Source organism: Nuphar pumila, chromosome 4 (genome assembly GCF_984573655.1).
Source record: "Nuphar pumila chromosome 4, dmNupPumi1.hap1.1, whole genome shotgun sequence".
Classification (NCBI taxonomy): Eukaryota; Viridiplantae; Streptophyta; class Magnoliopsida; order Nymphaeales; family Nymphaeaceae; genus Nuphar; species Nuphar pumila.
The window spans coordinates 141,593,846-141,723,006 of NC_143252.1; the positions used below are offsets into that span (position 1 = coordinate 141,593,846).

Sequence of the window (129,161 nt, forward strand, 5' to 3'; positions counted from 1 at the left end):
TTCTCGTGCTTGTACATTTTCTGGGATTCAAATTTTCATTTCTGTTAGTTTTTTGGTTGATTAGCTTTTCAAGCTCTTGACACCTGTAATGATGAATTCTGTGAAGATGTTAACAGTTATGGGTTTGACATGATTTTCCAGAATCTTGGCAATACTTTCCTTCTTTCTATATTCCCTTATAAGCTTCAATGATCAAACTCATCTTTCTTTTGCAGTTTGATTTGCGGGACAGAGCAGCATTGGAGAACCTGTTTTCTTCTTCAAGGCAAGATTGAGTTCATTATTATGTTGTAACCAATGTTGTATGAATCGAACCCTGAATCAATTTTCAAATCTCAGGGAATCAGGTGATTCTCAGCGCTGATTAGCCAATTTTTAACCACAAAATGACGTGTCATAAAAGTATTAAAAACATAAAAAAACTGTTTTGACCGTTTTTTTTATTTATATGAAAATTAGCTGAATCAGGCTAGTTTTGTATTGATTTTCTACCGATACTATAAGAATCGGCTGATTCAGGCCTATTCGCAAAGATACTGACAACATTCGTAGTAACCATGTTTTAGCTTGTCTGTTAATGTACATAAGTTTTAATATGCATGTAAAATTATTAGAAATTTGGAGATGTAATCTGGGTTGATAACATGATATTCCTCATGGGAAGCTGTGATTCTTATTAGTGCTATCCCTTTTTCTGCAGTTTTGATGCTGTCATTCACTTTGCTGGATTGAAAGCTGTGGGCGAAAGTGTGCAGAAACCTTTACTCTACTATAACAACAATTTGATTGGCACAATAAACCTTTTGGAAGTCATGGCAGCACATGGATGCAAAAAGGTAATTCAGCACATGGATGCAAAGCCAAAATGTTAGAAAGTACAACGAATAGAAGCATGCTAGCTCCACAGAATTGAATCTGATGCCAAATTCATCTTGACACCTGTTGCTGCTGTTTGGTGCCAATGGTTCCATGTACATGATTTCTTTACAATGTATGATTTATATGAACTGTTAGCATGGATGGCTGCATTCCAAGTGGCCTGAGGAGTGTTTGGATAATCAGCCTCAGATGTTAGTTGAGCATCAAGTCCAGGCTTCTTAACAGCCATAACCGTGAGAATAAGTTGAACAGCTTCCTTTTTGAAAGGTATACGAGTTCTGCTGAATTCTTGGATTGACTGAAGGTGCACACTTTTATCATCAAACTTGAAACTTTGATCAATAATTTGTACTTAGAAAAAGAGAACCCAATTAAGATATCCAAATTGAATGCCAAAAATAATTCAGTTGAATTAATGAAGTTTATAATGTAGATGAAGTGATTCTGTTTAGAGGAAAAATATTAGGATATTAGCACTGTAATTTTCATAGGAAAATTTTCCAGTTATTGGAGAGCTACAGAATCCTAGCTTTGTAGACCATAGAAACATAAAAAGTGATATGAAACCTTGCAGCGGATTCAACATTAACATTGTAGTGGATTGATATATGTTCTGTGAAGGCCAAGCATGAGAAAGGGCCTCACAAAACCAGTTACTGTGAGTGTTATACCTACAATATAAAAACCATTGTTAAAAATAAAATACTGGAGGAATATATTCTATAAAAAAATGACGTATCTCCTGAGATCACAGTTTAGTCCAGAGTTACTGGAAGCTTCTTAGATAAGTGGGAAGCCTGCTTCCCAAAAACTCGCTACGGAAGCGTGATACTCGTCGTTTCCGAAACTTGATGGGAATCTCGATTCTCCCACGCTTCTCTTATGCTTTTCACATGCTTCATCTATTCTTCTTATATGTTTTCTCACTGTACATTTTTTATGTGTTTTCTCTCACGCTTCTCACTCACTTCTATGTGCTTTCTCTAAATTGACAATCATCATTTTTAGATTTTGTTAAAAAATTATTTTTTACAGTAAAAAATCATGAAATTTAAGAATAGTCATTTTTATTTGTGTTCCATTCAATTTTTATATTGCTTTTTTTATTCCTCGCTTCCCGCTTTCTATACATTTTAAAATGCATCACTTCTTGCTTTCGCTTCCCGTATTGTTTTCTGCTTCTCGCTTCCTAGTCTGGCAACCTTGGTTTAGTCACTTGAGATCGCACTAGCATAAAGGGTGATAATTCTTCAGGCTTATAGCATCAAATATATGATAGCTACTATGAATGTGCAGCCAGAATTTCTGATCTGATTTCATCATCCTAGCTTTTTTCCTTGAAAATTTATTGTTATGATTATCCAAGAAATGGTTTTTAATGGTCTGAGTGATGAAATTGTCATGATATTTGCTAATTTAGTCTTTCAAATTAGTGGTTTCAGTGCCTCATTCAGAGTGCATTATATTGTTATTTTACTATCGAATTTTGTCCAATCTTTTATTATTCAACGTATTGCAGCTTGTGTTTTCATCATCAGCCACTGTTTATGGATGGCCCAAGGAAGTTCCTTGTACTGAAGAATCCCCACTGTCTACAACAAACCCATATGGTCGAACCAAGGTTCTTCACCTCAAAACTGATATATGTTCTATTCTTTGTCCTTAAATATGAGGGTGAGTCTAACTGGTGCTTTTGGTTTTCCTTTCTGAAGTTTTTTATTGAAGAAATGTGTCGTGATACCTATCGTTCCGATTCTGAGTGGAAGATTATATTGCTCCGATATTTTAACCCAGTGGGTGCTCATCCCAGTGGCTTTATTGGTGAAGATCCTCATGGAATTCCAAACAATTTGATGCCTTTCGTGCAACAAATTGCTGTTGGCAGGAGACCAGCATTAACTGTCTTTGGAAATGATTATTCAACAAAGGATGGCACTGGGGTATGCTTTCAGCCATAAACTTATAATCCATTAACTGATTGGCATTTACATGTTTCAACTTCCAGTTCCTACGAAGTCCACAAAGTAGCAGCAGGTCTGGAATATATTTTGTTGGTACCATGTTATTCCATGTGCCATGTAAATCATGATACGTAATGTATGGTTTTCTCAATAACTGAATGAAAAGCCATAAATAAGTCGGACTTTTCAAACACTAGTGTCCGAGTGACACATTCATTTATGTCTGCATCCTGAATTGTGGTTCAGTATCTTTGTGTACTATGTAACTTAAATGCTAAAACGATGTGGTAATATTCATAATTGAGCTCTATGTTTGCTATAAGGCCTCAAGGGAGAAAGACATAAATGGCGTCTTAAATCAATTGTATATTATGTCATGAAAGATAAACCTATCATACTGCTAAAACCTTCTGGGCATGTGAACATTCCATCATTGCCTACATGGCCTAATCTTCTAGCATTTGGTGATGTTTATCTGAACATTTCACAACTACCTATGTGGCCTCATCTTCTAGTCTTTGGTACTGTTTTCCTCTTTTACATTCATCTTCTTTGTGAGGGCCCTTTACTTTTTTCTCATATGCTTCTAATATCAAATGTGCTTTTCCCATTTGTTTCAAAGAAATAAAAGAAAAGTACAATTGTGTTTAAAAAATGGTTTTGTAGATCATCTCATAGCTGCCGTATTTCATCCATGTTATGGCATTAATGCTTCTATTATTCTCCTTCAGGTCAGAGACTATATCCATGTTGTTGACCTATCAGATGGGCACCTTGCTGCACTGCATAAGCTATTCGAAGGCTCTGGTATTGGTATGTCCTCAACGAAGTGCTTTCTTTCTTCTTGGTATCTCTCTGTTAGATTCAGGATTACATGAGACTCCAAATGAGTATGGATGTGTCACGTATGCGTCAACATTCATTAGGTGAGGAGTTTCTCATGATGAACTGGATCTCACTCATTGAATTGCAATCTATTGCTTTTAAACTTTTAGTGTAGAAAGTCCGCATGCCATATCAACCAAAGGTTGCAACTTTTTATCTCCTGTTAAATAGTGTGTGCACTCCAGGTTTCTTCCTAAAATAAGAAGCCCGACTACATATTCACATGTGTCTGTTAAGCCTTAATTTTTTGTGTATAAAAAGATAATACTTTTCTATATCTAATTTTAAATTAGATACTTTATGAAATCATAATTCTACTTTGAAATAGAATATGATTCATCATCACCTTACTCATGGATGGCTGATGTGCCTAGGATATTAGCTGACTGGTGGTTTACATTTGGCAGTCCATATGTTGTCCATGTTTGATGAGCATGGTCCTAGTTTATATTTGAAGAATTGTTTCTCCAGTTTGATGGGACAACTTGTTACTGGGATATCAGTGTGGGCCTACAGAGCTGATTACATCAGAAACAATTGACACAGTACAAAGCATTTTAAAAAAACTAGGACAAAAGGATGATATATAGAGAGGTAGAGAGAGAGAGGAAAATGTTGTACAAATGAGTGTATCATTGCATGATACGCTTTAGCTTTAGCATCTTCCGATACTATCTGACATCAGATTGGCTGGAAACTGGTAGGTGGCATTAACCATCATTCCTGATGACACCCTACTGGTTGCTGCCCAATCTGAGGCCAGAATGATGTCAGCCAAGGAAATGGGTTTTTGCTTGTTAAACTGGGTCCAAAATTGACTGAAGTGTTCATATCAAGAATGAATGATATACATCTGTACATTTTGTATATCATTTTTTGGCAAGACACAGATAGGGGTCTTGCCTAACCCTAGCATTGCTTATTGAAAGCGTATTTATGTAGGAACCATCCACTAAAATTGCTGCCCAATCTGATATTGGTAGAGGACATGCCAATCTTCAAGATGGATATCAGCATGACTGTCATTGGAATGCATGTGTGTGTGCTGATGTCATGTATTCTGTTATGCTGCTTATGTCAATAATAGGGTCTCTCTAATCTAACTTACCTTAATGTCATGATGGAGAGTAGGAGGAGCGCCCCCTTGGTTTTTTCCTTTCCTAGTTGTTTTAACTTCTAGATGAGGTTCTGCTAGGTTTCTTGATACTCTGAATCTGAGCTTTTACTTGAGAGGAATAAAGGGCACAATATTTGCTAGCCTGATGGGCAAGAAACCACCTGGTGGAAAACTCTATTTTTTTTTCATATCTGACTCTCCATATGTGATTGAAATGTTTGGTTTAGTGGAAACCAGCCCATGGATCATGTTCTTTTGATATGTATGTCAGATTTTATGGGGGTTGAAAAAATCAAGTCTGCAATGTACCAAATTTTCAACCCTCAAACAATTGTATTTTCACGTCAAAAGAATACAATCCAAGGGTTAATTCTTAAATTGACCATACTGAACACATTCATTGGATCAGATGTGCTCAAAACAATCCCTCCCCCCCCCCCATGGGGTTTCTTACCCACGACCACGAGGATGCCAATATTTTCCCTGAATAAAGTATGAAGTTGTTGATAACTTCCTTTTGATTGGAGTGTTTGTCAATCATTTCATTTTATGTTTTTCCTAGAGTAAAGGTTGAATCTTATGCTATTTCTAAACTTCAGTTCTTCGGTGTTATCTCGCATTTGTTACTGTCATCTATGGGTTGGAATCAGGGATTAAGAGAAGGATCCAAGTTAGACATTGTAGTTCATAACGCCTCATGGTGGACGGACCTCTTCTCCACACTATAATCTACTGCTATCTTGAGATCTGTTACAGGCCAAATTTACACTTATTTGGCCTTTTGTATTCCCTCTCATGATGTGTGTTTTTTCTGAGATGAATTGTCCACTGAATCTTTCGGCCTCTTGCAGGTTGCGAAGTATACAACTTAGGAACTGGAAAAGGGACTTCAGTTCTGGAAATGGTGGCTGCATTTGAGAAAGCCTCTGGAAAGGTACACTCTTTAATTTTTAACGGTCATCTGAAATTTCATGAAACTTCATGTAATGGTTGTTCACTATATTTTGTGGCCCCAACTCAAAGATTTAATGTTTATGATAGCAGGTCTGTTGATCTGAAGTACGTTTGAAATGAGTAGCTGAGCCTAGAAACCTCTTTTATTAGGATATTGATTGCTAAGCCAAATTTAAAATTGTCCCACTTAAAGCTGGAATTCTCCTTTTTGTAGATTTCGGTGTTAACTGTTAATGCTATGTCACATGAATACGGACGTGGGTGCGGGACACGATGCAGATGTGCTTAGTACGATACGACAATTTTCAAAAATTAGGGCATGGGGACACACACACACACACGTAGATGTATGCATGTTGTGAGTGTGTATAAAACAACAATTTTAAATTACTATAATTAGGAACATCAATTGAAGTGTGATGTAATTGATGAAATTTTAAAAGAAAAATAACTCAAATATGAATTAAGTAAATAATATTATAAAATAAAATATATAAAGATAATGGCACAATATTGACTTTGCGTGAAACTGGTTTGACTATGTTGATGAAGTGTGGTATCGTGTCTATGAAGTGTCCAAGCATCGTGTCATGTCAGTACCTGATTCACATGCTAAGTGAAATGTCCGTGTGACATAGCTGTTAATGTCTTGGATCTTGTATCTCGCTAACGCATTTTGATGGAAAGAAAATTTCCTTTTTCTTGGTGCACAGAAAATACCTCTTATTATGTCTGGAAGGCGGCCTGGTGATGTTGAAGTACTGTATGCATCAACAGAGAAAGCAGAACGAGAGCTGAATTGGAAGTAATCTCTCTCTCTCTCTCTCTCTCTCTCTCTTATATATATATATATGTTGTGAAGAGTAACTCCTAAACAATTAATGTCGGAAACCATCCTACATGCTTCTAGAGAACATAGTTGCATGTGTTTTTTGCTATAGAGAATACGTTCAGATTGAACGCACCTGAAACTTTGTCCCTTTGAAGACAGTTTAGGAGCTACTCTCTCTTTCTCATATATATACAGAAATAAGATGGTGTTCCCGAAGTTTTGGTGTGCCCTGGTGTGTCCCAGGGTCAATAACACCTCTTTCATGCAATCTAACCACAAGGATTTGTTGAGCATAGTTTGTTTGCTAAGAATCATACCTTGGATTGTATTTTTTGGAAATATGATCATGTTTTTTCAAGTTGTGAAATTTTGGCACATTGTGAGCCATTGATTTTAAAAGCCTTCTAAAATCCTTCTTACACATCACAATGATAATGATCGAAAAAATGCTTTTTTATTAAACAAACCATGTAGATCATATCTATAGGGTTATTTTGACCATTTGATCATTAGATTGGGCAATTTAGAGCCGGGGTACAGTAGGGCACACACACCATCCACCTTACCTATAATGATAATGATGGAAGGAAAACCTGAACAAGCAGATGCTGGGGCGTGTCAATCCTAGGTTAACAAACTTTTGGCGTTTGAGATTATGCTCTTCTCCTATCGCCAAGCTCTTTCAAGTGGGGTTGACTGTTGGAATCGCCTGGTTTCTGTGGGCATGTAAAGAAAATTCTCATCCCTGGTCGAGGCTCTCTGTCGCCAGAACATATATACTTTGATATGTTACATATTAGCAGATTAAGCTCAGTCCCACATTGAACATGCCAGTCAGGATATCACTACTACTCAACAATGTTTATCTGCAGAAAATCACATGGGTTGTTTTAGCTTGCACCTTGCCTTGCGGTATGCCAGCTTGAATATAAAAAAAACCAAATGCAAAGCTATAGAACTTTAAAGTTATAGAAAGCTACAGAAATTTCTGTTCTTTGCGTATTTCAGACAGTGGTTACCAACAATGATGGGTTCTATCTTTTCCAAAAAAATAAACATAATCCTGGGTTTTGATCAAAATGAATATTCAGTTCCACTTTTGGGATATGTGATTAAAGTATTGCTTCTAGCTTCTCTTAGATTTTGTTCTACTTATCTTTTCCCTTGGTAAAAGGAGCAATTCAAGTCCATCACCCCCGCTAATTTACGGCTTAGATGTCCCCTCTTGTACACCGCCTTTGATGTCATATTTGCTGCATAAACATGCTGTCTGAGTGCAATCCTTAGTATTAACTTTTTTCTTCTCAACGATCTTTTTTGTGCTATTATCTGCACCACCACCTTAGGTGGAGCTTCCTTACTGGGTTCGATTTCCTTGATTTGGATGGCTTTTGCAGGGCAAAATTTGGCATGGATGAAATGTGCTGGGATCAGTGGAAGTGGGCGAGTCAGAACCCTTGGGGTTACGGATCACCTGACACAACTGAAAATTAGAGCATCCAACATCTCTGAAATTCTCTGATGCATTTGAGCAGTTCTCTCCTATTCGTCTGAAAGGGTTGCAGCACCACACCCATCCCAGCCGAGCTATTAATTTCGACTCTTGATATTGATTAACGGCGATAATTGCTGCTACGATCTCAAAACTTGCTTGGATAGAGAACGAGAGGCCTGCATTATAATGTCAAGGAGGCAAACGGGCTCTTTTGTGAAAGTTGCGACTAATTCCAGTTAAATGTACAAAAACACTTTATATATGAAAACAGACGTTTAAGGATCTTGTTATGTAACAGTTTTTATAAGAAAAATAACAGTTTCACAACTGAAAAAGATCTGAAACGTCTTACATTTATATCCAAAAGTAATATGAGCACCACCATATACTTAACCATGACACACATCTATAGCATATACTGAGAGGAGAACCCAGAACAAGAGGGCCTTAGAAGTCAGAAAAAATAAAAACAGAAAGCATGAGAGTGCACAGGTATGAAAAATAATGCAGCAAACATTTAGCGCGATTCAGGACTACATCAGCAGAACCAAATGAAGGCAAATGCAACCAACTCTCCATGACTTCCAAATATTATGCAACAATATGAAAGTATTCAATTTCTTTTAGCCCAACAAAATGAAAGGAAGTGCAGACCAACTCTCCATGACTTCAAAATTTTTAATTGTTACCCAAGCAACAACCATAAACTCCAACTGTGTAACCAAAGTGGTAAAAAAAGGATAGAAAATGACATGCTAATTATCCTATTTACAACTCTCCTAAGACATGACCCCTCTAACAAAAAAAGCTGATAGCACATGCTTATGGAGGGATTAAGAGAGTGAGCACTATCCATAATTGGGATTTACCAGCAATTCTCCTCCAACATTATTTGACAGGCATCCTTCTAACAAAACACCAGGGCCTGCACATTCTCAAAATTGGTAGAAGCATCCCAAGTGGTTTTGTTTAATCAAGCATCTACAACACTACACATTGAAGTTTTTTGAAAATAAGAAGGGAAAGCGGAATGAATTTATTTGAGTTAAGCCTTAAAGATTTTTCTGATAATAAATCCATACGAGGTTGTGAAGATGTAAGTAAAGGATGTCATGAATGCTTCTTTAAATAAAAAATAAACAAATGCAATGTGGAGCATTTGATCACAGTGCATGACCGTGCGTACAGTAGGACAAACTGAATTTTCTTGAAAAAATAAGAAAAGTAAATAATCTACATGATTTTAACCACCTAATATGAGAAAAAAAAAAGAAAATAAGATTAGAAGAGATGAAAAAAGAATATTTTTTTTTTATCACGACTCACCAAATATGTAACCAGTAGATTCAAGTTTTAATCTACTTGATTGCTTTACTCAAGGACCGGATCTCTGATCTTTGATCTGCCAAACTCAAGCAGAAATTTCGAAAAGAAAAAGCTAAAGATTAATCTGAAATAAATGAAGCATGTGAAACACCAAAAGATTCACCGTATTCACTAAAACACTTATAACTCTAGAAAATCATGCATAGAAAGGGGGAAATAGACTGTTAGGAAGATCTATTGGTAGAATACCATGCAAATAGAGGGATCTACATTGCCCGAGCAGATCAAATGCCAAAACACTATCCAATCCTTAATTCCTCCCTTTTTCCCTTTTCCCACTGCTCAGAATTCTTCTATCTGCGTGGATAGAGGGATAAGCAACCTTCATGTTTGATTCTCTAGCTCGATAAATTCCTCCTCGATGTCTTGATCGTTTCTTGCAGAAAATTAGATTCCAAGAGCCGGTGAGGTGGGTCCGATGAGTAGCGGCATCCAGCGAGTGGAAATAGGGAATATAGGGAGTCAGGTGAGGGGAAATAGGGAGCGAGAGGCCTCCGGCGAGCTTCGACAGGGAAAAGAACGATAAGAGAGAGAGAGACGAAAAGCGATCAACATTACTTAAAAGTGAAACTCAACAAAGCGTTGAGTCCCACAAGCACAAACACAACATGAAAACAACATTTACTCAAAAAACAGAAAAACCCCAACACAAAACAGAAAACGCAGCAAGTAATACAGACATCTAGACGAGGATCGGTTGGAGGCAGAGGCAGGTCTTTGAGATACACATCAGCCAAGATCCCATGAGTCAAACGGTTAAGGTTAGCATCATTTATGTCCATCCATAAGAACCCCACTATGTAAATAACCAAACTCTCCAAATAGTCCTTCACTTCTTTTCGCGTCTAATTATAGTCGAGTTGAGGATAAAATCTAACTCAAAGCAACTCTCTTGCACAACAATTGATGAAGCCCTCCAAGTTTTAGAAAACAATTCCTGAAACGCTTCATAAGACCAAAAAAAGATCGCGTAGTTTCTTCAACCTGTTGACAAAGCATACACCAACTGGGAAACTGAAACCTCGTCCTCTTAATATTGTTATGGGTTTGTATCCGATCATGAAGAATCAACCAAGCCAATACCTTGGTCCTCGAAGGTGATCCCTTCGCCCATAAAGCATGTTTGGGGATCCAGCCCGGACCTGGAGGTAAAAGAGAACGGTAGACCTTGTAGACTTGGAAAACTCCTGCAATTGAGACTGTCCATTGAAGCCAAGATCTGTCTACCCCCACGTCCAAATCCCTGTCAAGAAACAAACGCAATGCCCTAAATCATATTTTCCTCAAATGTGATGTGTATGGTCCACGAGTCCCCCGACGAACAACAAGTGAATCGATTAGACCATATTTCAGTCAGAGGAAGTTTGTACATGCATCCTATGAAGTATGAGCCAACCAACACTGCTTCACAGCCAATGCCACACTCCTTTTACGCAAAACAAAAAATCTTAAGCCAGACACAGTCCTTGGCATAACGATGGAGTCCCATCCCACCAAGTGCTTCTTATAAGGTCCATTTACACCACGCCACAAAAAGCTTGACAAGACACGCTTAAGCTGTTGCTCATCGTTGATTGGCATGACACAAACTGACATTAAGAAATTCAGAATTGCTGACAAAACATGCCTGATCAAAGTAATTCTGCCTGCAAAAGATAAATATCTGGCACGCCAAGACTGGAGCTTAAGACACACCTTGTCAACAACTGGTGCCCATGATGTTTTAGAGGTTGACTTGACTTGTAGGGGTAGCCCCAAGTACTTAAACGGCAATGGCCCTAAAGCGCAGTTGAAATTTTTTTCTGGCGCGATTTGACTGATCGGATCGTCATTCATAAGCATGACCGAACACTTATTTTCATTGAGCTTCAGCCCGAACGAAGCTGCAAAAAACATGATAATAAGCTTTATGTGGAACATCTGCTGCAGTGAAGCCCTTCCGAAGACTAGCATATCGTCTGCATATTGTATAATATGCCCAGAAAAACCTTGGATATCCAACGATTGTACGAAGCCCCTTGTATGCGTGCATCTAAGAACCACCGCAAGTCCTGCCACTGTATTAAACAAAAGCAGAGATAACGGGCATCCCTGTCGTAGGTCGCGCCGCAATAAAAATTGCTCACCCTTTATCTAGTTAATGGACATCATAGCTTGTGCATTGGTAAGGAGCTCTGACACCCATCTAGAAAAACAGATGCCGAATCCTATGTGATTCACCACTTACAAAAGAAAAGGCCAGTACACAGAATCATATGCTTTATTAAAGTCAAGCTTCAGCATGAAGTAAGGAGTACGACTCACGTGCATGGAATGAATGACCTCTGAAGCCGATATATATGCATGTTGAACTCTCCTATTTGGAATAAAAGCAAACTGAAAATCAGAAAATAGATTAGATGCCACCAATTTTAGTCTTGATGCTAAGACCTTTGCGACTATACGATATAAGGCTCCCATTGTGAAAATGTGACGGAAGCGCATAATATCTGTGGCGATGCTTTCTTTTGGAATAAGGGAGATTAAACTGACATGACACTGCCTAGGCAGTCTAGAGTTATGATGAAACTCATCAAACACTGTATACAAATCACTCTTCACTACTCTCCAAAAAACTTTGAAAAAATTTACAAGGAAACCATCTACTCCCGGTGCCTTCCAACCCAAGAAAAGGAAATAACTCATGCCCAATATTACCTCCCATATTTGGCAGAATAGAATAAAGCTTCTCAAAATAGTTAGAGATCGCCGACACAAGATTTTGCCCTTCTCACAACACCCTGTCAATTGTGAACGATTTAAGGATACTTCGTCTAAACCGATTGGAAGCAAATGAATGAAAAAATGAGTATTTTCATCCCCTGCCGCCAACCATTTCACCCGAGCATGTTGCTTCCATTTCAACTCCTCTTTTATCCTCCAACATTTCAATAACGTCGTCCGATCAGCAAGTCAGCTTTGCAACCCCATTAACTGCTTGTTCAACAATCCTTCGGTGGAAGATAATAGGGTGAACAATGATGAGATCTCTGCCTACCATTCAACCATCTCATGAAACTTACTCACAGACTGCCTTTGCAACCAAAGTTTAATATCCTTAGCTAGGCGCAAAGGCTTCTTTTGGTATCGGATAACATCCATGTCTTCATGAACCCTCAAAGTCCACGACCCCTCAACCACTGAATGAAACTCTGGTTCAGTTAACCACCACTGCTCGAAAGAAAATCGACGAACTGATCTAAAGCCACCTCTCCATTGCACGATCATCTGACCATGGTTGGACATGGTTGAGGGAATAATCCATCCCTTTATATCTGGGATGATTTCGAGAAATCCAGTTAAAATTAAGACTCTATCTAGCACCCTACAACATGGTTGTGCCTGTTGGTTAGTCCAAGTAAACCTTTCTCCAAACAATGGCATGGGGTATAGTTGATTAGCAGCAACGAAATTTTGGAATCCTCTGATCGACGGATTAGGCATCACTAAATTGTTTGAATCTTGAATGGACAATAAACAATTAAAATCTCCCAATAGAATATGGAAATCACCAGCGAGAGTGAGTACTCGATTTAGATTCTCCCATAACAATAATCTCCTAAAAACGCAATTTGGGCCATACATCGCAGTAAGCACGACCATATGGTTCAGAGCTTGTACAGTGAAAGCGATGAAAATAAAAAACTGACCGAGGTTCACTTGAGCCGCCTCCAATGAAGACTTCCACAAAATTAAAATACCTCCAGCATGATTAACAACTGCTTTAAAACAGAAGCTTGCACCCCTCCACAACTCTGAAACCGAAGCAATAGAAACCTCTTGCATCTTTGTTTCACAAATAGCAATCACATCCAAATTTTTCTGTCTAATCCAATTAGACAAGAATAAGTGTTTTGTCGGGCAGTATAGGCCCCGAATATTCCAGCAAGCCATCTTCATTAGACACAATATGGAAAAATCTGAGGTCTGCGTGTCCGAGGTGAGCGACGTGGCGAGACAACATCTCTCCTTTGCACGCGAGATATAGTGGTGATGACATCCCTTCCATTTTGTGTATACCCCAAACGAGAGGACGTTGAAGACACATCATCCGAGGAAGGCTGGTTAACTGATGAAACCACAGTTGTAGCACAGGTCGTAAGATCCTTCAAGATTTCATGTAGTTGCAATTTCGATAACTCGATACCCAGTAGTTGTGTTGCCGCCTTGACATCAAAGCCCATCACTTGAGAAAGCAATCGATCATCATCCCCCTTCCCCCCTAAAGATTTCCCTTTATTGACTATGTGCACAATGTCTATTTGCACCGCTTGAGAAGTCGCGAAGAAGTTGTGGTCCTGACCTTCCCTCCCAACAAAAACTAAGGCGGGAGCCCTATCCGGTCGATACGAAAAAGAAGAAAAATGCCAAATAGTGACGGACTTTTGCGACAGATTTTTTTCGTCGCAAAGTTGCGACGGATTAGCGAGAGAAAACCATTTGTCGCTAAGTTCGTAAATATTTACGAAATTAACGACGGAAAAATTTCTGTCGCCAACTCCGTCGCTACTTAGCGATGGATTAGCGACTAAAATTTTATGTCGCAAAATTCGTCGCACTTAGTGACGGAGATAGCAACGAAATATTTTTGTCGCTAGTTAGCGACGGAAATATTCCGTCGCTAAACGGCAATGTAAAATGCTTGCTGATTAGCGACGGACTAGCGACTAAAATATTTCGTTGCTAGTCTGTCGCTGTCAATGTACACACCCTAGGGCACGAAATCGATTTTTTTTTTACTCTCACCTGCGCTGCTCTCTCTCTCTCTCTCACTCGTGCCACTTTCCGTCCTCTCTCCGGCTGTCGCCCCCTCCATCTCTCCGTCTACCGGCGACCGCCCCCCTCACGCTCTCCGGCTACCACCCATCCCTCTCTCCGACTACCGCCCCTCCCTCTCTCCGACTATCGATGACCGCATCGACCACCTGTCGCTCTCCGACGATCGCCCCTCTTTCGGTCTCCAGCGACAACCCCCTCCCTCTTTGGATGTGTGCTATCCAGTGATGGCCCTGGTCACCTCCCGCTCTCCCTCTTTCACCTCCCGCTCTCCGGTGACACTCCCTCTTTCATCTTCCGCTCTCCAGTGACGGGGCCCAAACGCAACAACATCGGGATTTTAGGTGAACGATCTTTCGATTTTGTGATTTCTAGATGTTGATATTGTTCTTTAAAAATTTTGTGTTTCGTTTGTTTGTTTTGATGCAGAGATCGTGCTTTTAGTTTATCTTGTTTCTCTAGCTGAATCTTTCAATCGCGTTCTTGTTTTTGTTTTTCCTTTTTTTTTGTTTAGAAAGCTTTGTCCAATGAGTAAGCTTCTGATTCTGGTTTTGGAAGTTTCAGACTACTCGGTTCGTTTAATTAGAGAAATCGAGAGTTCTAGTTTCCAATTTTCTAAAATTTTTTGCTAGAGCAATTGTGTTTTTTTTTTCTTCGTGGTTTTACTTCTTACCTTTATTTTTGTCTAAGAAATTGAATAAATCCTTTCAATTTTGTGAACATATATAACAAGGTTGTTTCTTGTTCTTCAGTCTGAAATTTTTTGCCAGGCTGTCGCCTTAAGTTTTCTTCTTCTTGCTTCTGTAGTAGTATCTGAAAATTCGTTTCTTTTTATAGTAAAACTAGCGTAGATATGAGCATGATCTTATGGCTTTAAATTTTTGCATAGATTTGTTTGCTTCACTTGATCAATCTTGCTTTTATATATTCCAGCTTTGTGAATTTTTGGTTGATTTTTTTGAAAATCTCAATTGAGTGTCGGAACCTAGAGCCTCTTATTATATTAAAGTAAGCATAATTACAAAATTATGCTATGATAAATTTCTAGTCGGTTTTTTTTAAAAAAAAAGAAAAACTTGTGGGATTTCTAAATCTGGAGGTTCAATTACTTCGTTGCATACTTTGTGCACATCCATATAGCGACATTGCAATCAATTTATTGTTGACTTTTTCCTACTTTGCCTCTGATTAAATAAATATTTTTGATGTGCAATTATAATATTTTTATTTGTTAGAATATGGTTCGTGGAGGTCACAGTGGTCGAGGACCAAGTGAAAGTCGTGGGACATCATTAGGTAAATATTTTTGTGTTATATTTAAATATAGACATTTATTATGTTTTAGCTTATATGTTGATATAAACATTGTTGTTAATCGTCTTTATAGGATCCCAGTTCAGTGAGAGACAGTCTGAGCCTTCGTCTTCACGTAATGCTTCGATAGGTATATCATTAAAATAATTGTATACTTGATTAATTTAAATGTATATTGTGTGAAATTCTAACTCATTGTTCTGTAGGTGATGTTTCACCTACATATGGCCCACCTACACCAACTACTCATACAGATCATGAGACAACTCCGGATGCAGGGTCTTCTCAGTGTGACACACAACGACTCATTCAAATAGTGTATATCGATAGGCGACCGTAAGTATTTAATTGTCACTTGTCCAATACTTATCTTATATGCAATCGACCATAAGTATTTAATTGACAGTCGATTGTTAATGTGTATCAATTCATCTGCAATGTGAGGTTCGAACAATAAGAAGTAATGCGAGACATTAGGAAGTCACTACTGCAACATCTTTCAGGACCGGTCGCGCAATGAAAAGAGTACCTGAGGGAGGTGCTGGATAGTTTAATGTCCTCATTCATGGTATGCAATCATTTATCATAACTACTGTGATTCATATTTAATTTTTTGTTATACTGATGTGTGTTAACTTTATGAAATTTATAAGTATTGTTGCATACTTTTTTATTGTTTTTTTATCATTTAACCTCGCAGGAAGCAGAAAAAGGAGGCATTGTGCCTTACAAAGATGTGTTTATTGAAACACATAAACGTAAGACCATTGAAGAGTTTGTATCAGAGAAGGCGAGAGCGACAACGGTATGTATTTATTGTATTAATAAACATTGTAATAGACAAGTTACTATGAATTATGTTATCATAAACATTATAATTCTTAATTATTAATTCATATTCTAATCATTACATTGTAGGAGTACGAGCAGCAAATGGTACAACGATATGGCGATGACTTCACTCAACATCCGCCTTTTGATCTTACAGTGTGGGTGACTGCAACCAGTGAACCCAAAAAGAGTCATGTGTTTGGGTTTGGGAGTAACATGAACACCACACCAGTCGTTGCCTCCTGCAACCATGACTCTCAGAGTTCTCCCGCTAGCATCAACTCCCAATGTCTGATTGACCCTGCTATGTCTTGGGATGGTGTCTGTCAGCGTCTTGAGGACAAAATGCAGTACTTTTTAAATGAAGTCATTCTCAACATTGTCCGTAATGAGTTGTGCAACTTTTTTCAGGACAGGGGAACTTCGTCTGCATTCAACATGAGCTCTGGTGCCCGTGAGGTATAAAGTTTTTTTACCTCCTTAAAACACATATGAGCATGATAGAATCACATATAAAGTTTTTTACTGCCTTAGAACACATATGAGCATGATAGAATCACATATGAAGTTTTTTTACTGCCTTAGAACACATATGAGCATGATAGAATCACATATGAAGTTTTTTTACTGCTTTATAACACATGTGAGTATGATAGAATCATGTATAAAGTTCTTTTACTGCTTTATAACACACATGAGCATGATAGAATCATGTATAAAGTTTTTTTACTGCCTTAGAACACATATGAGCAAGATAAAATCACATATGAAGTTTTTTTACTGCCATAGAACACATATGAGCATGATAGAATCACATATGAAGTTTTTTTACTGCTTTATAACACATATGAGTATGATAGAATCACGTATAAAGTTTTTTTACTGCTTTATAACACATATGAGCACGATAGAATCATGTATAAAGTTTTTTTACTACCTTAGAACACATATGAGCATGATAGAATCACATATGAAGTTTTTTTACTGCTTTATAATACATATGAGCATGATAGAATCACGTATAATTTTTTTTTACTTCTTTATAACACATATGAGCATTATATAATCATATATAAAGTTTTTTTACTGCTTTATAACACATATGAGCATGATAAAATCACATATAAAGTTTTTTTACTGCTTTATAACACATATGAGCATGATAGATTCACGTATAAAGTTTTTTTACTGCTTTATAACACATATGAGCGTTATAGAATCATATATATAGTTTTCTTACTGCCTTAGAACACATATGAGCATGATAAAATCATGTGTAAAGCTTTTTTACTGCCGTAGAACACATATAAGTATGATAGAATCACATATGAAGTGTTTTTACTGCCTTGGAACACATATAAGCATGATAGAATCACATATGAAGTTTTTTTACTGCTTTATAATACATATGAGTATGATAGAATCACGTATAAAGTTTTTTTACTGCTTTATAATACATATGAGCATGATAGAATCATGTATAAAGTTTTTTAATGCCTTAAAACACATATGAGCATGATAGAATCACATATGGAGTTTTTTTACTGCCTTAAAACACATATGAGCATGATAGAATCATGTATAAAGTTTTTTTACTGCTTTATAATACATATGAGCATGATAAAATCACATATAAAGTTTTTTTACTGCTTTAGAACACATATGAGCATGCTAGAATCACATCTAAAATTTTTTTACCGCCTTAGAACACATATGAGCATGATAGAATCACATATGAAGTTTTTTTACTACCTTAAAACACATATGAGCATGATAGAATCACATATGAAGTTTTTTTATTGCTTTATAACACATATGAGCATGATAGAATCATGTACAAAGTTTTTTTACTGCCTTAGAACACATATGAGCATTTTGTTTATATTTTGTTTATAATTACTAATATTTTGGTTCTCTTGCAGGATGTTGGAGATGATCAACGTAGAGGAGATAATGGAGGTATGGAGGGAGGGGTAGATTGAGAAAATGAAGAGTATGATGCCTCGAATCTTGACGACGATTAGATTCATGTATTTAATTTGTTTGATATACTTGTAACTAATTCTAACTTGGCAGAGACTGTATTTGGTTGTTTGACTTAGAACTTGTGTTAATTTTATTTCACCTATATGTATTTTTTGTTTTTTATAAGCAGGTTATATGAATTGTATAATGAGAAATTTTTCTCGAGTTTCATATTTTAATTTTTTTTTAATATTAGTGACGGATTAGAGACAGAAATATCTGTCGCTAAGCCGTCACCAATTTCAATATACGATGGTTTGCGACGGATGGTAATCCATCGCTAACTTATCGACCAAAAGTTAGCGACGGATTATATCTGGATATTATCCGTCGTTACACCGTCGCTAAGTAGCGACAGAGTAGAGACGAATATACGTTGTCGCTAATCCATCGCTAATCAACGACGGATTGGCGACATAAAATTTGACGCAATTTATCGACTAAGATTATGTGACGGAGGTTGTTCGCCGCTAATCCATCTCTAATCTGTCGCTAAGCCTCTTTAGCGACGGATAGTGTCCGTCACTAATACACATTTTTTCTGTAGTGTTGTTTCAAAACAAGAAGTGAGAGAAAAGATGCAGGTCGTAGGAGTTTCCAAGATGATCTGAAGTGGTCTCATGATGATATATTTTATGTTGCCAAAAAATGACATGGCATAAAAAAGAAATATCTATGCCCTGGCCAAGAATAATACGTCCTTCAAGGGTAGCTTTCTCGCAAGTTTTCATAATAAAGCGGGCAGAATATGAAGCGTCAGGGATCACGACATCTAAGTACCCATAAACTTGATCCTCTAGCGCATAGCGAGTAATGATGTTAACATCTTCACGAGGAGATTTTTTCTCCAAGAATCGAAAAGGACCCTACGGTATAATGGTGAACTGTGACGACAACTCCATCGCGGGTACTCGACGATCATCCATTAAAGACGCAAGTTCCGACGATAATGGAGACTTTCCAGTGAGAATTTTATTTGTCCGACGGACGGGAACCCAGATAGATCCCACCCGAAAGGCTTGGAACGGGGGCTCAAAAGATTTGAACAAGCATAACTCCTGCATATTGTTGAAGGTAACCTTCTTTCCTAAATCGCATTGTGCATTTACCGGATTCGAATGCGAATAAACAGAACGACAAAAGCTTTGTCAAGCGCAACAAACAGGGTGTTTGCGTCCCTGGCGCTCGCACCCACAATGAAAACAACCGTTGCGGCTGCAAAAATTCAACGATAAGCATTTCGAGCACCACCAATCGACTAATGACAGAACTGAAAGACGGTTTCCATGCCGACGGAACAAGTTGTCATCCGTCGATCAGTTCCTCCTCAGAAAGCCTGAAAAAGAACGGCGGATGTAGGATGGAACTGACAGAGCAAGCCCCTGCCGCTTCCTTTCGCATTGCTCACAGGAATTTCCTAATGTCATGGAGCATTAGCGTTCTGGTTTTCGGGCATGCTGTGAAAACCTCTCTGAGGTGATGAAAGAAGGATGTTGTTACGAGGAATGGCAGGCGAACGGAAGCACCATGCTGTCGCAGACAATAGGCAGCCCTCTAATCGTTAAGGGACTTCTCCAAAACATGCAGAGCATCACGGTTGATGTGACGAGGCTGACGAGAGTTGAGGCCCCAAAAAGCTCCAAAATTCATTCGGTGGTGACGATGATGTGCCATAGAAGCTGCCCAAAGATAAACTCCTCACAGAGAGAGGGCGAGAGAGACCAAGAGGTAGTCTGGTGAGGGGGTGGAAGGGCATCGGCACAGGGCCATATCTGCGTCAATGGCCCCAACAAGTGGACAAACACATGCACACACACACACACACAGAGGGAGAGAGAGAGAGAGAGAGGAACCACTCACTGTTGGATTTGCGGCGACGGTTGGAATCCTTGACGTCGGTCGTCGAAACCCTGAAATCCTTGACGTCGGTGGCCGAAAACCCCTTCACTTTGTAAAACCCCTTTTTGCAGGCTCGAGTTGGTGGCTCCAGTGCAACGAGGGCGTCGTTGGAGAGGAGGTCGGGCGACAGTGGCTCCAATGCGTTGTGGGACGATGCTGCAGAGGATGAAACAAAGGTTGAGCGACGGTGGGGCGAAACTGCAATGGAGGTGGGTTCAATGGGGGTTCCAACAGAGAAAGAATGGAAAGGGGACATATCGTGCAGTTGTGGGTGGGTTTGATTGGGGTTCCAGTAGATATGCAACAAGAGAGAGAGAGAGAGAGAGAGAGGTTAGTACTAAGGGAGCCCAAAGGGGAGGTCCCAAGGGCAGGAACCTCTTTTTTTTTTTAACCCAAAACCAAAAACGTTGTTGGCGTGCACCGTCGATCAGGTAGATCGGACGGTTCACGTGAGAATGGTTCGACAAACCCAAAACAAAGCATTTCACACACACACACACGCATATATATATATATATTGTTTTTGTTTATGTGCAAGAGAAATTTTTTGGTGGGGAGCCAAATCTTCTCCTTTTTCTAATTCTTGTGACACTCACCACAACGTGTTGTCTACTGAATTTGAGAAATCTGAGAAACATGCAATGAGCAATAACTGACCTTTCTTCGCTAAAATTTTCTGTTTGATTTTGTTCTTTGTTTTAGATTTTGATTTTCCATTGATGCACACAATGTCAACTGGCACACACGATCACTGATAGGGTTCAGTCGAACCTGCTTTGATACCAATGTAAGAACTATTGGATTTGGGTTCCCTCCATGTGGAGGACCCGATCCAAGGAAGGTGAAGAGGCACTTCACCATACATTTTTTAAAAGGCTTGAAAAAGGAGGAAAATAGTAAGAAAAGAGGGACTAAAATTGAAAAAGTGAAAAAAGAAAGAAAAAGGTAAAAGGGGGCACGATGGCTTTTTGGCTTGGAGAGTCTCTTTGATTTTTTTTTTTGGCTCTTTGAAGAAAAGAGAAGAAAGAGGGTTTCTTCTTTTTTGTTTTGTGTGGGGCTTCCAAAAGATTGTGAGAAAGAGAGTGGGAGAGAAGGAGAAAGTAAGAAGAAAAGCTTCGGTTGGTGTTCTTCATCTTCTTTTATTCCCTTCTTGTTTTGTAAAGATTAGGGCAAAAGAAAAAGGGCTTTTTGTGGGAAGGTCATCACTATTGATTAGGTGATATTCTTCCACTTTTACCTCTTTATTTGCTTTGATGCTTCTCTATTGTGGTGATTTGTGGGCTTATTGTGGGTAGGCATTGTGTATGCCCTTTTGTAGCCATTCTTTATATCATATAGTAGAGTTGTTGTTGGGTTGCTCTCAACCCCGTGATTTTTACCTCTCATTTTGAGTGAGTTTTTCACGTTAAAATTGGTGTGTGCCTCTCTCTTATTGTGTTCTTTATTTTCTTTATTATATCTTGCTCTTGTGAATCAAAGTATATATATATATATATATTTCTGTGGTATCCCTTGGATGATAAGGGTTTTATTTTGGAGTTGGGTGGAAGGAGTTATTCTATGTGTTATGTGCAAGACATAGAAGTGTTCTTCTTCTAGGTACTTTGTTGTCATTGCCTCCGTTTGGAAAGTGGTTGCATTCGGTTTGTGCTTCATTTTTCAACATCAGTGGTATCAGAGCCTCAGGTTCAAGAATGGATATAAGCACAAGTTGGATGATTAGTTTGAATGGCACAAATTATAATTTGTGGAAGAACAAGATGAAAGATCTTTTGTTTGTTAAGGCTATGCATCTTCCTATGTTTGCTACTCTAAAACCCGAATCTAAAAGTGATGAAGAATGAGAATTTGAGCATGAGCAAGTGTGTGGTTTTATTCGGCAATTCGTTGATGAGAATGTCTATAATCATATTCAACATGAGAATCATGCAAGGACATTGTGGACTAAGCTTGAAAATTTGTATGCTTCGAAGACCGGCAACAACAAATTGTATTTGCTTAGACGGATGATGCAACTCAAACATAAAGAAGAGAGCTCTATAGCCGACCACTTGAATGAGTTTCAAGGACTTATTAATCAGTTGTCTGGCATGGGTATTAAATTTGAAGATGAAGTTGTAGGGCTTTGGATGCTTGCTACTCTATCGGATTCTTGAGAGACATTTAGGGTCTCACTCACCAACTCCGCTCTTAATGGTGTTGTTTCTATGAAGCTTATTAAAGCCGGTGTCCTCAATGAAGAGATGAGAAGGAAATCTCAAGGATATTCACCACAGTCAGAGGCATTTGTCACTGAGAATAGGGGGAGAAGTAAATTTAAGGGTGAGAAGGGTAGAGATAAAAGCCAAAGCAAAGCAAATCAAGATCAAGATACAAGAATATAGAGTGTCATCATTGCGGAAAAAAAGGGCACATTAAGAAATATTGTTTTCAGTTGAAGGGAGAGAACAAGAATTGTAAAAAGCAAGAAAAGAAGAATAATGAGAATGATGATCGTGTCACCGCGACTACTTCGACTGAGTTAGTTGTTGTCTATAATGATGATGTGGTGAACTTGACTAGTCATGATACTAGTTGGGTGATAGACAGTGGTGCATCTCTCCATGTTACTTCAAATAGAGAGTTCTTTGCTACTTATACTCCAGGTGACTTTGGAATGTTGAGAATGGGGAATGATGGTTTGTCTAAAGTTGTTGGTGTTGGTGATGTAAATTTGCAAACCACCAATGAAACTATATTGATGCTTAAAGATGTTAGGCATGTGTCAGATGTTCGCTTGAATTTAATTTCAGCGGGAAAGCTTGATGATGAAGGCTTTTGTAGTACATTCAATGATGGACAGTGGAAACTCACTAGAGGCTCATTGGTTATGGCTCGTGGAAAGAAGTGCAACAGTTTGTATGTTTTGCAGGCATTGATTTCAAAGGATGTCGTGAATGTGACTGAAAATGAAAAGTCAGTTGAGTTGTGGCACAAGAGGTTGAGTCATATGAGCGAAAAGGGAATTGAATGTTTGATAAAGAAGAATCTACTTCTTGAAGTAAAGAAAGAGAAGCTAAAAAAATGTACTCATTGTTTGGTTGGAAAACAAAGGAGAGTATCTTTCAAGAGTCATCCTCCATAAAAAAAGAATGAAATTTTAGAATTGGTTCACTCAGATGTATGTGGTCCTTTCAAAGAGAGTTCACTTGGAGGTGTACTTTATTTTGTGACTTTCATTGATGATCATTCAAGAAAGTTGTGGGTCTATGCTTTGAAGAGAAAAGACCAAGTGTTTGATGCATTCAAGTAATTTCATGCTCTTGTTGAGAGACAAACAGAGAAGAAGTTGAAGTGCATTCGAACTGACAATGGAGGTGAATATTTGGGACCATTTGATGAGTATTGTAAGATACAAGGTATAAGGTATCAAAAGACTCCTCCTAAGACTCCTCAGTTGAATGGTGTAGCCGAGAGAATGAATAGAACTATTATTGAAAGAGTTAGATGTTTATTGTCAAAGGCAAAGTTGTCAAGACCTTTTTGGGGTGAAGCATTATGCACAGTGGCTCATGTTATTAACTTGTCTCCTCATGTTCTTTTAGATGGTGATGTTCCTGACAGAGTTTGGTTTAGAAAAAATGTTTCTTATGACCATTTGCGTGTTTTTGGGTGCAAAGCTTTTGTGTATGTTCCTAAAGATGAAAGGACAAAGTTGGAAGAAAATACACGACAGTGTATATTCTTGGGATATGGTCAGGATGAGTTTGGATACAGGTTGTATGATCCTATTGAAAAGAAGCTTGTCAGAAGCAGAGATGTTGTCTTTGTTGAAGACCAAACCATTGAAGACATTGAAAAAGTGGTGAAGGAAAAATCTCAGAGCAGTGACAGCTTGATTGATATGGATCATGTTCCTTTGTCATCTTTTCCAAATTCAGTTAAAGATGACACACATGAGGATGTTGAAGATTCACAACAGAATGTTGATAGGTCAGATATGTCTGATTGTGATGATGTTGAGCAGCATGAGACAGGTTCCTCTTCAGCTGTAGAGCCACTTTGTAGATTTACTAGAGAGAGATAATCATCCACTAGATATCCTGTACATGAGTATGTCTTGTTGACTGATGGTGGAGAACCTAAGAGCTATGATGAAGCTATGCAAGATGTGCAGAAAGAGAAGTGGATTGAAGCAATGAAAGATGAGATGCAATCTCTTTATGATAACCATACTTTTGAGCTTGTACAATTGCCTAAAGGTAAAAAGGCTTTGAAGAATCGTTGGGTTTTTAGAGTGAAGCGAGATGAAAACTCGTCACACCCACAATATAAAGCTAGGTTGGTTGTGAAAGGTTTTAGTCAAAAGAAAGGTGTTGACTTTGAAGAGATCTTCTCGCCAGTTGTTAAAATGTCTTCTATCAGAGTTGCTTTGAGCTTGGCAGCAAGTCTTGATTTGGAAGTTGAGCAGATGGATGTGAAGAAAGCTTTTCTCTATGGTGATCTTGAGGAAGAGATATACATGGTGCAACCTGAAGGATTTGAAAAAAAAGGAAAGGAAGACTATGTCTGCAGATTAAGAAAGAGCTTGTATGGTTTGAAACAAGCTCCTAGACAGTGGTATAAAAAGTTTGAATCTTTTATGGGAGAGCATGGCTACAAGAAGACTACTTCAGACCACTGTGTTTTTGTGAAGAAATTTTCAAATGATGATTTTGTCATTTGGTTGCTCTATGTTGATGACATGCTCATTGTGGGCAAGAACATTTCAAGAATTGCTAACTTAAAGAAAGAGTTGGGTAAATCATTTGCCATGAAGGACTTGGGAGCCGCAAGTTAGATTTTGGGCATGAAGATTGTTCGTGATAGAAAGGTAAAGAAGTTATGGCTATCACAAGAGAAGTATATTGAGAAAGTACTTCAAAGATTCAACATGGACAAGGCAAAGGCAATGAACACCCCACTTGGAGTACAGTTCAAGTTGAGTGTGAAGCAGAGTCCCTCTATAGATAAAGAGAAAGAGGATATGCAAAAGATTCCCTATGCTTCAGCAGTTGGCAGTTTAATGTATGCAATGGTGTGTACGAGGCCAGATATAGCTCATGCAGTTGGGGTTGTTAGCATATTTCTCTTAAATCCTGGTAGAGAGCATTGGAATGCTGTAAAATGGATTTTGAGATATCTTCGAGGCACAAGCAATTTGTGTCTTTGTTTTGGTGAGCAAAAACCTACTTTAGTAGGTTATACAGATTCAGATATGGCAGGTGATGTTGATTCTAGAAAGTCTATATCTGGATATTTGATTACTTTAGTTGGTGGTGCAGTGTCTTGGCAGTCGAGACTTCAGAAATGTGTGGCACTATCGACTACAGAGGCAGAGTTCATTGCAGTGACAGAGGCCAGTAAAGAGTTACTGTGGATGAAGAAATTTATGCAAGAACTTGGTTTTACTCAAGAGAAGTATGTTTTGTATTGTGACAGTCAGAGTGTGATTCATCTTGGCAAGAATTCTACTTTTCAAGCAAGGTCGAAGCACATTGATGTGAGGTATCATTGGATACGTGATGTGTTAGATGCAAAGTTACTTGAGTTTGAGAAGATTCATACAAATGATAATGGTGCAGATATGATGACTAAGGAGTTGCCTCGTGGTAAGCTTGAAGTATGTTGCTCTATCGCCGGTTTGGCGAAGTCCTCCACATGGTCGGTGAGGGGGAGATATGTTGGATTTGGGTTCCCTCCATGTGGAGGACCCGATCCAAGGAAGGTGAAGAGGCACTTCACCATACGTTTTTTAAAAGGCTTGAAAAAGGAGGGAAATAGTAAAAAAAGAGGGACTAAAATTGAAAAAGTGAAAAAAGAAAGAAAAAGGTAAAAGAGGGCACGATGGCTTTTTGGCTTGGAGAGTCTCTTTGAGTTTTTTTTTGTTGGCTCTTTGAAGAAAAGAGAGAAAGCGAGAGAAGAAAGAGGATTTCTTCTTTTTTGTTTTGTGTGGGGCTTCCACAAGATTGTGAGAAAGAGAGTGAGAGAGAAGGAGAAAGTAAGAAGAAAAGCTTTGGTTGGTGTTCTTCATCTTCTTTTATTCCTTTTTTGTTTTGTAAAGATTAGGGCAAGAGAAAGAGGGCTTTTTGTGGAAAGGTCATCACTATTGATTAGGTGATATTCTTCCACTTTTACCTCTTTATTTGCTTTGATGCTTCTCTATTGTGGTGATTTGTGGGCTTATTGTGGGTAAGCATTGTGTATGCCCTTTTGTAGTCATTCTTTATATCATATAGTAGAGTTGTTGTTGGGTTGCTCTCAACCCCGTGGTTTTTACCTCTCATTTTGAGAGGGTTTTTTACGTTAAAATTGGTGTGTGCCTCGCTCTTATTGTATTCTTTATTTTCTTTATTATCTCTTTCTCTTGTGAATCAAAGTATATATATATTTCAGTGGTATCCTTTGGATGATAAGGGTTTTATTTTGGAGTTGGGTGGAAGGAGTTATTCTATGTGTTATGTGCAAGACATAGAAGTGTTCTTCTTCTAGGTACTTTGTTGTCATTGCCTCCGTTTGGAAAGTGATTGCATTCGGTTTACGCTTCCTTTTTCAACAAGAACCTGCATATGCAATAGTACAGAAGCAAGAGAGTATAAATGGTGAGTTGAAGTGCGCACTGTTAGGCTCAGAATCATCAGGGAGGTCAGTTTCTCAACCCTCACAGTGTACAATGATTCTGTAAACTCAGATAATTCTCTCTTCTATACTGTATTATTTGCATGTGATTTCAAATACGTTACTAGCTTGTATTAGAGTAGTTTATTATCTGTTAATTTAGTTTAATTAACTGTTATATGTAAACCAGTCCTAACCTTTAGGAGAGAGTAACTGCTGGAATTGCCTCCCAACAGTCCTTTTATGACAGCACAACCTTACAAGAAGCTTATATGTATAAGGTCATTTTGTATGCTAAGCACGTAGCGCTGCTGACAATAACCATCCATCTCAATATTTCTCGGGATGCACACCACACCCATATAAAAAAAAGCCAAGATGGATCGCTGTTAGGTAGTTCACTGCATGCCCTCAATGCAGCGATGCAGCATTTTTTTTTTATATTTACACCAGAGACCACCCCTAAGATTAGAGAACTAAACACGCTGGCTTTGCCTGCCCTAACGATCGCTGTCCTGACAGCTTAAAACTTCATGAGTTACCCCTTGTCTCCAGGAAGTCACTACCCTTCTGCTTGCAAAAGGGCTGATGCCCATGAGATTTGTCACCTACCTAGTGGCCTAGGTCCATCCACTACCTCATGTAAGGTGGGTATTATACGTTTTAACTAGTGATTACTGAAAATGTGAGGCGTTTGTTTTTTTATTTAATTAATGAACGTTCACTATATATACATTAGACGCTTATATGAAAGTTACCCCTGAATAAACTAATCGATCATAAAGTTTCAAAATTATGCATTTCATCATGATCATCATGAGAGTTCCATGTATAAAGCATTTATCATCATCATCACCATCTCTCTCACTCTAAACCATAATGCAATCCCACTAGCATCCTTCACGAGGCTTGAATTCTACCATCCTTCCCCCGTTGAGTTCAATCATCAGTCTCCCCTGGAAACGTGCACCCAAGCCTCTCTGCTTCCTTTGTACGTGTACACCGCCTAATTGCTGCTTGTACGGATCTTACAGTATTTTGAAATCGAGCTAGTCTACATGCACAAACACGTCTAAACAGATAAACACACACATCTTTGTTCGGATTTATAATAACATTTTATACCAAAACACCAAAGGAAAACAAATTTCACGAAGAGTGGTTCACCCTCTGGTTCTTATGATGGTGATGGTTCCTCTTCCCTCTGTTGTGACCCTGGTCAGGGCTGTGACCACCTTGCCGGACAGACCCGAGCCCCACTTATTAGAGGGCAGTCTTGCAAATTCTCCCACAGGGTGCTGTATTGCCCTTGTTGGTCTCTTTAAAATCCTCTTGTTTATGTCTCTCAGTGTCACATCTCCTTGTACTCCACTAGGCTTCACTAGAGAGAAAGGATATGCCACCCTCATGGCCTGCTTCTTCTTCCTCCTCTCCACCATACTTTCTTTCTCCCCTTCAGAGTATGCACAAAAGAGCTTAAAAAAAACAACTTATATTACAAAGAATTGGTTAAAAAGGGTAAATTAGAGGGAATTGAAACCTGAAATTGGTGGTTTTTTAGAAGCCCAAGTAACATTCTCTTTTATGGTTGAAATGGTAGGTTCTTTCTCAATAGAAGCTGCCCCATTTTCATTACTGTTGGAGCTAGGTAATAGTCCTTCAAAACCAAGAAAGTTAATAGAGATACAAAGCAGAAGATGAATAATTAAGAGCATGAACTTTGTTTTACCTGAGATTGTGTTACTAGTGTTATCCTGACTAAACCAAGTAAGATTTGTATCAAATTCTTCATGCCAAATATGAGAGTAATGGTCACCCTGCAGGGAAAAATTATGATTGAACTTGAATGGTAGGTCAAATGGTATAATAAGAGCATAATAGTTCTTAAAAAGTGCAGATATTGACCACCGCTGGTCAGCGGGGTCCTGTGTTAAGCTGAAGGCCCAAGATCCAATCTTGCTGGCGCATGGGGGTGCGGTTGCTTTATCATGGTTGGGGCATGTAAGGTTGGAAGGCCGTGTCTTCTACCCGGAGTGTTTTTTTTTAAAGGCAAGCTGGGGTTAGGCAGACACCTACCCGTTATACAACTATACCATTGGGTTTTGGACCTGCAACGTCCCAACACAAGGTGACATGCACTAGCTGCCCCTACCAGACAAGCGGAGTTTTACCTCATTAAGTGACGTTCTGGGTGAAGGTTTTTCATAGCCATAAAAAAGTTCAGAGATTGATCATACTTGCATAGAATTACTTGTGCTCATGATGGTATGTGAATCATCTGGTGGTAATTTGAGCATTCTTCGGCGCTTGCACCGATCGGTCCAATGGATAACGTCTTGAAGATAGCCAGAAGTCTGGACGTGGACACCTTCCATGGCTTCTAGATACTGCATTTGGTGGAGTTGGCACTTGGGTACCAATGGAGTTTGCAACACTGTGAACAACCAAAGCCCAAAGCATGAAAAACCAAGGACAGAAGCAGCAGCAAAATTACTCATACACGGAACTACTAGAGAGGATAAGAGAAACAAATATAGTGAGTGAATACCCAAGGACAAGTCTGAGCCGAAATCGAAGTGTTGGCAGTGTTCTTTGGTTGACATTATCTAGAAATAAGGATCCCAACTCTTAAAACGATCACCTGGTTCGACCATCTCGTTGCTGAAATAAAAGGATGAGAGAGAGAGAGTTATGCAGTCAAAGGGGAATAAGGGATGCAAATAATAAAGTAGGGTTGTCTTTCTCGGTTTTTGAGAAGGGAAGAGGCAGTGAATTATTAGCCATGATCTTGCTTATGCTTCATCATGGAACATCCGAGCCACATTCAAACATCTTTTTCTTTTTTCTTGTTTTTTTTTGCAAATCTATTTCAGTGTCTCTCACCTTTTGCCCGATATTGCAAAAAAAACTCCCATGTTTTTAGTTAGTCATTATAACATGCTTACTGAATATATTTACCGGAGTCTGAACAGTGATTTTCGTGAGTTTTTTTCTTTTAATCTTACCGTTTGGATGCCGTTCACATTCTCGGTTTTATGAAGAACAGCTCTTGGATCAGCCGATTACAAACGCAAGCAGAATCTTTTAAGGCTTGAAAATCGATGGCTTAGAATTCTCGTAAATATTGAAGCATCCAAAAATCATAATTTTTTGTCAAAAGTATCTTAGCAAAGGGACCGTGCCGAATGCATCTGTAGTGTTGGATAAGCCAAAAAGCGTCAAAACAAGTAGTTCACACTCAGATACACATATTTCCAGTAAACATATTCTAGTGACTCTTTGTGTGTATCCCAACTTTTCATTAAAACCAAGTCATTCTCATGGTTAAAAGTCATATAAAAAATATCATTTTAAACTCGTATTTTGCCTCTTTATTATGCAATATACAACTCACAGTTAACCTGAATCAGGGAGCTTTTATGAAAAGTAAATATCAAGCAAAAGGTGAGTATGAATTTTTTTTATTTACCAACAAAATTGCAGGTGGGTAGGTATCCATCTGACCTTCCTCTTTGTTATTTCTTTGTTTCTGTTTGGCTTTTTGTGTACCAGCACTGATTACTTTTCATGTCTGCTGTTAGGGATGACAGTGGACCGGGGTGGAGGTGGGGGACAAGGTTTCCACTGCTGCTTTGTCTCAAAATTTTGCCCTCTATCCTTGCCTTTATCCCTGCATGGGTTTTGATTTTATCTTCCATCCTCGATCCAAACAGGGCTTGGTAGGGTGGGGCCCCGTGTCTTTCCGGTTCACTATCATCCTCAAAGGTATTTTAGTTGTTTTACTAATGAGGATTAGGGACGGAACAGGACAGGGCTGGCGAAAGTGTAAGTCCATCCCCGCCTCAATCCCCACACAGGTTTTGATTTTAACCTCCATCCCTGCCAATATCTACGTTTATGTCCTTCATCCCTGGTCCAAATGGAGCGAGGCGGGGTGGGGCCCCGTTTTTCCCAGGCACACTGCCATTCCTACCTGTTGTGGGCGACCTGGGGATGTGAGGTTTATGCACGGGGTGCATTAGCAATTTGGTATAATGTGAACCATAGTCACAAAAATCGTTCTCTGGAATTTCTCAGCAACGAAAAAATTTGGGAAAATGTTGGCAAGTTTTAAAAATAATAAAAAATATAAAAAATGATAAAAAAAAAGCAAAAACAATCAAACTTGAAAACATATTATTTACACTTCCTAAAATTTATTTAACAAAGTATATAACAAATATTTAAAAACTTGTTAATAACTAATAACAAAATTAAGTAATAGCTTACAACTCGATTTCACATTTTTTTTCGTGAGAAATTCAATTTCTCGCCGATATTTGTGACTATGATGTGGTCTCCTGGGGCGAGCCATGCTGGCTGGGATTTGTGGTTCCCACAATTGTGGGCCCCATGGGACACAGGCTGGTCCCTACCACAGTGGGCAAAAGTTAAAAAGGACAGAATGAAGGCTTGGTACGCAAAAATGTTCTGCTTTATAAAAAAAATACAAAAACACGTACGCTTAACTTTTATCCTACATATAAATACATACCTAACTGTTGAAATATTACAAATACATTAATGCAAATCTCAAAAAGTTAGGACATGTATTTGTAATATTTTAAAAGTTAGGAATGTATTTATAAATAAGCAAAAAAGTTGTGTGTTTTTGTTAATTTTTCAATTTTTAAAAAATGAAACATTGAGGTGGAAGAATACTCCTGATAGTAATCTATCAAGGGTCCTTCTGAAACCATTTATCCATGTGATCAGGGGTACCCTTAACCTAATCTGCACTCAAAAGTTATATTGGCCGGTAGATGTTTTTGGGTATATTAGGAGGTCGTTTTGGCTAGATCTTATGAAGAATTAAATTTTTTTAATTTTTTCATTGGCTAAATAGGGCTATGTTTGGTAACTTCTCATGAGACTTAAACTCTTGCAAATGAGATAATCTCATTGGCACTTGCTAAGCAAACATCAGAAAATGAATGGTGAGAAACGACTCTAATTGGCATTGACTATAACCAAACATTAGAAAATGAATAGTGAGAAACTCTCATCTGCAAAGGCAAATGAGAATCATTTTCTCGTTTATGTGAGAATAAGAATTGCAAGGGGCCTCCAAATCAAATCTGATTTGGAGTCACATGTGGCCCAACAAACCAAACTTACCCAAGATGTTTAATTGTGATGGAAAGGGATTGCACTATAGCAAACTCATGTTGGAAAAAAGCAAGAAACACTGGAAATTTGAAAGTTTTCAATCTTAGCATTTTCATTTGCTAAATAGATGTTCAGTGAAAGCGATTGCATGATAGCAAAGTCATGTTGGAAAAAGCAAGAAATTTCACAATCTTCGGTTGCCATGAGAAAAATGTAGCAGGATTCCTCCAAATATCTCACTAAGCCTTGAGACAGTTCCCTTGTCAGAACCTGACACCTGCATGACTCTAGTGTTGCTTTCATGGAAACAGCACAATGTTGGCTTGATTCTTAGAATTATCCGGTATACAAATTGCTACTTGCACTGGGATATTGAACTCGATTTATAATCGTTCAACTATTTTTTTCAGCTCTTTTAAGCTCTGTCAAGCTGAAGGCCCAGGATCAAATCCTGCTGGTGCATGGGGCTGTTTATCACGGTTGGGGCACATAAGGCTCGGTGATCGTGTCTTCAACTCAGAGTTTTACCTCACAGGGAGGAGGACCCATTAATTGATCCGGTTCTCAGTGAGGGTTTTCCTTCATCATAAAAAAAAAAAAATACTTAGCCCTTGAATGAGAGTTCACTTTCATGCAAAACTATGAAGTATATATGAGCAAATGAGAGACACATAAAAAAGCATGTGAAAGCGTTGTATTGTGCATAGATCTGAGCCACGGGCCAAGCTTCAGGTGTTCAAGCTCAGCTTTTGATTGCGGAAAGCTGAGCTAGTTTGCCTTCTTAACGAGCTCGAGCCGGCTCATTTACAAAATGAGAAATGCATTGCCTCAAAGCTGGAAAAAATAGGATTTGAACTATAAACCTTTTTTTTTAAGGCAAGCTGGGGTTAGGCAGACCCCCTACCAGTTATACAACTATACCATTGGGTTTTGAACCTGCAACATCCCAACACAAGGTGGCATGCACTAGCTGCTCCAGAGCCCCCGTTGGTAACTCAACCTATTGTTTGCAAAATATGTACTTCAACTATTGGTTCTACATTGCACTATGTGATGTAAAGCATATCTTGTGTTCATTACAATTTGACAAGCCTATGTGAGTCAAGCCAAGCCAAACACTTACTGTTCCTGCTCGGCCCAGCAAGCCTATTTGATGAGTTTGAAGGATCTCTATACTAGCTGAGCCAGCGGCTCATCTCATTTCTCAGCCTTAATTTTTTTTTATGATGAAGGAAAACCCTCACCGAGAACCAGGTCACTTAATGGGCTTGCCTTTCGAAGAGGTAAATCCCCGGATTGAGGACAAGACCACCCAGCCTTACATGCCCCAACCATGATAAAACAATGGCAACCCGCATGCACCAGCTGGATTTATCAACCCTAATTGTGCAAGAAACCTTCTTTATCTGGACCATAAAGGACCAATTGTGACTTTGTCTGCAATAAATTTCAGTAGGCATTCCAAATATTGTCAGTGTGCATGATTTCGACCGTTGCAAGAAGGAGAAACAAATCAGTATTGGCAAGAGGACGCATCTCCTGCTCATTTTTGTCAAAAAACTATATATGGAAGGGAAAGAACTGCCCATAAAATTTCTCAAATTATCCTCCATGGAGAAAGAAACTAGTGTTAAAAAAAGGGGGATTTTTTTACTTGGGCAAAAGAGTACCATGATCTTTAAACCCAACCTTTCATTTAAGATAAAAAATTTCAACCCCAATCCCACTGGCAATCTTACATTCTATCATACATGGTGAGTCACTAGACTGCCTTAAGGCTCGGCTGATAGATCCCAAAGTCCACTTGATCCATGCTGAGTCTGGTTGATCAGACCCGTTTTAGGTATAAAACACGTAACAATAATAAGAGCAGATCAGGTCTTACTGTATAAAACCGATCAACAGTTATACTCTATCTCCACTGGAACCCATCTCCATCGAGTGAGATATGCTGCAGGGAGTTTGTATATGACATGACCTGATATGCTCTCAACAATAAAAATGAGAATGTGTGCTATCTTCTCCCATTAGGTGTCACTGATATGCAGGGACAGACTCAGTTTTTTTTTTTTTTTTTTTGTGTGTGTGTGGGGGGGGGGGGGGGGTGTTGCAAACATAAACCAAAAATTTTTAGGGGAGCCAGAAAATTTTTTTTGAGGGTGATGGCCAAAATTTTTTTTGCCTATGTTGGGAGCACCCACATAAATGATTCAAAATAAGTTTTAAATTATTGGAGGGACAAGTCCTGATAGGATTTGTAGGTCTGATAAGATTCATACTTGAACACATATTCCCATCTCAAATACGGCCCCCGAACAGAGCCTTTCAAACTCCACGCACGGTTGCAAAGAATGCCACAGGTTGGAATATTAGCATTTATTAAATGTTTGCAATGCCCGAGAGCAGTGATCTGTCAAATCACTTAAAGTTATTTGACATCTTCACCGTTCATTATTGCTTCATCCACAAGGACCATGAGGTCTTGTGTACATTTTGGACGGTGAGGATGACAAATCACTTTTCTTGAAGTGATTTGGCAGATCACTGATATCTGTGATTCTTGGTACCTGCGTGTAAATTACCATCACCGATTCACCATACTTCAGCAAGGTTAGTTGAACATGAAAAAATAAAAGTTGTGATTGTGATTGACATCTGTGATTGTTTTTTCTGTTTTGGACTTGAATCTTGTGAAAGTAGATTACAAGATTGACCACAATCACGGCTTCTACTTTATTTAGTTTAGTGTATTTGTCCATTAAAGAAGTAGAAATTCTAACTCGTGCCAACTCTTAAGGCATATTGATAGGCGAAAACAAAGATAAAATTTCATGGAAGACATTCAGGCCCTGTTTGGAAATTGGGCGTCGGAAGCAGCCCGATTGTTTGAAAAAATAGGAAAAGAAGGAACTGGGGTGGTATTCGCCACCTTCCTCATGTCAGCTACCACCTCGATGAGGTGGTAGTTGCCAACTATCACCCTACTTCCCACTCCGGCGCAGCTTCCGACTGCTCGCGTTCCTCTCGGGATGTGCATTCCAAATAGGTAACTGGCTGGATGTGGATAATCCTCAGCAGTGTTATACCAATGGCCCCAAACATGTGCATGGTTTTCTCTCATGGTTCGATATTCTGGTGCCTAGGCATAGAGAAACCACACAAATTCATCCTTAACTTGGTGATGAAACTCTACTGCAGGAGAGGTCCTGCAGAAAAATATCTCTTCGCTAGGATGATGAAAAGCTTAACACCTTTTTTTCTTATTAAATGAAAAAGGTCATCTTATTCAAAACTCTAATTATAACATATAACCTTTCCGAGACTCTTCCTTTCATCAGCTTGCTTGCTCTGAAAATTCCTATCAGATTCATAAATGTAGGTCAGGTCTCTCTAATTCACAAATGCTTTACACCCCTCTCTTTTAAAACGCTTAGAAAGCCATTACACCTAAAACTCTCTTAACCCTCTCAAAGTAGAACAAGATTTCCCAATTACATAGGAAACTCTTACTTGCTATTAAGGGAAATTATTTAAATTAAGAAAGGTTCATACTTCTGGGGCTCCGATCTCAAGCCTAATTAAGGGTTTGGTCCCTATGCTACAACCACAAACCTCCATTTTTTTCTCTCAAATTATAGCTAAACAGGTCGTGAAGCGAAGTAGGTCCAAAATTCAAAGCACACATAAAATTGATCACCACCATCCTGTCCATCGGAGTTCCTGATTAGGATCAAGGTGTCACCTCTATAAACAAAAGGCTGTTGATAGCTTCAACAATCCAAGAGTACCAATCGAAAGTCGCCATGGCTCGGCTTGTCTGGTAGGAGCAGCTAGTGCACGTCACCTTGTATGGACTCTGTCGGTTCAAAACCCAATGGTATAGTTGTATAACTGGTAGGAGTCCGTCTAACCCCAGCTTGCCTTTCAAAAAAAAAATCTGTCTAATGGCCTTTGTCCCATCCATAACAATCACGGGCAAGATGCAGACGATTTTTCAAACTACAGTAAGATTCCTTACCTAAAATAGACTAGGATTAGTGTGTGAAGTTACATATTCTCTAGATCCAGTTGTTCATTGTTGCCATCTCCACTCATCTTTTAAGATGAACGGTCTTCAATTAGGTGGTCGGCCACGGGAGCTGAGCTAGACAATCTAGAATTCATCTGTACAAAACAGTCGTCTAGAAGATTGATAAAAAGCTAGGTAACTGCGGCAAAGTGAGACGAGGTGTGTTGAGTTGGTAGGCCAATGTTGTCAGAAATCGTATCAGACTGAATCATTTTGAAAGCGATTCAGGTAATTGAAAAATCGTTATGCACTGTGTAAAACACAAAACAGAGCAAATCAGTAGGCGCACAGTGATTTTTTTTTTTTTCATTTTGTGTGACCTGAGTACTTTGTCTCGGCCTGGATCACTAAATCAGCTTTGGTGTACATGTCTTCCAAGCATAAGACCTTATATATGGCATCTCTCTCTCAAATCGCTTTAAGAAAGTGATTTGACATCTGCACAAGGATTTCATGGTCCCTGTGGACGGTGTCACTTGATCTTAAGGATGATAGTGGAACAGAAAAACGGGTTCCCACCCTACCTCGAGATTGAGAATAGAGGATATGAAACAAGAATGGAAGCGGGGATGAAGGTTAAAATCAAAACCCGTGCGGGGATGGACTTACACTTTCTCCTACCTCGCCCTGCCCCTTCTCCATCCCGATCTGCACCTTGCCTCATCTCCAATTCTTCTTTAGGGATGGCAATGGACCGAGGGGAAACGGGTCCTGCCCCGCCTCATTCTGTTTAGACCGGAGATGGAGGCAGGGATGAAGGTTAAAATCCAAACCCGTGTGGGATAGAGGTCCGGATTTTGAGATGGGACAAGGGTGGAGACCACCAAGTGCTGCTTCAAAGATAGTTATATTTGGCAACATGTAACTTATAAGTTAATGGACTAAGACTTTTTTTTTTAGAATAAACGGGCTAACAATTAAGTTATTTTTCCCTACAGTTTTAACAATAGATCATTCATGTGGTTACAATTATCACTAATATTTTTTAATTTCTTGAGAAATTTACATACCATGAAGTTATTGCTATTATTGTGAGATACTCAAAATCACCTATTGTGAATGTATCACAATTTATTATGATATTATCATGCTTTTTATAATTTATATCTTTGCAATTTTCATTATTTTCTTATATTTTGTAATATGAATGTACCAAGATTTTTCTTCTAAAAAAAACCTCCCAATTTATCCCCAACTAGATTTGTTACTATGCATTAATTAGTCCTTTGTTTTCAAGATTTAGGGGCTACATAGGACTAGGGGAGTCAACGGATCGGGTTTGGCTCGAACCCAGGTGGAACCAGACCTGGCCCCAATTTTTTGGAATGGTATTGGGTTTGGACCCAAGTCTAATCGGACCCACCATGAGAGAAACCATACCCAGACCTGATATGAACTACATGAACCTGACCAGGCCATACCAGGTAAAACCATATTTTTTATCATTTTTACATTGAAAATTTGTGGGTCTTAATCGGAACTCGGATTGGGTTTGGGTCTGGTACAAAATTTCACAAACTATACCCGGGTTTATGTATTAATCAGACCTTCAGGTCCCAACCTGAGTCTTCTTATTTATCACCATACTCGGACCCTATAGGGTTTAGTTAGGGTTGGATCCTGATAAACCCCACCTTACATAGGACATCAAACTCACACTCAATGCATTTTAGGCAATCTCAGTAACCCATTGAACTTCAATTGAACTCATTCTCCTAGTCATGTTAAACAGAAAACGTTTACCAATGTTTTGTGCTAGCAGTGGCATCACGTGGTACACCTACCATTCACTATGTGATAGGGACATCATATTTAGGGTAGTATATAGTGTAATGGACATAGGGATGTCAATGGGTCGGGTTTGTATGGGGTAGTGGACCGACCTGATCTGAACCAAAAATTTTGGGTATAAACATAAAAATGCCAACCCAAACCTGACCCGAGTAATATGTGGGGGCAGGTTTGGATTGTGATTTTTGTTGGGTACCCAACTCAACCCGAGTTTTTTATATGGATTTTTAATAAAAATAAATCTATGAAATTATATGGATTGGGATTTCAATCCCATGACCTGGCAGCCTGAACCCGACAATTTGTTATTTGGGCAGGTACAAGCACACCTTGATAGGTACGATAATCGACCCATTGACACCCCTACGTAGATATGATGATATGACGTGACATCACATCAGGGATGCACTGTTTGACATATTATGACTAGGGTGTCTATAGGGTTAGGGTTAGGGTTAGGGTTTGGTGATAAATAAAAAGGCTCGATTAGAATCTGGGTCAGACACAAAGAATCTGATTAATATATGGAGCCGGGTACGGCTCCGACCCGAGTTCTCGTTAAGATCCTTAATTTTTTAATGTAAACATGATAAAAATATATATTATTTTACAGGGTATGTTCTGGGTTTGGTTCATGTAATCCTTATAGAGGGTTCGGGTATAGTTTCTCTTATGGTAGGTCTGATTAGACCAGGTACCGTCATCTTAAATAAGGTTTAGGTATGATTTCACTTGGGTTCGAACCAAACTTGGCCCGTTGACGCCCTTAATTATGACACACGCAAACATTAATTTCTTGTTTTTAATAGTTTTAATGGTTTGTATTAATGTTTTTAATAAAATATATTTATATCTTAATATAAAAAACCGTGTTCTCATGCCCTATTTTCAAAAGGTTTGAGAGGCATGTCTTGTACTCATAGCCTAAATATTCAAAGGAGCCTACCTCTTGGTATGTACTTTATAATGCGATCAATGTTTCTTTTGTCAAAGACCTTCAAGTGGATATAAGAGAGAGACTTAAAACCAGCGATGGCAGTAGATCAGATGCTGCCTTCCATTCCTGCACGAATTTTGATTTTAACTTGCATCCTCGAATCTATTCTCATTTCATGTCTTCCATCCCCTGTTCAAACGGGACAAGGTAGGACAGGGCCCCATTTTCCATCGGTCCACTGCCATGGCTAAAGAAAGATCGGGGACAGGACAGGGCAGGGCAGGGCAGGGCAAGGTGGGGATTGGAGACAGGGATGGGATGGGGTGGGGCTGGAAAAGCTTATGCCCATCCTCACTTTCATCCCCGCATGGGTTTTGATTTTAACCTCCATTCCCACCTTCATCCCGGTTTCATGTCCTCCATCCCTGGTCCAAATAGGACAAGGCGGGGCAGAACCCCATTTTTCCCAGGTCCACTGCCATCCCTACTTAAGATTACTCTATGATCAAAGTAAAAAAAAAATGAAACCAACAGGGCTCCTCATGTTTGGCAGGAGCAGTTAGTAGATGCCACCTTGTGTTGGTTCCAACCCTAAATGATATGGTTGTATAACTGGTAGGGTCTGCCTAACCCCAGCTTTCTCTGTCAAAGAAAAAAGTAAAAGAAAATGAGAGGCAGCCTCATGTCTAAATTTGGAGGCTCAAATCAAGAAAAGGCCATCAAAATGTGAATCAATGGGGATCTCTACAACTTAAATGTATTGCAACGAAGAATGTGTTTGAATTTTTGAGGAATCGTATTTTTATATATATGTTACTACAGTTGGTGTCAATGGGTTGGGTTTGACCTAGACCCCACCTGTACCAAACCCTGTGGGGTCAGGGTTTGGTGATCAATAAGAAAGCCTTATTAGAATCTGTGTCAGACACGAAGGGTCCGATTAATATATGGAATATGGTATGGTTTTTGAAATTTCATACCAGACCCGGTCCCAATCTGAGTTTTGATTAAGATCCACAAATTTTTAACGTAAAAATGATAAAAATTATTATTTTACAGTGTGTGGTGCAGGTCTGGTTCATGTAAAACTTATAGGATCTGAGTATGGTTTTTTTATGGTGAGTCCGATTGGATCGGTGTCTAGACCCAGTACCTTCATCTCAAGTCAGTTTTGGGTCTGGTTCCACATAGGTCCAAACCAAACCCAACCCAACCCAACCCGAACTTGTGATCGATTATGATTCTAATTGAGTTGTAGTATCAGAAGGGTTAAGAGCCATATACTAAGGGCACGTTTGATGGAGTGTCCCGCACATCATACGGGACAAAAATCACAAAAAAGACACTATTTTTAACAAACGTTGGATGCGGCGAACGTGCGGAACGCCGTCCGCTGCATCCTTTAAACATCGTTATTTTCGTTCCACCCCCTCCCCTGTTACAAAAAGAACAGGCCGAGGGGAACAAAATTTTAAAAAAGTTTTGCCTCGACCGGCGCACCCCTCTCTTGCCTGACTCCCTCCCTCTCTCTCCTGTGCAGCGAAGGGGAACCCCTCTCTTGCTCTGTGCAGCGACGGGTGCGCCCCTCTCTTGCTTGACTCTCTCCCTCTCTCCTATGCAGCAAAGGAGAGCCCCTCTCTTTCCCTGTGCAGCGATGGTGCGCCCCTCTCTTGCCTGACTCTCTCTTTCATAGAAATTGGGATTTTGCTCTTTAACTTTTGACCTAATCTTTAATTCGAAGCTTAAATCGAAGATTGGGAGGTTGAAGCAGAAGATCTCCGAGAAGGATCGACTGATTTACGAGCTCCAGGACAAAGACTTAGAAATAGATGCCGGTCTTTGTGTCACCCTCGATGAGAATGTATGTGTTGTTATACCTTCCCTTCTTTGCTTCTGAAACTGATTGATTTTTTAGGAGTTTCATTTGTGGATTTCATTCTCCTAAATTATTTTTTATTGGAGCAATCTATTGCCTTCATTCATAATTGTGTATCTTTAGAACTGTTTTTTTTTAACACCATTAACGTCATCATTGTCACCACCCCTCTTGTTTCTTGGATTGGCGATTAACAAGAGATTTTTAGGCATGCTGATAAAGCTTTCCAATGAAAAAGATGGGTTGATGATTGCCACAAAAAAGTTGAATGTTACTCCAATCAGCAACAAACCTCCCCCATTTTCTCATCAATAATGATGTTCGAAACTAACCTTCACTTGGTGCAGAATTCCATTAATGTTCATCAGAATTCCATTTTCTCATAGTTGCAATCAATACTTGATTGTCCAAAATGAAGTAATTTGACCCATTATTCTTGATTGTCCAAGTTGTTCGCACATTGTCATCAAACAACAGACAATTGGAACATAGCATTTGAGTACGGTTCAAACAAACCTTGGACTTAGAATAGTTACGTTGGACTTAGAATAGTTGTTACAGAACGAACAGAACCAGTGCTCTGTTCCATTTTTTTGTTCATTTCGTTCAACCCTGGACAAGCCATCAAACATACCCTAAGGGATCCGACTTGGCATCCCCATCATCTTGCAAATGCAGGACAACCCGTTGCTGAGGACTGCTTTGTCTTTGAGCACGTTTTGTCCCGTTAGGGTTTGATTAGCTAATCCTGAACACACCATGTGACATTTGTCCTGGACCTGTGAGCCGCCTACAACTTGTCCCAAATCACCCATTTGAAATTATAATGGGCAAGGGACTGATTTGTCCCCCACGTTTCAAACTTGCTACAACACTGGTTTGTCTCATGAATTAAACATGTTCTTCTTAGGAGGTGTTTGATTCACTAAACAAACGCCACCTGACCTGTGAGACGCACCCGTGGAGGTGAGACTCACTTGTTAACGGATGGCAAGCAATGGGTCTCCGCGGAACCTGTCGATTTCCGAATATCAAACATGGGACGGCACCTGGGCAGGGGCCGGTCAGTCACCGCTCGGGTACATCCCCTGGTTCAAACACGCTCTTAGAGATCTTATTTGTACCTTTTTTTTTTGAGATAGTATGGTCGTATTCATGGACATTTGTTTGATTGTAATCGATTTGTGTATCATTCATGCACATAAATATGATTGTAATTCATTCATTTCCGTATACCACTCGCAGTAAAGCTTTTGAATTGGATACGTTGCACCTTTCTCTTTCACTGCCTTCCCCATTCTTTTGGCAGGATAGTAGATCTACTTAATTTAGTCATAATAACTGAACAAAAAAATCATAATTTTATTTTTTCAAATATCCCAATAATTGGATTTAACTAAACACCCTTTTTGGAGATTTAAGCTGGCCGCACAATGACAGGCTGAGCCAGTGCGACCAGGTCTTCATGTCGAGTGTGGTTTCTTCGAGTTATAAATCCAAAAAAAACTACACTCCTTGGGAGCTTAAAACAACCCCTGATTAGCTCTTGAATTTTTCAAAACACATTTTGTCATTCAAATGGACCAACTTGGGCTTGGCTTTATAAGCTTGTTGTCTTGTTGTGATCAGTCAGCTCAAGCTTGAGTTTTGAATTTGTGATGAGCCAACAAAGAGGCAAAAACTTGAACAAGGCTAACGAAATCTCAGCCTTTTCATCTACTTTACCAGCCTCAGGGTGTCGACGGGTTGGGTTGGGTTTGGTTCAAACCTAAGTGGGATCAAGCTCAGATCTGCTTTGAGATAATGATACCAAGTCTGGACCCAGGTGTAATCTGGCCTACTATAAGACAAACAATGCCCTAATCCTTTATATATATATTTTTTATCTTTTTTACAATAAAAATTTGTGGATCTTAATCAAAACTCAGGTCAGACCCAGTTCTAGGGGTGGGCATCAGGCCAGTCTGGGTAGGCTCAGGCATGTTTAGAGCTCGGTCCATCGGGTTTTAAGTGTGGCCCAATCATGAGATCGCCCGGTCCATTTATTAATGGGACGAGATTTGGCCTATTTCTTAACAGGCTCGAGTTTGAAGAGCAGCCCATGACCTGCCCCATTGCCCAATGTTCAACCTGACCTAAACTCATTAGTAAGTTAATTTTAAATGAAGTTCATAAATTAATTTCTATAATACCCAAAGCAATGAATTAAATGAAAGATTAATACACTCATATAATTATCTTTCTATTTCTCATATAATCATTACAACTAAGTAGGTAACTAATAGTTGTTATCAAGTTACTATACAACCAGCTACTAAAAAATTAATTAGGTAGCTCAGACCCGTTAGCTACCGGAACGAAACCGGGCCCATTATATACATGAGCTGGGTTTGGGTTGGCCCTATGGGCTACCAGGCCAACCCATTGCCCACTCCTACCCATCCAGGTATGAAATTTCACAAGCCATACCCGACTCCATATATTAAATGGGTTGGATCCTGTCAAACCCAACTCATTGGCACCTACCCCACACAAAGATAAGGGTGAGATCCACTCCGGACCCGGATGGGAGCTTGACCCACTTGCAAACTTATCAACATTGCACATGGGCGCAGTGTGTCTACAAGACAAGATGTCGCCGATCTTGAGGTTCCCTTAGGGTATCTTTGATGGTTTGTCTAGGGTTGGACGAAATGAACAAAAAAGATAAAACACAGCATTGGTTTTGTTCGTTCTATAATAATTGTTCCAAGTCCAACGTTTGTTTGGATTGTACTTAGATGTTATGTTTCAAATGTCCATTGTTTGATGACTATGTGCGGACAACTTGAACAATCATTGATAATGGGTCGAATTACTTCGTTTGGATCATATGACCCAATCCGTCCATCATTTTACATGTTTTAAGAAGTTTATTATGGTTTTTTACTCAGATATAAATCCAATTATGAAATTATATCTAAAATTATAAATTTTTACCCTGAGTATGAATTTGTAATTAGATTTTTGCCCCGAATATGGAGTTTGAATTGGATTTTTGCCCCAAATATAGATTTTTTGCTCTAAATATGGATCTTAAATTGGATATTTGCCCCGAATATCAAAATTTTCCTTGAACATGGATCTCAAACTGGATATTTGACCCGAATATGGATTTTTGCCTCGAATATGGATCTCAGACGATGTAGATGACCCACCTAAAATGCTCAATGTTTTTCAAGCATATCTCTCTCTCTCTCTCTCTCTCTCTCTCTGCGCATAGAATCATCAGTAGAGGTTAGATCCAAAATTTGGATTGACTACTATATTATCTTTATACAATGGAAACCATAACAAAAACATAATCACAATGAACCCAGGGTATGCTGGCCAAGAAAACAGAGCGGCCTTCCTGTAGTTCAAAAAGCTCAAACCCTTTGCTATGAGATTTTTTTCTTGCCCACTCTTTATGCACCTATATTGCCATTACCTATTCCATTATTGATCCCTCTGAAGATGGATAGCTTCAAATCACTCAACGATCAATCACTCCCATCTTCGCCTTCTTATCCAACCACAAAGGCTCCCATACAACCTTAACTTCCCCCACTGTCTTCCATCTACAACGAACACCCGATTATATGAGTAGGGAAGAAAATGTATACATGTTGAAATAAGGCAAAAATAGAAATCCAATAAATTGCCCAAGATATAACAGAAAAAAAATTACGGTTAGGAAAGAAAAAACCAAGATATTGAGAAAAGCGCAAGACCTTAAATGGATCCCAAAATATTAAGAATACCCTGTTATAATGAAACCCATAACAAACACCCGACTATATGAGTATATACATGCAAAAGCTAAAAATATCAACAAATCTATTTTTTTTCACTTCAAATGGGAAGAGGAGATTTAGGGGCATGTGATTGAGCATAATAGATGAGAGAGGTAAATATGAGAATAAGCATTTATCAACAGTGGTGAAAGACAACTAAGGCTCTTCCACCAAGTTGGAAGTTCACGAGAAGGTTGATCAGTAAGTGCTACCAAAGCACAAGTGAAGTCTTGATCTCTTCGAGGAAAGAGGACCAGAAAGAGGCAACCTGCAACCAGAGAATTGCTATTTACAAGAAGTAGCGAAGAAAACTTAACAAGGATTTGAATAGATGCAAAAGTGTTTTGAAGAACTTGTTGGTTCCTGAAATTAACTAGAAATAACAAGTTTGTGCATAGATGAAGTTTCTGAATTTGCACATAAAAGTGGAGTGCCTCATATGGAGATGAACATATACCTAAAGAATAGATCATCATCTGGTCTGAAATTATAGAGAAGCACAACAAAAGTAAACATAGCACAATTAAACATTGTAAACAGATAAAGAAGGTGAACCAACTATGGATCTACGATTCTCTAAGCAAAAATTAATGTTCAGCATCTATATATAAAGAGATATCCGTCCATATATGAGATATTTACACAAGATTAAACAATAATGAAGATAAATAAAATTTTTACACTGCATAGCATGTAGCATTTGCATTATAATAGAATGTCCTTCACATTTGGCTGAGTAACTAACAAATACAAAAATTTTATCAATAACAAGGTGAAGGCTATGTTGAAGGAATTCTGTATATACATATTTTTTTCCTTTTTAAAGGCCTGAAGATAAAAACTTGAATAGGAACAATTAATTATATTAGCTTATAGTCATTATATTAACTTCTAGAGTTTTTATATAGGATACAAAATTTCAATTTACCAAAGCAATTGTAGAAATATCAGAATCTTGTCTCAGAGGGGTGGGAATGGGGGGAAGGTTTGATATACATGCCTGGGTGTACAACCAAAATTGGTTTTCTGGCCTCATTTTGGAAGGTTAACCATTCTAGCTTACGAATAGCCGCACACATTTTCAAATACCTTGCAATGATAGAGAGATATAAACATCTTTTTGCATGATATCTGTGGTCCAAAAAGTCCTCATGGAAGCACCCCTTCAAAATAAAATATTTAGGTATTCAAGTAGTCCAAAAGTTTTTACTAGCACAATGACAAAAATTGTAGAAAAAAACAAATTCTTTTATAACTCATGATTGTCTTGGAGAGTATTAATATTCCTTTTTTGTTTTTCTCATATTTTTATTGGGAAATGCTATCCCAAGAGACTTGAAATATTAGAAGTATAAAAATTGCATAAGCAAAAAAATGAGTAAATATCAGAAGAAAGGTTTTTATGAGATTTTGCCTATAAAATTCATGATTTGTAATAAAATCATGATATATTTCCAATATTGCAATATTTTGAACACAATGCAATAACATCTTAAATTTGTGACTTCCTATCATGATAGTTTTTAAAAATGTTGTAAAGTTACAATATGGTTATTAATAGTAAGAAATATTGGATGTGGAAAAAGTTATTTATAGAAGGGCCAACCTTAGGCATACTGATAAGCACATTGATATTTATGACTGGATTTGCAACTGCTTCAATTGCATAACTACCTACTGTTTTAAAGGTTTTCAGCTTCCTGAATGTAAATTCTACTTTATCAGCAGGTGCACCGAGGTCTCTGATGAAGTTGGGAGCTAGCTGGAATCAGCCTGAAATAAGGTATCCATTCACCTCCATCAACAACAAAGGTATACAAGACATGAAAAAGAAGAACAAGTAGCGTCCTACAATTCATAGCAGACTTCTAAGCAGGGTGGTCTGGAATGGTACATTTTGCTCTGGGATACTAGTCATGGTTTCCTTAATGGCTGACAAGGCATCACCAAGTGGCTTCTTGATTGAAGAATAATCCAGTTCAATCTCCTTCTGGAGTTGCTCAACCTTGAAATTGATTGTGTCCAACTCCATTCCAGCCTCCAATCTGTCTGTTTTTGTGATGGAACCTCCCTCAGTTATTCATCTTCAAGGTGCACTAATGTCATAGTAATCAGAAACCCTATCACTAAATTAAGTGAAATCAATATAAAATTAAAAGCTAAAATAAGGAACACAAAGTGAACAAAAATTAGTGGCTAAAATATGAGCAAATGCTTCAATTTTTTGTTACCTTCAACAAAATTACTGTGACTCTGCGCTACTTCACATTTACCCTAGAAAAACAAATTAAATAACTAGTGCAATGCTAAGGGTGTGTTTGGTTGCAAATCTTGAAAATCAAAAATTTCAAATTCTAGAAAAGTGTAATGTTTGAATGCACTTGAAAATATGGAAAAATATCTAGATTTCAACAAGAAATTCATGAAATGTGCCTGAGTCCTTAGGTGACTGCCACCAAACTGTGATTGTTCGGTATCAAAATTCATCTATGCCTAATCCACAGTTTAGCTCTAAAAGATATTATACGACAATCCATCAAGTATCAAAAAGACCCACAAAAATTCCATCAATAAAATGAGGGAGGAATCTCTGCACAACAAATTAAAATGCCTCGAGAAACTAAATTTAATGATAGTTTTCAATTACCATTCAACACTAAGAAACCCATTTTACATCACCAAATAAAAACAATTTTCATCAAAGAGATCAAGATTCCACTAGCTAGCCAATAATTCACAGAAATTTCAAAGCGGATCCATATTTACATCAACACCAAACCCAAGGTAACACTAATATCTTAGAAATTACAAGCCACCACAATTAGATTTCAGATTTCAAGATGAATGCATAAAAGAAACAGGAACTACCAATCTTTTCGACCTTAGTTTTCATTTTCCTCAATCAATAGTGAGATAAAGCCACAAAATGACACATAACAATGAAAATTTCTGAAAACAAAAAAAGAATATAAATATTTTCATCACACCACCTTTATTAAAACCTTCGTCATCCACCACACCATAAGGCATCAGAAAAACATCAAATTCTCAGAAAAGACAAGAACTCAACAGAATAAACCCAAAAATAACAATCAAAGAAAGGCCTGAATAACCTAAATATACCGGTGAATCACCACCAGTTAAAACCCTTCCTACGAAGCCAAACCAAGAGCAAAACAACCAGAATCAGTGAAAAAAAAAACGACACAAAAAGAAAAGCCCACAAAGCATGAATCTTCGGAACAAAGAGATAGAAAACACAAGAATTACCGAAAACTGGCGTTGAAAGACTTCAACCACAAATACTTTCCGACGAAGATTCAGCCGAGAGATGTAACGTAGACTCCTTCACCCGCAACGAAAACCAAATGCCCCACAAAGAGAGAGAGAGAGAGAGAGAGAGAGAGAGAGAGAGAGAGAGAGAGAGAGAGAGAGAGAGAGAGAGAGAGTTTACAATTTAGGGTTCAATGAAGGTTTTAAACTTTGGTGCCAGCGGGCAGGCGACAATGTCGACGATCGCCCTGCTGGCCGCCCGCTCGAGCATGAGCTACTCCTTTCTCATCTTCAGTAGGCTCCCGTCCAGCGAGTCATAGGGAGAGAGCGTCGAGCGAGAGAGGCACGATCGTCAAGAAATTTTCATTCTCCTCGTCCCTGTAACTTTTGTAACAGGGGGGAGGGTGGAACGAAAAGATCATAGGTATAAGGACACGACATATGCATGGAACGCCGTCCACCACATCCAACGTTTGTCGGAAATCATCGTTCCCCGTGAGATTTTCGTCCAAATCACATTGGGAACGACACATCAAACATACCCTTAAAAACCGATATAATTCTATGGCGTTGTTGTCAAAATATCACGTCTTGTTTTTATTGAGCTATTAACACTATTTTTATTCTTATTTGTTCTTCACCTTCCTCATATTTTTTTCTTGTGTTTTATATTTTACAGGTAAGTTTAAAGTTTTTTATGTATCCATATATTTTATCCCGGGAAAAACATGAATTTTAATTTATCTCGATATTTTCCTTTCCCGATAAAATTCCGATAACGAGATTTATGAATCATGAATCATGATTCATCACCGCGTGTGCTTCCAACTACCTAATTTACGAAAATACCCCTCTATCGAGTTTCGCTGTTCTCGACCACTGAAGCCTGGTTTCTCTTTAAATACTCTCGCGCGCGCTCCCCCCCTCTCTTCGCTAGCGGCGTCTGCTTCAATGGCGGCAGCAAGCTCAGATCCCATCTCCCTCCCTCGATTCGACGGTAATGACTCTTCGAATCTTCCTCTTCTGCCAATTATTTCTTTGTTTGGTTTTTTGCCTTCTCTCTCCATCTACGGAGTAATCGCTCTTCCTTAGTTCGTGATGGTGATGCTGATTTTGCCCTAATTTCTTCGGTTCCCGAGATTGCGAAACCGAATCGCTGCTTCTTGTTTCTTTATTCTTTTCGTTGAGCTAGGGTTTAGGGTTTATGATCTTTCGGGGTTTAGATTTTGTAATTGATACGAAGATGCCTTAATAGGGTTTGTGTATTTGAGTGAAAGTTTGTCATCATTTGATGATTAGTGCAGAATGGACACCGGAAAGAAGTTTTCTATCCTTTCTTTACTAATTTTGGAGGGTATTGAATCGTTTCATTTTGTAAAGCTTGTTAAATTTCTGGTGGAACAAACACTTGGAAAGGGATTTGTGTTTCATTATTTCACCTACCTTGGATGTTTTCTTTTCTTTGTTTTTTTGGGTATTTTTCGATTACTCAAGTTCAGTTTTTGGTTAATGGTTTTATGGGTAAATCGGGTAATATTTATTCATTTTTTTCTTTTTTATTTGTTTGATTTTGGCGAATGAATTACGTTTAGGGATGCCTGCCCTGTTGAAGAGAAGAAAGATTTCTCCGAGTACGGTTCCTTTAGCATGTTCAAGTCTCATCAAGACGTTGTTGCCGACACTGACCTCTTCTGATTATTACGTGGAGCCGTCATTGAAGGATTTAGCTAGCAGGGAGCATGCTGATGCGGGTTACTGCGGTAGAGTTTGCGATTTTACAGTGGGTAGAATAGACTATGGGAGCATTAAATTCTTTGGTGAGACAGACGTGAGACGGTTGAATTTGGATCAGATTGTTCGTTTTGACCGGCATCAAGTTGTGGTTTATGAAAATGAGAGCAACAAACCAGAAATTGGCCATGGCCTTAACAAGGCTGCTGAAGTTAATTTGGTACTTAAAGTTCCTCAATGGGGAGACTTATTTGCCTTAGATAATCAGGGTTTGGAAAATTTTGTATTCAAATTGAAGAACAAGACAGAAAAGCAAGGTGCCCACTTTGTTTCGTTCAATCCCTCTAATGGAGAGTGGAAGTTTGTTGTGCATCATTTCAGTAGATTTGGATTAACTGAGGAAGATGAGGATGATATGGAGTTGGCTGTTACCACGATACAACAATCTGCAAGAGTGGATGATACAGAAATTTCACGCGAGCAGTCACGGGAAGAAGAGGTGAGTTTTGGTAAAGAAGGGATGGTAATTGATGAGTCTCGGCTTAGCCCATCTGGATCTGCTCTGTCTCATTCTCTTCCGGCACATCTTGGCCTTGATCCATTGAGGATGCAGGAAATGAGACTGGTGATGTTCCCCACAGCAGAAGAAGATGAAGAGCTTTTCAATTCATTTTCACACAAGCGGATATCTCTCAGAGAGAAAACAGTAAGAGCTGATGCAGTAAATTCCCCTTCTCTTATTGGAGGTCAAGGGTCGTCATTGCAGTCATCTGGTCAGAAAAAGAGTCATAGGATAAGTCCAGCTGCAATATGGGGAACACCAAGTCCTTTACGTTCACCCCTGTCAACCAAACATGCATTAATCGAGTATAATGTTGATAAAACTAGGATCAGTCCACCCACAAACATTCTCATGACTCAGCAAAACAAAGCTGTTCTGCCAAGGATGAGGAAAGTTGACGGTTTCAAAGTGAACTTGAAGCATGAAACCCCTGTTGGTAACCTTTCCAATGCCATAGTTGATGCTGCGTTGTTCATGGGCAGGTCTTTTCGTGTTGGATGGGGACCAAATGGGTTACTTGTGCATAGTGGCCTTCCTGTTGTCAACAATGGCCAGGAGAAGGGTTTATCTTCTATAATCAATGTTGAAAAAGTTGCTCTTGATCGAGTTGTTAGAGACGAAGAGGAAAAAGTTAGAGAGGAGTTGATTGATTTGCGGTTTGTTTCTCCTTTGAATCTCCACAAATCATTAGAACATGAATCTGTCAATGTTCAGGTTGGTTCTTTCAATCTAAAGCTCCAAAGACTCATCTGCAATTGCTTAAAGCTTCCAGAGGTCTGCAGGGAGTACATAGGGATTGTTGAACGACAGTTTGATGTTTCAGGATTATGTCAATCTGATCGTGTCATTCTGATGCATCAAGTTATGATATGGGAATTGATTAAGGTTCTTTTTTCAGAAAGGGAAGCCAGCAGTTGTTTAGCACCTGCGAAGGCTGATGATGTGATAGATATGATTCTGGATAGGAAGATGGAACCTTTGGACATAGAACCAGAAGCAGAGCCATTTGTTCGGCGGGCAGAGTTCAGTTCTTGGTTGCAGGAGAGTGTTTGCCATCGCGTTCAAGAAGAAGTGAGTCGTTTAAATGAGGGAGACGAGTTGGTACATATCTTTTCACTTTTGACTGGAAGACAGCTTGATGCTGCTGTAGAGTTGGCAGCGTATAAAGGGGATGTCAGAATGGCGTGTCTATTGAGCCAGGCTGGTGGATCAATGGTGAGCCGATCAGATATGGCATCACAACTTGAGGTATGGAGAAGCAATGGTCTAGATTTTAACTTCATTGAAAAGGGAAGGTTACGGTTGTATGAGCTTCTTGCCGGCAATATTCAAGGAGCACTTATTGATTCTGAAATAGATTGGAAAAGGTACTTTGGTTTGCTGATGTGGTATCAACTTCCTCCAGATACACCATTGCCAGTCATTATTGACACTTATGAACAGCTTCGCAGCCAAGAAATTGCTCCAGATCCGGTGCCAGTATACATTGATGAAGGACCTCTTAAGGAGGCTATTGGCATCAGTGCAGCTGGTCATTTTGATTTGGCATATTATCTTATGCTTTTACATGCCAAGAAAGAGAAGCCCTTCGCAATGCTGGAAACCATGTTTAGCTCTTTTTCCTCAACATTTGATGCACTTGACCACCATATAATTTGGCATCAGCGTGCCATACTAGAAGCTGTTGGTGCCTTCAGTTCCAAAGATCTGTATGTGCTCGACATGAGCCTTGTTGCTCAACTTCTATGTCTTGGGCAATGTCACTGGGCCATCTATGTTGTGCTTCACATGCCCCAGCACGGCGATTTTCCTGGTCTCCATGCCAGTGTTATAAGAGAAATCTTATTCCAGTACTGTGAAACATGGAGCTCACAAGAAGCGCAACGCAGGTTTATTGAAGATTTAGGTATACCATCAGCTTGGATGCACGAGGCTTTGGTAGGTTGTTCTCCTCTTGGTTGGTAGATGCAGTTTGTAATCATTCAGATATTTTCCACTCCATTCATATTAGTATAACAGCTTCAACTCCACCTTATTTTCTGAATGTTGTCGCTTTATGTTTTTTTTTTAAATGTTGAAATCCCATTTCTTCTTTTCATTTTTAAATCCAGGCAGTATATTTTCAATATTATGGTGACCTGTTGAAGGCCTTCAAGCATCTACTTGCATGTTCTAGCTGGCAGAAAGCTCATTCAATTTTTGTGACTTCAGTTGCACATTCATTGTTTTTGTCATGTAAGTACATGGTAATTTTTATTATGAAAGCTGATTTATGTCAAAGAAGCCTGCTTAAATCTGTCATCCTCATGAAAACATAAATTGCTCTGTTTGTCACATGTACCTCAATGTTCCATGATAACATCTCTTAAGCTTGAATCTAATTTTATAACATTTTTAATCCCACATGAATGTAACTTTAAAATCTTTTTACTACTATCTGGGCTATCTCATGTAGGTACAGAGTAACTTGGTTGAAACAATTAGGACACAGGGACAGTGCTGTACATTATATGTTGAGTCTAGATTTGACTAGTGACAGCTAGGTCAATTCAGTTACTTGTTCAGGTTTTGTTTTCTTCTAAACATATATACAAATAGTGAATTTAGCCATATAAATAGAAAGAAAGATGCATGATTGCATAAATGCTTGTAACATCAACAAATAAGTCAATTATCATTAAGCTAAGAAATAATTAAGCTGCATTACTGGTATGAAATCAGTCAACTAAACTAGTGTATATTGTATGAAATGAATAAATATTGAGACCAAAATAAAGAATCAAGAAAATGAAGCAATCAAGATCTTCAAGTCCAACATAAGGACATTAATTAATAACACCACAAATCAAGAAACACTTAAAGAAATTAGAAAATGTAGCATTTACCAGACTTTAAAAGTATGCCTTAATAAAACAAACAAGCAACAACTAAAGATCCATTGGTAATTTTCATATCTGGTGATACTTTGAGAGTACAAACTGCAAAACAAAAATAGCAGCCTTCACTTTAAATTTCACAAGGATATACTTGTAATGTGAGATGAACTCACCATTCACTTTTACTGTAAAAAATAAAGCAGTATTCTATCTACTATATCCATAGTCATCATGTAAGAATAGAAAAGAAATGTTTCAATCAATGTGTGTGTGTTTATATATGGTAGAAAAGATTGATCTCATTGAGCAGAAATGATCTAAAAGAAAGAAACAAAAGAAAAATCAACCTGAGCTTAATTGGGATAATCTATGAATGAGTTGTTTGAGGTCCCATGGTAAGAGTCAAAGCTAAAAAGATCTTTCTTCTAAAAAAGTTGAATTGGTATATTTAAAAATCGATAGCACAAAACATTTTTCTGGGCTGGACCTGATATTAGAGGACAAACTATAAGTTATTAGGTTAGTTAAGGAGGCTTTTATAAAGATAGGCCACCCTGCATAGGGGTGATGTGCTTTGAGCTAGTAAAGGCTGTTAGAATTAATTCAAAACATGATTGTCAAATTCTTGTGCATTGGTCGACCTCCTGTGCTGGTTTTACTGTTCAACTAAGCAGTAGGTTTGAGTGAGATATAAATGCTAATGGTTTGATGTATGTTAAATAAATGCCCCTCAGACGTGACCTGCACCACCCCCTCCACCTCCACCTGACCTGACCTGCACCACCACCTCCGCCTAACTTGCACCACCTCGTCCGCCTTCACCTGACCTGCACCATCACGTCCACCTCCACCGACCTGCACCATCACCTCCACCTCCACCTCCACCTCTACCTGACCTGACCTCACCTGCACCACCACCTTCACCTCCGCTTGACCTGCACCACCCCCTCCACCTTCACCTGACCTGCACCATCATCTCTACCTCCACCAGACCTTTATCTTAATCTACCCTCCTCAGGTCTGACCTGCACCACCGTCTGATCTGCAACACCACCACTTCCACCTGAAATGCACCCCCACCTCTGCCTCCACTTGACCATCACCATCATCTCCTCTACCTCCACCGGACCGGCACCACCACCTCCTCCTACAATTAGCCTGCACCTCCCCACCTCCCCATCTCCTGGCCTGCATCTTGAGACTCCTCCCAAACTTGCATCACCACCTCCGCCTCCTGGGCTTGCCGAGAGGCGGAGCTGGCCATGGTTCCCCTGGCGATACGAGGATCCTAGTGGGGGTGTTCCAAGGCGTGGAGGACCGACGCATCCTTGTCGGGGGAATTTTAGCAGGCGCGCATCTTCGGGGATTCAGATTGTTGGTTGCCCTCTTTCAAAGAAAGAAGTTGATTCCAGCCTCTTCGACAACCTATCTTCTCGTTCCTCTATGCCTGTGCATCACACCACTGAAGATACCATTGAAGAGACCTTTCTTAGTAACCTTTTTTCTGTCCTTGCTTCTCCTCCTTGCTTTTACCATCTTAAGAAGCAAGAGGATCCGATAGTGGCTAGAGTTTGCAGTAGGGATCCCTTGCGTGATTTTGCTCCATTACCTTTGAACATGGTCTTCAGACCATCGACTAAGGTGACTCACTGTAACTTTGCACAAATGTTTTGTGATGCCCAATCTACTTGCACTGGTGTTTCCCACATGCCCCCTATCAAGTTAGTGTTTGAGAGCGATAAAAAGGTGCGCAAGCTTAAAATGACTGAAATTGAGATACTAAATGTGAACTCCAAGTAATGCCGGAGGTGTTCAAGGAGAAGGACCTCAAGATGTGCTTAGTCTACAATTACTATTGTAATCTCCATCGTGTTGGCTCTTTAACTATGGAAGGAGTGACCAATGTAATCACCATCTCATCCTGAGTGATATCTTATCACTAACAACCTTTGTTTTTATTCTTCCCATCTTGACATTAATTCATAATGAGAATGTTTTCCTTCTCAAAAAAAAAATGCGCCTCTGATAAAAGGTCATTTTTATGAGACAATGGAAAGTCATGCGCTAGTGTATATGCAAAGTGCTAGGCAAATAATGCAACAATGAAGCTAGTTTATATCCAGAAGAACAAGGAACACAACAGATGACACTTTGAGGTAAGCTCCATACAGGTGAGAATCAATGTTATATTTATCTATGGATGCCTTAAAAGTAATAGACATCAAGGGCTGACGTAAGTCACACATTCTCGGCTAAAAGGTCGACGCACCCGCATCGACACACCCGCTTTGGACACGGGGTTGACATGGTCAACTAAATGTCAGACTCGGTCAACGCACCGGTGCTGAGTCTGTCCACATTTTGGACTCGGTCAACTTTGACCAAGTCTATTTTTGTCCATTTATTAAAATTAATTTGGTAAGTTTGTGTTGTTACTTCAATAGAATTACTTTTTTATTTTTGCTTTAAAATTTACAATCTTATTATTGTTATATATATATATATATAGCCGTGTTCCTGTGTCCAAAATTTTTGAAATTGCTCCGTACTCGTACCCGCACCTATGTGACATAGGGGCTGACTTGTTATATACATTTAGGGGAATGTAAGTGGAAGGCCTATAAAGGCTTGGAAGGGGGTCATGCAGTCTTGGAAAGGGGTAGCGGCAGGTGATGGATAAGAAATTGGACCTGTAAGCAGAAGTGCAGGGATATATAACAATTACAAGTCCAACGGATTATATATGACACTGGGCAAAGGTGGGCAAGGTCTGGGTCTCCACTTGTCGTTGGCCCGGATCAAGACTCCATTTTTAATGTTTTTTAGGTTGCCAGATCCATGCGTAATAAAGAAAAAAAAGTTGTTCAGTGTATCATGTTTTTCTTAAAACTTTCTTGTGCTGTCATCAGTTGTTTAGAGCTGCCTGTGCATGCATTTGTTTGTCTGGGAGAGTTTAGAGCTGGCAATTTCATTGTTAAGTTGGGGCTGCTTAGGTTAAAGGAGAGGGGGCTCTTTGGCATCAGGAAAATTACTCAACTTGGCTGATCTCATTAAGATGCCTGTTTGGTTGTGATTTATGTTGGTTAAGAGCACTGACGTATAGATTTTTCATGTATACCATTTCGTACATGACTAAAATCATCAAGGCTTCCATGAGGCAAGAGCATGTTAGCATTTATTGGTGTGTAATTTTTTTTCTTGGTTTGTCTAACTAGAGAGAATCACATTAACCTTTGGGCTGGACTGTGGCAGCGTCATTCTTGCTTTGTTTACTGGTGCCAAGGGCATGATTTTCAAATCCGAGGGATAGTTGTATTCACCCTTGCATGGGATCAGAAACTACTGGCAGCTGTATCCTCTGAAGGGAAAGAGCTCAATGCAGACATGTAAGATCAATTAGTTCAAATGCCTGATGGAATAGTTTCTATTATTTACAGGCATTGCAAGTAATAGTTGAAACCTGGAAACAAACTTCTACTTGGTTCTGTCATCACTTACCCTCTATGGCCTTGATGGTTAGGTTGGCTATTAGGAACTATATTTTAAGTCTTAATCCATGATGGTGTTCATCTATCCAGCATGACTACATAATGGATGTATTCTTCTGCTGTGACCACCTCTGTGTCTGTTGTGAGTTTGATCTGCCTATTAGCTTGATGTTTTGCCTTTTGGGTGCGTGGCTGATCAAGTTAAACCAAGGGTGTTGGTTGGAAAAGATATTCTGGACAGGTTGTGATAGACTTGCTGGAGTGGTTAGATGACTAGGTGGAACGCTAATTGCGCTCAACAAACATGTCTTGTTCTTGTTCAAGGGTTTGATTAACCTATGGCTTCCATGGTTAAGGTGTGTAGCTTCATCCTTCTCATTGAAGGATTACTTTTGAGTTGGTTTTAGCTTCCATGGTTAAGGTGTGTAGCTTCATTGTTCCTCATTGACAGATTACTCTTGAGTGGGTTCATATGTTTCTAATGCTTCACATTGGCATTTAATCTTTGTCGAGTTTCCATAATGTCCTTAAAAGCTGCAACATTGAGTGGGTTCATATGCTTCTAATGCTTCACATTGGATTGTGAACTGAGTTTGGAAAAGATAACCTCAGGGACTAGATCTTAATCATTTGATCTGCATGTAATTTAATTTGTTTTGTCTACTAACTTACCTCACTTTACAAAGCAAAAGAGAAAATGTCTTGTCCCTTAATTTACCAAGCAAAAGTGAAAAAAAGCTTTTTTACTGCACCATGTTTGATTATAGCCCCCTCTTATTATTTTCAGGCTGTACTAAGATGCTTTCTACGTTCTATAAATCTTTATGTAATGCCATTGATTTCATTCTGGTTTTCTATTGGTTCAGCTGAGGATTCACAGTTATGGAAGCTTGCGATTTCCATGGAAGAGCACAAATCAGAAATTGCAGATTGGGACTTGGGTGCTGGAATCTATATTCACTTTTACTTGCTAAGGAGTTCTTTGCAAGGAGAAGATACATTGCCTGAGTTGGTGAGATAACTCTCTCTCTCTCTCTCTATGTGTAGTCCTACATATATTCATAAATGTGTATAGATGTATGTCTGCTCAAGTTACATTATATATATATATATATATATTATATATATATATCGTTTGTACATGACAGCAGCAACAGATGAAAAAAAAGGAAAGAATGACTTCATATAATAGATTCAATGCTAGAATTTATGTGCTCTTTCCAAAATGCCATGGGTTTCACAGTACCAACTTTTCAAGATATGGAGAGATCTTGGATTCTGTATTTTTCATGTCAGATTATTTCTATTGTAGGTACTTTATATCTGGTCTGTTGGTCAACTATTGTTTCAACAATTTGGTGTGTGTAAATTAGAAAATTGCAATGGAGGGATGATAGTATATGCAAAGTGCAGTTCTCACAGAGATAAGCTACCATGTGCAATTCAGATCCAACATGCAGAACGTAGCTGTTTGAGCATCAAATGCATTGAAACGGTGCCAGTAGGACCGATAGAATCGGATGGGATTTGGACAAACTAGGTAAAACTAGAATCTCACAAATTCAATCCGCTATTAAGAATCACATCAGAAAACACAAATGTCCAAATCATTTTTTAGAAAGTTCTTGAGCCACCATGGTCATTCTACAACTAATTTAAATAGGAAGAAAATTGACAGCTCTAAACGCTTAAAAATTTCTTGACTCATAAAAACCTCTTTTTCTGTTTAAAAAACACATTCCAAGGGTCGATTCCTACAAAATCAAGCATGCAGAACACATCTGCGATGTCAGGTTGAGTCAAAACAACTTGCTCCATGAGATCCCAACTAGATTTTACATACAAATGATTGTAGCAAATATATATATAGTCACTGGAATATGAGAACTGGAATGTGAGAACTGAAATATGAGAACTACAAATATGGGCATTTCCAACACTTTTTTTGCAAATCCAACTATGTGGATGTGCCTGGCATGGTTAATTTGCTAGGAATCAACCATTGGATCGTGTATTTTCGATGAAAAAAATGTGATTTTTGAATGCTTGAATATTTATAAAGATTATAAGCCATTGATTTTAAAGCCATAAAAAAATCCCATTTATTCCTCAAAATTGGATGATTCAAGAGCAGGTTCTTATAAAACCAAGCATGTAGATCTGGTTAGATTCAAGAGAAAAAGAAAACTATGAAAATCGTGGTTCACACATTAGTTCTCATTGTGCTTTGACTTTCCACTTACATGAAGATGCCAACGGATTGTAATCTGTCATGTGCTTTTATAGATTAAGATATTGTTTCTTTTGTTCTGTATGTGATGATTATGATTGTTCCATTTTCTTCAGTAAAATTTCTAACAATTATAGGCATTTTTTGCTCCAGAATTCTCTTGATAAGAAGAGTGTGGCATGCAGAGACTTTTTTGTTCGCTTGAACAAGTCTTTGTCAGTCTGGGGAAGCAAATTATCTGTAGATGTGAGGTAACTGATAGCTCTTATAGAATCTCCTCCATTATTTATTGTATTGTGTGTATGAATCTCTTCCTCCTCTTATAAACTATATCACAATGAAAAGATGGTTTCTGCTAGTCTTGAGCAGCACTTGCGTGTTTGAAGTATAGAGCTGGTAAAAAAGCTAAAAGAGTTGAGCTTTCCATGGTCAGGTTGAGCTCCTTCAGGCTCAGAGACAGCTTGGGCTTGGCTCATTAAACTTAAAGAGCTCTATTATTGTTGGATAAACCAGTTTTATACACTCTATATGAGCTGGTTACAAGCCAAGCTGAGCTGAGCCGTGGGTGGCTTGGTTCATTCAGTAGGTCTGGTGTAAGATAACTTAACAAACAAAGCTTGACCAGCCTCATATCCCCATCCAGCTCGGCTTTTAGAAATATTGGCTTTGTAGTCAAATGCAATGTTTCATGACTGGCACTCGGTTTCATGAGTTGACAAAATATGTCATAAAATAGAAAATAAATAAATAAATAAGTACATACTGGCACACATATATCATGCTGTATGATGCAAGAACCTTGGTTTCTTTTATCTTGCCAACCAAGAATTTATTCTTCACCACAACCTTCTAGATATTCTTTTGAAAGTGCATTACATAGTTGCTTGCGAGATAGAATTTGGCTATGAGCCACATTCTGCAAAATTGTTAGACCCTTTCAAATGCCTCTCAAGGGCTTTATCTAGCTTTTGCACTCGGATGTTTAGATCTACCCAAATTTGGGATCTTTGAAGAACATGATCCTGTGTCTTACTGGAGCAGTGTTGTGAAAAGCGTTGAGGCGTAGCGAGGCGCTCCACCAAAATCTGAGGCGAGGCGTAAAGCATAAGCCTCAATTTTTTTTAAAACTTAAAAAAACTATAAAAAATATCTAAAATTATAAATAAATAAAAAAATCTTTATTGATGAAGCAACAACCAACATGAAATAAAAAATCTCAAATAAATACTGAAAAAATATGAGATTAACATGTAAAAGTAACATTAATGCAACAACTTGATCTATGTAAGTATCTAAAAAATAAAACATGGGCATTCATTAAATTAAAAATTAATATTAACAACGAAATGCATCTTAGCATTAACAATACAATGTCATAATTAGAAAATGCATGTTAGCATTAATAACCAAATGTTAATATATTTGTCCAAAACTCTTCAAAATGAGAGTGTTAACATTCACAATTGTAATTGAAAGACCTAAAAAAACATATAAATGGTCATAGCTATATGATATGAATTAGGGCCTAGGCTCTTCTTGTGTCTCATCATCATCAATATCTAAGTCTTCAATGTCATCATCTGAGGAATCCATATAAATAGGTTCTCCTTCATCTTCATTATCTGACTCTTCATCATTTGCACTTTTTTCCTCCACATCCTCAGTCACTTCTTTTGTTTTTTTTTTCTTGCAATAAAAAAGCATGTATTAAATACTTATTTTATGTAATTAAAAAATATATTTATATTCATAGCAAGGTAAAAGTAATTTAGCTTTACCTCGATCTCTTGAAGACCGATCTTGCCTAGAACCAGTTTGTGAACCATGAGGTGAAGTAACTTTTTCAATAAGCACATGCTCAATGACATTTATGTCGAAGTTCGGATCCAACCATGAATCCTCCAACCAATTGGGATCACTAGGCAACACTGGATCTTCCTTCTCCACAATCCACTCATCGTTTGAGTCTATATCGTTTTGTATGCATCTATAATTTCAAATCATTGATAATCAATTCTAAGATAATTACACTTATAAAAATGTATTTCACTAATAAAATATAAAGTCACAAACCATTGAAAAAGTACTCCAATTCCTCTTACAGCCCGATGCACTGCATGTCAAACTTAGAATTCGAATTGCAAAATTCATCTACTCAAGATTTTTGTGCCCAAATGAACTCCACCAATCAGCTGCATTCAAATAAAACAATACAAAATTGATAAAAACATTAAGAATGTCATAATTAACTAAAATATAAAAAATATTAACAATAACAACATAATTACAAACTTACCAGGACTTTTTAATTTTCTTGTTGTAACAACTCTTCTCTACCAAACAACCCCTTTGCTTTTTTAAATGCATCAATTTGTGTTGTAATTTTCAATCGAACATTTGCATCAGAAACCAATTTCTCAACACAATAATAAAAGCCACTCATAACTTCTTTATTCGGATTGAAGTTGTCAGTATAATGAAAATGTGGATTTAAATAATAGGCAGCTGCATGCAAAGGCTTATGAAGTTGCAAGTCCCATCGTCTATTAATGATATCTCAAATGGGTTTATATTTTCTTTCAACCTTTTCAAGGTTTGAAGCAATTTTCTCCTCTGCTCTATCCATTGCCCCTTACAAAAATCCCATAACTGGTTCATCTACATCAACTAATCGCAACACTTTCACGAGAGGAGTGTAGCTTTAATTGCATATGATATGATAGCCCAAAACTTATGATCATTAAGAACAATATAAGAAATGTTCTTACCATCTGATTTCTTATAGTAATTAGGTGATCTAAAATTTGAAGATCAGAACATTGATTTCAACTATTTCTTACAACATCCAATACTATGAAGCGTGAGATATGTTGTGGTAAAACGAGTGACGGTTGGACGTAGAAGTTCTTTCTTCTTTGTGAACTTTCTCATCAAATTTAATACCCATGCATGACTATAAATATATCTTATAATTTTTTTGCCTTTTCCACTGTATCTTTAAAAATTGATATCTTTCCAATATCTTCTAACATAAGATCCAAGCAATGCGCCGCACATGGTGTCCAAAAACATGTTTTTCTTACTGTTAACATTATTCCCAGCTGCCACATAATTTGGTGCATTATCTGTGATGATTTGTACCACGTTACTTTCACCAACTTCTTCAAACAACTTACACAAATTTGCATCAATTTTTTCCATGCCGCTAATGTCAATGGACTTTAAAAATAATGTCCCAGATGAGCTGTTCACAAGAAAATTAATTAAGTTTCTTCTTTTTTCATCTGTTCAACCATCTGCCATAATGCTACAACCAACCTTTGGCCATTTCTTTTTAAACTCTTTTAAAATTTCGTGAGTACAATCTACTTTATCCTTGAAAATTCACGTTCTAATCTCGTGATAAGAAGGCGGTTTGAACCCTCGTCCATAATTTGCAATAGCTTCTACCATTGTACCAAAATATGGATTGTTTCAAAGATTAAATAATAAGGCATTTGAATAAAAAAATCTACCAATGGTACGACATACATTTTTTCTTTCATCCCTTTTGAAAGCAGTGTTTATTATGGTTTGCCGTGCTTCTTTATTCACAAAGAGGTCCATGGGACCATCTGTGTTTGTTTTTGCATCACTACATGATTCACTGGTTTCTTTTTTCACATTATCGCCTGTTGATGATCCAAAATAAACACTCCTCTCGATATCCAACTTGTTTTGTTCTTCTTCTTGTTTTTTTTGTTTTTGATTCCTTAGATGATTATGAAAAAGTCTTTTCACATCAGGTGAAACCGATTCGCACATGCTTACACTATGTTTTGTGCTAGCTAAGTGATGCTTTAACCTATAGATGCCTCCTGTAGTCTGTTTATGACAATAATTGCAAATTGCATGTCCTATGAGTTTAGGATCTTTAGTGAGATTTGGAACTTTAGTTCCATGATCCCATCCTACATCTTTTCTCATTGTTCAACTGCAAAAAAAAAAAAATAGACCCAAGAATTATAATGGTTAACTATGATACATTCATACGGCATTACCGAACAACCAAATTATCATTTTGAAGCAAGTTTATTAACAAAAGTAGAATCAGTCCACTTTCTACAGCTGCATGCTTTTTTGAATTAAAAAAAACAGAAAAAATCTAAAAAAAGATAAACATCGTACATCTGTGCATGAACTGCAGCATAGAATAACCATAGATAACACACTCATGGGCTCTGATGATGAGCTGCAACTTGCTCTTCTTGCAAGTCTCTCAATCTGTCAGGTTGCATTCACAAAAAACGTACATTCTTTTAAGAGGTAAAAGGTGTAGCTTAGCTACGATTTCCTCACGCCAGAAATCAAAAGCCAAGAAAATTTTTAGGAGACAACACCCAATTCCATTCTCAGCAAAGTTAAAAATGTTCTGCACTTTGCATTCACAAAAAGCATCGAGGAAGCATGTCAGAAGATGGATTCTTTACAATGAATTGTACAAAAACCACCTTAACCCATTGAACTTGAGCAACTGCTATATACACAAGCAACTCTAACCTCTGTCTTTCAAATGTAAACTCTCTACAAAGCACGATCAAGGATATGAGGCAAACAAAAACTTTGAAAATATCACGAGAAATCAGCAGTTGAATGATCGCTGCTCTAAACTTTCGTCACTAAGATAACTGTGATCAGCGAACACCATCTCCAAAGCAGAATTCTTGTCAATTTTTAAATAGAATGTAGATGGGGCAAGCTCATTTAAGGACTGTACAGTCTAAATTCAGAACATTTTGGGAGTAAAATAACACAAGGACTTATAGGCAGTAACAGCAGCTGCAATCTGCAACTAGAAATGCACCCGCAGAAATCGAGAAATGTGTTAATGAAAAATTATTCTCATTTACAAGCCAAAGCCTTCTCTTATCCTACATTATATATCACAGTCATATAACACTTACTGAAAGCATCGCCCAGAAAATTGAAAGTAGAATAGTCAAGGCTAATGTAGCACAAAAAAGAAACCAGTAATGACAAATTGACGGTCAGAATGGAGACTACAACCTAAGCACCAGGTGAGACACCTGAAGGATCCTTCGATGAATCGACAAGAGCCGGTGGCAAAAATTGCCACATGGGTACCCCAGGGTAACACATAAACAACATAGGTTTCAGGGTAACCCATTCTTTGAGAGAATGTTGTATCATGCGAGAGATGAGAGAAGAGATAAGAAGAAGAAGAGGAGGAGAACGACAGTGCAAAAAAAAATCCATACCTGTTTCGGGGCTCCACCACGTGAGAGAGAATGCTGTGAGCCTGTGAGAGCTGTGAGGGAGAGAAGGCTGTGAAAAAAAACAGAGATAGGGGGTGAGAAAAAAAATAAAAGCACATAAAGGGGTCGGTAGGGCTTTGTTTAAGCCCTATTTTTTTGGTCGAATGAGGGTTTTGACCCTCATTTGACCAAATAAATCGAGGCGCGTGCCTCGCCTCGAGGCATGCACCTCGAGGCATGTGCCTCACCTCGAGGCATGTGCCTCACCTCGAGGCATGTGCCTCACCTCGAGGCATGTGCCTCACCTCGAGGCATGTGCCTCACCTCGAGGCACGTGCCTCACCTCGAGGCACGTGCCTCACCTCGAGGCACGTGCCTCACCTCGAGGCACGTGCCTCAAGGTTATTGAGCTTTATACCTGCGCCTCAAGGCACAAAGGCCCTCGCCTTGAGGCAAGGCGCGCTTTTTGCACCTTGAGGCGCGTTTTTAATAACACTGCTCTGGAGTTACTTTATTGGGTCAAGCATACAGGACTGTCTGTGATTGTGCCTTGAAACAAATATGTCATATACCCTGCTTGGGATTTAAATAAATTGTATCGCGTATGGACCTGTCTTAAGCAACTTGCTTGGAACCATTGGTTTTGATCAAAATCTGATAAGATTGATGGGTCTTCTAAGACCTTTCTCGAAAGGCTGTGACCCTTACTCTGCCTCTTGTGGCAAACTCTTGCAAATTTGAACTTCAATTCTTTGAATCCTTAAGTTCTGAGTGGTAGTAATTTCATTTGCTTTTTGCTTTTGACTGGACATGATTCGATTAAGGTTTCATCTACAGAGCTTGTTATCGGTCTCTAAATTGATGCTTATGATTGCAGAGCGACCTATTCAAAGATGGCAAACGAATTATGTGTGTTGCTGATGTCTAGGAATGGAGAGAAGTCCACCTGTGCTAATCAAATGAGCCGGTTCAATACTGTCCTTGGTGCACCCATACCAGAGGACCAACGGTTTTCTCACATGCAGGATGCAGTGTCAGCGTTTACTTTCTGGCTCAGAGAAGGTGTCTTGGCAGCAGAATTGTAATTAGAAGAGCAGGTAAGTGGCTAAAAGAAAGTCTCTCTCTCTCTCTCTGTGCGTTAAATGTGGTAAAGCTTTTCTGAAGACCATCTTTTATCCTTTTTATGCCACTTTCATGACACTTGCTGGTTTGGCAGCAAGTTAGGCATGTTTGGGAGCCTTGCATTAAGCTGGAAACACCATTTCCATGTGTTACTAAAATATGATTTTGCCAAAATGTGGTGTTAAGCATGGAGTTCCCAAAAACCTCCTCTTGTGAATGGTGTTGAAATGTGGTGTTAGGGCTGTCAATTCCATTTCCAATTCAGTGTTTTGACAAAAACCTGCTCCCAAACAGCAGAGAACATGAGAGCATTGGGATAAACCGTGAGACGCTTCCATTTCAAGGCTCCTAAACATAGTGTTAATATTTGTGGAAATATCACTACTAACTTTATGATCTTTATTTAAGTGACAGGTGCCACACAACTAGGTCCTCTTTTTCTTCTTTGGGATAAGGCTTTCGGGAACATGAAACCTATATGAAATGTTGGAATACATGGGATTGAAACCAGGCAAGGGCTTCAAGGTTCTCAATCAAGTAGATATGCAGGTGCATCAAGCACCCCTAACTTGAAGCTATACTGGCAGCTGGCTTGTAAGGAAGTCTCCAAGAATTAAGAGGTGATTAATGTTGTATCTTAAAATTCTTGTAATATCTTGTTAGCTTCTAGAGTGATAACTGATTCGGTTTGCTTGCTGTGATTTCTTTAGTCTATGTTCTCTCTTTTTGTCTGGGTTTTCTGGTATATATATATATATATATATGTATATATATATATATATATATATATATATATATAGAGAGAGAGAGAGAGAGAGAGAGAGAGAGAGAGAGAGAGAGAGAGAGGAATTAAAACCTCTCCAATGAAAAACGGTCTCAAACCTACTCAATGAAATTTTTTTGGTGTTTTTTTTTTCAAAATTCTGATCGTACAGATGTGTTCAACATGATTGATTTACTAGAAAGCGACACTTGGATAATGAATTTTGGATAGAAAAATGGTATTTGTAGCCTCAAAACCTTATGAAAATTGTACCCCATTGATTTTTAAAACTTATAAAAACCTATCCATGCATCGGAATCAAATGTTTCAAGAACTGATTCCTATAAAAACATGCATATAGATCACATCTGTATGTCCTAATTTTGAAAAAAACACAAAAAAATCTAATAAAACGTCCATTGGGTAGTTTTGGGAGGGTTTTTCATTGTGTAGGTTTTCATTCCTATATATATATATATATATATATATATATATATATATATATATATATATATATATATATATATATATATATATATATATATATATATATATATATATATATATATATGGTAGCTGCCTACCACCAGCTCACTGGGCTTCTGAAGGGTTTTACATGTTTTCTTTAAATTTTACCTTACAGATGTGTTCTACATGCTTGATTTTACAACAATCGACTCTTGAATCATCCGATTCTGACACAGGTAGATTTTCATAAGGTTACTGACCAAACAGGTGTTTTCAGGTTGTTTTTTGGCAAATCAGATGCTGCAGATGTATTTGACATGGTCAATTTGCTAGTATATAATACTTGGATCATGTTTATTTAATTAAAAACAGGATTTTTTAAGTCTTGAATATTTACAAAATTTTAGACCATCTAAGGTGAAAAATCTACAACCAATGGTACTCTTCCAACGAGTGTTTCATCGATCAGATCTTATACATTTGTTCTTTATAATTTATTTAGTAATAAGTATGCTTTCTAGACATGTTTTCCATAAAGTAAAAAATTAATGGCTCACAGTACATTTAAAATTTTGTGATACAAAATATTGTGGGCTGTTATTTTTTAGTGCTTTTAAAATCACGTTTACATATAAAAAAAATCATCATATAAAACACTTTGCTTACTAAACAAGTAAATGATAAAAATTCTATATAGGGTGTCATCGATGAAAAAACTCAGTTAGAAAAAAAACTATAATCAGTCATCATTGATTGTAGATTTTAAACCTTCTTTGGGTTCGGCGGTCCCTTTTCGCTGTATATATTATATAGCTATGGGTTAACTAACATTGTCTCATCAACACCACAGGCATCTTCCATGATAGATGGCATTTTGGATTTACGGTAAAGGGATCAGGCTGGAACCATTGAAAAGTCAGGCTGTTTCTCTTTGGAGGGAACGGTGCAGGATAAAAAATGGAATGGATGGGTCAAGATACTATCCACAGTGAAAGTAACAAGGTGATAATTGAAAACCGCCGGTGGGACTTAGTTGAAAAAGCTAATAGATCCCTTGAAGGGAAGGGATTCAGTTCTGTATGCCCTCCCAATTTTTGAAAACACAATAAATCTTTGGAAGACCCCCCAACTTAAGGAGAAATGATGAGTGATAAGGCTGTGTGCCTGACTCTATAAAACATTGGGATGCCTAGCCCATTAGAAGTATAGTCAGCCTTGTACTGTGGGTTTATCCCCTATGGCCATGCTTTATTAATCTATAAGTCTCCATAATCTGTCATTGTAATTATAGGGTTTTCGTTTTTCATTTCATGAAGAAAAAGACAATGAGGATAATACAAACAAGAATCAAGTCCAGGGCTTTTTGGGGCATTCCTTTCGAAAATTTCTCAAAAAGGTCCAAGTAAGGCCTTTTTTAGGGCATTTTTTTCGGGAATTCCCTAAAAAGGGGTGCGTAAAGTCTCTTTTTTGGCATTCCCTTTCAGGAATTCTCAAAAAAGGGTTGCATATAGGTATCCTTTGTAATTTCTTTGGGTCTGCCTAACCCCAACTTGCCTTAAAAAAAAAAAAGTGCCAACACTACTTGTGCACCTCCAAGCTGCTAAAGGGAGGTTAGTGCTAGGATCCCACCGTTTGTTTCTATGCCAGTGGAGGTTAATCTCACAGTGAAGTTCAATATGCATGATCATTTGAGCTTTTTGTGGTACTAGTTCTGCTGAAAATGTGTACAACCTATGGATTTTGACACGGACCTGATCTGTTTCAGAACCAATTCAATGTGGGTCAGGTTGGGTCCAGACAATTGTCCATTTATTCCCCAAATTCCAGCCAGGTCATGACCTTGACCAACTCTGCCTTACGGCTTTTCATATTTTTGTTACATTTTGTTGTCCTCCATGTGGATTCTTCTCAAATCAGCTGTCCATATTTAGTCTCACTTGAAGAGCGACCACTTATGAACTCAACCCGCCATTAGCCATGTCAAACCTGAATACTAATCGGATCTAATTTTGGCTATCCAATCTGAATAGTCGGATTGGGATTCAGGTCGAATGTCAGATAATATCTGATCGATGGTATTAGTTTTTTTTGGATAATCCAAGAAAAAAACCCTCCATCATTGATCACAAATTGGCTGGCCTCTGGTTGGTAAAACCCTCGAGGTCCTTCTCACTGAGTACACCCAGCTTCGACCTTGCGGCAAAAAATGTCACCCCATAGGTTTTGAACTTGTGACGTCCCATGAACACGGTAACATTCACAATAAGCCCTTGTGGTTTTAGTTAGACACCAATAAAATGAACAGTCCATCGATAAGGTCAAAACTAGAGTTCCCACCCTGATGGCTGGATGGTTGTTTTGGAGCATCCCAACCAAGTAGTAGTGTCAATGGATCGGGTTTGGTTTAGATTTATGTAAAACCAGATTCAGGCCTAATTTGAGATGTTGGTATTAGGTTTGAACCCAGGTCCAATCAGACCCACCATAAAAGAAACCATATCCGGACCTATATACTTTACATAAACTAGACCCGAACTATACTTAATAAAATAATATTATTTTATCTTCTTTGCATTGAAAAATTACAGATCTTAGTCAGAACTCACGTCAGGCCCGGGTCAGGTATGAAATTTCACAAACCATACCCAGCTCCATGTGATTCTAATCATACCTTCGCATTATTACCAAACCCTGACCCTATATTTGGTACCGGTCAGATCCAGGTCAAACCTGAGCCCAATAAAAATTAATTTTTATAAATAAATAAAATAAAATAAAAAATACATAATTTTTTTACTATAAATAGCTGCTAAAAACATAAATATCACATTTAAAACATGATATTTATATTTTCAACAAAAAAATTGCAAGAAGAATTTATGGTAAGAAATTACTGTTTTTAATTTTCAGGTAATTTCTAGCGATATTTTTGCAAGACTTTAATCTCGCGAGATTTGTCACTATGCCTGCAACCAAGGAAGCCTTGCACCAAAAATCCATAATCATGACCAGTCCCCACAAACAAGAAAATGTTTAGCAAAGCAACCTCACTCACCATAAAAAATATGCAAATCAGTCAACCGTGCTTTCGAAAAAATGCAACCCAGCCAAGCCCAAACTGGGTCCAGTATTGACCCCACAATCACTCTCCAATGTAATCCTCAACTTGAGTTGTACTGGAACCATCCTTTGTTTTTTTGTGTTCTGTTTTCTCCATTTCAAAATCAAAACCCTACTCCACCGAGAATCAGCCACTCTCTCATGCACATCAATCGTTTGATGGAATGATTTTGAGGAAATAAAGGGAAACGAAAATAAAACGGTCAACAAAATCTGGGCTCCCACTGCCTCCCTCCGGATCTTCTCTCTCTCTGTCTCTCTCTCTCTCTCAGACGAAGAGAGAAGAGAAAATGGCGAAATTCAAACCCCATTTATCGTATAGAGACGTCTACCTCCTCTTCTCTAGTATAAATCCAAGAGGGATCGGCCGTGTTTCTTGAGGCAGCTTCGTTCTCTCCCTCTTTTCCTTTTCTCTACGGTTTTCGCGCGGCTGTTTCCTTTGATTCCATTTTCTTTGGGAGGTTCGACAGATTTGCTTGTGGAATCGTGGGGGTTTAGGGTTAGGGCTTTTCTGGGTTTTTTTTTTTGTTTTCTTTTTTTGCTGGTTAGAGGTGGGAGGATCGTTCTGCCGGAGTATGTGAGGTGTTCGTGAATTGTTAGGGTTAGGGTTCTTGTTCGATTCGTCCTGGTCTGTGGGAGAATTAGGGTTTTGGGTGATGGTTTCTTAGTGGGGTTTAAAGTTGGTCGTTGTCGTTGGATGGGAGTGACGACAATGGTGTCGACGAACGGAGCTCAAGCGCCTCATCTGGAGCAGCCCCTGGTGACGCAAGGTTCTCTATACAATCTCACGCTCGATGAGGTCCGGAGCCATCTGGGAGATGTCGGGAAGCCATTGGCGAGCATGAATTTGGAGGAGTTCTTGAGGACGATCACGTCTGCGGAGGAGAACCTGGGCGCCGGCGCCGCGGATCCCACGCAGCTCGTCTCTTCTTCCGCGGTTTCCGGCATTCAGAGGCAACCCAGCTTGGTGTTCGACCAATATTCAGGGCAGAAGACAGTCGATGACGTCTGGAGGGAGATTCAGCAGGCTCTGGGGAGGATCTCGCAGGAGGGGGAGAGGGTTCAGCGGCAGCCAACGCTCGGAGAGATGACACTTGAAGATTTCTTGTTCCGCGCCGGTGCTTTGAGCCAAAATCCGGAGCCTTCTCTCGCTCCTCCGTCAATGTCGCTGATGCCGGTGCCCCTGCAGGATTGGATGGAATACCAGATTGGCAATGTTGCCGCTGTCGCGGCTTCCTGTTCTTCTTCTTTGGCTCCGACTCAACCGCAACAGAATTTGACGGGAATGTATGTGCCTGGTTTTGGGGTTGGTGGGGGTAGCCCAGTTTTGGATGTTGGGTATGTGGAGAACCCATTAGCAGCATCTTCCCCACTCATGGCAACGCCCATGGAGGGTCTTAGCAGAAAGAGGATTGGCTCGGATGAAATCAGGGATAGGTCAATTGACCGGAGACAGAAGCGGATGATCAAGAACAGAGAATCTGCAGCACGCTCTCGTGCGAGGAAGCAGGTCTATTGGATATCTTCTGTTTTATTTTTGTTCTGGTTTTCGTGTTTGTTTTGGTATAGCTTTTATGTCGTTGTCTTTGAATTGTTTTCCAGGCTTACACTGGTCAACTGGAGGGAGAGGTTTCACAATTGAAAGAAGTTAATACCAGGCTTAAGAAAGAGAAAGTAAGGGTCCTATGATTCTTTATCTATTTATATTTCAGCTGATTTTCTTCTTTAAATGTATACTTCATAGTATTCTATGAATGCCTAGTTGCTCAACCAATCCATAGAGGCTGATCAAGTAGTCTGAAAACTTAATGGCCATGTTTGGTTGCATTTTTTTAAAAGAAGAAAATAAATTATAGATATGAAGTGGCATTTCCAATGTAGCTAGGCCTGCTAAATTCTGCTTATGAACAAAATTAGACGATCAGTTGCAATTTGCTTGGCCATTCATGAAATGTATTTTGTGGACAGTGTCAATAGTACTCAACACAAGAGAATGGGGAACATATGCAAATTCCCGTATCAGTAAGAAAGTATCTCAACCAAGCAAGCTCAACAATATTGAAGGTATTGCACACTGTTGTGCTTCGTATGAACTCCATGGTGGTGGTTTTCAGTAATAATAATAATAATAATAATAATAATAATAATAATAATAATAATAATAATAATGATGATGATGATGATGATGATATTATTATTATTATTTATTATTATTATTGTTATTGTAGTTTGGCGGGAAAAAAGTGCATAAAATAGCACAGTATTTCTCTCTTTCTCTCTCTCTCTCTAAAAAAAAGAGCAGTATTTGTATAGAACAAAGAGGAACCAACTTTGAAAGCAGTTGTGCTAAAGCACTCAAACCAAGCTCAAGGAGCTTGCTTCAGGACAATAGGAGGCCTTTCTTCGATGAAAAGACAGGCAATGGATTGGGGATTAACAAAAAATTTTGTGAATGAAGGCCTTTTATTCACAATAATTGCAGATTGAGGGAGAGGGAAAGTTGAGCAAAAAGGAGATTTGATAGTGGTCTCAAATGACGAGTTGGGTAAAACTAAGCGTACACATTCAGAAAAGTAAACATGACAGGAGATAAATAAGCATGTAAACTAATCATAAACCTTTTTTGGTTATCAGCATAACTGGAAAATACATCCTTCTGCCTTTGAAATAACTTATGCACTTTGTTCTAGGTAACAACTTATGAGAAGTGTGCTCACAAAGTTTTCAATCTTGATAGTCAGGTGGTATACTTAAAAGTTCATCCATAGGATAGATGTTATCTAACTGTGACAAAGGCATACTGTTTATGATATAGATGGTTCTAAGGTTTGCTTTTGCTTAGAAAAAATCATGGATAGACATAGATAGAGAGAGCGTGCATGCAGTTTTTATGATGTGTCTATCTTTTGGTCCATATCATTTTGCTCAAGTGCATGGGGACATGACTCTTGATGACCAAATGCTTGTGAAGCAAAAAAAGGGCCAAAATTGAGATGAAAGATATTCCTCCCCTTGAGTTAGAACCAGGGTTACCGGAAGCGCCTAGCTAAAAGGGGAAGCGCGCTTCGGAAGCGCGAAACGTTGCGCTTCCGAAGCGTGGGGGGAAGCGCGCTTCCCTTTAATGGGGGACGCGCTTCCCTTTAATGGGAAGCGTGCTTCCCATCACGCTTCCCCCTCGTTTCCCCTGTTTTTCATTTTTTTTGTATTTTTTATTTTTTATTTTTATTTTTTTCGCTTCCCCCTCGCTTCCAAGACGCTTCCTAGGTCGCTTCCGAGACACTTCCCGAATCGGTCCTAAGTGGTCCCACGCTTCCCTGCTTCCTAAAATTTTGAAAGTGCCTCGCTTCCCGCTCGCGCTTCCCATATCGCTTCCCGCTCCCGCTTCCTCAACTGGCAACCATGGTTAGAACATAGTTGCCAGTCGAGGAAGCAAGAGTGAAAAGCGATTCAGGAAGCAAAAGCGGGAAGCGAAACACTTCTAAAATTTTAAGAAGTGGCAAGCGTGGAACGACTTAGAAGTGAACGGGGAATCCTCTCGGAAGCAAGAAGAGAAACGGACCGAAGTGACCTAAGAATCGAATCGGAAACAAACCAGAATTCAAAGGGGAAACAAAGAGAAAAGCGACCTAGGATTTGTGTGGGAAGCAAATAGGAATCAAAAGAGAAGCGGAAATGTAATTATATTTTTCCTAATTTACCAAAATATAAGATTTATGTTATCAAAATAAAACATGAGTAGATAACATTAAAGTTGATCTATTAATCTCAAAACTGAATCATATATACAAGTGCAATCATTTAAGAAATGCATCATGTTGCAAGTATTTAATAAATAATACATCAAGAAAAATTCATAATTTATATTTTCCTATTGCAACCATTTAACAAATGCATTTTGTTGCAAGCATTTATTAAATAATACATCCAGAAAATTTCATAATTCATATTCCTGTTGTAACTATTTAAACAAAATCTTTGTGGCATAGCTTGAAATTTTGATAGAAGATAATTCCTAGCACTGCTATTTTAATTTTGTGAATGATTTGATTTCAGGGATCACTGATAGGGGTTTGCATAGAGAAAACACTATGCTTGGCGAGTCAGTAAATGTTGTCGGGGATACCCATGGTGTAACCTAAATAAGCACAATATAAAACTGAGATAAAAGAAGACAAAGTAATATGCATCCACACGCACCAATCGACTAGCACATGTTTGGAATTCATACTGAAAATGCTATCAAGAAAAAAATGTTATGAGAGAGAGAGAGAGAGAGAGAGAGAGAGAGAGAGAGAGCAAGAGAGAGAGTATGTACCCGAGGACACCCATCGCCATTGCCAAAGGCCCAAAAGTTGATGGAGATCGAAGATCAAAGAGAGAGTGATTTGCGGATGAAACACAAACCCTATGCGATTTGTGGTTTTTTCACAATTTTTTTTTTGAAAATGACCATTTTGCCCTCTTAAGAAACATCGTTTCTTTTTTTTTGTTTGGTAAAAAAGTTTAATATGGTAGTAAAACCAAGGTTGTTAGTACCGTATCGTTACTTGTATCGATCGACCCAATGGTAACACCGTATCGTATCATAAATGTATCATAATTTTCTAATAAAAAATTCAAAAAAATCAAGAAAATTCAAGAAAAATAAAAAAAAAATGGTAAAAATTATAAAAAAAAAATCATGACATAAAATAATGATGAATTGCACAGACTACATACATAAAATCACATTATGATGCATTTATGTCTCTATTACATACCACAAGAGTCATACTTTCATATTACATAAACAAAAATATCTCACATGAACAAGCTTTTTAATAAAATCTGAATACATGATACATCGATAATCATAATCATCTTCATTGTCTTTTTCTTCTTCTCCTTCTTCGACATCCACATCATTCCCAATATACGTGTGGTCTTCATCATCTACCTCTTGTGCTCCTTCCACGTTACTCCATTCAATGTCTTCTTCATTTAAAAGAGCCTCTGTTTTTTCTTCAACCCATACATCAAGTTCATCAAAATGTTCTGAACTGATGGGATCAAATTACTCTTTGTGCCTCTTTGCTGATAACTTTTCGATTTGCCTAAAAAGATAACATGAAAAAATTAAAATTAGTTGAATTTTGAATAAAAATGACAAATAAACTTTACAATTCTATATACCTCTGTCTCAGTCGTAAGTTGTACCGAACGTAGATGAGGTCATTGAGCCTTTTGTGCTCCAATCTGTTTCTTCTTTTGGTATGGATTTGCTTGAAGACACTCTAGTTTCTCTCACATCAACTTGCACTACATGTTTGACTTAAAATGCGAATGACAAAAGCTTTCAGATTTAGAATATCACTTCAAAACCTGACCCACCACAAGTCTGAAAAAAATAGGAAAATGAAAAATCAATTAGAAGACAATAACAATTATACAATTATACAAAACATCATAACTAAATAACAATTTCAAATTAAAATTAAAATAGACAAAATAAATTACATGAACACATTGTGGCACTGTTTCGCACTGCTGCAGGTCTCCCCATATCATACAATGCATTATCACAAATTTTTATTTCTTTATGAATTTAATCTTGAATGCTATAATCAAGGTTCAACCTTTTGATGCAATCCAAAAGCCTCTTGTTGACTTTTCTGTCCATTTTAAAATTAGAGGAGTATCTAAATGCATGATTAATTAGTATCTTATAGCATGAAGAGGTTGATGAAGTTGCCCAGTCCACCTATGATCAATGATGTTCTATATGGGTATGCAAAATTTTTTCTTCCCTTTCAAATTACGTGTAATGACTTCTTTTGCCTTATCCATGACCTCATAGAGATAACCCATAGCTGATCTATTTTCACTGTCAATAAGCACCTTCACCAAATGTATAATTATTCTCAATAATTTCACGTGAATCCTAGAATTTACTTCTGAATACAATATCTATAATTTCTCTGGGTTTTTTTTGTTTGCATGGGGATATGCATTCCACTCATCTAATGAAAACAAATTTTTTAGTGCAACTTTATTATTTACTAAACTTTGCATAGTCAAAAAATTCGTAGCAAATCTAGTGACCGTAGTACGAATCAACTCAACCCCACTAGTGTACTTTCTTATTAGACTCAAAATCCATGCATGGTTATAAATAAATTTAGTAATTTCTTAGCAGTATTTGAATTGTCTTATGTACTTTATACATGTTGCCAATGTCCTCAAGCATGAGGTCTATGCAATAGGCAACATATGGGGTCTAAAAGAATGACCTAATTTTTTTTGCCAATTCTTTACCTGCTGCCTTATAATTTGCTGCACTATCAGTAATGAATTGCACAATATTTTGAGGTTCAACCTCTACACCAACCTGATAAAAAACTCTAAGCAATACATCTGATGTTTTGGGTGTATCAGACATATCAATTGATTTTAAAAACATGGTTCCTTTGGGACAATAGACAAGAAAAATTATCAAGGTCCTTGACTTTCTATCTGTCCACCAAGGTCCTTGACTTTCTATCTGTCCACCCATCTGCCATGATACTACATCCAGTCTCTCTTCATGACTGCCTCATCTCATCACAATATGCCTTCACTTCTTTCACATTAACATCTAAAATCTTTGTTCTTAAAAAACAATATGAAGGCATCTTGTATCCAGGCCCGCTACTGGTTATGACATCTGTCATGGCCTGAAAATGAAAGGAATTTGCTGCATTGAAAGGAATGCAGTATGCAGGCAACATAAAACCATCTTCCAACCGTGACATTCGCTTGCTCGACTAAATGTTGAGGAGTCATAGCAGTAGCTCCTAATAGAGCCTCTAGCTCTACCTCTTAGTCTTCCTCTTGAAGAACTCCCTCTTGCTCCTCTTCTTTCTCCTGTTCCTCTTCTTTTTGTGCTCGCGGAAGCAGTCGTGAAACTAATACTAGCACGAGCCGGACCTTTCCCTTTTGCTGCAGAACTTCCTACTTTTGATCATATGCTATGGGTTGTAAGATCAGAAGCAGAGTTGTCAGTCGGAGAAGCGGGAAGCGAAAGCGGGGCACTTCCAAAATTTTAGGAAGCGGGAAGCACAGGGCAACTTAAAAGCGAATCAGGAATCGTCTCAAAAGCGACATAAGAAGCGAGGGGAAAGCAAAAAAAGAGAAAAAGTAAGAAAAATAAAAAAAAACATACAAAAAAAAATAAAAAAATAAAGGGAAGTGCACTTCCCATTTTTTTTGCGCTTCCCCGCACATTTTTGAAGCGCAACTTTTTGCACTTCTGAAATCCGTTTTGGGGAAGCGTGCTTCCCCCCATATGGTATGACAGTTCTGGTAACCCTGATAAGTAGTGAGAGCTCATCTTCGAAATACACATCTTCTCAGGGCTCTCCATGCCCCATTTTTGTATCATTCATCTCTCTTGCTTGTTTTTTTTCTCTTAAATCATCAAGTAATTACTGGCATTGCTATTTTACGACATCCAACAATTTGCTTGACGGGCATGATTGCACATTATGATGTGTCCCAGCTAAATGATGCTTCAACTGAGAGATACCACCCGAATATCTATTTTTGTAATAGTTGCATTTGATTCTCAATCGGTTTTCATTTGTTATTTGAGTGCACCATTGTCATGCCGGATATTCACATGCCATCTTTCCCCAAAACACTCAATAACAAGCAAAGAATTGAATTTTTTTACCTTAGTCCTTGGGTGAAAAAATGGGTGGAAATGTGCTCGTACTTGAGAAAATTGCAACAACCATCTCCCTTGCGCACGAATCGACCCCCAAATTGATGTCACAGAACCTAGGGTGCATGGGTTCCCTTCCAACAACCTCTACTCATGTGTAGAAGTCTGCTCTTAAGAGGGGTTTTAAACCAAAAATGAAAAGACTGAGTTTCGAGTCTTTTTTAGTGCGTCAATTTATCATATGATACAGGTCGATACATACTCGTATTGAGATACAAGTATGTATCGTATTGTTATATAAAAAGTAACGATATGTATCGTGTTGTATCATACAATACAGCACGATACGGTCAACCATGAGTAAAACTGTCCAAATACTTAAAAGAAGGTAACCCGCTTCTCGATTTTGGGAAGCGAGCTTCCCTTTATTGTTAAGTGTGTTTCCCGTTAACGGGGAAATGATAGGAAGTGCAGTTCCTCATTAATTGGAAGTGCTCTTTCCAATTAAAATGGGTGCTTCCCTGCACATTTCTGAAGCATCGGGTTTCACGCTTTCCCCAGTCCTATAGGTGCTTCCGGTAACCCTGTGTTGGAATGTGGCATACAAATGCTAGTTCCAAAGGAAGTTATGAACTAAAAAATGAAATATATCAATGGAAAAGTTTCGACAAATTTGAGAAAGGGCCTCAAACATTGAAATGAGCTGAAACAAATGGGGGCCCTAATGAAAAAAAGAAGAGTATCTGATGCGTACTCGGTGAACATCGATCCACGATCCAAGATCCAAACGGATCTTAACACGTGCGGAAGCTTTCAGAAAAATGAGTCCGAACAGGACTTGGGGAAATAGGATTTTTGGAGACCTGTGTGCTCTGTTTCGACAGAGGCGGTCCAAAGGAAAGTTGTGCGTGACTTGCTCGACTTTCCAACGAATCCAAAATCACGGGATTTGGATCAGGGGTGTCTGTTCAACGGACTCGGGACTGAGACAGACATACGAGTCTATGACAGACTTTCAGACTCCACGGTCAGGCTGTTCGGAGGGGTTTTTGACCCCTCAGATGGTGGATTTTGCGAAAACCACCAACTAAGAAAATGTAGGCCAGATCCAGACCTTTCCAACGAACTAAGATTTGGAATTTTCTGAGTTTTCTATGAGTCTACGAATTTTTGAATTCTGGAAATGGTATGAGATATTGATAAATGAATTAAATTTTCAACTATTCGACAACCGTAGAAAGACTGAAGTTTTTAAGACACGTAAACGAAGATTCAGCTAGGACTCTGAACACGAAAGTTTTAGATCTAGGTTCTAGCTTTCCACAGAATAAAAAAAATTAAATTTTCGTACAGGGAATCTCCAAATAATTAAGAAAATACCGAACACCTCCAAGTGTGTTCTGAACCAAACAGGTGACAGTGGAATCCTGTCAGACTGAGACTTTGTCAGCACTTTTCAAGGGTTCAAAAGACCGATTCATGCAATGGCCTCAACTACAAAGTTGTAGATGATCGTCTTAGCTTTCCGGGAAGCTAAAGAACGCCAGAAACCGACTAGTATCGAGGCCGATACGATTGTTTCTTTAGAGTTGTTCCTGACAACTCGGGATTCAGGAATTCAGGTTTTGACAGGAACCGAGTTATATAATAACCAATAGAGCTGGATATTTTATGAACAATATAATCACTTAATAACATAAATATTTCAAACATTCATTCCAAACATTCAACAAATAATCCACTACAATTCACAAGCAATGTGAAGTGAGAAAAACAAATCACATATGATAAAAATAACCAAAATGAAAGACAAGTGAACCAGGGAATATGATATCCGGATGAAGATGACAATGGATGTCGCTGGGAAGTAGTCGACATCGGAATGACGACTCATGAACAACAACTTGAATCAGCAACCAACTTGAACCAAGAACATTTGCTTTAACTCGTAAGGTCAATCTAGACAAGATCACCTTCACGCCCAAGAAGAAACAAGTCTTCTTCACACAAGATTTCTCTCCACCGAATTTTCAGCCACACAAAGGTAATTTTTTTTTTCAGAATGAGAAGCCCCCTCCACCTTGGTCGACCTCCACTTCATAAGGGCCTTGGAGAATGGGGAAGAGCCACCATAAAGATGGTATGGCCTTCCCAAGCTTTGCTTCGAAAAACGATTTTTGAAAGGTTATTTTTGGCCAAGGGCATTAAGTGACCAACAACCATATTGACTTGGACTAGTCAAGGCTGAAATTTTTAAATAGGACTAAAATGGTCTATTTCAAGTGGCGCCAATTAGGGCCTCTTGGCAACGGATCTTGATCCAGATCCAAATGTGCAACGAACTAGATCCTGCACAAAAATGCATTAGAAAAATGCAATTACGAAAAATAAAAAACTACCTGCGTTCCCCATACACCCTCTAGTGCCACAAAAGAATCCTACAGGGCACCGGAACTATTCAGATCCGTAGAATTCGGTACCTAAAAAAATAAAAATAAAAATAAAAACAAAGTTACTGCGATTCTGTAACATGACAAAATTGATTCGAAACATAAAATTACAATATCTGAGAAAGATACAAAATATCTCATATATTGCAGCACGATATTAAAAATGGATTTGGGTACGCAGAGATCCAATTGGACCCAGATGGTCCTGCTCGATTGGATCTGTCATGGATCGCATCCTGGATCGGATTTTTGGGAATTGGATTTGGATCCAATTCGTCTTCAAAGCTCGGATCTTCAGGATGCTCTGCATCATTCCCCCTGGGTCGAAAGGCTTCGTTCTCTGAGCCTGTATCTGCTCGAGTACAATTCGATAATCTCTGCAACAATTCAAAATATAATCACCGCAAAAATTGTTCAAGGCAATAAGAATATAATTAAACAAGGCAAACAATTCTTTAGAGGAATGACAGTAATATTTGATGCAATGCAATTCAATATGCTGAAAAAAATGAAATTATGAAAAATTAGAGGTAAAACAATGAAATTGAAGCTCAAAAGCATGTAAAACATTATATTTAACAATCTTATCTTGCGTCAACGCTTTGCAAATAGTAACAAATTTTGGGTCAACTACAAATAAAATTTGCTTATAATACTTTTCAATATTTCAAAATTTGCACTAAAATTTTGACAATTATAAGGCAAGTCACAAGCAAGACAATGTAGCAATAATTCAAACTTAGTAGAAGGATTTATGATGGATACAAAATCAACATTATCAGCTAAATCCTGATATTTCCAAAATAAATTTGGGGTATGCATGATTGTCATTTCAGCTTTACCCATATTGCATTTAGGGTTCACATGAGGTTCAAAACTTTCTAATGGTTCACTGAAAGAATTTTCAAATTCTAAGGATTCATTGACATGAATTTCCACAGACTCTCGAATACTAGAATTGAGCCTTTCAATTTTGACATTAGCCTCGAAAATAAGATTATTAATGATACGTGTGAAGTTATTGATGACATCCTCAGACGCAAACGCTTCTTCATCTTTGATGTCTTCATCAACATCGCCATAGAGCGGATTACCAAAGATAAAGTTGTCCTCGAACTAGCTTGGACAACCTTTAGGATTCTCCATGAATAAAGGGTTGTCAGAAATGATGTGAGACAACTCTTCATGATCTTCTATATCAGAAAGTGAAGAAAGATCGGACAACTCATCGATCTCTCTAATGAAGGTGGGTTTTGCATTCATCTCTTCAAAGACTGGATCAGAAATGAACGCACTCATAGGAACCTCAAATTCAGGTGAGGGTTCCTTCATGATTTCTTCATTAACTTCAATGATAGGCTCACTATCAAATTCATGAGAAGGGTCCACTAGGGAATCCTTCTTGACAGATTGGGATTTCCACAAATCCTGTAGTTCATGCCTCGCAATGAACACACTGGGTGCCTTAATTTGAGATGCAACAATCTTAAGGGTGTCATGAGGGGAAATGGGGATAACAGACGGAGATGGAGGAACTACAACCAGAATAGTGAATTGGCCAACGGATGATGAGGCAGAAGATAATGGAGGCAAATCTTTTGAAGGAAACAACTTGATCTTTTTGCCCTCAAAAGTGAAGGAATAAACATTGGTCTTACCATTGATGTATGACATTTCGATCATATTGCCAAGGTCTTCCTAAAATCAAGTGACTCGCATCTATAGGATGCACATCACACCAAACTTGATCAAAGTAGGTGTTGCCTATCGAGAAATTGACCAAACACTGCTGGTCGACACGAACGTCGATGCTCTTCTGGAGCCACAACATCTGATATGGACGGGGATGAGTTTTACAACTTAAGTTTAACTTGGTCATGGCTTCGATCAATATCACATTTTCACAGCAACCGGAGTCAATGATAAATCGACATACTTTCCCATTGATGGTACAAGCAGACTCGTATATGTGAGTTCGAAGCCAACGGTCATTCGTTTCTTGTCGCGAAGCTAAACAAATCTGCCTAGTGATGAGTGCTTCGCCTCTATCAGGCAGCAACACTTCCTCATCCACAAATTCCTCTTCTGGTTCTTCTTCAAAGGATTCAATCTCCGAATCATAAACGGGGTCAAACTCAGGATTGAATTGAGCTTCCTCTTCCTCATGAATTCCTTCATCGAATAAGGCTTGGCCACGACATTCAGTGAACTTGTGACCGGGTTTTCCACAAGTATAGCACTTGATGGGGATACTTGAGCTAGAGGTTCTCGCCTGATTTCCTATCGGGCCATTCTGGTTTGTAACCCTAGGTGGGTTTGATGCATTAGGGTGATGGTAGGGTGGGTCGACCTTTCCACTTGGGACTACTGGGCCCGCATTGGGGGTCTAGTAGTCTAACTAGATTTCGCCAAGGTCTTTCGCTGAGTAGACTTTTCTCATTGACACACTTTCTTATGAGCCTCAAACATAGTCCAACACTCAACGAAGTTAAGCATATCCTGTAATTGGAAGTTCATACCTCCAATATATTTCGATACTAACTTTTCTTCACTTTTACGATATCATTCCGAGCAATGAGATCATGAAAATCTTCGGTGTATTGATCCACCGACCGGGTTCCTTGCTTTAGACTTTGATACTTATGATATAGTTCTCTGTGATAGTTCAGAAGCAGGAACTGAGCACGCAGCTTCTGCTCCATGTGCTTCCAACGCTCGATCGGGGCACGACCTTGGTGCCTCCACGTTTGCTTGAGCTGACGCCACCAGGCTGCAGCTCGACCCTTCAATTTGAGGGATATCAATCCCACACGACGATCCTCCGGGGCTTTCTTAAATTCAAGGATTTCGCGAACTTCGCTAATCCAATCTAAGAATTCTTCGGAAGTTCCAGCCCCTTTGAATTCTAGGATATCAAATCGTAAGCCGAAATCTCAATGGGATCTCCTCAGCTGTAGGTTATCTCTTCTCTCTGAACTTCGTCGGTGTGACTCAAAGTCATCATCAAAATCATATGATTGAGTTTCACGAGTTCCTCGAAGACTGCGTGAACTTCGCTCCGTTCGGCGATCTTGAACTCTAGCATTTTCAGTCATCTGGCGAGTTAATTATTCAACTCAACGATTAGCCTCAACGAGTTGTCTTTGTAAATCTCACACCTCATATCGATGATCACGTTCATCGTTTTCTTTATTAAAGTTATGTTGACCTCGACCGCCCATTCGGCCCGTCATAGTGAATGGTACCTAAAAAAAATTGACCTCCCATAACACCGAGAATTGTGTCAGATTAAGAAATCCAGCAACCTGGCTTTGATACCAAAATGATGCAGACTCAGTGAACACTGATCCATGATCCAAGATCCAAAGGGATCTTAACACGCGCGGAAGCTTTCAGAAAGATGAGTCCGAATAGGACTCGGGGAAATAGGAATTTTCGGGACCTGTGCACTCTGTTTCTACCGAGGCGGTCCAAAGGAAAGTTGTGCGTGACTCGCACGCCTTTCCAACAAATCCAAAATCACTGGATTTGGATCAGGAGTGTCCGTTCCATGGAATCAGGACTGGGACAGATAGAAGAGTCTATGATAGACTTTCGGATTCCGCGGTCAGGCTGTTCGGAGGGGTTTTTGACCCCTCAGACGGTGGATTTTGCGAAAACCACCAACTAAGAAAATGTAGGTCAGATCCAGACCTTTCCAACGAACTAAGATTTGGAATTTTCTGAGTTTTCTATGAGTCTATGAATTTTTGAATTCTGGAAATTGTATGAGATATTGATAAATGAATTAAATTTTTGACTATTCGACAACCGCAGAAAGACTGAAGTTTTTGAGACACCTAAACGAAGATTCAGCTAGGACTCTGAACACGAAAGTTTTAGATCTAGGTTCTAGCTTTCCACAGAATAAAAAAATTAAATTTTCGTACAGGGAATCTCCAAATAATTAAGAAAATACCGAACACCTCCAAGTGTGTTCTGAACCAAACAGGTGACATTGGAATCCTGTCAGACTGAGACTTTGTCAACATTTTTCAAGGGTCCAAAAGACCGATTCATGCAATGACCTCAACTACAAAGTTGTAGATGATCGTTTTAGCTTTTCGGGAAGCTAAAGAACGCCAGAAACCGACCAGTATCGAGGCCGATACGATTGTTTCTTTAGAGTTGTTCCTGACAACTCGGGATTCGGGAATTCAGGTTTTGACAGGAAACCGAGTTATGTAATAACCAATAGAACTGGATATTTTGTGAACAGTATAATCACTTAATAACATAAATATTTCAAACATTCAACAAATAATCCACTACAACTCACAAGCAATGTAAAATAAGAACAAATCACATATGATAAAAATAACCAAAATAAAAGACAAGTGAACCAGGGAATATGATATCCGGATGAAGATGACAATTGATGTCGTTCGGAAGCAGCCGACATCGTAATGCCGACTCATGAACAACAACTTGAATCAACAACCAACTCGAACCAAGAACATTTGCTTCAACTCGCAAGGTCGATCTAGGCAAGATCACCTTCATGCCCAAGAAGAAACGAGTCTTCTTCACACAAGATTTCTCTCCATCGAATTTTCAGCCACACAAAAGGTAATTTTTTTTTTCAGAATGAGAAGCCCCCTCCACCTTGGTCGACCTCCACTTTATAAAGGCCTTGGAGCTTGGGGAAGAGCCACCATAAAGATGATATGGCCTTCCCAAGCTTTGCTCCAAAAAATGATTTTTGAAAGGCTATTTTTAGCCAAGGGCATTAAGTGACCAACAACCATATTGACTTGGACTAGTCAAGGCTGAAATTTGAAAATAAGACTAAAATGGTCCAAACTAGGGCCTCTTTGCAACGAATCTTGATCCAGATCCAAATGTGCAGCGAACTGGATCTTGCACAAAAACGCATTAGAAAAATGCAATTACGAAAAATAAAAAATTACCCACATTCCTCGTACACCCTCTAGTGCCACAAAAGAATCTTTCAGGGCACCAGAACTATTCGGATCCGTAGAATACGACACCTAAAAAAATAAAAATAAAAATAAAAATAAAAACAAAGTTAATGCGATTCTGTAACATGACAAAATGGAATTGAAACATAAAATTACAATCTCTGTGAAAGATACAAAATATCTCATATATTGCAGCATGATATTAAAAATGAATCTGGGTATGCGGAGATCCAATTGGACCCAGATGGTCCTGCTCGATTGGATCTGCCATGGATCGCATCTTGGATCGGATTTTTGAGAATTAGATTTGGATCCAATTCGTCTTCAAAGCTCGAATCTTCAAGATGCTCTGCATCAGTATCCCTCTTCCATATCTATCTCTTTGACGATCTCCCACAAGATACCCTTTGAGGTTCCTGTTTGGGAGAATAAGGCATTAAAAAGAATCTTCAGTTTGCTTATACCAAGCTGCCACCATGCGGAAATTTGCTACTTAGTTAAATTTGAGGCTGGAGTGTGGATCTGATGCTGAACAAAGAAAAAAAAAGTATCTTTGTAATGAATTTGCTTTTGGTCCAAGGGTATCATTTAGCTAAAGTTTCCTATGCATATGCAAGAAGAATGTATAGTGCACAGAAAATATGAATGAGTATACTTAACAGTTATTGAAGTGTTACATCAATTGAACAAGTAAAATAGATGGTACTGACCACATCAGTCTGAGTGATATGCAGTTAATAATAACCAGATCCATCAGATCAAAAACTGATTAAGCTTGGTTCTGCAGGATATTTTGGCCATCATCGATCTAATAGATCAGTTTTGTACACTTAGGGAATCCTGAGTCATCATAATTGAAGTATGCAAAGGCCTATTAGATTATCGTCACCTTCTGAGTGTAAAGATTCTTACACACAATCAAGTTTGCAAACAACTTGACAAAACATACATTCACCCAATATGGTAAACCAAAATAGCATACAAAATGCTCCACAGCACAAACATAAGAATAGTGCATAAATGCACTCGAATCTGAATATATGAGAGGTAAAACCCTCTACCTTTTAAATTGAATTACAATGGGCATCATGCCCTTATTTATAGAGATTACATGAGAGGAGCTATTGGAATAGGGCTACTCCCAACACTCTAATTAGAGCCGTTGGGAGTAGCCCAACAGCTCTATTCAAACCGTCAACATTTTGATTGTTTGACAGAACCTGACAAAAAGACTGTTTGACTGTTTTGACAGCCCAGCAACTCTAGTCAATTATGACGGTTTGACAAAAAGACAAAAAAACATAAAAAAATAAGAAAGAAATAAAATTACAAAAATAAATAAATAAAACAGTATTACAAGAATATACGTACGTACTTTAAATATATAGTTATATACATATACATACTCTTGTATTACGAAGAGTATATATATATATATTCAAGTATATACATATATATATATATATGTTATTTTCTAACAGTCTTCCTCAAACTTATGGTGAAATCACCGAAAGTTTGTCAAGTAAAAAGTTGAATCTTGGTGAGCACAGTGCCTTGGTGAAGAAGTCAGCAAGTTGATATTCTGATGTCACATATCGAAGATTAATATTCTTCAAATATTCTTCACGAACAAAATGACAATCCATCTCTATATGCTTAGTTCTTTCACGAAACGTATGATTTCGAGCAATGTATATCGAACTTTTATTGTCACAGCACAATCTTGTAGGATTCTGAAGGTGAATCCCCATATCTGAAGTCAGTTGTTTGAGCCACACGACTTCCATAGTAGTAGTTGACATTGCTCTATATTCAGCTTCTGTAGATGATAATGACACCTTTTGTTGTTTCTTGCACCTCCATGAAATCAAAGATTCACCTAGAAATACACAAAAACCAGTTGTTGAGCGCTTGTTATTTGGATTCCCTCCCCAATCAGCATCAGAATATGCAATAAGGTCTAAGGAGAAAGAAGATAGAAAGACTCCCTTATTTATAGTGCCTTTGATGTATTTGATAATTCTCATGACTGCACTCATATGAGCTGATGTTGGAGCATGTTGAAATTGATTGACTATATGTGCAACATGAGCTATGTCTGGTCTTGTAATACTTAAATACATAAGAGATCCCACTAGCTGTCTGAAGGGAGTTGGATTGTCCAAAGAAATTCCATCTCGGCTCGCATTTTCATTCCGACAATCTCTGGAGTATCAATAACTTTATCATCTGCAAGTCCTGACCTGTCAATAATATCTGAAGCAAACTTTGTTTGTGACATATCCTCTGTTAGAGTATGAAACTTCTATACCAAGAAAGTATGTTAGAAACCCAAGATCTGTCATTTCAAAAGAATTTTTCAAAAAACTGTTTTACTTTCTTGATTTCCTCTTTGTCACTACCTGTAATCAACATATAAAAGTAAAATTATAATACCAGCAGAAGAGTTCTTGATAAACAAAGTTGTATCAGTATAGCATGGTTTAAAACCATACCTTGAAATAACATTGTTAAAAGTATCAAACCAAGCTTCAGGTGTGCATTTTTAACATACATTTGAAATATATTTTAATTTTTAATAGCTGAAATAGCTACAAGCATTCGAACAGTGGTCATCCTGGCAACAGGAGCAAAAGTTTTTTCATAATCTACTCTGTATTCTTGAGAATATCCTTTGGCAACTAGCCTGACTTTATGCCTTTCCAAGTATCCATCACTTTTGGTTTTTACTTAAAAAACCCATCTACAACCTATTGTCTTCTTTCCTATGGGTAAATTCAGAATTTTCTAAGTATTAGCATCTTTAAGAGCTTCTAATTCTATGCACATAGCTTTTATCCATTCGGGTAAATTTTTTGCTTCATTGTGACATGAGGGTTCAAAATATGAATGGATAGCTATAAGACATGCTCTATGTTTAGGAGAGAATGAATCATAAGACACAAATTTATTTGAGATTATTAAGGTTCATTCAGATCTACGAGTAGTGGTTTGTTCTGAAGGAATTTCTGATGCTTCATGATTACTTTGATTTACACCTTCATTGGATGCATTTCGATTTCTTCTAGTGTATACTATTGGTTCAACTGTTGTTCTATTTTCAATAGGAGGTTCTACATAAATATTTTCATCATTAGACAATAGTTTAAACAAGAAAGAATAATCAGAGTTTATGTCTTCCAACATGTTTCTTCAAATTCACTTTCATTTTCAACAAAATTAACATTCCTTGAAATGAGAAGTTTATCATTTTTGGTATCATAACATTTAAATCCTTTTTGTGTTTCTGAATAACCAATGAACGCACATGAGCTAGCTTTAAAAGATAGTTTATCTCCTTTATCATTCAAAACATAACATTTACAACCAAAGATTGTCAGGTTAATATTTGAATAATTTTTCAAAAGGAATTTCATTAGATAAAGTTTTGGAAGGCATCCTATTTATAAGATATACTGAGGTTAATGCAACTTCGGCCCAAAGATTTTTTGGAACATTTTTAGCAATAAGAAGAGTCATTGTAGTTTCCATAATATGTCTGTGTTTTCTTTCTGAAATTCCGTTTTGTTGTGGGGTTCTAGGACATGATCTTTGATGTAAAATTCCTTTGTTTTCTAAAAAATGTTTAAACTCATTTGACAAGTATTCCCCTCCAGAGTCAGTTCTGAGAATTTTGAGTTTACTTTCAAATTGATTTTTAATCATATTATGAAATGTTTTGAAGGTTGCAAATACATCTGATTTAAACTTAAGAAAGTAAGTCCAACAATATCTAGTGAAGTCATCAATAAGCACAACATAGTAGGAGAATCCTCTTTTAGAGGCTACAGGAGCAGGACCCCATACATCCGAATGAACTAATTCAAAAGGCATTGAGGAGTAAAAAGTTCTTTGACCATAAGGCAAGACTGTCATTTTACCAAGTAAACATTCTTTGCATTCAAAATTATCTTTACAAAGATTCTTCGTAATAGGTACAAAATTTAATTTCCTTATATTTGGATGCCCAAGTCTATGATGCCAAGTTCGTATGTCTTTTGTTTGAGCAGTGTTACAAAATGATTCCTTTGGAATACAAAGAAAATCCATATAATAGAGATCTCCTTGCCTAGAACCTTCCCCAATCAATTTCTTGGATTGGCGATTCGGCAACCAACATTTACTTGATGAGAAAATGACATCACATCCATGATCCGAGATTTGAGAAACAGAAAGTAGATTAAGATGAAGTTTTGGTATAAGTCTTATTTTTGGAATATAAAAGTTATGTTTTGACAAATCATTTTTAAAAATTTCAACACCCTCTATTTTCAAGGCACTACCATCAGCAGTGGAAACAAATGATGCATTTGAATTAGGTTGACATTCAGATAATATAGATCTATGTGGGGTCATATGAAAAGAATCTCCTGAATCAAGAAGCCAAGAGCACATACCAGGAGTAGAAGAGGTTGCAATGACCGCTTCTGAGGTAGATTCTTTAAGCAGTGGTTGCAATGCTTCCGTCAGTTGAGATAATGATTTGGTGAGGTCTTTGAGATTCAAAGTATCTTCATCTTGTTTTGATGGTGCAGCGGCAACACGTTTTTCTTGAGGCTTATATTTGTATCTAGGACATTGAGGCCTAATATGATCGGACTCATTACAATTATGGCAAATGATTTTTTATTCTCCTCGATTGTTATTAAAATGAAGAGGTTTATATGACTTGATATAATATCCTGGTTTTGATGCGTCAAGTGCGCAATCCTCTTCTTGACCATTGCTAGAAGTAACAAGCATACTAACATTTTTACTCATGTTTAGCCTAGTCTCTTCTCTACTAAGTTTAGTGAGAATCTCATGAATAGGAGGAGGTGATGAAGATGATAGCAAGGAGACCCTTGTTTGTTCAAATTCGGGTCTCAAACCATAGAGAAAAGCGAAAAGTCTATCTTCTTCAACTTGAACTCTCCGCATTTCTATACACTTTCCTTTCCATTTGGGTTCAAATTGGGCAAGTTGGGTCCAAATAGAAGATAACTCTATAAAATAATCTCTTACATTCTTATCTTTTCGTTTAATGTTTCTAACTTTTTCTTGGAGATAATACTTGTGAGCCATATCTTTTTCGGTAAACATACCTCTAAGATATTCTCATGCTTCGTTTGCCTTTTTATAATACAAAAGGTTTGAGACAATTTTTGTCTCAACTCCACTAAGCATTTATGAAAGAATTTTGGCATTTTTCATTTCTCATCCATCTAATTTTTTGTAGTATTCTTCTATGGCTTTGTTTCTTTCTTCAAAACTAGTCTCAACATCATTTTCACCTAATGTAATTTTGGGAGTGAGTTCAAGAATGGTACCTCTTACAAATCTCCACAAACCTTGACCCTTGATGAATGTCTCCAAGTGTCCCGCCCAAATGTTATAGTTGTTTCCTTCAAGTTTGAATGGCGGAATGAAGTTGGAGTTGCTTGTATTGTGTGGAAAAAATTCACCCATGATGAATCCAAAGAGAAAAAAAGAATCACCAATCACGAAAGAAAGAAGGCACACTTTACGAGGCAGCTCACCAATGCACGGTTGATCATACACCAAGTTCTGATACCATATAAAGATTCTTACACACAATCAAGTTTGCAAACAACTTGACAAAACATACATTCACCCAATATGGTAAACCAAAATAGCATACAAAATGCTCCACAGCACAAACATAAGAATAGTGCATAAATGCACTTGAATCTGAATATATGAGAGGTAAAACCCTCTACCTTTTAAATTGAATTACAATGGGCAGCATGCCTTTATTTATAGAGAGATTACATGAGAGGAGCTATTGGAATAGCTGTTGGGCTACTCCCAACAGCTCTAATTAGAGCCGTTGGGAGTAGCCCAACAGCTCTATTCAAACAGTCAACATTTTGACTGTTCGACAGAACCTGACAAAAAGGCTGTTTGACTGTTTTGACAGCCCAACAGCTCTAGTCAATTATGACTGTTTGACAAAAAGACAAAAAAAAAAAGAGAAAGAAATAAAATTACAAAAATAAATAAATAAAACAGTATTACAAGAATATACATACATACTTTAAATATATAGTTATATATATATATATATATATATACATATACATATACATATACATATACATACTCTTGTATTACGAAGAGTGTATATATATATTCAAGTATATACATATATATGTTATTTTCTAACACCGAGATGTTTCAAGATACACGTCTGCAAATAGCTGTCTTATTTCTTTTGGTCTGTGAAGTTTAGTTTATTGTTTGGGACTTTGATTTAGTTTTTCAGTTTCATGAAAGTTGTATAAAGTTCAGCAACTGAGACAATTTTTACTGCTTGACAGAAGTTCAATAATATCCTGTCCACTCCAATTCCAACACCGAGGTACCAGCTGCGCAGAACAAGCTCTGCACTGTTTTAAACCAACAGTTTATATTCTTTTGTAAGTACACTTTTCTATGAAGCTTGTGTGCATGTTGATCATGTCTCTTTAAAAGGATCCATTTCGGAAAGTTCACACTTTTTGTTTGACTGGTCATGCTGTCTATCTTTATTGTGGCTTACATTGTTTGTTCTTGTTATAGGAAGTTGTGTCCTCACCATGTTTTCTCCTATTGGATGTTTTTAGCAAATTAATTGATTATAGAAGATGGTCTGCGTCGACTTTGAGCTCACATTCAGTCTGTCATTGTTTCTATTACAGTTTCATTCTAGCAGAATAGTTTATTTATTTCTATCGTAAAAAGTACATTGTTACAGATGATTGATGCCATTGCAGTTTCTCTTGAAATGCATTGCAACTATCTTGACTAAATATCTTTATAACTTACTAGCTGCAAAATTATTTGGCCTAACTATATATCCACAATTCTTGGTATCAGAAAAACTTGAAATACATGTCCCATATAGATTTGAGAGATTAGGAGTTGGAATATGGTTGAAGTGATCTTTGTCTCTTATCTCGGTTTGATCCAGTGTTGTGAAAAGCATTGGAGACGTAGCGAGGCGCTCCACCAAAAACCGAGGCGAGGCGTAAAGCGTAAGCCTAATTTCTTTTGAAAACTTTAAAAAAATTATAAAAATATATCTAAAAATACAAATAAATAAAAAATGCTTTATTTATGAAATAACAACCAATAAGAAAATAAAAAATCTCAAATAAGTACTAAAAAATATGACATTAACATATAAAAGTAACTAAAACCTGATTACATAACTGAAAAATATATGAGATTAACCAACAAAAGTTAAAATATACTAAGAAACTGATTACATAACTGAAATAACTGAAAAATATATGAGATTAACCTACAAAAGTTAAAATATATGAGTTTATTCTAAAAAGTATGAGATGAACATATAAAAGTAACTAAAAAACTGATTACGTAACTGGAAAATATATGAGATTAACCAACAAAAGTTAAAATATACTAAGAAACTGATTAAATAACTGAAATAACTGAAAAATATATAAGATTAACCTGCAAAAATCTTGTTGATTATGCCTTAGAAATCTTCTTGTATAATTTTTTTTGCGCCTCACGCCTCAGGTTTGTGCCTTGAGGCACAGAGGGCCGCGCCTCAAGGCGAGGCACACCTTTTGCTCCTCAAGGCACGTTTTTGATAACTTTGGTTTGATCTCTTGGAAAAATGAATTTCTTCAAAAGAAGTGACAATGCGAAGGATTATTCAAGAGATGATTTGAACACAATTCTGCGCATAACCCAAGGGTACGTTTGCTTTGCCACAAAATACGATTCCGAACCAGATGAGATGTTGAATCATATGAATCTGAATCACAATCAGAGTCACAAGAAGCCCCTTGTGTTGTGATTCTGGTAAGAAATGAGAAAATGAGTCATTTTTTCATGCTCCATTCTCTTACATTTGTTTTGGCTCATGGGAGTTAAGCAAACGTGGCTCAAGTGTGTATAGCTTTATGAATCATATTTTATTTCCTCCTTATGATTAGACTAATTGAACTCTAACTGCACTTGTGAGGACCCATTTTCTTTTCTGTAATTATGTTGTGTTATTAACGAGTTGATATTGGGGTTTTACAATCACTTAATCTGCAGATGCATTAGTTGTTTTACATTTTCGTTTTTTCTTGCTTGTTTTATGGATATGATCTATGCTTTTCTTTTAAGGTTAGAAAATAATTACCAACGGCTGAACCTTTTATCTGTGACCTTGAACTTGAAAAAGTGGAATAACTTTTTAATGATGTTTGGGATTTACACAAGTACTATAATATATGTTTTTTTAAGGCAAGCTGGGGTTAGGAGGACCCCTACCAGATATCTCTTAAGCCCCATGTGGCAGAGGGATTCGAACATGGGCCTTCAGCTTGGCACAGGACCCCGCTTACCACATGGGATACCACCTCGGTGGTACAAGTACTATAATATTATCGATGTGTTTGGAGAGAGTACAAGTAAATGGAGGAACTATTTTTTCTTTTTTAAAAGAAAAGGCCTAAGGAAACTAGCTTCCTGTTTTGAGGGGAAAAAGAGGGGCACACAGTCTCTCTTGTTTAAGGCTTTCTCATTATAGCCTTACATTTCAAATACTTGGATTTATTTAAAACATTTCCACATAACAAAATGCTCACATTTTCAGCGTGTTACTAAATATAAAAACAGAAGCAACCAAACATACCAAATCTGAAAAAGATGGGATAATTTTCTAATTTTGGCGTATGCATGCCATTAATTGGCAGGATTCTTCTCTTTTATTCCTTTGGTGGTAACAGTTGATTTTGAATTAGGGGTGAGCATTGGGCCATGGGCCAAGCTGACCCGGCCCGCCATGAGCTGGGTTTGGGTCAAGGTTTTAATCCCAGGCCTGTTAGCTACTGGGCTGAAACCTGACCCATTATATACGTGGGTCGGGTCTGTGTTGGCCTGCAGGCTACTGGGCCAGCCTGATGGGATTGAGTTATTTATTGATATTTAATAATACAACAACAACTACTACTACTACGCCTTCATCCCAAAACAATTGGGGTCGGCGATATGAACCAAAAAAGAAAATCATTCAGGGTCTTCCACATGAATCCTTCTCCTCCAGTCATTTCTATCTAATGTCATGTCCTCGGTGAGGTTCAAAGCATTCATATCCTTTCCTATCACCTCCATCCGTGTCTTCCTAGGCCTACCCCGACCTCTTTTAACTAATATATTTTCCCATTTCTCCATCCTTCTAACTGGAGCATCATTAGGCATTCGCCGAATATGTCCAAACCACCGTAAACGATTCTCTCTCATCTTATTTTCAATGGGTGCAACGCCTACCTTCTTACGTATCTCCTTGTTCTGAATCTTATCTTTTATTGTATTTCCACATCCATCTCAGCATACGCATCTCAGCTACACTCATTTTTTGAATATGATCTTTCTTGCCAGCCCAACATTCCGTACCATATAGTAAAGCGGGCCTAATAGTCGTCCTATAAAACTTTCTCTTCAACCGCAATGACATTCTACGATCGTACAACGCTCCAGTTGCATTTTTCCATTTCATCCACCCAACCTTTATCCTATGATTTACATCTCCGTCAATTTCTCCATACTTTTGAATGATAGATCCCAAATATTTGAAACAATCATCCATCGGTATTTCTTGCTCACCAAGCTTCACTACACTCCCATCACTACTTCGTTGCTTACTAAACCGACATTCCATGTATTCTGTCTTACTCTTACTCAACTTAAAACCTCTTGCTTTTAATGTCTGTCTCCATAATTCTAACTTAGTATTAACCCCAGCTCTAGACTCATCAATCAAAACAATGTCATCAACAAACAACATACACCACGACACATTTTCTTGAATTGATTTCGTAAGCTCATCCATCACTATAGCAAATAGGAAAGGGCTTAAAGCAGATCCTTGATGTAACCCAACCGTTATAGGAAAATTGGTTGTCACCCCTCCACAAGTGCGGACATTGGTTACTACTCCTTCATACATATCTTTAATTATACTAATGTACTTGAGATAAACACCTTTCTTCATCATTGTCCACTAGAGAACGTCCCTAGGTACTCTATCGTAAGCCTTCTCCAAATCAATAAAAACCATATGCAAATCTTTGTTCCTCTCTCTATTTCTTTCATTAAGTTGTCTAAGAAGATGCATAGCTTCCATAGTTGATCTTCCTGGCATAAAACCAAATTGATTCTCCGATATCATGACAATCTTTCTCAACCTAGACTCAATCACCCTCTCCCAAAGTTTCATAGTATGACTCATGAGTTTTATACCACGATAGTTTGTGCAATCTTGTATATCACCCTTATTCTTATATAGAGGCACCAAAGTACTCTTCCTCCACTCATTAGGCATCTTATTTGTCCGCCAAATCTTGTTGAAAAGATTTGTCAACCATTCTAAACCTTTCTCTCCCAAGCATTTCCAAGCCTCGATAGGTATATCATCTGGGCCAACTGCCCTTCTTGATTTCATTTTCTTCAAAGCCTCTGCAATTTCTTTCTTTTGAATCTTGCGCATAAAGTCACGATTCATCTCATGAAAAGGAATGTAGAAGTCTCCAAGATCCTGAGCATGACTTTCATTAAATAGCTTATCAAAATAATTTTTTCATCTCTCCTTAATCTCTTCATCTTTGACTAAAACCCTTTGCGTTTCATCTTTGATACATCTTACCATACCTAGATCCCTCGATTTCCTATCTTTCATCTTTGCAAGCTTATAAATATCCTTTTCGCCCTCTTTGGTATCCAATTTATCATAAACCTCCTTATATACCTTATTCATCGCGTTTCGAACTACTTTTTAAGCTTCTTTGCTATCATATACTTCTTCAAATTCTCATTATCACGACTCTTACTTAGATTTCTATAACACTCTCTTTTAACCTTAATAGCTAATTTAACATCCTCGTTCCACCACGATGTATCCTTACCTAGCGGTGCACCGCCTTTAGACTCACCCAATACCTCCTTAACTACCTCTCTCATGCCACCCGTTATCTTATTCCACATTGATTCTGAATCCTCTTCGAGACACCAATCAGTTTCCTTAACTACCTGCTTTACAAACATTCCTTGTCTAGCTCCTTTCAGTGCCCACCACTTAATTCTAGGATCTATCCTATGTCTATCTCTTTTGCGGCATTGTCTAATTCTAAGATCTAAAATTAAGACTCTATGTTGTGTAGCTACACTTTCTTTTGGTATAACCTTACAATCGATGCAACAACCCCTATCTCTCTTTCTAAGTAGGAAAAAATTTATCTGACTCATATTAACCCCACTTATAAATGTTACTAGGTGAGACTCTCTCTTTCTAAACCAAGTGTTTGCTAAGATCATATCAAAATTAATTAGTTGGTAACTAATAATATAAAAATTAAAAAAAATAGTTAATTGCATAGTAACTTGGTAACTATTATTATTTACCTATTTAATTGCATTAATTTTTTAAAACTAGAAAGATAATTAGTTGAGTACATGCAAACTTGTTAATTATTTATCATTTACCTAATTAGTTGGGTTTGGGCCGAGCCCGGCCCACTTCACATTGGCCCATTGGGCTGGGGTCATGGGCTGCTCTTCAAACCTGAGCCCGTTAAAAACCGGGCCAAAGCCCGGCCTGTTATTAAATGGGCTGGGACAGGCCGCACTTAAAGCCCGGTGGGCTAAACTGGCGCAGGCCAGCTGGATGCCCACCCCTATTTTGAGTAGGTAATCAATATTCAAAATGGTATCTAGGACTCTTTGCTACTTAAAGAATGAAACAATAGATTAACAACAAATGTATTGTAGCTTGTAACCATTGACAGCAGAGAAAATACCCCTTGCATGATGTAGGATCTGCGTAACAAGAATCAATGTTAATTTGCATTTGGTGGCAAGATCCGCCCTGTTTTTTCGGTGATCGATGCTGTGCTTCAAGTTTTCAGAAACATACATACTATGATAGCTAATAACTACAGTTTTGGATTTCTTGACCTATTTCAAGTGTGACAGGTCTAGTTGCAGTGTAACCACAGGTCCAAGGTTGGTGCCTTTTAACTCACAGCTGTGCAAGATGCCGCGATTTAATGGGATTGATAGGATAGCACTGTCTTAGGCGGTATTCGATTGGAGTACCTCAGTGGCCTACCCAGATTGCCTACTGAAAAAAGCAATAAAGAGATTTTGATGGATTGACCAATAGCTGATCCCAGTAGATGATTTATCAGCTGCAATAATGTGCCCACTTAATCGGGTGCCACCAGGGAAAGGTGGTAGCTGCCAACCACTTTTTGAGCCTACAGCCATTGAATAGATGTTTATTGGTTGTTTTGTGCAAATTTGACCGTCCAAATGTGTTTGGCATGGTCAATTTGGTAGGAAATGGCACTTGGATCATGTTTTGCTGATAAAAAGCATGTTTTTTTAAGCATTGAACATTTTTGCAAATTATAGATCGTCAATTTTTAAATATTATAAAAACCTACTTGTGAAATTTTTTAAAAAAGACCTTTCAAACCCCAGTAGGCTGGCGGTAGTATAAAAAAGATGGTAGGCAATATATAGGTGGTACCTACATACCATTTTTCTAGCTAACCACTTTTTTTTACTAGGAAATGAAACTTGAATCATGGTTTTTTGATGAATTTTTTATGAAAAACATTTTTTAAGTCTTGAATATTTAGGAAAGCCTTAGACCATCGATTTTTTGAACTTTATAAAAACCTACTTGTGTATCAGAATCGGATGATCCAAGAGTCAGATATAAGGAACATGGAAAAACCCTTCAAAATCTCGGTTAGCATTGCAATTAGCTGAAAAAGTGGTTAGCAGCTACCACCTTCTTGTGTGTGTGTATATATATATATATATATGGGGACCATCCAACCAAACGAGGGTACAAACCGTTTAAAGCACTTTTAAAAATCACTTGTAAAACCATTTTTTTGCAAATCTGATCACACGGATGTGATATTCATGATAAAAAACCTAAGAATTAAAACCCTGTATATTTCATCAGTATGGCCAGATTTAAGTGAAAATAATAATAAAAATATGAAAATCTCGATATACACAGTAGTTCTTATATTTACAGTTTTCATATTCTAGTGACAAAGAAATACGTGAGGTTAGATTTAGGTTGATTGTGTTTAACAAGGGTCTGACTGCGTTCATGATCCGTAACGTCTCTCTTTCGTTCGGTGCCTTTTTTATTTTTTGTTTTATTTGGGTGACTCGGAGCCTCTGTCTCCGAGAACTGGACCACTTAATGAGCCCGCCCCCTACAAGGTAAACCCCAGGTGGGGTCACTGACACCCAAGCCTTCATGGAGCCTGTCAGTTAAAGGCACCTACACACCCGGTGGGAGCCGAACTTGGGATGATGGGGTTAGCACCTTCACCCCAAAACGGCTGCCACTCGGGTGACCTGGGTGGGTGTCAAGGATTTAAATGAAGAGAAGAAACTGGTGTGTTCAGTGTCAAATCACACTGAAATGATCGACAAGTGAAATGCATGGTGTTAAATAGACGAGAACCCCAAAAACAGAACTTGTGGATGCCTAAAATCGTGTTGTGCCAAACAGAACAAGATGCCTAAAATCCTGTTACGCCAAAGAGAACAAGTCTTAGACCCAAGGGGTTTGGTGTAGTGTTATGGGGCCTAGACTTTTAACGGACATTCTAGGTACAAATCCCATAAGCCTCACCTCCCTATGTAAGCTGAAGCTTGGCGACTCCCTGAGGTTGAGGGGTAAGCCCTCAGAGTTTTACGTTGATATGGACAGAGACCCGAAGTATGGTGGGCTGAGGCAGTACGCCTGGACTGGTTTCTCTGAGTAAAAAAAACAGAACAAATCCTACTCTTCTTGCTATTCACTCACGGCGGCACCTTCTTATCACAGGCTATTCATCCATTCAACACATCAGGAACTCAGCCTCCCATTGTTCTTTTGTGCTTCTCCCACAAGAAAGGCATCCATCCTCCACTTTATGCTTTGTTTGGAAACTGGTAGTCAGGAGGAGTTTATTCGGAAAAAGTGGTAGCCAAATCCGGGATTCGATTCAAATGCCAAAGAATGATAAATGTTGTCAGTATTTATATGAATCGGCCTATCAGTATCGTATCGGCCCCAAATAGATTCAATGGCCAGTTCGGCGTTCAGCTGATTTTTAATATTTTTCAAAGCATTTTGATATTTAAAAATGTTTTAATATTGTAACAATCTTTAAATTTTTTTTATGATTGTTTATATTAAAAGTAAAAATGGCCGATTCAGCTCGAATTATCCTGGAACCTAATTGACCGATTTCGTAAAGCTATTTGAAAATAGATTCAGATCGACAATATTTGGAGAGACCGCCTTGGACTTCCTTTCCTGAAATGCATAATTTTTCATCTCAGCTGTCTGTTTCCAAACATTTACCACCAAACCTGTTTTTTTAAGTCAATTGGGGTTAGTGTACTATTCAAAGTACCACTGGGGTTCGAACCTGCAACGTTCCGCCACAAGGAGACGTGCACTGACAGCTCCTACCAACCACGTGGAACCCCATTGTTATGTACCACCAAACCTAGTCATTTCTAGGGGTGTCAACAGGTCAGACCTTTGCCAAAATGGATGGTTTAGACCTGCATCCGACTAGAAGGCATCAGTATCGAATCTGGATCAAGATTTAATCAGAACTTTCATGGATCTGGTAAAGATTACATATATATTTTAAGTCTTTAATATTGAAAATTGAGGATCTTAATTGTAACTTGGGTCTGATCTAGGTTTGGTTTAAATTTTTAATAAACATACCTGGCCCATTTAATGTTCAGGTCCGAATAATTAATCGGACCCCTTCCTTCTTTTACCAAACCCTGATCCTATCAGTTCTGGTATGTGTCGGGATCGGATCTTAATGGGACTGGTTGACACTCGAACAAAGTCAAAGCTCAGATCTGTATCATTAGCATATTCAACTGCCCTTTGCATTTTTTAACCTTTGACATCGACCAGGTAACCCCCTCTCCCCAGTCACGTGATAGCGTACGTGCCGAAAAGAACACGTGGTGAGTATCCAATGGAGAGGGTCGACAACGTGGCAGAATGAGAATCACATCCAATCAAAGTAGGGAAAGCGTCTGCTCAGCGAATTGGATTCGTTAGAAAGCAAAATTATTTTTTGAGATATTTTGCAGGCCAGGTCAGGCCACACGCTGTCCCCACCTAAATCCACCCGTGTGAAACCACACGTGCGAGATGTTTTGTTGTTTTTCCCAATGATCTGTCGTCCATCGTGAAGTAAAGATCTGATTTTCAAAATGACGATCATGTCCTTCCGACCACTTACATTTTTTTTTTTTGAAATTTACATGGATAAATGAGAGACCTTGTAGTGCTGCTGTACTTGCAGTCGATGTTTTTGCAGCATAAAAGTGTAGGCTTACCCCATCGCCCCCAAGGGATCCGCCACGGCTTGCGCAAGGGATGACACCTATAACCTTTGAACCTAGACCACTCGCCTAGCGGCCTAAGTCATATCCCACTATGCCAAAACCACCTCCCAGCACTTGCATGATATTTTATCATGAAACAAAGTCACGTTCTCATGATCAAGGGGACGATCTTAGAGTGGTCGTGGGGGCTCACTTGGGGTTTTCCTCCCTTAGGCAAGGGTTTTTCTTCTTAAACAAAGACTTACTTTTGGTTAACAACATAAGATAAAATTTTAATCTATAAATTTTAGATAGATAGATAGTATTGCAAAATTGCACACGTTGCTTTAGTGACGTGGTAAATTTATGATATGCTCAAAATATGTAGCACTTAGAAAAACCTTATAATTTTGTTTTGAGATTTCAGCAACTTTGAAAAAAATATTGTGCTTAAAATCATTATGCTTTCAAAATATCTCTAATATTCGTGATTATGTGTTGGAGTGCAACGCAATATTCCAAATATCCCATGTTTTTTAGATGAGTGACTGAAAGTCTAAAACTCTAGTGAACTCGTTGAATCATATGAAAAGCATTTAAAAATGACATTTTAGAATGACCATTTATAGGAGGTTATTTAATTTTTTTCTGCTTCTCAAGATTCAATCAAGAAGTTCTTACCAAAAATGAATTGTTTAAATAAAAAATATACATACAAATACAAATTAAAAAAGATAGATATGAATAATCGCTGTTTTAAAGATTTTGGTGTCAAAAAGAATATAGCTATAAAATAATAGCATATGCATTCTTAATTATAACATCTCAATGTCTTCGATACGTCACAGATTGTTGGTATATAGAAATATCAAGATATTTTCATTTATATTGACTTCTAAATTTTCAATACACCACATATAATTTATTATCCCAAGAAAACATATTATCCAAAAAATCACATTATTCTCATGTCAGAAAATATCATAAAAAAAAACAACGGGGGCTCCACTTGTCTGTTAGGATCAGCTAGTGTACATCACATTGTGTTGGGAAGTTGCATGTTCAAAACCCAATGGTATTGTTGTATAATTGGTAGGAGTCTGCCTAACTAGGGATGGCAGTAGAACGGGGGATGGAGGACATGAAACTGTGATGGAGGTGAGGATGAAGGTTAAAATCAAAACCCGTGTGAGGATGGACTTACGCTTTCCTCCATCCCCACCCCGTCCCCAATCCTTCTTTATGAATGACAATGAACCGAGGGGGAATGGGGCCCCACCCGGCCTCGCCCCGTTTGGATTGGAGATAGAGGACGGTAATGGAGGCAAGGATGGAGGTTAAAATCCAAACCTGTGCGAGGATAGAGGTTAAAATTTTGAGACGGGTCCACTGCCATCCGTACGTATGCCCAACTCCAACTTGCCTTTAAAAAATAAAAAAAAATATCATAAAATAATCACGTTGTTTTTTAATAGCATGATGTTTGCGACTGGTTTTATCCAAAGATTACCACTATTTATATGGCACCCCCACCAACTTTGGTTAGTCAACCACTTCTAGAAACTTTCAAAGTTCATTAACTAGGCCACGAGGTCAGTTCAAACGCGCCCTAAGGTGAACAGTAAAATAGGGCCTAGGCTGCTAGACGGGTGGTCGAGGTTTCATTCCCATTCCCATGACCCCCTTGCGTTAATAAGGAGAGGGGTGCACCACAGTTTTACGCCACCAGAGAAGCGAGGCTGCAGGCACCGGCCAGGTCTCTTACTCAGACCGTAGTTTTTACCGTCCCTCGTGAAAAAAAAAACAAAAAAATTGTGCCCTAGCAGACCCACCAAAGCTGCTGCTGGTCAAAGTCTTTCATGGTAGCAACTAGCAAAGGTCTTGTAACTCTGACCACGTTGACCGACGAACCAAGGCCCAGTGGTTGACCGTTGACCAACCTGGGTCCCTCACCAACTTTTTCGATGAGCAGTAACCAGAGCCCCCAACCATGGTTACAGCTAACCATGGTTATCTCTCATCACCACAAAAAGAAAATAAAAAACTAAGAGGAAAAAAAGATCGTACAAGGTGGACTCGTTGCTTTAATGAAAAGGAGTTAAGTGAACGTTAACGAATCCGCACCTTTCCGTCTGGACTTCACTAATTGTTCGGGCAGGGAGCGCCACGGTGAGAGCACAACGGCGGGGACGCTGCCCGAGCTGCCCGGAGTGCCCGTAATTCTCTAAACCGGTTCTCCTCGTCCCCTGGCCCTGGAGTGGAAAAAAAGGGAAGTCTCTTCTCTCACAGTAAATGAACGGAGAGATGGACGGCTGAGGATGCTCGGGAGGGCTCTTCTCTGACGCTGTCTTAGTACCGGTGGTTGAGGCAGATCCTCTAGGGTTCCGGCGGGGTTTCAGCTTTCAGGTACCTTCTATCTCCTTTTTCCGTCTATTCCTTGCATTTTTCACGTCGGTCTCCGGGAAATCTCTTGTTTCAATCGGTTGCCGGGCGAGATTTCTCAGAAATTCCGGTGTCGGCGTTTCCTTGCATTTTTCAGTCGGTCTCCGAGAAATCTCTCGTTTCGATCGGTTCTCGGGCGAAATTTCTCGGAAATCATGCATTTCCGGCGAGTTTCTGCAGAGATTGCTCTGTTTTCTCTCGGAAACGCCGGAATTCCGGACTCTCGCCGGCTTTCTGCTGGTACAGCGCTAGATCGGCGGTGTTCTCGCCGGATTTCTCTAGTTTCCGGTCTGGTGGCTCTTCAACTCCGGTTTCTCCCTAGAGATCCCGTGAAAAGCTGCCTTTTTTTTCTTCATCTCTCTCTCGCTCTCTCTCTCTCTGTGATGTGGTGATCTAACAGTTCTGGTTTGCCGTCCATCTCAGATCTCAGCCTTAGAGATGGCGTTGGCTCCGGCCGAGGCTCGGCTGCGTACGGTCGGGTTGCTAGTTGAGCTCTGGTTCGGTAAGGCGTTGGAAACCCTTGCCGTCGTCAACCTCCTAAAGGCGACTCTGCTCCAAGTAAGCCCTTTTCCCTCCTCTCTGCTTGCATTGATTTTTTTTTAATCATTTTTTCCGTTTCCGTTGCTCTCGTCGGTTAGCGGAACGAAAAATATTTCCCATTATTTTTCCCTTTTTTTATTCGAATTAATGATCTTTCCTCTCGTATGCAAACGCGGCATATTCCTCCAGCGTGTTCCTTACGCTCCTAATTCTTAATTAATTAATTATAACAGCGTTTTACTTTATCCAATCACGTATTTTTGTCTGAAAATTTTAGAAAAAGGGAAAAAAGGAAAACCTGTCCCGTTATCTCTTTTCCTATCGGCAACGAGTCTCCGCACGACTGTTATCCCCAGGGTTTTGTTTTCTTGCTTCCATCTTCATTGGGAGAAAATAAGAGAGAAGTTTTTCTTTTTCTCTTTCATTTTACCGCCATTTTCCTAGCGTCTTCCTCTCTTTGCTCTCTTCCGGTTCTCTGGCTCTACAAGGAGATCAGATTTTCAGAGGAATCTCTGGGGCTGAGGGTTTTCTGTTGGGCTTTTGAATGACTGAATTACCCTTTCAACCATCCTCGCAGTTTTGATGGGGTAGTTCAGGTGTGCCCTTTTTGTTGGGGATGTTGTTGAAGTTAGGGGTAAAAGGGTCTTTATCCTTTACAGCAAAAAGCTACCTTCTTTGCCAAATATCCTGTACTGTGTTGCTTTTGTCCGTGGGCCCGACCTTGCTCCGATTCGATCTCCCACTGTCCATTAATCAATAAGTAAAGGGTGGATAATTAAAGCGATCTGGACCCTATATTTATGCCCGACTGTGGTTATTGTATGGCTAATAATTGGAGGGGTCCCCGTCTTTATGACCAACCTATCTCAAAAGTTTCGATCGTGGTCTCCATGAGAACATTTAACACCCTCCTTCTTGTCGGTTAACCTAGGGTTCTTGAGCACAAAAGTGTCCGGGAACAACATGCATTTTGAGCCAATGTTGACAGTTTCGGAATCGGACCTGTATCGTTTGGCCAACTACCGATACTCAAGTGTATCGTTCTGAATCGGCCAAGAAATAATTAAAAAAGATTAGGTATCAATCATAAGTGTGACACATGTTAAGACCATTAGAGTAATATTAAAATTTAATTTAAGCTATTTTTTACATTCATCAAAAATTTAAAAATTTAATTTAAGCTAATTTTTACATTTATCAAAAAATAGCCGATTCAGGTCAGTATAGTATCGGTTTTCTGGCGATACATTACGCAAGGCAGATACTGACAGCACTGCTTTGAGCCATCAGTAGGGATGCACACCGGCTCGGGCTCGGCTCCGTAAAATGAGCCAAGCTTGAACCGGTGTATGAAGCTCCGACGAGCTATCGAGTTCGAGCTTGAACGACTTGTTGAGCCCCATAAGGCTTGATAAGACTGGGTTCGTTGTAAACCCAATATATATAATATCTTTGCAAATAATTTCACAACCACATTATTACCCTAATGGGTAGGGCGTTAGTCTTTTTTTAGAATGTGTTGGGTTTGAATCTTGTCTTTTGTGCCTTTTTTGGCTGAGAATTTTTAGTATTTATACAGTTGTTTGAGTAATAATAATCAAAAGATGTGTTTTGGCTTAAGAGTGGGTCACTTGGTTAACATTATAGAAGTTTGGGAATCAAATCCCTCTTTCCTATTTTTTTTTAATAGATCTTGTTGAAGCTGGAGCTCGGAACCTAGCTGAGTTCAGACAATGCCTTATAAGCTAGGCGAGCTTACTAGTTTGAACAAAGTCATTCTGAACCGAGTCCAGTTCAGACAGCTCATGCTCTACTCGAACTCGGCTAGTGTGCATCCCTAACCATCAGGATGCCATTCATTTCAACTATTTGATGCGTTTGGACCATCGAATTTCATCGATATTTGTACTAGAGTTTCACGTGCCTAGGAAGTAGCAATAACATTCGTGAGAACTATTATAAAAAAATATCGCGATATCTTGAACATAACAGGATTTACTGAGATATTTTGAATGGTCCATATAAAAAAACAGTATTTTCAGAATATTACTTGATTATGTGAAGATTTCCTTTTGGGATACGCGATAGAAATAGCTTTTTTTGTTTTGGTAGTTTTTATGTAATTTGGTTACGTCAACATGATCATCCGAATGAGCTAGAAATCATAGGCATGGGTCTTGTTGACCCGATTAAACCTTATAGATGGATTCAACGTACTTCAAATGCATGGAGCCGGCTCTTGGATCATGTTTTTTGAAGAAAAAAATCTGTTTGTTTGAGTCGACAAAATGCCATATATTGCAGGCCATCGATTTTTCAAGGCTCATAAAGTCACGCCTATGTGTCGTAAAATACAAGAGCCCATTCCCACTAACCAAAACCCTTAAACCCTTAGATCACATCTCTGATGTTAGTTTCCTGAAAAACAACCGATTAATAGATGAGAAAAAAAATCAAATACATATTTGCAGAAATGTTATATATATATATATATATATATATATATATATATATATATATGGAAAATAAAAACTTACAAAATACAAAACCTACTAAATTAAGCATGATAGTGGATTTTCATGAATTTCTGGTGTTTTTTCAAAATTTTGAGTTCAGAATTTAGAAAAAACACATGAATTTCTGGTGTTTTCATTTCTCTATATGAGACCATTTCTTTTCCTATATATATATATATATATATATATATATATATATATATATATATATATATATATATATATATATATATATATATATATATATTGAGTAACTAAAAATATGTTTGCCAACCAAATATGTTTACTGGCATGAGCATAGATTTTTATAGGTTTTATTTATTTATTTTATCTAGAAGCTTGGTTTTATAGAAATAGACTTTTGGATCATCCAATTATGATGTATAAGAAGGATCTTTTAATGGTTGAAAATCAATGACTTATAATTTTCATAAATATTCAAGCATAAAAAATAGCATTTCTTGATCAAATTAGGATGATCCAACAATTGATTCCTAGCAAATGGACCACAATGCATCTGCAGGGTTAGATTTGTAATATATATATATATATATATATATATAGAGAGAGAGAGAGAGAGAGAGAGAGTCACTAGAATATGAGAACTGAAAATGAGAACTATAAATACGGGTATTTACAACACTTTTTATGCAAATTCAACCATGTGGATGTGCTTAGCATGGTGAATTTGCTAGGAATCATCCATTGAATTGTGTATTTTCAATGAAAAATGCAGTTTTTGAATGCTTGAATATTTATGAAGATTATGAGTCATTGATTTTAAAGCCCTAAAAAAACCTCGTTTATGAATCAAAATTGGATGATTCAAGAGTGGGTTCTTATAAAACCAAGCATGTATACCACATCAGTATGGTTAGATTCCAAGAGACGAACAAAAAATCCATCAAAATCTCTGTTCATACATTAGTTCTCATATTCTCTCTCTCTCTCTCTCTCTCTCTCTCTCTATATATATATATATATATATATATATAGAGAGAGAGAGAGAGAGAGAGAATAGTTTTGAAGTGTTTTATGATAGATCTGAACCATTAGATGTGTTAAGCATGCTTGATTTAGTGGGAATGGACTCTTGGATTATGTTTTTTTGATAAAAAAACATGTTTTTTATGAGCAGAAAAAACTGGTACCTTCATAGCCATTGATTTTGGATCACCAGAAAAACCTGTATACAGGTCATATTCTGGTGATCCAAAACCCGGTTCCCACTAAGCAAAACCTGTAGATCACATCTATGGTGTTAGATGTGAGAAAAAATGCCAAAAACGATCATTTTTGAGGTGGCAGAATGGGGGCAGAACGAGAAGGTGGGCAGAAGAAGCTTGTGTGTGTATATATATATATATATATATATATATATATATATATATATATATATATATATATATATATATATATATATATATATATATATATATATATATATATATTCATGACATTTTTTCAAGAAAACCAGAATTTTCAAAAGGCCACTAGACATTCCCACTTGCCTAGATTTTCCAAGAATGAGATCTGGGACATTGCATGGCATTCTCAGAATTTCGCAATACTGTTGTGATATTACCGTGATTTTGTATATTTTAACGTGCATTTTTCATTAGTCTTGTGGCTTTTATGTATTTGGGCCAAGATTTTCTCTATATTTAAGAAAAAATCAAAATTCTTCGGGATTAGCAGAAAAAACTAATTTAAGAAAAGATTTTCCCTTGCAAAGAAAATCGTAAAAAATAAAGCTTTATCAATGTGGCTTGGAATTTGGACTAGGCTGGATATGGACGAGGAATCCTTGCCTAAGCGAGGAAAACCTCGGGTGGGACCGAAGACCACCCTACCTTACGTGGCCCACCTCTGAAAGCTAAGGACACACCCGTGCGCCAGGCAGGTTTGATCCGGTGCCTTCATCTCAGCACCTTCACAACCACCCCATTGGCCACGCGGGTGACCCCTGCTGTGGTGTTCAATGCATATACCTGTTCGGCAGTTTACAAACTAAACAAGGCCTTGTTTCCAATGTAAGAAACATAAGGCCCTTTTGTTTCACGGGAAGACCATTGTTTTCGGCAGGACGTGAAACAAACACGTGCTCCGTGGGAAAAGAGGGGCTGGGGAAGCCCTTTCCCGCGGGAAAGACAGTGTGAGCATTTCTAGGCCACGTGCCCTCTCCCGCGGGAGTTCCTTCCCTTTACTACATTGCAACAATTACAGCGCCATGTAGCCTTTTGATTCTCATGTCTCTTGTTGGTTGCCTTCTGTTTTTGGCAGTACATTCAGGCTAGCTGTAACATGGAGCTGTTACTGATGGATAGACAAACAGAACTAACAAAAATGGTACAAGTCCTTCTCTAACCGAGCAATTTGAATATTTGAGCTCTGCCTATTTCTTTCCCACCACCTTAACATTTAATAATCTAAATTTGGCAGGATCAATCAGTGCTAATACAGAAGTTAACCACTGATGGAGACGGCCTAGAAACTAAACCTACTGATGCTGGTGAGGATGATGGTGATGAGGTTGACGATGGTAACGATGACGGCGGCTTTGGTGAAGGTGAAGAAGAGCTGTCATCAGAAGATGGTGGCGGCGGCCGCTATGAAAACAATGGCAGCAACAAGAACACTAAGAATGTTCCAGATGGAACTGGTGGTGGCGGTGACGGGCAAGGCGAAGAGAATGGTGAAGATGAAGATAATGGCGATGAGCATGATGATGACGAGGATGATGAAGAGGACGAAGATGAAGATGATGATGGAGAAGATGGTGGAGAGGATGAGGAAGAGGTAGTGCAAGAAGAAGATCAGGAGAATGAAGAGGAGGAGGAGGAGGAGGAGGAAGCCATCCAGCCTCCAAAGAAAAGGAAGAAGTGAGGCGCTTTCTTTTTGGTTGTCTTCCAGAAACTACGTAAAAGTTTAGAAGCCTATTCTGTTGTTTGTTTTCTTATGTATTAGGGAAACCTGCACTTCAGCTAACTTTCAAGCAAAGGCTGTTTGTTTGTTTGTTTGTTTCTTCCTATTCCTTATGTATTAGGGAAATCTTCACTTTAGTTAACTTTCGAGCAAAGGCTGTGTTTCTTGCTTGATGAGGACTCTCATATGCACATTCGAATTATAGTAACTGAAATTGCCTTATAAAATGGTCTGACGTGCATGTGCTGATACAAATGTGACTCAGCAGGTCATGAGGCAACCACAAGGCATGCGTTTGGGTTGCCAATGGAAGTTCCTTTACCCAACCTATTCTGGTGAGAATTGCAATCGATTTATTTCTCACCTTTTTGCCATCATTGTCCTATATGAGAAATTCCAGATTCCTGAGCAATGGTCAAACAGGCATTAATCACTGGCATGGAAAATCATCTTTATTAAAAAATATTGAATTGTCATATTCCAAACATGCTCTTAGCTACTTTTAGTACTGCCAAAGTTTGGTGTTTTATCATTAAGGAACTGACAGCCAATAGGGAGCAACTTTGTCATGCAACAGCTGGGAGCCAGGGGCCAGTCTATGTCATCAACTACTCTTATAGTTGTAAAACGGTAGCTGTGGGGGCACTTCGCCCTACGTAACAACGGATGCGACTTTCCTTTTTCTCTATTCGATAACAAAAAGAAACCACCGATATGTTTCGGACATTCCTTTAGGTGCCGAGAGGTGTCACGTTGACTGTTGCGAGAGGCAGAGCCAGAAATCCACATTAGTGGGGGGCACAAACGTGTGTGAGCGCACATTATATATATATATATATATATATATATATATATATATATATATATATATATATATATATATATATATATATATATATATATATATATATATATATATATATAAAACTATAAATATGAGCATTTTCAATATTTTTTTAAAAAATCAAAGCATGTTGATGTGCTTGGCATGGTGAATTTGCTAGGAATCAAATATTAGATAGTGTATTTTTTGATGAAAAATGTGATTTTTGAATGCTTGAATATTTATGAAGATTATGAGCCATTGAATTTAAAGCTTTAAAAAATATCATCTAGCTATAAATCAAAATTGGATGACTCAAGAACAAATTCTTATAAAACCAAGCATGTAGATCACATCTTTATGGTTAGATTCAACAAAAAAGAACAAAAAATCCATGAAAATAGTGGTTCACATATTAGTTTTCACAGTTCGAGTTCTCATTAGTGGTTCACCTTGCTCGGTGGGAACTTTGTTGCGCGAGCCATTTTTCTTTTGGTTTTCTCCTTGCGAGGGCAATGCCCGGGGTTGGCAGGATGTTAAGCCCTCCTGGCAACACTCTTTCTCAGGTGTTCTCTCTCGGGCCAAGCTGCACCGCGCGAAGCTTGACGACTGGTGGTGTGTCAAGTGTTTCTTCCATAACTTTTGAAAGTGTCACCTGTCACCATTGTACCTCCTCTTTCCTCTCCTGATGGCATCCTGTCTGGAAGCATCATCGTGCCAATAGTCCTCCTTCTCTCTCCTTGCGGCAGAAGCCGATATCCAGCCGGGGTCTTGGGCATTCTCAGAAGCCCCAGCGTCGCACCTTTTTTTCGCCTTGGGTGTAGGTTGGCAAGCTGCTTGAACCCAAGTCATCTTTTTTTGCTATCAAAATCAGTTTTTTTTGGGTTTCGATCAGCCCGTCGCCTGCATTGCCAATGTCGTTCACCGAAAAATCCTTTGTGTGGTCTTCGATGAATCCTTCTCCATCAACAACTCTTTTCGATGGCAGCTTCCACTTGTCTGGTGGTGTCCTCGGTTCCTACTCCTCTCAGTCGCCATCTCTATCTCGGAGTAATGCTCTCAAGTGCATTGGAATTCCTCCTATCGATGATTGCTTTTCTGGGAAGTTGTCTTCTATCCTTTCATCTCCCAATGCTCGTAGTTTGCAAGGGATCTCTTGGCATCCTCAATCCTCTTCTTATTTATCTCCTGCCGCCCCTTCTCGAGGTGCTCTGGCGACTCATGGTGTGGTTGGTAGTATTCTCGATTTCCATTTGCTTTGGTCTCTACCCTTGCTCCTTTTTCTACTCTGGAGGTTTCTTGGTTATCGCTCCTCTCAACCGCCAAGAGCCTCTGTGGCTAACGTTCTCGAGGCTTCTGGGTTCCCGCCCTTTGATGATGGCTCTCCTACTCATCAGTCTGCCACCTGCTCTCTCAAATGCTCAAGTATCATTATTCCTCCCCTCTCCGAGCCGTAGGGCCATCATTAGCCTGTTCTCTTCCCCATGTCACCATTTTGCAAGGTTTTTCAGTTGCTTATGGAGTTGTGTGCAACCTTCGTAAGTCTCAGTGTGGGGATTCACTCCTGATCCTTTCCCCATGCAGACGTTTTGATGGACCTTCGATTCATGTGATGATTTTCAATACCATTTCCTGTCACGCCTCTATTAGCATGGTTATCCCCATGCATGTTCTTCTCTGCCCCCCTCCCCCCTTGCGGTGTCCATTTTTTGTTGCCCTTCTTCATTTATGTCGGTCGACCAAGGTTCATCTTGCAAGCCCGACATCGCTTCCTCTGGCGTTTCTTCCCCTATGGGTGCTCACCCACCTGTAGGGCTCAGTCATCCCTCCTCTCCTCAAGGCATCAACGTGGATGACGCTGCCCGGCTGCTCGAACTCTCTTCCTCGTCTGCAACTCTTTCATATTTCTGATGTCATGCTAACTTCTGTTGCTGCGCTTTGACTTTCTGCTTTCCTATGTGGCTCTCCAAGCGGAGACCGTTCTTGGTCGCCTGACTGCCTCCTCGTCCCCTTCACCAGGTGTTGGAGCTGTTTCCTCCCCGAGGCGTTGCTGTTCTGCCTGTCGTGGGTGTCGTCGCTTCTCGCAATGCTCGGCCTCCCTTACTGATTTTTTGTCTAGGCGTTCTGCGAGAGCTCGCACCCCTTAGAGTTTTGTTGGCTTCCAACTATGAAGGTGCTATGCTGGAATATCAGGGGACTGAACTGTCCCGATAAACGTTTGTTCTTGGCAAGCTGGATTCACCAAGAAAAACCAGATCTCATTGCCCTATGCGAAACCAAAATGGTTGCGGTTTCTTGCTCTGTTGTTTTCGAAATTTGGAGAGAGGTCGATTTCTTTTTTAAGCCTGCAGTCCACTACGTTGGTGGTCTTCTTATCTTTAGTAAGCCTTCTCTGGGTATCTCCCAAGTTGACGAAGGCCTATTCTCCCTATCATTTGCTTTCCCCTTCAAAGCGGGGGTCTCCCATGTTGTGGTCATTTTTGTCTATGGTTCCAACCGTCCCCACCTTCGCTCCACTTTTTGAACTGATTTGAGCAGGGTTCTTGGTTCTTTTGGGGAGCTGCACCTTCTTATGGGAGACTTTAACTGCTTGTTGTCCATCCATGATTTCAACCTTCCCATCTCTTCATCAGCATCTATGCGGGGTTTTCATGATTTTGTCCAACTGCACCAGCTCTACCTTGTTCCTCCTGTCGGTGAGGCTTTCTCGTGGTCTAATAGACGATCTTGTTCGTGCTTGAGACTGCTAGACCGTATGCTTGTCTCCCTAGATCTTCTAGTGATCCTTCTCAACATCACTTGCTTTTTTCTTCCTCCATCTGTCTCTGACCATAGTCAGGTCATTACTCATTGAGGGGAAGGGTTTTTCTCTATTAGGCCTTTCATCTTTAAAAAGTGGTGGCTGAAGGAGCCGGATTTTGAATCTGTGGTCTTTCGTTCGTGAAACAGGCCTTCCAATGTGGTTAGAGCTGCAACTCGTTGCCTTGTGAAGATCTTTCGCTTGTCCCGTGACATAAAAGCTTAGCTTCAGTTTAATAGCATCAACAAATTTCAGCACCTAGACATCTGGGAACAAGAGCTATTTGTCGTTCATCACTCTTTGTCGTTCTCGGACTCTCTTTCTGATTCCTCTATTCAAAGCTTACAAGCTAGATTTGCTGAGCTTTCTCTGCTTTTGCAATCCTGGCAGATCAAGGATGAAATTCGATGGAAGCAGTGGTCAAGAGTGCATTGGCTTGCCGCTGGTGATGGCAACATCAGATTTTTTCACTCCTTCGCTTCGCACCGACATATGAGGCATGTTATCCCTTCTATCTCCATTGATGGAGTAACCTATTCTGCCGACAATGTCATCCTCGCAGTTTCTTTATACTTCAAGGCCCTTTATGCTGCCCAACCCTCCCTCGGCGACTCTATTGGTCATCTCCTCATTTGGACTATTGACTTAGCCCAATCCAGATCCATGCAATCTTCGTTCGCTGACGATGAGATCTTTTTGGCTATTAAGGACCTGTCACGTTGGAAAGCTCCTGGTTTCGACGACTTTCCCGTGAACTTCTTCCGTATCTTTTGGTCCTGCACTAAGAATGACGTTATCAAAGTCTTCACGGAGTTTCATTACAATTGTCGACTGCCGGTCCACACACACTTAGCCATTGTCTCTCTCATCCTTAAGGACGTGGCGTTCTCTGATATCTCGAGATTCTGTCCTTTTTCAGTTTTGAGGGGGCTCTGCCGCATTATTGCTAAAGTTTTGTCTAACAGGCTGAGCCATCGCTTCTCAGATTTTCTCAGATTCTCAGTTCGCTTTTATCACCCTTAGGCGGATTCATCACTCCTTCATCCTGACCTCGGAAGTCCTACACTCTTTGAATATCAGCGGCCATCCTTTTTTTCTCTCAAGCTCGACTTCCATAAAGCCTTTGACTCAGTTCATTGGCCCTTCTTATTTTATATGCTTGACAACTTCAGTATCGATCACCGTTTCTCTCGATGGGTGCGTGAGCTGGTTTCAAATGCCCATTCTATGATTAAGATCAACGGAGTTAGAGCCTCACAGTTCAAGCTTGGGCACGGTATTTGGCAAGGCTGCCCTTTTTTCTCTTTGTTATTTAACGTCATTGTTGAGGGCCTCGTGGTTTTATTCAAGAGGGTTGCAGATTCTGACTTTATTGATCTCCTCGACATCCAAGAATTTCTCTATCATATTCTCACTTACGCTGACAATATGATCCTCTTCGACCTCGCCTCCGTACAGCAAATGTTGAGATTCAAGCTCATCCTTCAGTTTTTCCTGTCTCTGTTGGGTTTATCTCTAAACGACAATAAATGCTATATGTCTATGTTCAATTCCCCCCTTCCTTGCTGGCGATTGGGCAACAAATTTTTTGTTGTGCTATTTCGGATCCTTCAATTTCCTATCCGGGTCTCCCTTTGTAACTAACGCGCATCCCCTCAGCTGCTTGGAATGCCACTCTTCAAAAAGTCCAGACCAAAATTTTCTCCTAAAAGGCGTCCTATCTACCTATCACAGGTAGGCTTACCCTCATCAAGCATGTCTTATCCTCTATCCCAGTATTTCTTATGTCTATGTTCTTAATGCCCTCGGGCGTGGAGAAAAAATTCTTCAGTTTGATGGCAGATTTTTTCTGGTCTGGCTGCCATCCTCAAACTAAGCGCCATCTGGTGGGTTGGAATTCTCTGTTGCTCCCTAGGTATATGACATATATTCTTGCTCCGAGACTTAGAAATATTGCTTTCATCGTGAAACAATGGTGGATGACGCACCGTCCTGGCAATCTGTGCGCTCCCTTACTGCATGCTAAATATGGCTCCCTTGAGTCATTTTTTTTATCATCGTCATCACAGGCTTCCTACTTCACACCTGCGTCACATGTGGTTTAAAGCCATGTCTTTCGTTCTCATGAATGAGGGCGATCCTGACCCTGCCACCCAACTTTTGTATTGGGCAATTGCGCTTAGCGACACTTTCTGCACTGAATCTCTTTATCGGTCTCCTTTTCCTCCTGGAGTTGACTGGCTACCTGAGCATTTGTTATGGGCTAAAGGCCCAACTCCGCGTTCTCGGTTCTTAGCTTGGTTGATTCTGCATGATCGGGTTCAGACAAACAACTTCCTCAAAAGAATGAGTTTTCAGCTTTCGAGTCGGTGCATCCTGTGCAATGCGGCAGAAGAATCCACCTATCATCTGTTTTGGGCCTGCCCCATCTTTGTGGATCTCTTCAAGAGTACGTGGAACAAACCTGATGTCAACGTGTGATAGAACTCCTTCGCGCTCGATCTTCTATGGGGCCCGCCGCATGTGCGTAGTTGAAAGAGATGCTGGCTAATCTGGAGAACTTAGCTCCTCACTACGTGGTGGGTTGTTTGGATGACCTGCAACAATGTGATATTATGTCAAACTCTGGTTGTTTTCAATAAGCTCGTGCATTGCATCTTGGTTGATGTGTACGCAATTTTGTGCCTTTGCTGCTCTGGTCTCCACCGCCTTCGGTAGTCCTCTCTTCCTCTTGACCCTGGCTAAATTTGTCATATTTTCGTTCTTTTTTGGACTTCTGTCCTTATGTTTTTTCTATTTGCTTTCGTGTTTTCGGCCCTTGGTTTGGGTTTGCTGTTTGTTTGCTCGCGGGCTCAATGTTTGTTGACCTTTTGTCTTAGTAATGTTGATGGTTCGTTCGGCTCATGATCCAGCAACTCTCTCTTTATATATATATATATATATATATATATAGAGAGAGAGAGAGAGAGAGAGAGAGAGAGACTCTCACCTTGACCCAAACCCCCTTATTCTCCACTCCACCACTCCATGGGTAGTGGGGGTTTTGGTAGCATAAGTGCCAAACCCCTTGGACCTGCTTTTGAGGAATTTACTAATTGTGCAAGGGATAAACCCTTGCTCAAAGCTGGGAGACTTTCTGGGGGCAAGCAATTCACCACAGACTTACACCGTCAGAAAAGCGACTGTAAGTATGGCAGGGTTAGACAGTATGACTAGGCTTATCCCAAACATGCCCTTACAGCGCTTGCATCTAGAGGAAGAGGTCTTTTTCTGAAAACAGATCCGAGACCCACCACACAAGAAAGCACACATTGGAAAAGGGTGGTTTTGGGGAATGGATGATTAGGTTCAGTTGTGGGGCCCAACAGCAGATAGCGGATGATGAGGTGCAGTAGCACAATGAATGTGTGAAATCACATTGCACCTGATCTCAGGTTGGCAGCATGATTTTCTTTTCGTGAGAAAAAAGGAAGCCTGTGTTTGCAGCAGGGCGCACAAACTCATAGGTTATTGTGCATCTTCACAGCAAGCAAATGCACCCTCATGGCATGTTTTTTATTTTTATTTTTTAAAAGGCAAGCTGAGGTTAGGCAGCCACCAGTTAATATTCAATATACCAGGTTTTGAACCTGCAACGTCTCACCACAAGGAAACGTGCACTGACAACTCCTACTAACCGGACCGATCCTCATTGGTCAAGGCCTGTTTTTTATACCACTGCAGGTGGGATGCACTTTCACGTGAAACACAAACCCCCAGAACCAGATCTTGGCTGCGATGGGGCTTTTATACGAAACCTACCGCGTTGTGTGAAACAGGCGCCACTTGTTCTTTTTTGGGGGGTGCGTTTGAATCACTGACAGCAGAGGACAGGACAACATGTCCTGTCTTATATTGTCTGTGGACAGGACAGAATGTGTTGTCCTGCCCTGTCCACGCGCCATAAAAAAAAATTTCTTTAAGGTCCGTTCGGGTGTGTCCGTCCTCAAAGGATTTTTTTTTTGTGCACCTCAATTTATTTTTATGAAGTTATGCCTCACCCCTCATTATCGGGAGGGTGAGGGTTATCTTCACCGGCAGTGAGGACTCTATGGGCAATGCTGCCCCACTAGAGAGAGAGAGAGAGAGAGAGAGAGAGAGAGAGAGAGAGAGAGAGAGAGATGAACAGAGGGAACACCACCGATGGAAAGAGCAGCCAACAGGTAAGCGACTCTTCATTTTTTTTGCCCCTTCCCTTATTTTTTTTCTTTCTATCTGTTTTTTAGAGAAGGCTGGCAACTATGGCTGCCAACGTGTTTGAAAAGAAAAGGTCGTCCACCACTGGTTGTTGATGTCGTTACAGAGAGAGAACAGTTATAGAGTGAGAGAGAAGAGGGAGGAAGGCGGCAACCTCAGCCTAGTTGGTAGGCTATATCGGGAGACCAACTTGGTTTGGGGGTAGACTAGACTGAGTTGGGTCTGTTCAGATCGGTTGGGCCGGTCTGGGTGAGACCCAGAGCGAACCAGCTCAGAAAAAAATGGTATCTCGATCAGCAGTCGACCGACTCAGTTTGAACTGAACTGGACCAAGTCGGTCTGATCGAACTGGTCTGGGTATGAACCCAGACTGAGTCGGGTTTGACTCAGACCAACTCAATTTGATTCTAACAAGATCGAGTCTGATCAATGTATAATAAAAAAAAGAACCGAGATGAGTTAAGCTCTGTCTCGGTTTCTTTGTTTTGGGTCTGGATTAAACTAGACAAGACTGAGTCTGTGTCCAGTTTGATCCAGTTGATCTAGACTGGTTCAGAATAGACCAGACGCCAGACTAAACTGGGTCTGGATCCAGTTTATAGCTAGACAGATTAATCTTGGATTCAGAGCAGAACTGGGTCTGGATCTAGTCTGTAACTAGACAAATCAGCCTTGAACCCAAATTAGAACTGGGTCTAAATCTACTCTATAACTAGACGGATCAGTTCTTGATCCATATCAAAATTGGGTTTGGATCCAGTCTGTGATTAGGTGGATTAGTTTTGGATCTTGGCTGAAAATGAATTAGATCCAGTCTAATCTGTTTCAGACTGGATCAATTATGGATCCTAATTAGAACCAGTCTAGTCTATTCCTGTCTGGAACTGAACTAAATCTAGTCAAGTTTATTTTAAACTGGATCAGTTTTAGATCTTGACTAAAACTGAATTGAATTCAATCCAGTTTGTTTTTAACTAGAACATAATTGAACTAGCCCTGTTTATTCTTAGTTGGAATAGTTTGGGTCCAGTTCAATTATACCAAACTGGATATGGATTTGCATTACTAAGCAAAACTTAGTTGGGTCTAGACTAGGTTCAATAAATTCAGTGTTCTAAACTTAGACTAAGCCCGGTTTGACCTAGACTGAGTCAGGTCAGATCACAGTGGGTTGAAATGATCAAATTACCCTAGTATGTGTGACATAATATCAAATTAATAAAATGAGCGCAACTTCACACCCTAAACTCAGAATTGAGTGAGGTTTAGTGCGTTGAAATCGTGTCGTGAAGAGAAATCTGGTTTTGACCAAACTAAGGGCATAGAAACTGAGGTCTGACCGAACAGCTCAAAGGGGTATTTTGGTAATTTTGATAAAATATAAAGAATGTATGTTTATTGATATGAATATACTTGTGTGATTATCAGATTCTACTATTAGAGCTACATGAGACTCGACTAGAGACTAGAGTTTGCATTCGAGGTAAGAAAAATTATAAGCACTTTTAGTTAATAATAAATTGTATGTTGGTGTCTTTGTGACTTAGACTCCATGAAATCATGATTACTTGAGATCACAACTGTATTCTAGTGAGTTTGCAATTACGTATTAGAAATATACTTTTCTTGTGATTATAGAATGAATGCATGTGATTTAGCCCTGATGCAATAAATGATTTTTATGTATATGTGATTCTTCAGCATGAGTTGCATGTATTGAATTCTTGTATTTTAGATGAAATGCATACTTGAGTTTGTGAAGAACTTAAAAATATATGCATGAGAACATATTTGAGTTTCATACTAGTTACAAAGGTGTTATTGTGCCTTGAAATACTTTAACATGCTAAAACCCTATAAATTACTGAGGGGAGGGGGGGAGGGGTGTAACGGGTGAAAACAACTACCTGGTTGTCAGCATGAAAGTTGTCACTACCGAAGCCATTGAGATTTATAGATCTAGCTCTGCATGCTTAGAAAATTGGTAAATCTCATAATCCTAGTATTGTTTCTTGAAAATGCTTGATTGATAATGTCTTTTGAGAATACTTGTTAAGAGACAATGAGTATGAATTTGAGAGAGCGTTCGTGTGAATGCATAAGATTCATAATATATATGTCCTAGGAGATTGTATGGTTTCACCGAGAGATTTGAGACTCTAGAATTAGATTAAGATGTAGCATAAACCACGAAGCCATAAAGCAAGTATAACTCTATTTATTGAGTTGTCGGTTCGCTACCAGGGGGTTTTACACTGCAGTGGATAGAATTAGAGGGAGCGGTTCATAGTCTGACCAACACCGTAGAATTGAGATATTCTACATGAATTGTTACGCCCATAGTAGGCTATTATCGGTATAGCTGAAGTGGATAGTAGTTAGCATCGAGAAAATACTAGCTTGTGAGAATCAAGTAAGAAATTGAGAGGAATTAAAAGACACAAATATGTGTGTATTATGTGATTGAAAACTAAAATAAGATTAGGGGCTTATACCCCACTACAGTTGTAATTCTTAGTTTCTTTTGCTTGTAATTTATTCTTTACTAAGTTTTAGACTCACTCGTTTTAATTATTACAACTATAGGCTCCATGTGACTTTGTGGGACAAGACTTGGTGTCAGGACGTTGCTAGCCTTCTTCAGGACATAGGTGGCCTTGTTTTTCGATAGAGCAAATTCTCTTTCCTCTTTTATTTATTGAGCTCGAGAAATGACTTTTTTGGATGATGTAACCTTTATGGCTTATGTGAGATATATTTATTTGAATTTAGTTGATGATAGTTTATTTAAAAAAAAAAAATTAGTATCAAGTTTTTGTGCTTTACTTTGGTATTTTTCTCTAAAAAGTAATACCTACGAATCTGGACTCTAGAGGTCCCGAATCAAGGTGTTATACAATATCATCCAAGAAAGAAATCAGAATGTGTTTAAACATGTCCTGATTATGGAGTGCCTAAAAACTGCATATAGTATGATGTAGTTTCACAACGTTTGCTTGACTTGATATGTTCTTAATTACTAGACATCTTTCAATATTTTGACCCGCTTGTTTGGTAGGACCTGTTAGTGCATGTTACTACATGTTGGGACGTTGCAAGTTCAAAACCCAATGGTACGATATGTAACTGGTGGGGGTCTGCCTAACACCAGCTTGCCTATAAAAAAACAAAACTTTCAGTATTTTGTTCAACCAGTTCCCTTTTAAATGCATTTATGTTATGTGGCTCTTGAATTATTAACCCGCCCAGAGACATGACCTGATCCTACAAATGTTTTGTAAAGACTATAATGAAAAATTTCCAATGAGGTTTGTGATGATGGCAGAAGGCTTTGGCCAAGTCTGGTTTATTTAATCCACGTAAAACCTGAGTATGGTTTTTTCTATGTGGATCCGGACCTGAGACTGAATCCACCCAGGACCAGTGAGGGTCTGATCCATTGACACCCCTAGATACAATGGATTATTATGCAGAATGTGGCCAAAAGTTCATGAAGTCTACTGAGTTATCCTTTTTTTCTGATGATCAAACTGGGGGATGAAGGCCCCTCCTTTCACTACAAGAAAATTGTTAATTAGCGACGGAAATTTGTGACAGATTTTTTACGTAGCAAATTTGCGACAGATTAGATAGAGAAAACTTTCTTCATGAATCCGTCGCTAAGTAGCGACGGATTAGCGATGAAAAACTTTCATCGCTAAACCGTCGCTACTTAGCGACACCAAATTTTTTGTCGCTAATTCTCAATATAAGAAAATATTTTAGCGACGGATTTAGCGAGAGAATTTTTCTGTCGCTAATTAGCGACAGAAAAAATCCATCACGAAATCCGTCGCTAATTTTTTATTTAAACTGAGCGTGAAATTTTTCCTCTCCCCATTCAAAATTTAAACTGACCTCGCTCGATTTAAACCGACTTTGGATACTGAAGCAAGGAAACGAGAGAGAGAGAGAGAGAGAGAGAGAGAGAGAGAGAGAGAGAGAGAGAAACTAACCCGGCTTCAGACTCATCGGTCTCGTCGGCGACGAGGAACTCCACGACACCGAGTCGGAGGCGAGAGAAGAGGATGAGAGGGAGCTCGTGATCGGCCTTCCTCTTGGGGTGGTTGGAGCACTCGACCTCCTTGGCACCGAAAGTCGCCTTGTAGAAGGCGACGACATCGGCCACCCTCGACGGCTGAACCACGAGCTTCGGCCTGAGCGTCGAGAACTTCGCAGCGGATTCGTCGCCGTTCTCTGCTCCGCTCCCGTTTTGGTGCTCCCCTCCTTCCTGCGCCATCTCTCACTTTCCCCTTCCCCCGAATGCACGAAATGAAACCCTAGAAATGGAACCACAACGAAGAAGAGGTAAAGCAAATGCACAAAAATGAAGAAGAAAAAAAAATACGAACTAAGCAAACGCCGGTTCATAGAGGACGGCAATGCCGGAGAGCACGCTACTTAGCGACGGATTTTTTTATTTTGTTTTTAAAATTTAGCGACGGATTCGCGACGGATAATTTCCGTCGCTAATCTATCGCAAATTAGTGACGAAAGTGACGACAGATAAGGTTTTCCGCTAATTAGCGAGCAAAAATTCGTGATGGACGCTATCCATCGCTAATCCGTCGCTAAACAGTTTAGCGATGACTTAGCGACGGATTAGCGATGGATAGCGTCCGTCGCTAATCCACGATTTTCTTGTGGTGTTTCCTGTAGACGAGCCATACTGGTGGCTATACAACCAGGCCGTTAATCGATTACCCGTACCCGTGGGGTTCGAACTTGCAATGTCCCCTCACATGGTGATCTTGCACAAACTGCTCCTACCAAACAGTCGGAGCCCCAGTTGGTTAGTGGTGTTCCTGATAGTATGAAAGCCTCAACCTCCTCTGTCACTCAGGCATATCTTTTTTCAATCAAGGAAAGTTGAATCATCTAATAGTATTCCAATAGTTGTATTTTTCTGATGTATATAACTGTAATGGCCATCAGCAACTTTATTGATGTCACTATAATATGGCACTACATCTAGTGGTCACAATAATGAACTTTAACTCAATGCACTTTGGAGATAAAATCAATTACAAAGGTGGCATGCCCTGCGAGTCTCATGCCCCATGCATGCATGCATGCACACACACACACAACAATGCATGCACGTAATGTTAAGCACTTGGTCCACCAATTTGTCCTGATTAAAGGTTAGTTATCGGCCCCAAAGGTGGTTGGCATACTGGGGTGGGGCCTTGGCTGTTAGATGGGCAGTCAAGATTTGATTTTCACGGGCATCACCCCTCTCTGCAAGCCAATGCCGAGCATAGGCTATGAGGGCAAAGGTCTTAGTATCAGAGTTTTATGTTGTTGGCGCGATGACCGCACGACCAGAAAATCATGCAGGGTTATAAATCCAAAAAAAGGGCATAGAACGTTTTGAAGAAAAAAAATGAACTTTGGATAATAAGTGCCTTTTTGGGGGAGCATATTGATCGCTCCCCACCGCACCTCACTTGTGAAACCATGAGAGTGGGGCCCATGCACATCTCGGATCCAGTGAGATGAGCGGTGGGGATTGAATCGCTTTATAATCAAATATGACCTTGTCTGCCCTCTCCTTTTTTTGTCACAGAAATCATGCTACACATATTACCGAGGGCTGTAAAGGACTAGAAGAATCTAGAATCCAACTTTCCATACGTTGGTACTAAATGCTTTGGCATCAATTGCAAGCAAGACTGCTTTTAAAAGCCTTTTAGGACTAGGTTCAATCTTAAGCAAAATTGCTAAAATTATTCCCAATTTCTTGGGCATTACAAGCTGCACGGAATTGAGTCCTTTTAGGGCACCGAGTCCAAATATATATACCCAATATGAGAAAAGGGGCATATACCTCTTGAACGGTAAGGTGAGGATGGGACTATGCTTGCATCTATTGATACTTGAGTCAAATCCAAGTGGGGGAATTTCAGCTTTAGCAAGAACCTACAAGTTTCAGGGTTTTGAAAACTCAGTTCAGGCATTTTGGTTTGTACTACAGGTAGGGCTGGTAAACGAACCGAACAGTTCGTGGCTCGGCGCTCACTTGAAGCTCGTTCAAGTAGGTTTGGCAAGATGAACCACAAGCTGCTCATATAGTGTAACCAAGCCAAGTATGAACAATTGGTGTTCTTCTTGTTTTAATGAGCTTATATAAGATTTATGTGTGATACACCTGGTAGAAGCATGTAAGCATTTAATACAAGTCTAATATTTGAATTGATCCATACACGTGAATGCAAACATTATTATGCATGAGCACTTGTACAAAACTAAAAATAGACGTGCATGTTAATTAACCTTTCACACTTTTGTATACATTTATGATTTACATAAGGTATAATTAAAACCATGACATAAATGTGTATAAAAACCACTTCAAGACTGAGTTTTAAATCTAAATAATCAATATTAAAAAATTAATTTTAAAACCCATTTAAAATCACATCTAAATCTGAAAATTTGATAGGCAAGTTGAGGTTAGGCAGACCCCCACCAGACATTGAACAAAATAAAATGTACAGTAGATCACAATTCCAAACCACTCGCCAGTCTGGGGTTTATCTTTTCAAATATGTAAGGGCCTTAAAACTGCTAACCTGGCTAAGTCCCTTGCCACCCAATTGCAAAACTTTGGAGATCTGACAATTTGAATCCTTTGAAATTGGAAGAGGGTATGGAGAAACTTTTTCTGAATCAGATTTGGACGTCCACAAGTTAACTCTTTAGGATGACCTTCATAACCATAACATTTTTGGATTTGGATCAGTACTTTCTACTAGATCTACACTTGGATCTAAATCAAATCATTGATGCATCTTTTACATGTAAAACCATGTTCCCAAACTTTTTTGTTGAATTATGTCTAGAATTCAGATCCGGATTCAATGTACTATATTGGTTCTAGTTTAGATCCACATCCAAAGACACACTTGCTGCCCAATACCCAGCTTAGGATCTGAATCTAAAATATGTTCCGGGACCAGTACTGCACCTCTAGCTTTAAGCACGGGACAACAATTAAATTAGCAAAAACTATCAAAATAATCTCCAAGCATGTTCGTGTCGTGTCAGCATGCCATAGCGTGTCCAGGTTCGTATCTCCCTAGACATGGATCCTAGGCTGCGTCTCACTGTAGCTTAGTAGCTATAGAGAGGGACAGAGTTTCCATACTGGCAACCTATGCACTTCATCACTGCACCAAGCCATAAGACTATGAATGGGTCGAGTTTGTTTCAGCTACCTAGCCCAACCTGAGCCGGGATATTTTGTATGGGCATAAAAAATGCGGACCCTAATGTTATTCGGGTCATCCCAAACATGTCCCAAGCAACATGGGTTGTGTTTGGGCTATAATTTTTGCAGGATATCCAACCCGACCTAGCTGACCCGAATGTTTATTTATTCATTTTTTTGTAACAAAATATATTTTTAATACCCTCTAAATTATGTGGTCAAGTTTTATGATTTCATTCTCCCAAACCTTACATGATCTGAAACTTGAGCCAAACACGTGAGAAAAAAAAACTTGGCTTATCCAGGACACCTATGTACCTGGCTAGTAGTGTCTAAACAAGACTATTTTACACTGTCTTGTCCATGCAATCAAACAGATCATGTAAGGTTGAGATACAATAAAAAAGCCTTCTTCTTTATTGTCTAAGTCCACGACTGTGCCTGAGCCTTCTTCTTTATTGATTGAGATACAATACAAGATCCAGATTGGTTCCTTTAAATAAAAAGAGTTTACTAGTGTTGTTGAATATAAAAGGAGTCTACGATAAAAATTACATAGCTATCTTTTAAAAAAAATCACCTCAAGAGATTCACAGAAATTAGGAACTTATATCCAAATAGAAAACAGGCTCCACACTCCTCCAACAACTCAGATGGTTAGAGATACTCCAAAAAGATTAGGCTAATTTCTTTATGATTATGGAACCCTCAAGACCCGATCCTATCCTTCAAGACATAAGTCATGAGGGAGTTGGCATTTCAAGTATGAGAAATTGGACTTGGTGCCTACTAGGGTTGTCAATGGGTTGGGCACCTGACCCATTAGGGTATATCCGAACCCGCCCAAACAACAAAGTCATGGATTCAGATTTTTTGGGTCACGAAAATAAAATCTTAAACCTGAATCCATAGAATTTCAAAAGTTTACTTTTACTTAAAATACATATAAAACACTCACGTCAGGTCAAGTACGTGGTAAAAATCATAACCCAAACCTGACCTGAATATTGCTTGGGTCTGGTTCAGGTCAACACTAATATTATAATTTAGGTTTCAGGTGAGCATTTTTTATAATCATACTTAAGAATATCATCAAATAGGGGTGACAACGGGTCTCTGGTTTACCCGGACCTGACCCGAACCAAATCCCATAGGGTCTGGGTATTTAAGACCTGGGTTCAGACCTGAAGGTCCGATTAATACATGGACCCGGGTATAGTTTGTGAAATTTTATACCAGACCTGAATCCCGACCTGAGTTCTGATTAAGACCCATAAATTTTCAATGTAAAAATGACAAAAAAATGGTTTTGAGGTATGGTCTGGGTTTGGTTCATGCAGTTCTTATCGGTTTCGGGTATATTTTTTCTTATAGTGGACGCGATTAGACCCAAGTCTGGGCACGATACCACACCCGAAAATCTGGTCCAAATATGGTTCTACTGGGTCTGAACCAAATCCGACCTGTTGACACCCCTACCATTAAATAATGACAGCCTTGATATCTTTTTTGCTAGATAAAGTGAGATAGACAGTTGGATACTCCCGAGTACAGCCGAAATTCATAAAATATCAACTCACAGGGATACCACTTAAGGTAACTTTAGGGTTACAGCCTTATAATTGCTCCTGCATAGCATGATAGCACTTTTGATAATCTCACAGAGCATTCCATGTTGTTCTAAACTTTGAGTTTTTAAAACCAGCATCATTGCATTACATGCACTACCCACACAGTGCAGGTACTTATTGCACTCCAACATTAAACATTTCTGTTTAAAAGAATTACTTCTGCTTTTATTACTTCTCAATCATGTAATGAAAGATTGATGTCTTTGTATTGATAACAATAAACGCTATACCTAAGGCCACAATATAAAAATCAGTAAGAGAAACAACCATACAGTACTAGAGGTTTGATTTTAGCTACAGGATGATAAAAAATATCAAATGGATATCCTCTGATCCCCCTCTGTTCTGTTAATCACAATAAGATAAATAAACAATGAGACGACTGTGTGGTTTCATATATAGTGTAACACGATAAATCTGGCCACTTTTCTCGATTAAAGAAAAAACAGAATGACACTCTCCTAAATTTCGCCATACACCCATCTGCTGATGGGTGAGGACTTTCAAGCAAGCTTAATTAATCCTTGACATTATATATGAGTGATGAGTGACGAGAACATGCTAAATGGTTTTTCGGGTTTCCGATGTTGGATGTAAGAAGAGATGAGAAAAAATAATTCAAAAAAGAAAACAATTTGGGGACCACTCCTCTTTCTTACATAGTACCTTTGTTTGGACTTTGATGATGTGAAATAGTCTCATATTGATGAATCACAAAATGGTGGTGGGGTTTATATCCTACATGGTGATTCAATCACTTGTTCCAAGAACAAGGTGATGGAATGGTAACCACACACACGCGTGCCCGCCCATCGAGCCGGTTCGAGTAATTGGTCCTTTAGAGCCATATCCATTAATCTAAGTCCAATATTTTTTTTGTCTCACATTAATTGTTTTCTTTGAATTAAATAAAGAAAAAATAAAAATGGATAACGGATCATTTCATTACAGAGTCATATCTGTTCATAACGGGTAACTGATCTCTTTCACGTCTTTAGTAACCGTTTAGGGATTATAAAATGTGGTTAGAGGGTTACGGTTACAGGAAAGGAGAATTATCCTACGGTAATCTTTCTTTTTCCTCTCTCGCACTCTCTTGCTTTTCAGGTGGGACGTTTTCTGGAAAGGGAAGTTCTACAACAGTTGTTCATAGAGATTATTTTCGGAGGGTGATCTACCATCGAAGTGCACCGATTCAGATCACCGAAGCTATTGTATCATGGAGAAAGGACGTTGGACACTTTTGGCATCGTATGTGGGGGCAAATCTTCTTTAAGGGAAGCATTTTTATATGCCTTAGCCTATTACAAAATATTAACATGTTATCATTGTTGTTTTTATTCTGTTCTACGCATATGTTTGATCTGTTGTCCACGTATGAATTTTGGTATAAAACAGAACTTGACATGATTGAACCTTGTTACGGTTTGAATCTATTATCAAACATGCATATCATGTTGATTTATAATTTGATTCGCATCATGATATTGCAAATGAGTCTAATAGTTTTAGAGAAGATTCTAAGCATGTCGACTTCATCTAGTTTTATACTGAAAGTAGACATGTTAGGTATGCTTGAAAAGTTTGTCGGTCAAAATTTTACGCGTTCGCAATAGCATATGAAAATCTGGTTCATTACTATAGGCTTGATTTCTGTTCTGAAGTTCGAATGCCCTAAGGTTTCTGATACTGATATTGATCCTGATCCCACCATTGTTACTGCGGCTGTAGAGTGGAAAGAGAAGGATGATATATATCGTGGTTGCATTCTTTTTGGTCTGTTCAACATTTTGTTCGACATATACAATTTCTCCTCTACTACTACTAAAGCCCTATGGGATCAACTTGACAAAAAGTATAATACCAAAGACCAAGGTCATGAGAAGTACTTTTTTGCCATGCTTCTGAAGTATCAGATGGTTGAGGGCAAGTCGGTTACTGAACAGGCACATGAGTTTCTGTTATTGCTTCATAGTTTGGCTGAGGCAAATATGAAACTTCCTGAAAAGTTTCAAGTTATGACCATCGTAAAAAAAATTCCTAAGTCTTGGGTAGACTTTGGCATGTCTTTTAAGCACCGTAGAGGAAAGATTTTCATAGATGATCTTATGGCAGCCATAGCCATTGAGGAAGAGCATAAGAGTCAGAAACAAGTTGTGATGCCAACTGAACAACCTAAAGTTAATATGATGTCTGAATCATTTAAAGGCAAGGGCCAAAAAGCTAAATCTGTAATGAAAAATCAATTCAAACCCAAAGCTAAAATTCAGAAAAAGACAAAGAACAAACCTTGCTGAAACTGCAGACAGGTTGGATACTGGCCAAAGAATGTCCTTCTAAGAAGGCCAAAGCTCATGGGACCATAGATGGTACTCCTCAAGTCAACATGGTGACTGAGGACGTTGGGACCAACGTTGAGTATGTTCTGTTAACCCTCAAATTTATCTTGTTTATGAGCCAACTGAGTGGCTGATTGACACTGGGGCTAATATGCATGTTTGTGCTGATAATGGTGTCTTTGTCTCTTACCAGAATACTGAAGGTAGATCCGTGACTATGGATAACTCCACGACTGCAAAGGTGTTGGAGATTGGACGCATGAACTTGAAGTTTTCTTCAAGACGAGTTCTATCTCTACACAGAGTGCATCATGTGCCTGTAGTTAGAAGAAATATTTTAAGTAGTTGATGTCTAGTTAGAGAGGGTTATGAGTTTAACTTTAAATATAATAAAGTTGTTATTTTGCATTCTCAAACATTTATTGGCAAAAAGTATTTAGATGATGGTTTATTTAAACTTCGTGTTGAACATGTTTGCAGTAATAAATTAGATAATGATATTTTTTTTTATTTACTGTCAAATGTTGCTTACAATATAGAATCATCTGATTTATGGCATAAAAGATTGGGTCATGTGAATTTTAATTCTGTAAAACACATGATGAACTTGAAGATGATTCTTGAACATTCTATAGATAAAACAAAAAAATGTAAAATTTGTGTGCAAGCAAAACAATGTAGAAATTCATTCCATATGATTGTTAGAGATTCTGAAATATTAGATTTGGTGCACACAGATATCTGTGAGTTTAATGGAGTGCTAACTAGAAATCATAAAAAAATACTTTATCACTTTTATAGATGATGACACTAAATACTGTTATGTATATATGCTAAAATCAAAAGATAAAGTTTTTGATAAGTTTTTTATTTTTAAGAATGAAGCAAAAACAAAAACTGGTAGAAGACTTAAAAGATTGAGGTCTAATAGAGGAGGAGAATATACATCTAACAAACTTGATGAATATTGTCAATCTATTGGCATAGTTTATGAGTTTACCGCTCCTTATTCTCCCCAATCTAATGGGATTGCAAAAAAAAAGAATAGAACCCTAACTGACATGCTAAATGCTCTACTTGAGAGTTCTGGATTACCTACCTATATGTGGGGGGATGCTCTGAATACGACTTGCCATATTCTGAATAGAGTTCCCCAGAAGCATAAGGATAATAGCTCATTTGAACTCTAGAGAAATAGGAAATCTAGCTTAAAATATCTCAAAGTATGGGGGTGCCTTGCAAAGGTACTTGTCCTAGAGCACAATAGGAAAAAACCGAGTCTTAAAATCGTAGATGCTATCTTTTTAGGTTATGTAGAAAACACCATGCCTATAAGTTCTTAGTAATTAAGTCTAAAATATCTGGCATGGATGTAAACTCTATTGTTGAGCTTCGAGAAGCTATATTATTTGAGGATGTATTTCCCATGAAAGTTTGTATACCTCAGAATCTTTCTTCTTTAGATATACCTTCAACTTTTAGTTTCATTCTCGAACATGTGGAAAGGATGACAAATGTGGGGGTTGAGCCATCTTGTTCCTACTCTGGACCAAATGAGTCTGAGGAAGTGGTTGTACCAAGAAGGAACAAAA

At 38.7% G+C, this 129,161-nt stretch overlaps 5 protein-coding genes across 13 annotated transcripts in view; 4 read left to right on the plus strand and 1 right to left on the minus strand.

Annotated features, from left to right (window-relative positions):
• The window catches only part of LOC149841376 (UDP-glucose 4-epimerase GEPI48-like), a 9,621-nt gene extending 1,163 nt beyond the window's left edge, over positions 1-8,458 (plus strand). Inside the window, exons 2-9 of one of the 3 annotated variants that reach the window (XM_090003788.1) lie at positions 216-265; positions 701-836; positions 2,399-2,500; positions 2,592-2,819; positions 3,572-3,653; positions 5,694-5,776; positions 6,510-6,601; positions 8,026-8,458. In XM_090003788.1, the coding sequence (XP_089859914.1) occupies positions 216-265; positions 701-836; positions 2,399-2,500; positions 2,592-2,819; positions 3,572-3,653; positions 5,694-5,776; positions 6,510-6,601; positions 8,026-8,122 (870 nt within the window). In that variant the 3' untranslated portion in view covers positions 8,123-8,458. The remainder of the gene's footprint in view (positions 1-215; positions 266-700; positions 837-2,398; positions 2,501-2,591; positions 2,820-3,571; positions 3,654-5,693; positions 5,777-6,509; positions 6,602-8,025) is intronic. The other 2 variants (XM_090003789.1, XM_090003790.1) reach the window with 2 other exon arrangements.
• Positions 8,459-40,494: 32,036 nt separating this feature from the next.
• On the plus strand, positions 40,495-67,401 carry SAR3 (SUPPRESSOR OF AUXIN RESISTANCE 3). Of its 5 annotated transcripts, none has more exons than XM_090003795.1 (9): positions 40,495-40,631; positions 40,728-40,835; positions 46,391-46,448; positions 49,531-52,169; positions 52,343-52,466; positions 57,462-57,607; positions 58,979-59,076; positions 64,958-65,177; positions 65,611-65,894. In XM_090003795.1, the coding sequence occupies exons 4-8, from the start codon at positions 49,533-49,535 to the stop codon at positions 65,163-65,165; spliced, it is 3,213 nt and encodes a 1,070-aa protein (XP_089859921.1). In that variant the 5' UTR covers positions 40,495-40,631; positions 40,728-40,835; positions 46,391-46,448; positions 49,531-49,532; the 3' UTR covers positions 65,166-65,177; positions 65,611-65,894. The 5 variants fall into 5 exon arrangements, 3 of the variants coding, with proteins under 3 accessions (XP_089859921.1, XP_089859917.1, XP_089859920.1); XR_016431438.1 differs by lacking the exons at positions 40,495-40,631; positions 40,728-40,835; positions 46,391-46,448 and adding exons at positions 48,859-48,935; positions 66,609-66,669; positions 67,284-67,401 and having other exon boundaries at positions 65,611-65,822; XR_016431439.1 differs by lacking the exons at positions 40,495-40,631; positions 40,728-40,835; positions 46,391-46,448 and adding exons at positions 48,859-48,935; positions 67,284-67,401 and having other exon boundaries at positions 65,611-65,822.
• A 2,072-nt stretch (positions 67,402-69,473) lies between these two features.
• LOC149841378 (ABSCISIC ACID-INSENSITIVE 5-like protein 2) lies at positions 69,474-97,114 on the plus strand. 3 transcript variants are annotated; one of them, XM_090003797.1, is made up of 4 exons: positions 69,474-71,063; positions 71,156-71,227; positions 91,005-91,103; positions 96,650-97,114. In XM_090003797.1, the coding sequence occupies exons 1-3, from the start codon at positions 70,251-70,253 to the stop codon at positions 91,080-91,082; spliced, it is 963 nt and encodes a 320-aa protein (XP_089859923.1). In that variant the 5' UTR covers positions 69,474-70,250; the 3' UTR covers positions 91,083-91,103; positions 96,650-97,114. The 3 variants fall into 3 exon arrangements, with proteins under 3 accessions (XP_089859923.1, XP_089859924.1, XP_089859922.1); XM_090003798.1 differs by having other exon boundaries at positions 96,658-97,114; XM_090003796.1 differs by lacking the exon at positions 96,650-97,114 and having other exon boundaries at positions 91,005-91,885.
• Positions 97,115-102,185: 5,071 nt separating this feature from the next.
• Positions 102,186-108,715, plus strand: LOC149841379 (uncharacterized). The gene is made up of 4 exons (XM_090003799.1): positions 102,186-102,471; positions 102,931-103,065; positions 107,847-107,912; positions 108,006-108,715. Exons 2-4 carry the CDS (start codon positions 102,946-102,948, stop codon positions 108,447-108,449), a joined length of 630 nt encoding a protein of 209 aa, XP_089859925.1. The 5' UTR covers positions 102,186-102,471; positions 102,931-102,945; the 3' UTR covers positions 108,450-108,715.
• Positions 108,716-115,096: 6,381 nt separating this feature from the next.
• Positions 115,097-120,626, minus strand: LOC149841380 (uncharacterized protein At5g48480-like). Its single transcript, XM_090005252.1, has 2 exons — positions 120,343-120,626; positions 115,097-115,247 (listed from the first exon to the last, which is right to left on the minus strand). Exons 1-2 carry the CDS (start codon positions 120,624-120,626, stop codon positions 115,097-115,099), a joined length of 435 nt encoding a protein of 144 aa, XP_089861378.1.
• Between the last annotated feature and the right edge of the window lie 8,535 nt (positions 120,627-129,161).

What these genes read in the sequence shown, in the direction of transcription:
- SAR3 (XM_090003791.1), top strand. Translation starts at nt 48,890, where the DNA reads ATGGCGGCAGCAAGCTCAGATCCCATCTCCCTCCCTCGATTCGACG. An exon ending in CTCCCTCCCTCGATTCGACG is followed by an intron (nt 48,936 to 49,530) that starts GTAATGACTCTT and finishes AATTACGTTTAG; the next exon opens with GGATGCCTGCCCTGTTGAAG. An exon ending in AAATTATCTGTAGATGTGAG is followed by an intron (nt 59,077 to 64,957) that starts GTAACTGATAGC and finishes TTATGATTGCAG; the next exon opens with AGCGACCTATTCAAAGATGG.
- LOC149841379 (XM_090003799.1), top strand. Translation starts at nt 102,946, where the DNA reads ATGGCGTTGGCTCCGGCCGAGGCTCGGCTGCGTACGGTCGGGTTGCTA. An exon ending in TAAAGGCGACTCTGCTCCAA is followed by an intron (nt 103,066 to 107,846) that starts GTAAGCCCTTTT and finishes TGTTTTTGGCAG; the next exon opens with TACATTCAGGCTAGCTGTAA. An exon ending in AAACAGAACTAACAAAAATG is followed by an intron (nt 107,913 to 108,005) that starts GTACAAGTCCTT and finishes TAAATTTGGCAG; the next exon opens with GATCAATCAGTGCTAATACA.
- LOC149841380 (XM_090005252.1), bottom strand. Translation starts at nt 120,626, where the DNA reads ATGGCGCAGGAAGGAGGGGAGCACCAAAACGGGAGCGGAGCAGAGAAC. An exon ending in ACCGATGAGTCTGAAGCCGG is followed by an intron (nt 115,248 to 120,342) that starts GTTAGTTTCTCT and finishes GCTTGCCCCCAG; the next exon opens with AAAGTCTCCCAGCTTTGAGC.
- LOC149841378 (XM_090003797.1), top strand. Translation starts at nt 70,251, where the DNA reads ATGGGAGTGACGACAATGGTGTCGACGAACGGAGCTCAAGCGCCTCAT. An exon ending in GCTCTCGTGCGAGGAAGCAG is followed by an intron (nt 71,064 to 71,155) that starts GTCTATTGGATA and finishes ATTGTTTTCCAG; the next exon opens with GCTTACACTGGTCAACTGGA. An exon ending in CCAGGCTTAAGAAAGAGAAA is followed by an intron (nt 71,228 to 91,004) that starts GTAAGGGTCCTA and finishes ACTGCTTGACAG; the next exon opens with AAGTTCAATAATATCCTGTC.